The sequence below is a fragment of the Castor canadensis genome, chromosome 8 (genome assembly GCF_047511655.1).
Source record: "Castor canadensis chromosome 8, mCasCan1.hap1v2, whole genome shotgun sequence".
NCBI classification, from domain to species: Eukaryota; Metazoa; Chordata; class Mammalia; order Rodentia; family Castoridae; genus Castor; species Castor canadensis.
In genome coordinates this window covers 28,605,597-28,746,532 of record NC_133393.1, presented here as the reverse complement: position 1 = coordinate 28,746,532, position 140,936 = coordinate 28,605,597, and the positions used below count along the sequence as shown (strand labels likewise).

Sequence of the window (140,936 nt, the reverse complement as noted above, 5' to 3'; positions counted from 1 at the left end):
TCATATGCCTTCAAATAGGAACTTGGTAAGAAAATGGTCCTCAGAAATAGCAAAACAACCAGTTCTTTCTGAAGAAGTGGTAAGAGTAGTAAGAGTAGTCCACAAAAACAGACTATAAAGAAGTCTGCCTAAGGTCCCACCGAGATTTGAACTCGGATCGCTGGATTCAGAGTCCAGAGTGCTAACCATTACACCATGGGGCCAAGGGTCTGCTGTTGGTTCCTAAATAAATTACTTGATGACCTAATTATTCCACCCTCAATTTCCCGCGTATTGGTTGGTAGAGAGGTAAAATGCGCACTAGCATTCTTTTTCTTTCTAGGAATAGTTCATGGATGTTTACCCGTCATTGCCTATACTCCACATCCTTTACGCCAGTCTTAATTTAGGAAAATATCGACTTCCTCATGTGAGGACCTCCTCCCCGTCACGGCCCTCAGTTCTTTCCGCTCAAGTGGCTCAGAAACTTTGTGTCCCGGGGCCTCTATTTCATCACTGGGGAAAAAGTGACGTCCTTAAAACTGAGCACTCACAGCTTGCCAGATTTTGTGACAATCATTGTGAATCGTCACCTCATCTGAGGCTTACAACAGCCTTGTGAGATGGGGACTCTATTATTTTACAGGAGAGAAACCTGGCAGGAACCTGAGATTTTTCATTCTGCTTAGTTATCCAGTCTTATTGTTTTCAGGAAAATTGTCTTTTACTGGGTGGTATTCGGCGATTTGAGGACACATATGGAAAGTCACCCGGGAGACGTTGGGGTTTACGAAAAACGGAAGCATATATGCTTGGACGACGGGGATGTAGGGTCCCAGTATCCCTGGGAGCCACGTGAGAGGCTAAGGGGGGACTTGGATGGGGGGTGGGAGGGACGGAGGCGGAGGCCTCTGGGGGGTTACCTAGGAGCGAGCGCAGCCGGATCGGCCTCCCGCTGCGCTTTCGCCAACAGAGAATGGGCGGGGGAGACTCCTAAATGGGCTTAAAGAAGAGCCTCCATTTCTGCCTGGTAAATCCACTCTGGCTCTCACACACAGGAACCATACTGTACACACACACACACACACACACACACACACGCACACACGCAGTTTCTGTGATAGGTCTCTGTGGATGTTCTCAATCGTGTCCTATCTTCATAAGCTCCAAATTCCTCCCGCTGGGAGTTGGCTAGGACCGCGAGGACACTCAGCACAAATTTAGGAGCGAACACTTCTGCAATTCTAAGTAATAAAAATTCTAAGTAATAGAAATTCTGCAATACTTAGTATTAGAAAGGAGTCCAGAGGGTGACTATGATAGAAATATTTTGTATTTATGTATGAAAATGGAAACACGAGACCTGTTGAAACTTACAAGTATAAGGGGAGAAGAGATAAAGGAGAATAATGGAGGAGGTGAATTTTTTTAAAATGTTACAATGTACCCCCAGTACAACAATAATATGATAATTTTAAAATTTAAAAAGGAGAACACTTTGGGACCAGAGCACGCACACCATGTAGGTATTAGATAACCCTGGGGGTTATTTGAGTAATAGTATATGAATAAACTATGCGAGAGTGAAAACCAAAAGAAAAGAGAAAGAAAGGAGTCAGCTCTGGCCAAGCGACAGAGGGTTTAGCTGTCATTGAATTTCATTGCTTGAGGGCTGGGGCTGCCTCCCAGGTCACTGAAGCTGACTTCGAGGACCTCCACCTAACAAAATTACAACCCAGTACCTCTTCTTGTCGGATTCCCTTGCAAAGGAATTTTGCAAGTGGGCTTCCTCAAGCCTAAAACAGACCGAAAATGATCAAGAAAAATTCTTCACGAAGAGAGGGTGGTAAAACCTCAGGAGAGAGGGTAAAAATCCTCCACCGGAAGACTCCAAGCTGTCAAACTCTGATGGAGACAAGGAAAAGGTCCTTACCATGGGGATGGTTTCATGCCTGTGCAGGAAAAGTTCCAGAGATTTCTTGTCCTTCTTCATAACTGGCCAGACAGGAATACATTACTTCAATCTCATTTTTGAATGCCAAATGGGAAAACTAGTTCCAGTTCTGGTTTGAGAAGGACCCTGACCTCGTGGGGTTTCTGATAAGTTAATGCAAGTGCACTATGTGCAGAACTAGTGCCTGTGACTGTAGCAGTGACTCCCTGGTAGTTAGAATTCATCTGTGCTTTTTCACAACCACATCCTACAGCACTGTCAGACTGTCCCTCAGACCAACTGTACTGAGAGCACCGAGTGAAATCTTATTGACCAGGAGAAGAGTAAATGTGGGGTTCAGAGGCCATGTCTCTTTGCTGCATCATCATACTCCTCGTCGATGGGTTTGAATCCACCCTCACTGAGAGAGGTCCATGACAGAGCGAAGTCTTCGTTTATTGCCCTTGAATTGGATATTCACCAAGTCTCAGGTTAGATACTGTTTTCCAGTCGTAAAGTACTGTTAACATTCTTTCTTAAAAAGGCATTTCTTTAATATGCACACATACATTCCTTTCTAGGAATCAAGATTCAGGGGTTACAGGATTTGGGGAGGCCCCTTGCAGTGGATTTCTGCACTTGGACTTGCTTGGGCAGGGACGCTCACATTTCTGAGGACCGACAAAAATTGTGATTATAGCGTTGGGGTGGATTGCGTGGAGACACACAGGTTTTAGGGCCTAAAATCATGGAGAGAAATAAAAACACAGCAAGGTCCCACCGAGATTTGAACTCGGATCGCTGGATTCAAAGTCCAGAGTGCTAACCATTACACCATGGGGCCGATAAGAACGCTTCTCTGACAAGATTTTGTTGTGACAAATTTTCATCGCTGAGGCACTAACCTCTGACCACTACATTTAAAATCAGTAGTTTTCGTTAGCAACTGTGCCGCCGCCTAGCGGGGAATTTTGAAAACCTGTGGGTGTTTCGCTTGTCTGGAGCCAAACTGACTTTTATTTTACGGGGCAAGATCAGAGATGTTGGACGTCCTGCAGCACCAAGATCAGTTCTGCACGTAGTACTATCCTAAGGACTGCACAACTTTGGTGAAGCGACCCTGAGTGTTTCATCCGGGTTTTCTGGGGACCTTTTCTTACAGTGAAATCCTCGCTCTATGCTTTGTCTGTACTCTTCTTCGGCTTCGGAATCATCTCTCATGTACGATTGTCAGCTTAGGGTAGGACCTAGTTAGGATTTTGACTTCCATTCCGAAATGAGAATTCACAGCTTCCAACTTGATGTCCTGGGAGACTCACTTTCCAAATCCTGAGCTATCACCTGAGTCTGACTATTCTAAGTGAGGCCACCATAGTCCATTCCACATATAGGTTCTCGCTGGCTGAAGTCTATGCTCAGGGCATCAATTGTCAGGTGTGAGTAAAGAGGCCTGCAGAAGACTCCAGCCCTCAGTGGTCATCCCACGAATCGCCCAAGTCAGTTTCCACCTGAGGCGATAGACATCTTGGGGCAGATCCTGGCTGTGTTCTAATTCTTGACTACAGAGTCCAAGACTGTGATAACCTGTTTTTTACCCACATTTTGGGTTGGCTTGTTATGTGCTAATAATAATCAGAAAAAGGAATATTTACCTAAATACTCTCTCAGCGTTGCCCAATAGGCCTGTCTGTAACTTTTTCCACCATAAGGATTTATTTAGTGACCATCCTTAGGGGCTTATTTAAGAATTTGTTATATATCTTCAAAAATGATGCTTGTTTACAACATTTTAGATTCTAGAGTCTGCAAAAGTGGCATGGCATGTGAAAAAGTAAAAAAAAAAAAATACTGAGTAGATCATTAGGGCTAAGAAAAAAACCCACAAATACACCTCATAATTCCTATAATTTTCCTTCTTCCCTAATATGTACCTCCTAATTATTTCCCTGTTACTGATATTGCTTCCCTCAATTCATACAACTTCCTGATGAAATTGGACTGATTTTCTACCTTTACTTTGTAGATTAAAAAAACAAAAAAAAACTGGTGTAATGAGTTTCATTTGTCTGTCATTGCAGAGTGACCAATCAATATTTGCCTCTTTGTGTTGCTGGAACCACCCCTTGGGCCTCAGATTCTTAGGTTGTTGTTTTGCTTTCTTCACCTAGTAACCAAAGGTCTAAAAGTTCTAAATCCTAACTTCATTACATCCCAGCAGTGTGAGCCACTGATTTGAAGGCTAGACTCCTCTGCTTGGTCAAACCTGCATGTCTTCTTGATTTGTCCTTTCTTCATGCAACCCAGTTCTTATAAATGACAAAATCTTAAAAAATTCTGAACCTATAGTCTTCTGTCCACGCAAATACTGAGATTCCAGATCAACACAATTGAGAATCTGAACTGTGCTAAGCTTTCTAAGATCTCAGTTTATTTTTTTTTTTTGTGGTGGGGGGGCTGTCATCTAGGAATTCAGTGGTTTAGGCCTCAGATGTAGTTCTTACCCACAATTTGAAGGGTAGAAAAATAGAATTTGCTAGTAATATGAAAAGAAATAAAATAGAGATGTTCTTTCAAATCTTTTCTAATGTATTGCAGATATGAAGAAATCAAGTCAAATGTAAAATGATATAAATTTGGGGAGGGTTTGGAGAGGTGTTTGAGTTATGAAGGTCCCACTTCACAAGTGGATTAATACCATTATAAAGGGCTCTGCAGGACAGGAAGTTGGTTGTTTTTTGCCTTTTTGCCACATGGGGTCACTATTTTTCTCTGTCTCAGTCCCCAAGGGCACAGCCTTCAACGTGCCACATTGGAAGCAGAGACCAGGTTTTCACCAGACACTGAATCATCTGGGGCCTTGGTCTTGTACTGTCAGCTTCCAGAACTGTGAGAAAATAAATCATTTAATTTTCAAAGCATTCTTGGGATGGCATATCTACAGAAGCATCTTTTATTTCACCTTTAGCTGTGTTTTAGCAATATTCGAGTGAAGGGTTTTTTTATGCTATTTATTTGTGAACGAATAAAGCATGCGTGTAATTTAAAGACCACAGAAAGGGTTATCCATCCCTGCCCTCAGGCCATCTAACTTCCTTTCTTCAGAGGCAACCACAGTTAATAGTTTATTTACTATCTTTTTAGAGATATTTTACATTTATACAAACACACACATGTACACAATTCTACTGTCCAGCAGGATAATTCAAGCAAGGCACAAAGATTCAGTGAAAGTAATAGTAAAGCTTATTAGGAAAGGAATACACTTTCAACAGACTGAAGGCAGGTTGTCTTTAGAGTGAGAGCAACAGGACCAGGGGTGAGAAAGAAACATTTCCTGTTCCCCACACAGGAAATGGGAGCAAAAACTCAAAATGGTGGCCTCTAGCTCTTAGTCTTACAGTGGAGATCTGGGGGAATACACGTGGTCAAAGGTAATGGGTCTGGGTGGCTGAGATGGCTGTTAAAACAGGGAGGGGTTATTTTGGCCCCTGGGGTGATTTCCTGAGTTTGGGTCATGGTCTTCTTAACAGAGACATTGATTCCTGCTCTAATTGATAGAGAATTTCTGTTTGAAATTCCTAACTTTCACTTTGTCTAGCTCTTAGGTCTTAACGTTTAGGAGGTGGAGTACTCTTGGGTAAAGAGTGAATTAAGCTTTAGGGTAGTGGCTGACTTCAAATCATCCTGTGATAGCCTCTGTGTTCTGGCTACCTGATCTCAAATAGAGATTACTGACATTGGGAAGTTGAATTAAAAATGAATTCTTCCTGTCTTCTTCTTGTGGCCACTGCCTATGTCTAACTGCTACCTATCAACACTATCCTGTATTTTGCTTTTTTCTACTTCACAGTTGATTACCATATATCAGTATTTAGAGAGGGTGTCTAGTATATAATAGTTACAGATATGGATTCTGAAGCTTGAGTCTATTTTTTAATATGTTTTCATTATTTCTTAGCTGTGCAACTTCACCTCAGGTAATTTACTACTGTCACTGAACCATCATTTTGCAATCTATAAAACAGGTATAAAGTAATTTTATCTTATAAAGTTGTGAAAATTAAATGAGGTAATGAATGCAAAGAAATTTTAGGACACTATCTGGCACATGGCAAAATAATAATTATGAGAAAATGCCTTCACATATATTTTATCACAGAATAGAATATATATATTGAATATATAGAGACTAAAATATATAGAATATATATACATTCTCTCTATATATACATTGTATATATATATATGTCATACTATAACATATAGTACTAAAATATATAGAATACTATAATTCTAAAATATATAGTACTAAAATGTATAGGATATATATATATATCGTACTATAATTTGTTGCTGGCCATTGAGATTGTCTCTTTTGTACTACAGACTGCTGCTGAAAAAACTTGTACATACATTTTACGTACTTTCAAAAATAGTAAATTCCTAGGAGAAGTTCTGGGAGTAAAAGATATATACATTATCAATTTCAAAAGATATTAATTTTTCCTTGATGGAAATTCTATGAATTTGCAGGCCACCGACAAAAACGAAGAGTTAAGGTAAAGGAGGTTTGTTCACGATCTTCTATTCCTATCCCAGCAAACGACTGGTCTATAGTAGTTACTGAATAAAATGTTAACTGGGTGGCAAGTGGTTTAGAATGGGTTTTGGTGGTAGAAACTAAAACATTTAAAAACCTGTTAGCATCTTGTCTGCTTGAAAGTCATTGATTAGAAGGCAAGATGTTGATACTTATTGATCAAAGGAGACAGATGCAGTGTTAACCCAATATTTTTATCGTCAATAAGCTAGCCAGCAGCACACATTGAGTCAGCTAGCACAACTAACTAGGAGACCTTCAAACCGTGACAGCCTTATATACGTTCCCCAAATAACGTCAGACAAAAATGTAACAGCCAACTTTTTTCTGAAGTTTTGAGTGGCTCTGAAAAGAGCCTTTAAATTAACAACTTAAGGTAAGCTCACTTGGAACTGGTGTACTTGGTGACGGCCTTGGTCCCCTCGGACACGGCGTGCTTGGCCAGCTCCCCGGGCAGCAGCAGGCGCACGGCCGTCTGGATCTCCCGGGACGTGATGGTCGAGCGCTTGTTGTAATGCGCCAGGCGAGACGCCTCCCCCGCGATGCGCTCGAAGATGTCGTTGACGAACGAGTTCATGATGCCCATGGCCTTGGACGAGATGCCGGTGTCCGGGTGGACCTGCTTCAGCACCTTGTACACGTACACGGAGTAGCTCTCCTTGCGGCTGCGCTTGCGCTTCTTGCCGTCCTTCTTCTGCGCCTTGGTCACCGCCTTCTTGGAGCCCTTCTTGGGCGCTGGAGCGGATTTTGCTGGTTCAGGCATGATGGGAAGTCGAGAACTAGACTGACGCAGAAACAACAGCCACTTCTTTATTTATACAAGACTATGCAAATTAGGAGCAGTAAAGGTCTCTGATGATTGGTGGCTAAACTTGCATGACAGCAAGTATCAGCTTTGCCCAATCAAAATGCGAGTCCTGTAAAACCGCCGTTCTATTGGTCCAAATGAAAATGAAAATTAGCCAATCGGATAGCTTCCTTTTCGCGCCCAGTGGAGACAATAAAGTGTGGCTTCTTCCATGTTTTCATCAGTGCTAGTTGTTAGCGACAGTTAGGACGCCAGTATGTCTGGACGTGGCAAGCAGGGCGGCAAGGCTCGCGCCAAAGCCAAGACCCGGTCTTCCCGTGCTGGTCTGCAGTTCCCCGTGGGCCGTGTCCACCGTCTGCTCCGCAAGGGCAACTATGCCGAGCGGGTGGGAGCCGGCGCCCCGGTGTACCTGGCGGCGGTGCTGGAGTACCTGACCGCCGAGATCCTGGAGCTGGCGGGCAACGCGGCCAGGGACAACAAGAAGACCCGCATCATCCCGCGCCACCTGCAGCTGGCCATCCGCAACGACGAGGAGCTCAACAAGCTGCTGGGCAAAGTCACCATCGCTCAGGGCGGCGTCCTCCCCAACATCCAGGCGGTGCTGCTGCCCAAGAAGACCGAGAGTCATCACAAGACCAAATAAACAATATCGAGGACACCGTAAAACAAAGGCTCTTTTCAGAGCCACTTACGAATTCATAAAAAGATGACACTCTCAGCTACGTTTGTAACTACCTCCAGAAATGTTTAATGACTACGTGCTACTTCAGTTGTAGTCAGCTTACATAGCCCCGATAAAGGTTTTTAATAACTAATATTCTACCCCTCCTCCCCTTTCCGTTAAGAACTGCTAGTAACGTTTTCCAACGTACATGCAGAATAACTTTTTGAGGGTTTGAATGTAATGCAACGGTTTAGTCTGAACGCTGAAGAAATTACAGGTGGTTGTTTAGATCCACATTTAGAAGTTAACTAGGCGGCTTAAATTTTAATAGTAATTTAAAGGTCTTAGGATGAGTATCATTAGTCCTTAGGAGAAATTCTTAGGTATGTAATTAGAAAGCAGGTAACTTGTGTTTTTTTTTTGTAATTTTTAAATGTTTTGTGAAAGTACTAGCATATGTATTACTATTTAGCACTAATACCTTCCTTTGGTTTGAATCGTATCAGTAAATTAACCTGAAGTGTCTTAAACTCAGTGGGATTGTTTAAAAATAAACGAACAAGTATGTAGAAAACTCATAGGTTTTTTGTTTTTTGTTTTTTGTTTTTTTTCCCGGTACTGGGGCTTGAATTCAGGGTCTTCACCTTAAGCTACTCCAGGACAAGCCCTGTTTTTGTGAAGGGTTTTTCGAAATAGGGGCTCCCGGAAATATTTGCCAGGGCTAGCTTCAAACCGAGATCCTCCTGATCTCTGCCTCCCAGCGCTAGGCCTGGTTGCAAAATTTTAAAGGTTTTGTTTGTTTGTTTGTTTGTTTGTTTGTTTGTTTTAAGTTGAAGTAGTTGGGGAGTCCAAAGAAAGTTGGCCTAGGCTTCTGGGTTAAGGATCTTTTAAACAAGTCCTATTGTGGAGTTTTGCTACCTTAGGAAATGCAGGCTCTAAGACTTTCTTTTCTTCTTTTATTAAATTTGAACTCGCTGATTCTTTCAAAAACTATGTCACACTTAGATGCCATGCATTAAAGATAATAAGTATTAATAAACAGTGTTTGTCCGTAACAATCTGAGGAGGTAGTTCAGTGGTAGAGGACTTACTTAGCATGCATAAGGCCCTGGATTAGATCCCCAGCTACATTAAGTTTAAAAATAAATAAAAATATTTAAAAAGCCATATGGGATGATTGATGCTTGTAATTCCAGCACTTGAGAGGCTGAGGCAGGAAGATCATGAGTTGGTGGTGGCTGGTCTGGGCTATAGAGCAAGAACTTGTCTCAAAACAAAGAATCTATTGTGGAGAAACACACCAAAGCAAATAATTAAAACAATGTTGCAAGACTAAAAAAAAAGTAGGGGGAGCACAGAGGTGGAGTAAAATCTGTGGAAATGAAAACCTGGTTTTGAAGAGTAAAGGATATGAAATTAAAGTATGGGGATTCAGCAGAAAATTCTTGTCAGAAAGACTCATGGCTCTGTTAGGTGCAAAGCAAATTAGATGTTTGAAATCGGTGCTAAGACAAAAGTTACAAGAGATAGATTAGGCATTTGTAGGCCACTCCTGTAGTTTTAAATACAAAGTATTTACCAAGCATAATGCCAAGTGTTTTTGTTTTGATTTGGTTTAGTTTTGGTGGCAATGGAGTTTGAACTCAGGGCTTCATAATTGCAAAGCAGGGGCTATACTACTTGAACCCCTTCCAGCCATTTTTACTCTCAGGTCTCACAAACTATTTGTTGGGCTGGCCTTGACACTCAATCCTCCTGATCTCAGCCTTCCAAGAAGCTAGGATTACAGGTGTGAGCCACTGGGGCCCAGCTGACTTCCAAATCTTTATGTCTATCCCAGGTTTATTTCCTGAGTTCTAAAAGTGCATATTCATTTAATTTCTAGGTTTCTTGTTGATAGCCAGGAAACTCTCAGTAGATTTAGTACATCAGCCTTATCAGTAATTCAGCTTTCCCTCTGATCCTTGTCTTAGTTAATAGCACCACTATCCAGCTACTAGGATGGACCAAAAGGATCTGGTGGCATTGAGTATTCATTGTTTGTGCCAGTACCACAGCAAAACTCAGTTCCTGTATGGGAAAATAAAACTGTGCTCAAAGTTCAGAAAGTTTAACTAAAAGATTACCCAAGTCTTGTTGTTCAGCACATAGAGGATTTTCAGAGAGAGAATATTCATCTGCACAAAACTACTGACTGCCTCTGAATAAATAATGCTCATGTAATCAGAACAGGAAAGTTAATTGTGAGAAGTATATTGGCTGCAGATCTTCAGAAGATGCCTTTTATCCAGTCCGCAAGAGTATATTGATTAAGGCAATCCTTTAAAAAAAACTCTGTGAACCACAGAACATTGTACACATATATGGAAATGTCACAACAAAATACCCTGTACAAATTTTATATACTAATAAAAACACTACAAAAAAAAATCTGTGTGAACATTTCCAGAGTTATTAAAAACTCAATTTCTCAGCCCAGAAGGAAGGATGTACTGTTTACACACTCAAGAATACTAATCTGTTCAGCAGTTAGCCTTAGCCTGGTTCTGCAGACACCCCTCCATCCACAGTGGTCCTGTGGGGCATTGCTTCCTTCCAAAGTGGTGTATTTTCCTTTTAAGGCTAATTTCTCAAGAGAGGGACACTCAGGTCTTTATTTTGCTCAAGGTATTGATTTGCAATAGAAATCATTATAAAGATATTTCAATTTTGCAAAATAGGATGATCTAAACTCCACATGTAGGATTTATGTAGGTCCCATTTCCTATGAACTCAGAGAAGGCTATGAGCATAATGGTTGCAGTAATGACCTTAATATCTAATGTTAAAAAATGTTAAGAATGTAATCAGTTCTGACAATTGAACAGCATAAATTACCAAACAAAAAAGAAAACACACAGCTTTTTAAAATTCAACGTACAAGTTCTATTATCTTTCTACTTACATGTTTACAAACTGACAGGTTGAGAAGGAACAGAAATAACGATGCACATATACAGCCCAGGTTAATTCTTTAATGCTTATGAGAATGGATCTCTTTCTCCCCCTACACACACACAATCTACAAGGAACTTCAAAAGGGAGATGGGAGATCTGTCTGTCCTTCATAGGGCTCCAAGTACACGAATCAAGAGGATAATTAGTGTGTAGGAAAGCAAACATAGCTCAGGAAATGGAGGGTGGTTTTACCACTTTAGCTAGCACAAGCCACCATGACCTGAATTTTACAACTACTTTAATGCAAACCTAAACGTGTACTCTACCACTTTTTAAGAAAATTATGCAAGTTGGTTTAAAAGGGAATTACCCTTTCAGAACAAACGCAGTATGAGTAAAAATTCATTACCATCCTAGAAGAGGTAGATTGAGACTTTGTTTTACCAGGGAAGGTAAGAGAACCCGCTCAACACAGGTAGAAACTAAACAGAAACAGCTCCTTTTAGTGTCCTTGTGGGTGGCTCTGAAAAGAGCCTTTTGGAAATAGGGTTGGGAAATGCTGGGACCTTAAGCCCTCTCCCCACGAATCCGACGGGCCAGCTGGATGTCCTTGGGCATGATGGTCACTCGCTTGGCGTGGATGGCGCACAGGTTGGTGTCCTCAAACAGGCCCACCAGGTAGGCCTCGCTCGCCTCCTGCAGCGCCATGACGGCCGAGCTCTGGAAGCGCAGGTCGGTCTTGAAGTCCTGCGCGATCTCGCGCACCAGGCGCTGGAACGGCAGTTTGCGGATCAGCAGCTCGGTGGACTTCTGGTAGCGGCGGATCTCGCGCAGCGCCACGGTGCCGGGCCGGTAGCGGTGGGGCTTCTTCACGCCGCCGGTGGCCGGCGCGCTCTTGCGGGCGGCCTTGGTGGCCAGCTGCTTGCGCGGCGCCTTGCCGCCGGTGGACTTGCGAGCCGTCTGCTTGGTACGAGCCATAGCTTACGAGTTGGGTGAATAGAAAAAGAGAAGGTGGTGGCCGCTTCTTTATAGGGAGAATCTAAAGCTGATTGGACAAAACAAGGCCGTGCTTACCTAACTGTAACCGATTGGACAAGCACTGGAAAAAAAAAAAAAGTATTTTCTGTGACCTATTTTTTCCCGTATAGTTGCCTTTATACCAGTTATTTCCAGTAGAAATAAATACAAATTACAAGATAATTTAAAATTTTCTACCGGTCACAGTAGAACAAAATAAAACCAGAAGAAATTAATTTCAATAACATTTTGCTTAGCCCAATATTACCATATTGTCAATATGCAATCAGCATAAAAATAATTTATTTTACTTGTTTTTAGGCTAGTTCTTCGAAATTCAGTGTTTCATGTGTCCAGCACTTACTCTTTTACTCTACAATGAATCACTAGCCCAAACTAGCTAGTGGTTACTATATTACACAGAACAACTCGTATACACCCTTCAAACGTTTTAAGAGCTTTTAATTTTTTTACGAAGATTGTGATTTGTATAGGAAACTAATGGCCCAATAATTCTACAAGCTATACACAAACTAGTTTTCACTTTCCATAAGATAGAAATTCCACTATCGCATAAATTTTTTCGAAAAACGTAATTCTTACTCTCAGAGAATCTATTCCTTCTGTGAAGAAAGATCTGACTTACATAAATCAGATTTAAAAGAAAAAGTGAAAAGGAATTTTTAAAGAACATGCTGGAACGAATGAACCTGGCCATCTCAACTTTGTGTGAATGGGAAATGAGCCAATGAGATCTGCCAATTCAACTAACAAAATTTAACTTTTTACCAATTACCAACTTGATTTAAAATTTATAACCTTAAACCAGTCAGTAATGTGAACTGTTGTTTAATTCCCCGACTAGGCTTCAGAAACTTTAAGGCTCTAAGTCTTTAAATAGTTTGGATTCAATCTTGTCACCCTGAGGATCCTTTATTTGATAAAACCAGCAAAACAAACACAATTCAGTTACTACATTTTAGATTTCAAAAAGACTAATTTGCCTTTTGCAGGTTCAGGACAGGCGGCTAGGGTGGCAAAACCTGAGAAATTTAAGGCCAACCCATAACTGATACCATGCCCGTCCAAAAGATAGCGCCTTTTTCCCTTGTACCCAGATTAAGAGATGAAGGCAAATTAAAGGAATTCACTACCTGCATGGCACGTAATGTAGAAATATGACCTTAAATTTAAGTGTGCACTCTTTCTAATAAAGTTGTAAGTGGCTCTGAAAAGAGCCTTTGGTTTGGTTGGAGTGCTACAAATTGATAAACTAGCTCAGGTGCTCATTTGCCCTTGGTTTTGTGATGACTCTCAGTCTTCTTGGGCAGCAGCACTGCCTGGATGTTGGGGAGGACGCCGCCCTGGGCGATGGTGACTTTGCCCAGCAGCTTGTTGAGCTCCTCGTCGTTGCGGATGGCCAGCTGCAGGTGGCGCGGGATGATGCGGGTCTTCTTGTTGTCCCTGGCCGCGTTGCCCGCCAGCTCCAGGATCTCGGCGGTCAGGTACTCCAGCACCGCCGCCAGGTACACCGGGGCGCCGGCTCCCACCCGCTCGGCATAGTTGCCCTTGCGGAGCAGACGGTGGACACGGCCCACGGGGAACTGCAGACCAGCACGGGAAGACCGGGTCTTGGCTTTGGCGCGAGCCTTGCCGCCCTGCTTGCCACGTCCAGACATACTGGCGTCCTAACTGTCGCTAACAACTAGCACTGATGAAAACATGGAAGAAGCCACACTTTATTGTCTCCACTGGGCGCGAAAAGGAAGCTATCCGATTGGCTAATTTTCATTTTCATTTGGACCAATAGAACGGCGGTTTTACAGGACTCGCATTTTGATTGGGCAAAGCTGATACTTGCTGTCATGCAAGTTTAGCCACCAATCATCAGAGACCTTTACTGCTCCTAATTTGCATAGTCTTGTATAAATAAAGAAGTGGCTGTTGTTTCTGCGTCAGTCTAGTTCTCGACTTCCCATCATGCCTGAACCAGCAAAATCCGCTCCAGCGCCCAAGAAGGGCTCCAAGAAGGCGGTGACCAAGGCGCAGAAGAAGGACGGCAAGAAGCGCAAGCGCAGCCGCAAGGAGAGCTACTCCGTGTACGTGTACAAGGTGCTGAAGCAGGTCCACCCGGACACCGGCATCTCGTCCAAGGCCATGGGCATCATGAACTCGTTCGTCAACGACATCTTCGAGCGCATCGCGGGGGAGGCGTCTCGCCTGGCGCATTACAACAAGCGCTCGACCATCACGTCCCGGGAGATCCAGACGGCCGTGCGCCTGCTGCTGCCCGGGGAGCTGGCCAAGCACGCCGTGTCCGAGGGGACCAAGGCCGTTACTAAGTACACCAGCTCCAAGTGAGCCGCCAGTACTTAGAGCGGTTGTTCAGTCCTTACCTACACCCCAAAGGCTCTTTTCAGAGCCATCTACGTTTTTCAAGAAAGAGCCTATACACTAACTTTTATTTACTAAGGTATAAATTCTTGTGTTGCCAGGTAAGTTATAAGGCGTATCCTTGGAAATATACTGTAGTTTTTAGGTATTTTAACAACTTAAAATGCCGTTTGTAATTTTAGTGAATTGGGAATGTACTCTCCTCCTGATATGTTTGAGGGAGTATTTGAGAAACCCATGGTGATTTGCCAAAAGTTGTAAACATCACAGTTGCAGGGGTTCCGCTTGAAGCTATAGAGTCGACAAACTTGGAAGTTGCAGGTCTGTTTGCACATGGCTAACCTTGATAGATCCCTTTGCATGTTAACCTATAAATATATAGTTGGTAACTTAATCAGATAATAACCACTGAAGACAATAATTTGGTCAGAAAACAATTTCAGATTCCTGTTCTTAGTGGTTCACCTAGGTTGCTTCTCATGAGCTTCCTGTCCCCACCACCACCACCCACACCCCATAAGAGCATAAATCTTATTAAAAGGTTTAATGGCTTCTGTTACTGTGTATTAAGCTCGTTTGGTAAGTAAGCCTGAGTTGTTTCATTCGGGCTGAAAAGCTTTTTCATGTTCGTTTAGTTGGATTGTGTCTATTCCAGGGTGACAGATTTGCTAGTTTTAAACCCAGATGTCACAGATTATTATGAAGAGTTAAGTCTTCAAAAAGAAAAAAAAATCAAGTTTTTTGTTTTATAGTGAGAATTGTGAATTGTCTCAAGTTCTACTAGAGGTGGTTAAAGGACTTGACTTATGGAACAATAAAAAAGTTAACACTAGCATGAATTTTGAGTTACATGTTTTGGATAAAGATAGGCACACTAGGTAAAGGGGCAGTGGAGAAGGGCAGATAGTTCCCTTAGGGTGAGGATGCTTCTTTTGGCTAGAGATAAAATATCTATTTTTTTCTGAATGAAGAGTTGCAGAATATGCCAACTCAAAATATGTTTCACTAAGGGTAATACAGAAGAAGCAGATAGAAGAAAATGTCTGTCTTCCTTCTATTTTTTAAAAAGCGGTACACATATTTACAAATGTGTCCCTCCTCCCCTCTCCAACAGGAAAACCAAGAGTTGGTCATTAAAAGGACCAGAAACCCTTATCAGCCTGGAGATGCTACCATAAGAATCTACACAACAAAGAAATACCCTGTATCTACCATTTGTTTTACATGTTGCATAATTGTAGAACCTGGGCTCTTACATCTTCATTAAGAACTAAAGAGCAGAAATTACAGCACTGTAGCCACAATTTGAATCGAAACTTGTCTGACAGTAGAGACTGGGCTCTTAGCTACTCTTCCAGGGTATTAATTATCTACACAAAAACACTGAAAAAGAAGAAATTGTATTTTAATTTAATTGTATCTAATTTGTGTCAGAATTCATTATAGTTTTTTTGGAGCAGATGGTAGCGTAATAGGAAAAAAGCATGGACATCACATGAGGAAGAACGAATGTGAAAACCTCACTTAGATCTAGAAGCTTATGTATCTTCTTGACAGTGGGCGGGGGAGGGCAAATCATGGAAGAATAATGAAAGGACCCTTAGGAAAATAGGTGATAGCCTGTGGCAAAGTCTGTCTGGGTGTGGGATTGACCTTCAGGTTCTTCTCCTGTGATGTGTTTAATCTGTACTTGATGAGATTCTATGAGAATCCAGTTATCTTTGGATGATCTTTCTTTAGTCTTATAAGGGAAGTTGTGAAAAAGCCCTCCCTGCATTTGCTGTTCCCTAAATGGCCTCAATTTGAAGTACCAGGGGGCATATTTCAGAGTGGCATTTACCAAATTCCTTCATCCTCATGCCTGTATAAATATATTAAAAATAGAAAAAGATGAATATTTCTATCATAATGTTAAGATTTTTGGGCTATGATTTTTAGATATTTTTTAAGGGCTGGTGGAGTGGTTCAAATGGTAGAGTGCATATCTCATAAGCATGAGGCCCTGAGTTCAAGCCCCAGTACCACCAAAAATAAAAGCAAGTAGATATTTTCAGTTTGCCTAATTTTTGTCTTTTGCATTTTCAGCAATGTGCCTGAAATGCCTTGGAGTTACTCTGAAACCAGCTGCTGTTCAGCAATTTCATTATGACAATAATCACTTGGAGGTAGTAAGACTTCACAATCTAAAGGGCATTTTTTCCAACAAGACTGCCTTCACTTCAGACACCAATTAAAGTGGGTTCCTAGGCTGCTCATACTAAATCCAGGGGTTCCTACGACCGCTTATGGTTTGATAATTTGCTAGAATTATTCACAGAGTACAGGAAAGGTGCTGTACTTTTAATTACCTTTTTATCATAAAGGATTCAAATCAGGACATGTTAAATCAGAAATACAGAGCAAGATCTACAAAGGTCCTGAAAGAAAAGCTTTTGTGCCCTTCCCTTGTGGATTCAGGAAGTCACCTTCCCTGCATCACTATGTATTTATCAAAGAAACACACCAGCTTTTATGTTCTGAGCTTTATGGGGGATTTCATTACATAGTCATGGTTTTTTGAACACTGGCCCTATGATTGAGTTCAATCTCTACTCCCTGAAGGTAGGACTTAATCAATGACCCTGACTCTTTAATCACATGGTTGTCTCTCTGGTGATCAGCCCCATCATGATATACCTTATTTCTTTATACAAATTCAAATATGATACAAAGGTTCAGGAAAAATACAGACTTTATTGTTGGTGGGGAAATTCCAAGGATTCAGACTTTTCCGTTCAAGAACCATGGACAAAGGTCAAGTTCTTTATTATGTACCAAGATTACAAAATATAACACTATACATTATAGAAAGAGTTTGGTTAAGAGTAAAAAGTGGTGGGAATATGTAATAGGGCAAATGTGAGCTAATGTAACCACAAGATTTGATTTGCTGCCCCTTGATTGAATCAATGGATTAAAGGTAAAATGATGGAGAAAGAGCTTTGTTAACAAGCTGGAATATCGGATGATGGGAGCTCATCTTTCAACAACACATCTTACCCCTTTCCCTAAGGATGACATTTTTAAGGAAAGGTATGTCCTAGACATATGAGTGCCTCAGCTGCCCAGCATTTCAAAAAGTATGGCAGTATACATCTTATTTTGGCACAGGTCATGGAGAGTTGTGAGCCTGTGGAACTAAAGAAGACATAAATGATTAAAGTTTCTGTGTTAAAGTGACTTGTGTGTTTTTTGTCAGCATTTCTGGCAAGAACCTTTCCAGGTGTGACCTGTAATTTGAGAATAGGAGTGTTCAGGAAGTGAGGGTTTATGCATTTAATTAACTCTAGTGTGTGATTAATCTATGAAAGAAACTATTCCAGGAGTTGAAACTATTCAGGAGTGGGGGAGGTGGGTAAAGGAGAAAGATGGAGGAGTTGAATATTGTAAGAATTTTGTAAATAACACAATGTACCCCAGAACAATAAAAAAAAAAGTGAAAAAAAAAATCTATGAAAGATAGACTTCAGTGGGCAGCCAATCCTTAAAGAATAGAGCAAACAGGAGCAAGGAGAAACTTCTGAGAATTGGGTCTCCAAGGTGGAGAAAGGGGCCTTACATATGATTTCACTAAGAGTTACAAAGCAGGGGAAACCTAGTTAAGGCCTGTTCATTTGAATTTGTCTCAGTATTCCTCTGTCTTCAAAGATAAGGATATTTTCTTCCTCTGGGTATAGGGATGGCATCTTCCATATTAGAGTCTTATGACCTTCTTTAGAGGATAAAGACAGAAGGCCACAAAAACCTTCTTGCCTTTTCCCAAACTACTTCAGTTCAAGCTATCATTATGGCAAGGTATCCTATTTTAGGGGAGTATTTCCTGAACCCCATCACGATGACACGCAGAGCAGCAGAACTCAGAGTGTTAAAGATGCTGGGGGTCAGGAAGTGATGCCCTCCAAAATACTACTTTTGCATGCTGAGTACTTTGAAGGAGAAGGAAGGCCTCAGAAGCAGTCTCTCTCTGACCTCCTGCCATGTCTCCTGATCTGAAAGCAGGCCATGGAAACTAGAATATCTCTTCCTCAAGCATATCATAGAGGCTAGAATCCCTCTCCTCCACAGACAGAAAGCTTAGAAATACTATTCTAACCTTTCCCTTTCTGGCCATAAAGAAGTTCTCTGACTACTGTGTCTGAAAGCAGATCACAAGTCCCTTATCCCAGAGCAGTTCTGCCTTGTAACTGGAAGAAAGGAGTGCCACATAGAGAGCCCAACAAGAATGTGAACAGATAGGCAGGACAAATGGGAAAAACAGTAAGGAAGGTCTTAGAAAAAAATTAAAAGTGATTGTGTGCTCTTTCAGCCTACCCCCTTTTTGTCCAACTATATTTCTATACAACTGTCCATTCTTCATCAAATATAGCATAAAAATGAACAGCTTCTCTGAGTCTGGGTCTATGTTAATGAAGGCTCTGTGTAACATAAAACTTTGATTTAAATAAATCATTTACAGTTTTCTCTTGTGAGCCTATCTTTTGTTATAGGAATATTGGCTATGGAATATAAGATGGGGAAGAAAGCTATAACACATTTCCCCTCAACATCTTCTCCAATTAATAAATGTGATGCCATTATGATAAAAATCCCAAGGGATTTTATATATCTTACTTTAAACTTGCAATAAGTTAAAATGTTTAAAACAGTTTTCAGTGGAAACAGAATACTTCCTAGTACAGAAAACAAGTTAATATATTAAAGGTATTATTTTATCAACTTGTAAATAAATCAATAATCAGGCTGAGTGACTACTTGATTAAACACTTACAATCATCTACAGAAAAAATGCATTCTAAATGTAACAAATAGACTTAAAAAAATCATAGTAGGGCTGAAGATACAGTTCAGTGGTGGAGCCATACACAAGGCCTTGGTTCCACTCCCAACCCAACCAAAAAAACCAAAACCAGAGAACAACAAAAAAACCTCCCATACTACCTAGTGATGGTAAACTTTCAGTCACAACAGGTACTGCTCACACAAGGGAATATGATAAAAAAAATTTGAGAAAATGTAGATAATATTGATCAAGTATCTTAAAATCTCCCCTTTGACAAAGCATTTGAATTCTAACCTATCTTTAGAATAAATTATGTATGTTATAATACAAGTTTAGAAAGCACAGTATTGTTACATACTTAATATTTGTTAAACTGTATTATAGAAAATCCTTATCACAGCAGCAGACATAATCACTTTAAAAGTATTTTTAAAGGCAAATTTTCTAAATTTTTAAATGTAAACAAAGATTCCCTTTGGCAAGGAAAAATAATTACAGATTAGAATCATTGTAGAATAGAATCATTATAGAGTAGAAGTTTAGTAATAGTTCCTGGTGGTCAAAGTGGTACTTCAGTGCTGGTAGAGTGACACAGGTGGCAGAGCACCTGACTAGCAAGCTTGAGGCCCTGAGTTCAAACCCTAGCACTGAAAAAAACAAACAAAAAAACCCCAAAGTGGTATTTCATCAGCTGGGAAAGATGATATAATTTAAAAAACCGACCGATTCATGAGTTGCTAGGGAATAAATTAAAATTATACTGTGAATTCATAAGAGGGAGTAGTCAGGCATTAAAACCACTTTGTGGAAAACTGTTTAGGCAAGGGAAATTGATTAAAATATAAGAATGAAAAGAAGCAAGAGGCCTATCACAGCCTCATCCACATTTTCTTAAGAGTAAGTGCATTTTTTCCTAAAATACCATATTGGCTAGCAGTAGTGGTCTCTGTGATGTAACAGTAGGTTGTCATTTGATTATTTGATCTCTTTTTGTGTTTTCTACAACATTTAAAGTCTTCTTTTGTGTTTCCAAAGAATACTTTAAAGTCTTAAACAATATAGGTCAAGGAAACAAAAACTCCTGACCCACCTTTTTTTTGGCCTGTTGGACGCCTCCTCCCTTCCGGGGGCGGGGCCTGACTTCCCGCCTTCTCTCTGCTGCTCTCAGTTCGGTCCGCCAGCGGTCCTATAAAGGCCCTGCTTCAGCTTTCTGTCCTCACAGTTTTCTGCCACGGTGTTCTTTGTGTCCAGTTCCCATTATGTCTGGACGCGGCAAAGGCGGGAAGGGTCTTGGCAAGGGTGGCGCTAAGCGTCACCGCAAAGTCCTGCGTGACAACATCCAGGGCATCACCAAGCCCGCCATCCGGCGCCTGGCCCGCCGCGGCGGAGTCAAGCGCATCTCCGGCCTCATCTATGAGGAGACCCGTGGGGTGCTCAAGGTTTTCCTGGAGAACGTGATCCGGGACGCCGTCACCTACACGGAGCACGCCAAGCGCAAGACGGTGACCGCCATGGACGTGGTCTACGCGCTCAAGCGCCAGGGCCGCACCCTCTACGGCTTCGGCGGCTGAGTGCAGGCGCTTTTACTAATTTCCAACAAAGGCCCTTTTCAGGGCCCCCACTTGCTCAATGAGGAGCGGTGTGACGCTCGTTCGGTTAAAGTTAACCCATCTTATCCGCGAGATTTATGTGCGCATGCGCGCGCCCAAACATCTGTTAATATTTTGAGATTTTAACTAGCAGAGTGGAATTGTAAATAGTCATATACGGTTGTGAGAATTGCTGTTATATATTGTATAATATTAGAAAAGGGGGCAAATTTTAAAAAGGAAACTACATTCTTAAGTAGTAAAATGTTACTGGCAGTTTGCTTTTAACTAAAACATACTTAAGTTCATAACAAAGATTAGCATAAAAATGGCAACAAATTGATTTTGTCCATTGACTGTAAATGCCCTAGTTATTTGGTCGCAATAATAATCGTTTGGTCGAATATAATTTATGGGAAACATAAGACCCCAGAAGTTTGTCAGTGTTCTCATGGATAGTATGATTCCTAGATAAAGGATGTTACTTTTCAATAATATTGCCCAGTGTAATAAATGAACAAGACCTATCCTCTCGTCATTAGCAGATGGTTCTTGTTTTTCCTTGTAGTTATCTAAAGGCCCATCCTGCAAAATACAGATCTGAAGTTGAGTTTTCAAAACCATCAAAAGAACTTTAAGAAAGGACTATAATAGGTGCCATACTCAACACAGGATTGATTTCAGATTTTCCAGGCCTAACAGAAGCAGACTGTTAGGATGGAATAACCTAATTTTTTTGTGGCAAAATTTCCTTTACCAATGCCTTTTTAAATGACATTTAGTGCTTTCTATTTTCAACTGACTTCTTAAATTTTAGAAAAATATTCTATTAAATGCTTCTGATATGTTGTTAGGAAAATTTAGGAATAATGACATTGCAGAAAATATACGATGCATATTGATTGGCTTCGTCCACAAAACACAGAAGAGTTATTGGATATTATACAAACTGCTATTATTGAGTCTCATTCCACCCCCCAACCCCCCACCCCAGTACTGGGGGTTAAACTCAGGGTTTGGTGCATGATGGGCAAGGGCTACCTCACTTACCTTTTCATAGGGATGTAGTTACAACTAAATGATTTTTTTTTTTTTTTGAGCTAGGATCTCACTAACCTTGCTGGGACTAGCCTCGAACTGGACAACTTCCTGCCTCAGTCTCTTGAGTAGCTGGGGATTATAGATGTGAACCACCACACTTGGCTCTTAAATGATCTTTCTTGAAACAAGCAAGGTTTTATCTCTTTTCATAATCATATTATTAAAGTAGTCCAAGTTGAACAAAAGATTATATGTAAACTATCATATTATAAAATACCTACTCAAGGATTGGATTATATTTGAAGCAATTAATGGTCTTGAGTTGCTGACATTTTGAAATATGCATTTCTTTTTTTTTTTTTTTTTGCATTTCTTGTACTTTTTGAAACTATTTAGTTCTGCTACTGTGAAACCAATGCAATGGATGAAATAGGATCCTAAGATAAGTATAGATATTTAGTAGGTAGAGATGGGTGTTTAAATATAAAAAGGAAGGAATAAAAAAATCAAAAGAAAGATAATATTCATTAGGATATATATATATATATATATATATATATAAAACATACCTAGTACTGAATGTGTATGAGATACACAAGACATTAAATATTTGTGATACACTAGATATATTTGAGATGTAGAGTGCCTAAATTCCAGTCTGGCTCTATCTATCCTTTACCCAGGAAACACAAAACACATGGCTGTTCTGGAGGTTTGTGTTGAGCATTGGCTCTGGTCAGGCATATTTGTCTCTTCTTTAATAGCACAGGTACCTGTCATTGGCCCAGGGTACCTTCCATCATGCCCAAGCCTGGACTTGGGTGTTTATAACCACACAATCAATGAAGAAGGCTGAAGCAGCAGTGGGAAATATATGAACAGTATAACCCACAACTTTTCTGCTCTAGTCCATCCTTATCCTAGGTGTTAACTTACCCATTTCTTTTCCTTTGCTGTAGGGTTTGTTTCTCAATTGATTTAAGAAAACACATTTCCTTGGCATTTTATTTTTGTCTGAGTCTTTTTGTGCCATAAGAGACCTTGCTTGGTAGTGTATTTGGTTGAATACCAGCACCTCAAGATAACCTCCTACAAGGATATCAGGGAATCAAGAGTGGAAACAAGGGAAACATAAAGTAAGCCAAAGCCAAAAATTTAGAGATAAGTCACTTACACATGAAGATGTTGAGAACTGGTCAGTTTCTGTATGTATTTGGAAGGTAAATCAAAGGAGAATCTTAAAGAATTGGATTTAAGGGTGAAAAAGAACAAAGATGATGCTATTATTAAGTGAATAGGTAGTCTTTTGTTTTGTTTTTTAATAAAGGACAATTGGGAGGGGGAGTATCAGTGGATGTTAGCTTAGTGTACAAAATATCAACATGAAGAAAAAAAGCAGAGTTGGATAGATACCTAAAGTTTTATAGAAAACTCTGGGCTGGAGATATAAAACTGAAAGTCACTGAAGTACAGATGTCATTTAAATACCTACTGGGTAAGATCTCTAAATCAGTCAGTATAGACAGAGAAGCAGTAAAAAACCATTCTGTGCTGCCCAACATCAAAGGGCTGGGGAGAAGAGATAGATCAGAGCAACTAGTAAGGTAGAACCAAAAGCAGTAAGTAAAGCACAGAGAAACTGTAAGGTCAATTGTATTGTGCTTCCAGTAGGCCAAGTACAATGATGTCTAAAGACTGATAATTGGTCATTAGATATTGAAAAGTGGAATTTTTTAGAAGTTTATTTTGTCTTCTAATAAAAAGTAAGTACTAAGGGCAGAGCACAATTTAATTTTCTATCACTATGCCAAGAATAGTGTCTGAAATGTAGTAAATGTACTTATTTATTGAATAAATGGTTGAATTTACCAACTTCTGATGTTGGCCATTGAGCTCTCTCTTGACTATATATGAGTCAACCAAGTCCACATATTCCAATTTAATTGTTTTGAGGGAAAACCAAAAACAAAACAGTTATTGAGCATATTCCCTAATTCCAGCTACTCTGGAGGCTGAGGCAGGAGAATTGCAAGTACAAGGCCAGTCTGGGCAATCAGCCAACCAGACCCTGTCTCCAAAAAAGGGGAGTAGTGTTTGGGATATAGCTCAGTTTTAGAGCATTTGCCCAGTATGTGAAAGGCCCTGGGTTTAACCTTCAGCTCCACTAAAAATAAATAAAAGCACCAGTTGATATTCAATCACCGATAACCATTGATATTTGAACAAAACGTCCTAATTCTAGTGTGCTGTCACTTACAAGAGCTCTAGTCCACATGATGTCTGGGTTTCTTTTTGCAAGTTAAATTCTATACTACCTGTGGGAGAAAGGGCAAGAGATGAGAATTAATAGAAAGGTAACAAAAACATGGAGAGTTAGAGTTAGATAAAAAATCATAGCAAACCTATTGGGTTATGCTGCAGTCATTCCTCAGAAAGCCAAAGAAGTTTTCTCTGTTTTTCATTTATGATACAGAATGTGAGTGTAAACTAAAAAAAAGTATGGTACAGCAGGAATAATCAAAACAATGTTTACATAAGCAAGAAGGGAAGAAATGTATTGATACTGGGGTATTAGTAGACTGGCGTATCTCTTACATCTAATCACACTTGGCTGCTTGAATCTCAAGTACTGTAGGGTACTTATTAAAAAAGGTTGCTCTCTCCATGCATAGTGGTGCTTGTCTGTAATCCCAGTACTCTGGAGTTTTAGGCACTTAGCCTGAACTCCAGGGAGTCCACATGTCAGATCTGCCCTCTAACCCCTGTGTACCAAATAAAGAGAGGAATAATAGTGAAGGGCACAGAAAGGAGATTTATTCATGCAAAGTAAGCACTTTAGCCCACCTTCTGGTGTTCAGACATGACCTTTAGGTTGAAATACACAAAGAATCTGTGCAGGGGTGAAAGGTATACCGATTGATTAAACAGTTCAGGTCAAAGTAGCTTGATCATTATTTCAGTCCTTGTTATGGAAGTGATTTTGGAAAAGTTATTATCTCAGTCATCAATGGAGGGGAGCAATCTGGTGAGGATAAGCGAGTCATTGCTGCCTGCTTGTGGTCTGTCCTGAGGAGGCTTTCTGTTCCTTTTCTTGGAAACAGTTTCCTCCATCCCTCCTTTTTATGATGTTATCAATCAGTCATGCTCCTCCTGGATTCCAAGGTGGCTGCACGGTGAATGGCTCAGCACAAGGATAGATACTAAAATGGGAGTCTGGGATGTCTAACTTTCCCCCCTGACTTTAGGTAATTCATGGACCCTAGTAAATAGTGTTTTTCAGCAAAAGCAGTTTCAGTACATGTTACAGCAGGAGGATCATGAGTTCAAGGCCAGCCTGAACTACAGTGAGATGCTGCCTTAAAAAACAAAACAAAACAAGTGCCCCCCTTGCCCCCAAATAAACCAAATCAACAACAAAACATTGCTCTCACTTCAGGAGTCACAATGACATATGCAATTATTACTCATAAACAAATAATACTGAATGTCAGTATTATGCTGTAAGCACTTTTATTGACTCAATTAGTCATCACAACACTTTGGGTAGTTATCACCATCATCATCATCAGCTATCAAAACAAAGTTGTTGAAATGAAGAAATAGAGGCTCAGACTAACTTAGCCCAATTTCCTGTAACTAGAGAATAATTGGTATGTATTTGATCCCAGGTCATCTGTTTCTAATGATGTTACACAAAACATTTCACCATCATATGGTTGCAGAAAGTTGTAAAAACAGTATTTACATCTTAACTTTAAATCTTTATTATTTACGTTGTCAGCAGAAAGGGTTTTCTTTATCTTTTTCTTGGCAGCACAGGGGTTTGAACGCAGGGCTTCATGCTCGTTAGGCAGGCTTACCCTTTTGAGCCACTTTGCCAGCCCTAGTAAGAATGTTTTTTATGTTTAAGTAAAAAATTTATGGGGGCCCACTTAGTTACGATTTTTCTGGGATTAAAAATTATTTTTTCATGTAATTTTTTAAACATTATTGGCAAAGCCTTAAATTGTTAAAAGTCTAAAAGACACATCTGCACTCCATACTTGGCCAACTTTTGTATTATTGTATCTGAATTAAAATGGTACTGTAATTGTCTCTCCTTGAGTTTTTATCACTAATGACATACATCAAGAAACAATCGGTTGAATTTCACCACGAAAAAAATAGCATTTACTCACTAGGTTTAACAAGTTTAAGATTGAAAGACTCTTAAACCAATCCAAGCGACCATTGCCAAGATGACTAGGTAAGAAAATATGGTTATCGACAATATCCACCATTGTTATCCAATCTTAAGGAAATCCTACCTTGCAACATGGAAGAACCAGCAGAATAGAGCAAAATAAACCAGCTTAAGAAAAATTTCATCTCATTCAGCACAGAATGGCTGTTGCGTGGGGCTTAAGTTACAATTTAGCAAATTTACATTGGATCAGATCTGGAGATGATATGCTTGTAAGTACTCCACCAGCAAAACGTGTTCAAAGTCCCTTGCCTATTTTACAGAACGCCCTCAAGTTGGAGGGAGCGGCCAGATTGCTTTCCTCATTCAGCATGGTACGACGGAAAAGTAAGAATTCAAAGCCAGCAATGAACAGAGCACCATGAAAAAGCAGGTGTTATCAAGCCAGTGAGACAACTCCTCATTGAGCAGGTGGGGGCCCTGAAAAGGGCCTTTGTTGGAAATTAGGAAAAGCGCCTGCACTCAGCCGCCGAAGCCGTAGAGGGTGCGGCCCTGGCGCTTGAGCGCGTAGACCACGTCCATGGCGGTCACCGTCTTGCGCTTGGCGTGCTCCGTGTAGGTGACGGCGTCCCGGATCACGTTCTCCAGGAAAACCTTGAGCACCCCACGGGTCTCCTCATAGATGAGGCCGGAGATGCGCTTGACTCCGCCGCGGCGGGCCAGGCGCCGGATGGCGGGCTTGGTGATGCCCTGGATGTTGTCACGCAGGACTTTGCGGTGACGCTTAGCGCCGCCCTTGCCAAGACCCTTCCCGCCTTTGCCGCGTCCAGACATAATGGGAACCGGACACAAAGAACACCGTGGCAGAAAACTGTGAGGACACAGAGCTGAAGCAGGGCCTTTATAGGACCGCTGGCGGACCGAATTGAGAGCAGCAGAGAGAAGGCGGGAAGTCAGGCCCCGCCCCCGGAAGGGAGGAGGCGTCCAACAGGCCTAAATAAATAAATAAATAAAATGGGTGGGAGGCAGGGAGCTTTTTGTTTCCTTGTTCTGTGTTTAAGGCTTTTTTTTGGCAGAGGTCGGAAAGATTTTATTTGTAGAGAATTTAGTTGGAGAAAAGAGAAGAGAAAGACTGCATACTGGAGAATGCAGGGGGACCCGGAAACAGGTGATCCCCTTTAAGGCTTTAAAGAATTGGTTTTCAACGCAAAACAACAATATGAATGTTGTGGAAAATACTAAAAGACGTCAAACAATCAAATAACAAGCAGGTATCCCATCGCACAGAGACCGCTATTTACAAATGCACATGGTCTAGGAAAATGTGCACCGTGCTGTAAATGGCACCTTGACCTTTTCACATTATTTTAAAATCAACTTACCTTGTCTCAACAGTTTTCCTCAAAGTGATTTTAATGTCTGCCTATCATTCCCTCTATGAAAGCACAGTTTTAACAAGTTTCCTAGCCATTTGTGAGTCGGTGAGATTTTAAAAAATAATTCATGTTTCTATAACATTTTTTAAATAATACATATTTTAATAGCATCTTTTAAAATGTATTTTAACAAGTTTTTATAACATTTTCTGTATTTGACATATATATATATGTCAAATATATATATATATATGTACTCATTACACTTAGGATCAATATTGAGATTTCTTTTTCACTGTCAAGATTTTTAATTTTAACCTTATTAGAAGTTTCAATATTTAATATTGCAAGCCTCATTTCTTTTCAAAATTTCTTGATCTATTTTTACCAAGTGTCCTTTTAAGTGTAACTTTAGAATCATTTTATGAGGTTTGAATAACATTCCTTTGAAATTTTTTCCATAGATGTATTCACTTTATAAATTAGAATTGAATTGAATCCTAATAGAGCAAATTTTTATAACCAGCAACTTGTTTCTAGGCTTTTAGTCTTTTTTAAATGACTCAAGTAGAACTGGAGTTGTAGACCAGTGGTAGAGTGGTTGCTTTGAGAGCAAAACTCAAGAGTTCAAACTCCAGTAACACACACACACACACACACACACACACACAGAGGTTTAAATGACCCAACTGAAATTTTAATTCTCAACATTTAATATGGTGTGTTTACATATTTTGTTTTTTTCTCCTCCTTTTCTTAGAAACTCAGGATAATACTGAAATTCTTTTAGCAGTATTGAAAATTTTAAGACTGCTACAACTACACTAATGTATTCCCTTGTTCTTTTTTAAAGTGTTTAGCGGTTAAGAACTCAAATTGAAATTAGAAAACCTGAATTTAAGTCTTCTCTGTTCAACAGATTTCAGTTGGTACTTTATGCTTTCTAAATCTTTGTTCATTTGTAAAGTAAGATTAGAATAGCAACAGTACTTCTCCCAAAAGTTACTGCAAAAATTAATGGAGATAACTATGTAACATAATAAGCACACAATATACCTGTTTTATATGTGAACCTTAAGAAAAGCAGAGTATTTGATGGTCCCAAGTTGCTAATTGTGCTGAAATTCAAAATGGAGCCAGCAGCCATTTGAGAACTGGGGTTACACACATGCTGTGTGCTCCTAAAGACACCAGGAACTCTGGCACACATTCTGGAGCACATTCCTATTTCAACTGCCAAGATAACCTCTGGAAGGCAAGTTTTTGCCAGAGGACCTAATCAATAAGCTGTGACCTGTAGTCAAACTAGAACATCAGAACTGAAGGAATTCCAGCCTCACAGCCTTTTATCCCTCTTTGCATGACCTTTATCCAGTGGGCAGGAATTTTGTGTAAGTAAAAGAGACCCTCACTCTTGTTTTCCAGCACACTTTTGTTTTGTATAACAGGGTGCATTTTCTTTACTTGCAAATTCCTTTTTGAAGAAAACTTTCCCTTTTTATTGTATTTTTTTGTTAGCGAATTGATGAAAAGTATAATTTTAATTTTTTCAACTTTTAAACCTCTTGCATTCACACTAAAATTTAAAGCATACTAATATGCAAAGTTAATATATAAGTGAGATATTAGACAACCAGTGGCTAGAATTTATTTTTAGATGTATGGTCATAAATAAACATTTGTTGGAATCATGTATATAGAGATTTCTTAACATTTTTGGCCAAATATCCTCAACATTAGTCTGAAAGAAGAATGTATTCTGTGCAATTTTTTATGTATTTATATCTTTATTGAATGATTTATGTTTTCAAACAACCTCTTAGAACTGAAGGGGAGGAAAAATGCTTCCTTATAGTGCTCCAGGTTCTTATGCTAGCCTATGAGTAAAGTTGACATAGGACTGATTTGCAGGAGAAAAACAATTTTAATTAACATAAGTATATAAAAATATGAGACTCAAGGAAGCAGACAGATGATTGGGACATCCTGTGATACAGAAAGGAATAAAGGTTTGGGGCTTCTGGGAGATAGCAGACAAATAGGAAGCTGAGAGAAATGTAGGGTAAGTAGAGGTTACCTTGTTATATAGATAAAAGTCTAGGTGATAGAATTTGTTTCTGAGTAGCTCTTTCTGGTCTAGATACTGTAAGCAATGAAAATTTACTATGTAAGTATTAATTTCCTTTACAAAATGGGAAATTTACGTTTTTAAGAGTTGAAGGTGAGGCAAAAAGTTTTCCCTGTGTTAGCTGATTCCTAATTTTCTTCAGTTCAAAATAATCAATATTCTAAAAGTGGCTTATTTTGGGGTGACATGCTCCAAACCTCTTAATTCTAAAAGCTAAAATTATGAGATGATTATCACATAAAAAGGCCCATGATTAGTTCCTCTTTACACCCACACACTACCTCACATCAGTAATATTTTCTTATAAACAATTGAAATAGTAAGCAGAGTAGGTGAAATCTAGAAGAGGAGATAATTATAGACACACACATGCATAAAATTAATCTTTCTCCGAAAGGACTTAATAAGCTAGCAACATAAGATACACAATTAATCTAATAAGGAAATATTTTGTTAGGTGCCTTATATGTATACTGAGAAATTAATGGGAAAAATAACTCCAGAGAGAAAAAGTTTAAATAATGCTTTCATAAGTCCCCTGACAATAAAATTAGACTTTATGACAATAACTTAACAGCACAAAGTGACAATTAGAAGCGTTCTTCAGGTTCTAATTGAAATTGCGAGTATGTAATTGACATGGTATGTAAATTATTTTATCGATACTTGGGAAGTATTATCTATTTTTAAAAACAGGAGGTTGGTAGAGCGGCTTACCCAGTAAGAATGCCGGCCTAGAAAGCACGAGGCCCTGAGTTCAAACCCCAGTGCCACTAAAATAACTAAATATTATTTTTCTGATAATTGTACATAATTCATCTTCTTGTATCATTTGCAAGTAGATGTTTTTTCCAATAAAAGTGGAGCAATAGTCAACTTTTTAAAATGTGGCCATGTCACACTTGTGCATTTTATTTTACTTCCAAATATAAAAGTTTACTTTTGCTTATTAATTGATTTCACTGATTTCAATCTTTACATAAATCATACCAATAATTATAATGACATGTTCACAGTGTGGTGATTTTGTGGAAAATAGAAACCGTGAATTAAACCAAATGTTAATTGTATCAACACCAATGATAACAAAAGCAAATTTTACTAAAATTTGAAAGAACTCATAGGCTTTCTCTGGATCTGTATCATTTACTGCACTTGCTATTTCTAGTCCTAATGGAAATATCTGATTGTTTATATGCATGAACAGTGGCATGTAATTCAAGAGAGAAAAATGCAATAATTAGATTTATAGAAATCAGGATTTACTGAAATTAGATTTACTGAAATCTCCAAGTCAAATAATGCTTAAAGTTTAAGAAGATACAAAAGGAAGTAGTATTTATCTCTGGCTGTGGTTGCTGTTTTATTCTAAGGTACATTATTTGCAAATGATTGCAATAGAAATTTAAATATAGAAAATACAAACGTTTCAGGACACATTAGAATGGATTAGAAATGTGAACAGAAATTTATTTTCATTGATTTCTTTAGGAAGAAAAAGACATTAGCTGATGATGTATGTTTATATTGAGAGAAACAGGCCTTTTCTGGGGTTACTATTATCTGAGAACAGGGTGATTATAATGAGGGAAGAAGTAAAAATGACAGAAACAGGACTCTAGGGTCCTGATATGGAAAAACAATCCGATTTACAAACGTCCACCGTATTTGTGAAGCAGCAAGTTCTTCGTAGTACAATCCTACCCACCTTTACTTCATTTGTTACACTACTGCTCTCTGCCCAGGCCTGTTTCGTGGGTTATAATACTGTATTTCCAATAAGTTGGGTGTCTGGACAGACCATATGTGCCCAAAGAAAGTAGACAAGAGTCCTTAAATAGCTATGGATGAACGTTAAATCTTGTAGTAGGACCAGAGACATTTTACCCTCAGTCTTGTTAAACCGTAAGGAAGTTTTCTTTACAAGCAGTCTCTCAAGACACTCCTGGAATTCAGGTACTTTAAAACACAAGTTAAACAACATTGTATCCTTGCTGGCCCTTCAACAACGCCAACTCGGGACTTTGGTTTCACTTTCTGTTTACACTTGAGATGTGCTTAGAATTTAGCTGGTAAATAAAAACAGCACAGACTCCCTGGGTGAAACAATGAGTGGCTCTGAAAAGAGCCTTTGGTTTGAGCGTAGTGATGTAGCGTGGCTTAAATACTCCAGGCCTCTACTTGCCCTTGGCCTTATGGTGGCTCTCAGTCTTCTTGGGCAGCAGCACCGCCTGGATGTTGGGGAGGACGCCGCCCTGAGCAATGGTCACTTTGCCCAGCAACTTGTTCAGTTCCTCGTCATTGCGGATGGCCAGCTGCAGGTGGCGCGGGATGATGCGGGTCTTCTTGTTGTCCCTGGCCGCGTTGCCCGCCAGCTCCAGGATCTCGGCGGTCAGGTACTCCAGCACGGCCGCCAGATACACCGGGGCGCCGGCTCCCACCCGCTCGGAGTAGTTGCCTTTGCGGAGCAGGCGGTGGACACGGCCCACGGGGAACTGGAGGCCAGCACGGGAGGACCGGGTCTTGGCCTTGGCGCGAGCCTTTCCTCCCTGCTTTCCACGTCCAGACATAACGAAGCACAACAACCGTTAGTACAACGCAGTATGCAAGCTAGACCCGTAGTATTTATAGTCATTACAGGGCGCGAAAATGAAACGCTGGCATTGGCTACAGTTTAGAGTATCACTTAAGCCAATGGCATCGTGATTTGAAATACAGTCATTTTGATTGGTCAAACCAGATGACGTGTACAGAAATCGCCATAAATAAAACTCACAATTTGAGAAGCTGCTAACATAGGGGAGTTTTTAAGCCCCTAAAGTCTTTGTTCCTGTTCTCCTACTCTCCGGAAGTTACTTTCCATCATGCCTGAGCCCTCAAAGTCCGCTCCAGCGCCCAAGAAGGGCTCCAAGAAGGCGGTGACCAAGGCGCAGAAGAAGGACGGCAAGAAGCGCAAGCGCAGCCGCAAGGAGAGCTACTCCGTGTACGTGTACAAGGTGCTGAAGCAGGTCCACCCGGACACCGGCATCTCGTCCAAGGCCATGGGCATCATGAACTCGTTCGTTAACGACATCTTCGAGCGCATCGCGGGGGAGGCGTCTCGCCTGGCGCATTACAACAAGCGCTCGACCATCACGTCCCGGGAGATCCAGACGGCCGTGCGCCTGCTGCTGCCCGGGGAGCTGGCCAAGCACGCCGTGTCCGAGGGGACCAAGGCCGTCACCAAGTACACCAGTTCCAAGTGAGTCCGTCCACAGTGCAGCGACAGGTCATTCTCGGCTCTCACCCCAAAGGCTCTTTTCAGAGCCATTCAGTCTTTCAAAAGAGAACTGGCACTAAGCTTTTCATCAGGTTACTTACTTACTATAAAAATTAACTTTCTTTTTGCCTTGTTAGAATTAAGCACTGGAATTCAATGCGATCTACACCAGTATTTGAGACAATTTTGCATGGGTTTATGACAAGCCTAGTAAAAGCATTTTATTAATTCAGAAATAAAACGTGCTTACTTTAAGTGTCTGTGTGGTGAGGTGCTTGTTACAGGGATTCGCCTTTGTGTGGAGAAGGGGACGTATTGCTTGCTTCCCTCTTCTGAGTTTGAAAAGGTTGAAAATAGAAGAAAGTCAAGCCAACTTAAGAGTATCCTACTCATCAACAGCTCAATTGGTGCAAGTGGCCAATCCAGATGCTGCGCGGGCAATTTGAAAGCCACCGGTTTCTCTTTGTAGCTCTAATTAGAAGGATTTGAGGCAGTGCAGGTTTGTGGGAGGGACTATGACAGTTTATCCACTTCTTTATTTCGAGTGGAATTCCTCTCCACGGACAGGATTAACTTACTCCCCACCTTTCCTGCTGTGGTCCACTGCATGTTTTCTTACTGTGTCACTTTCATTTACTTTTTGTCCATTTTGAGGAAGTAGAGCAGAGGGACTGTTGCCCTCTGTTTCCCTCCTTCAGCTCAAATAATCATCGCTTCTCCATTTTTTTTTTTTTTTTTCTAAATATCAGGCTGGGCATGCTGGTGTGTGACTGTAATCCTAACTACTCAGGAAGTGGAGACAGGAAGGTCATAGTCCCCTCAGGACAAAAGCACAAGACCCTGTCAAAAAAAAAAAAAAAAAAAACAAACTAAAGCAAACTGCCTGGTTTGATCTGTCAGCTTGGCACAAATAAACCAAAGAGGTATATTTGGCCCCCAGCTGACATTTCATTATTGGAATATCGCTTCTCCATTTTAAGCCCTTAAGAATGGTGTATTTAAAAACATTTTGGGCTTTGCCAGAAATCAATATGAGCAGGCTTCCACATTGAGCTTCATTTGCTGAAGTGTTTTTATGGTACATGTTATCCACATGTGTCTGGAGACACAAAACTATCAGTGATATCCTTACAGCAAAACCCTAGAAGCAGCCATGTGTTCATGGTAAAAGAACGAATGCATTTGTGGTACCTTTATGGGATGCGGCATCATACAGAGGAGACAATGATTGGACAAGACAATTTCAGAAACATTTCTTAGATCATAGAACCATTTTATAATAAGGCTTAAAACCCTAAAGTAGGACTGGAGGTGTGGCTCAAATGGTAAAGTGCTTGTGTAAAAAGTGTGAAGCCCTGAAATCCAACCCCAGTAACCAAGACACACACACACACACGCACACATAACACAGCAAGAAGAAAACCCAAACTAAATTCTATAGTTTTTAAGTGTATTTTGAAGCATGTGTGTGATTATAAAAGCTTTTGTTTTGTTTTTGAGACAAGGTCTGGCTAAATATCCCAGGAACCTCCAACTCAAGAGCTTCCTGACTGTTGGGATTACAGTCCTAGCTCTACAAAAACTTTTTAAGGAAGACTCATAAATAAAAAATTTTAAATATCACTCATTTGCTTAGTCAAGGCGAGGGAATGGGAAAAGCACAGACAAACAAGTTGCTGCCAATAATCTACTTTGGGTATCAGAAGTATGGTCTTGGGTGTTTGATATAATCTGCTCTATATGTTAAATGTGTATTCCTTATAGTCCCTTTGTGTATCAAATATTGTACTGAAAATATAACCAAGAGGGAAGGAACTCTTTTATAAAAACATATTCCAAGCATCATTTAGCTTGCATAAAGAAAAAGTTATAAATGAGAGACAACTAATAGTGTCTCTTTAGATACTAGTATTTTCTTTTAGAGAGGAGGAAGAGAAAAAGAAAATTGACAGATACCATTTAAAAAGCCCATGGGTTGCAAAAAACTCAAGGTTTTGACTAAAATTAAGAGTTCGTGGCCAATCTCCAGCCATCTTTGCTCCTGAGTTTGCAGACTAGGACCAAGATAACTGATTTCCAGGTAGTGTTTGAGGGTCCTAATGCAACTTCATTTCAGTTGTTTTCATCACATTCTTTGAATCTATATTTAGAACAGAATTGATACAATTGATGCTTCATGAAATCTTAATTAATTGCACTCCCCCTCTGCTTCTAGAGCTATCTAAATCCTAATTTATCCTCCAGAGCCCAATCAAGTTTCATTTATTCATTCCCTGATGCCCTTCCTGAATATTAGGGTTGGCTGAGCTTTGACTTCCTTCAGCTCTTATAAATTTCATTTGCTCATCTTCTCACAAAATTTGTGTGACATCTCTCTTGTGTATGTGTATAAATGTAATGTGTGTTTTTATGTTATATATTTACGTGCACGCATATATCTGTCAATCCCTCAATTCCTGCATCTCACCATAACATATCTAAAGACAGCAAATTGACCATGTATTTGTTTTAAAATTTTTATCATGATGCTTCCTGGCACTGGTGCCTTTGATGCTCTCCATTAATGCAACCAATTCTGTACTGGTTATTTTCCAAAAAATAACCAGATAAAACCCAGGAGAGAAAATATGAATTTAGAGGGATTAAGTTACCTAAACCCATTGTGTAGGTTAGGCTAAAGATTATAGAGGCTACTTTTCATTAAAAATACATGTGATTCTGCCTGGAAGTACATAAATGACTTGAAATTGTCAACTGGGAAGATATCTAAAGGAATATGGGGGATAGAGTGGCTAAAATCTGTGTGCAAAATGGAGAGAAGCATGCAGAAGGAATTTGTGGCTACTCTGTAAACTGGGATGTTATTGTTTTATACACTGGAATTTATACTTAGTTGCTTCAAGAATTCACATAATTTGCCTCCCACATCTCTCCCTCCAAGTTTGGTCAATATTTTCCCCCAAAGAGCAATTTGTTGATCAGAAAGTAAGGTATGGGAACACAGAAAGATAAGGGGATCTGATCCTGAAGGACATTATTTTTTCCAAGCCATCACCAGAATAAATGGCCCTCATCCAACATAGAAAATTTTTTATTTTCCTCATTGGAAACAGTGCTTCCTTCCACAGAGATGTTAAGAAACAAAGCTTAACTCTTTTTCACTCATTTCTAGATTCCATGTGCTCTACCCCCCTTTAGCTAAGATATTGTGTTGGGCACAGTCAATGAATGTGATCACAATTTATCTGAGTTACATTTTGGATTACTTGATGTAGAAAACACTTGTACAGCATCATCTGTAAACTTCCAAACCATTTCAAATGCGTTACTGAAACTGCAGTTTAGGACCCAAGGCCCAAACTCCTGAGATTCCATATGCCAGGTCCTGCCACCCAGCCCTAAAGGCCAAATAAAGAGGCATGGTGAAGTCAGAGAAAGATTAATTACATGGCTTGGGACATGCCATGAGAAGAGGCAGAGTAAGCACTCAGTTCATCATCAGCCATCTTCAGTGTACAGAAATGAGCTATAGGTTTTAGACAAAAGAGCTGGTGGTAGGGGACAAAGGTATGCATAGCTAAACAGTTCAGTCACAGGTGTGATTTTGTTGGCCTTGTGACTGGTGGAGCCAGCAATCTTGGTCAGGCAGGTGGTCTGGTGGTTTGATCCAGTTCTGGGAAGTTATCACCTGGAGGGAGTAATCTGATTCCTATTTGAGAGGATTACTCTCGCTTGGTATGTGAATTGTCCTTACTGGGAGAGTGGTAGCTCCAGGTGGCTCTGGTTCCTTGTCATAAAGGTGTTATCAGCTCTGTTCTTTCTAGACAAGGTGATTGCAAAGTGACTGTAAAGAGAATGGCTTAGAGCAAAGACATATACAAAATGAATGTGATTGATTCAACTTAAAGAAGCTTTAAGTTGTACCTGAAAGTACAAAGAACTAGGAACTGGGTGGGGTAGACTATGAAGACAGTCCCACCCCCCTAGGTATCCCATAATTTAACGAAGAATAAAATAAGTAGCATAACCTAGGTCATACTATAAAGAAGCTTTATTTCATTTTTTTAATGAAGAAATTAAAAGCAAGAAGGGAACTCTGGCGTTTTAAGGGCATCAATCTGACAAGAATCTTTAAATCGCAAGGCCAGGAAATCCTTTAGCCAAATTCCATGCAGCCATTTGGAGCAGTAGTGAGTTTTCTGACCCATGTTTGCTGACCTCCTGTGAGGTCAGTACTTATGTAGCTAATTAAACAGGGGTTACAGATAAGAATTTAGGAAAAGCAGTACTTCTCACACCTGTCAGCCCCAAAGTTCCCTTTTTGAATATAATAATTTGGTGAGCTCTGTTTGAACCTGACATTAAAATTTTAAGTAATATTTACCATAATTTTTAGAAAAATTGCTAAAACAATTCACTGATATAAAAGCTAAGTAAATGAAAATTATTTTAATAATTAAGGAGATGATTTCAACATGTAATGGTTGGGCTTAACTAGGAAACATTATTAAGGATGCTTTCATCGCTCCCTGAATGCAACAAAAAACAAGCCAACAGGTGACTGAGATGCTACAAAGGAAGAAGTTACTCTACATAATGTGGATGTGAAATTTAAAATTTTTTTGAAAGAGTTAATAACTCTTGGATGATATTTGAACAGAACAAAATATGAGCTCCCCAAATTCCCTCCTGGTTTGGCCTTTGCAACAATTGCTTCACTAGAAATGCATCAGAAGCCTCCCTTTCCTGGCCACCAGCTTCTCCTGATACCTATCACTGTCTTCTCTGTGTTAAATTAGTCAAATATATATATAAAATATATATTAAAAAAAATATATATATATAACTTTATGGTTAGACATGGAAGAAGAATGTGTCTGGGAAAGATAAAGCATGTTGCAGCTGCTTATCCTGGAAGAGCTATCCCCAAATATCACCTGAATTTATTTTCTCATGTCCTTTTTACTGAAATGTTGTAGCAGACATGTTTCCTTCCTCACACCAGAAGGAAAGGAATGAAAAAATAAGTGTATACATGTGGGCTGGAGGAGGGTGGGGAAGAAATGCAAGAAGGAGCTCAATTATTATTGAGTGTGTGCTGACAGAAATAGGCAATACAAACGATCACAGTCAGTGTGGAAAAGGGCATGTGTCATAAACAGGCAACAGATAAAGGATTTTATATATGATATGCCTGATTGAAATAGCAGGATTTAGTGTAGTGTATTCCAATGAGGGAGGTAGAACAAAATGGCCAAATCCTTCAAAACAATCCTGGTTTGTTCAAAACAGACAGTAGCTTTTAGGGCTCAGGAAACACAATGCTCAGGCAGACTAGTGAGGTTTCATTTATGGCAAGGGGAAGCATGCAGGAAAGTATTTATAATAAGAAAAGTGAAACTCAGAGACTTTAATTTGGCAGAAGTGTGCAGAGTAATGAGGCTGGGAATGAAGACAATTTTGGCAGTAATCTAGGATAAGTAGCTCCAGCCTGGGAGCCCTTTACACTTTCTCCATCGCTGCCACATCTTCTCCCCTGGTTATTGTAGTAGCTTCTATGTGATGTGCCTGCTCCTGTCTCTGTGTTCCTCCAATTTATGTTCCTTCAGCAGCCACAGAGATTTGCTGAAACTTTCAGTCTCATCATCTGTTCTTGGCTTAGAAACTTTCAGAGACTGGACTTTGGCCTATGAGATTTTGCAGACTGTGGCCCCAGTGATGTGCTAGGCCTCATCACTCAGGACAGTCCTACTTGCTTTCTCTACTGCAACCACCTGGCCTCTTAATACTTAAACATCCTGAGCACGGTTCTCCTGGGAATCTTTGCCTTTATTTTCTCTGACTGGAATGCACTTCAACTGTTTTCCCTCACTTCCTGCAGGCTGTGACTAAAGATGACTCCATATTCTTGTTATGATAGAGGGTCCTTATTGGTATCACATGAGATTACCTGATATCCTGATAGACTTTAAGTACAGTACTGTGCAAGCTGTCCTGGAGAAAGCATCGTAGAAAGGGTCACAGATTATGTGGTAGAATGCTCAACTCACACCTTATTAAATAAGTTAACTTATTAGCTTATTTAAACATATAGCAAGCTTATTTAAACATATACTAGCTATTAAAACATACAGCAAGAAGCAAAGTGAAAAAGATGAATAAGTTAACTGCTTAGTATGCCAATGGGTTGGAAGGACTACACTATCTGAATCATGTGTGTGCAGTTTTCATGTCTGGTCTTCCTTACTTTGCTTAATCATCTTAATGGATAGATACATTTGAATAGGTCTGGCCACTGCCACTGCTATGATTTTTTGCTTTTATTTCTTTTTGTTGTTGTTGTTTTGGGGTGTTTTTTGTTTTTGGTGAGATGGGGGGGTCTCACTATGTAACCTATGCTGGCTGCAGACTTGTGATCCTCCTGCCTCAGCCTCACCTGTGGTGGGATTCCAGGCACCTGCCACCACTCCCATCTATTTTTGTTTCTTGAGTACAGAAATTGTGATGGCTCCAATGTATAATTGACTTAAAGCCTCATGAATAATGAATGCTTGAATGTCTCATGTTTTGTTAATTCTGAATAGTTAGAGCCTTTTGTATATTTTGTGCCTCTTGACTGTTCCATCTCTTCTCTCTATATTAAACATTTACTGTATTTACTTACTACTTATCTCACTTAAAACATCTTAAGCTTTTTTGCCTAGATTTTATGAACTAAAACCAAGTTTATATTTTTAATAATAGAATTATTAGTTTTAAAAACTGAATGTTTGTTACAATACGACAGGTGACCTGAGTAAACTATTGTGGGTGGCTAAATTGTCATATCATAACCTAGTTCATCCCACTCTCTACCTTGTGCTTAGGGAGATTGTGGTTTCACTGTGCCAGACAGTAGTTAGACCCCACAGTGAGTATTATGTTCTGTTCAGAGAAGCCCAAACCATGCCCTTAAAAGGAACTATTGAGGAAAATGGGGAAGGGAATCAGGAAGTCCTGGCAGTTGGGCTGATTTCATCCTTATCCTCAAAACCCACTCTCTCTCTTTGTCTTCCTTCTGCTTTTACACACACACACACACACACACACACACACACACACACACACATTATTGGACAGGAATCTTAGAGACCTAGGTTGTGATGTGATAGCATTTACCATTTAACCTCTTTGTTTTCCATTTCTTCAACTGTAAACATAGACAGGTTTTAAAAAGATGGTCTTTTGGTTTCATTCCAGGATTTAGGGTTTCATCAATGATTTATTTATTCCTCTGCTCTAGAAGAGCTATTTGTGCTAATGCTTAATCTTAGCTTATCAAACACATTTCAACAAAATAAAAAATCTTTTGTTTTGAGCATCATTATAACTAGTTAGGTCACTGCCATGATCCCAAAGTGGAGGAAATTTTTCCTACAGAGCGTAATTTAATTTTGCATTGAAAAATATAAAAAAGGAGACTTTACTTTAAATCTTTAAAGAGATTTGAAGTCATAACAAAAGATATTTATAGATAAGTCTATGGAACATTTCAGAATTCTCTTTTTAATTACTGAGAAAAACTAGAATAACATTCTTATGATAGGAGTAAGTAATAAGTAACAATTAAAAAGCAAAGTTAAAGCAACATAGAGTTTCTTATCTATTTACCTAGTAAACTTCTGAAATACCTTGTTACTCAAGAACAAAATTTACACTCTTTTGTAAATCAATTAATCACTTAGTGCATAATTTTCCATTTGTTCAAGATGCATATGAAAATATATAGACATCCTCAGATGTTTAGCTTGTGATATGCCCAAGACATCATAAATGAGATCCTCAGATAAAGGGATGGGGAGACTTTGAAACTTTGCTTAAGACCTCACCTTCAAAGTTGAATATGTAAGGTGTATATCTTGCTGGAAATTGTATCATATTATTTTTTTCTAAATGGTTTATAAATTTAAATTTTTAAAAATTTGCATTATGCAATACTTAAAAAATAACTTTTATGCATTTTATATTAAAGCATTGAGTCAAACTTCCACGGAATTTCCACAGATGCTCAAAGTAAAGAAAAATATCCATTAATAAATTAAGGACTTTTTCTGTGTGTGTTTTGAATCTTTAAAAATGACTTTTTCTATTATGTGTGCTTTAATAGTAGAATTAATACAGAATATAAAACTGGAAGTATAGGCATGGCCTTTGAATGCAAATAATCAGGTTTTTCCAAAACAAACTAAAATATTCAATAATGATAACTTTCTAAAGTCCTTGTATTTGTTTAAGACTATAAAGTTATACCTCAATTAACTCAATTAATATTAAATGTATGTACATGTGATATGCATATTAAGTTGTATCTAAAATACATTATATTCCAAATATGCCAATGACTTTTGCTGGTAGGGTCTTATGAAACTGTACTTTTAGAATATGAAACTATGTAAAATACTCCACTCGAATCTTGGGGGTGACATCTTATAAATGTAACACTGGATTAAAAAAAAATTCTTCATATTAGTTGCACTGCATGGTAGCTTGGTCTCAATTTAATTATTTCTCCCACTGCTTTAAATTGACATCTTAGAAATACACTGGTACAATAATAAGGCATTCTGTATAGAGTAAAGCATTTGAATTTGAACACATTTTGTGCTCATGGTATTGAGCAGCAAGTGAGACAGAAAACCCAGGTAGATTCTATTCCTTAAGGCTTTAGCTACATAGTCTGTCAGTGAAAAAACACTCTAGGATAACACTGAATGTTATTGATATTATTTTTTATGGTACATGTAGTACAGGTAATAGAATAATCAGAAAGTAGATAATAACCATCTTTTCATTTTTTGGTGTACTCTTGGAGTAAGAATGTTAGACAAATTAGAATTTCAATGCAGAGTATTGTGCATATCTGCAATCCCAGCTGTTTGGGAGGCGGAGGTAGGAAGATCACAGTTTGAAGCCAGTTCATGTGAAGTTATCAGGACCCTAACTAAAAAATAAACTGAAAACAAAGGGAATTACTCAAGTAGTAGAGTACTTGCCAAGAATGAGGTGTTAAATTCAATCCCCATACCACAAAAAAGAAAGAAATATCAAACTTTCAATTATTTTTCAGTAATTGGTATATATTGGACAATGTCTGGAAAAATCATTTAGAAGCAAAAAGAAAACACAGTAGCAGCATCCTAGCATTTACTAGCTATGGACTAAACTTATAGTCCCAAAACTCAAATTGGAATATCAAAAAGCTCAAATTAGAATATCCAAATCACTAATGTGCTATGGGTATTCTCTTCATATATAACTACACCAGATTTCACTGCATTATTTCAGAAATTTTTGATAACAATGTCCTTTAAACACATTTTTAAAATTAACAATCCAAAATATGGTAAGTTAACCTTGGTAAAGGGATATTTTCTATGACATATCAGGAAGAAAAGTGAGTTAGAGTAAAAAAAAAATACTTTTATTTTAGGACAAGATAAAGGAATGCCAGTGAAAGGGGTAACATGTAGTTAGCCTTTAAAACAGCATTTCAACCTTTCATTAAAGTGGTCTGTAAGTCCCCAGAGTCAGCCAGCCAGGTGAGTCAGCCAGGTACATCAGCACTAAGAAAGAACAATCTGATATCAATGCTAATTTGAAGGTTTTGGTCTCTGATCAAGAATTCAAAGTTCTTAATGAGGATCTGATTACAGGTTTTGAGGCAAAGGAAATCCTATCAGTCTAAAACATCATGCTGACTGAAAGTAAGGATGATCCCAGATGCTTGGAGAGATAATAAAAAGAGAATGAGGACTGGAGGGCACCAAGAAAGCCTGAAAGATTCTGCACATGTAAGTATTGCTAATTTGATAATTACAACCAAACAAACAAAACAACTATAGTCAATTGGAATAAATTTAGTATGCAACAAGCCAGGAATCAATGGTGATAATCAATTGGAATAAATTCTGCAACAAGCTGAATACACCGTGTCTTACGATTCAAGTTTGCCCAGGTCATTGTACCCTACTTCTCTGAGGTGAGAATGATGTTTCCCAGGGATCTCCCATTCTTGTACTTTTAAGGTTCTATTGTATTTACATTAGAGAAAGCTCCACCTCCTACAATATGATCAAGGTCCCAGGGACAGCTTCCTGGGAAACTCATTTCAGAAGAACATTATTTCATTTTAATGGCTGTCATTTCCGGGAATCTAATCTCTAATGCCAAAGGCATTCTCAAGTTATTCTTTTTATCAGGCTGTGCCATACATACCCCCAATAGTACCACTGGCAATGTGGTTACTAAATGAATAACTGAAATGCTTGCTTTCTTTGGCCCTGAGGTCTATGATTGCCATAATGGCAACAGTTGTAAAATGGGGTATGTGGACTCTCAGGGGTTCCTGAGACTCTTAGTGAGTCTGTGAGGCTAAAATTATTTTCATAAGAATTTGCATAATAATGCTGAAATTCATTTCCCTTTCTATTCTCATTTGCATGTGATGGTTACCTGGCAACAGATTGCAGAAACAAACACAGGAATCCAGCTGATTTTTGCTAAGCAAAACATTAGATTTTACTTTTTATTTAAAAAAAATACAGCTACTTTTCATAAAATATGGTATGTATGCTAACCTAAAATGAGCTTCTTATTATCATAGAGTCAATTAAAATATCACTATGGTAAACCTCAATAATTATAAACTATAAAATGCAAACTTTTGGGATTCCCATTACTCTTTTTTTGATGGTACTAAGGTTTGAACTGAGGGCCTCATGCTTGCTAGGCAGGCTTTCTATCACTTGAGCCACTCCACCAGTGGGATTCTCATTACTTTTAAGAGTATATATGGGTCATGAGATCAGAAGTTTGAGAACTGCTGCTTTAATGTAGTGTGGGTGTTCAAGTTACTATTTTTCAAAGGTTTTAGAATATTCCTCCTGTGTTTTCATCCTTTCATCTAGATACAAGAATCCACTTACTTTCTTTTTATTTTATTATTGATGCTTAGAGTTTAGATTTTTAAATATTTGGTTTTGTCATTATGTAAAATATCTACATAATTCCAAGGTTAAATAAAAATACATTCTAAGAGACCCTTATACTTCATCTTATAACCTCTGTCACCTTGGAGGTAATTTTTAATATGATTTTATCATTCATTTTAATTAATTTTCCTTTTTAAAACATTTTTATTAGTATATGATAGTTACACAGGGGTGTCATTGTGACATTTCCATATATAATATATATATATATATATATATATATATATATATATATTGTACTCTGGGTTGGTTCATCCCCTTCATTATTCTCCCTCATCTTTCACTCCTCTTCTGGAAATAACCTTGACAGTTTTCAGTGTTCCATATTCACACAGGTATACAAAGTACCTCAACCATGTTCACCCTGCTTTACTTTCTTCATTTACCCTCCCCCTCCCACTAGTACCTTCCACTTAACATGATCTGTTTTACATTTCTGTCCTTTGTTTTAGTTAATTTTCTTTCTCTTTGTTATTTCATTTAAATGTATATATTCTGAAGATCATTCTGTAATAGTATATACAGATTTTCTTCTTTTCTTATTTCCCAGTTGTGAACCCTTCTGGCTTTGTAATTCTTCCTTGTCTTGAAAGCTGCCTCATACTGTTGAAGTTCAGAAAATATCATCCCAAAATATGCTGCTTTGGATTTCAAGGTGAAGACATTTGGTGGAGAACAAATCCAGGGAAGGGCTTTCTCTGAATTTTCCTTATTTGTCTAAAGACAGCTCCTCCAGGAGTAACCCAGTTGTCAAGAATTCCCTCCCTAAGAACTCCATCAACCAAGGGAGTCTAACTGGAACCACAGAAGAGCCTGGAGGACAACACCATACCCAGACAGACTTGTTACAAGCTATCACTTGTTCTTCTGAGGGCCTATTCATTTTCCCCCCAAATTATTTATTTTCCCCTAAATTCCCTGCATTCCCCTTTCTCTAGTCCTTTGTGAAGAGACTACTTAAGCTTTTACATTTCAGTTTTTTTTTTCCTTTTTCCTTTATGGGATGCCTCCTTGCAGATAATAAATTCATACACCCTCTCCTGTTCATCTGCCTGCTATCAATTTATTTGATAGACTTAATTCAAACCTTCAGAAAACAGAGAGAAAGTCTTCCTTCTCCTACAGTTCCAATCAGATTGTTTTCTAGTTTTTCTAAGCATCAGGGTTGATCTGAGTCATTTGATCTACCATTACTGCATATAAAATCCATAGTACGACATTCTTAAAGTGTTTTAATAAGTGTCAATATCTAAGTTATTCTAAGACTTTTGATCCTTAAAATCTTCAAAATGCAGCAGTAGAAAATTGATTTCATTATTCCACAACAGATTAATGTGTGAGAATGTATTGCTGTTTTCTCCTTGCAGTGTATAACTCTAGGCAGGCATACTACTACTTGAGCCACTCCACCAGTCCCAGTGTATACCTCCAAATGATTTTTCCAGTCACTATCGTATATGCACCAGTTATTAAAAATAAGACAAAATTTTGATTTTTCTAACACTGTTACTCCAAGAGGACACCTGAAAATACAAAGGTTTCAACTGTCCCATTTTTTTATTATTATTACAGAAATTCCACTTAATATACTATAAATATTATAATATCAATATTATATCCAATGTTTGTAAAGTTTTTTTTGGCTCATGGAATATGTAACTAAAGAACTGAATATATCTGTACTTTCTGTCTCAGTTGCTGTTTTATATCATGGGTAGAAGAAAAGCAGACACTTTGTTTTTCCTCACACAGCAATCTACAAGCCAAGGCACAAGGCCTTAGCAGAAAACAACTTGCCAACATTCCTTAGTCATCTATTTCTGGCCTCCAAGCTGTGACCAGAAACAAATTTTTTGGTTTAAGCCACTTTGTCTGTGATACCGTTTTACAGCAGTCCTATCAAATTAATACAGCAGCCATATTAATATGTTATTCCATATCTAATTCTCTACCTCCTAATCTTTACGTCAAAGGCACCACTAACAGTTAGCTCACAGGAAAATAGATGAGATAATGAACAGTATGTAGAAGACAGTACAGAGTCAATAAATGACAGCTGATGACTACTTTTAGTATTTTTTCCAATAGGGTAAAATAAGATTTAAGTGCACACTATTTGCTGTTTGAGGGCAGTTCTTGAGTGCAGAACCATAATATAAACTCTGATAATAAATCAGAAATTAGTTTAGAAAACTAAACCAAGAATTTTCACATGTGCGGGGAAGTCAGCGAGAGAAACACATGAATGAGAATAAAATCCTGAAAACGACAAAACTGGATGGGGTATCAATGCAGATCATTTTGGTATTCCACATTTAAGAGTCTACCCAAGCTGCCTAGATGCAAATGAACTGAGATTCCAGAAACCCCTCAGAGATTGACATCCTTCTCCATACTTGCTATGTGGGCTACTTGGAAACTGCAATGAGCCTTAATTCTCTTAATTGTGATTCTCTTAATTGTGAAATAAAAATGATAATAAGTTCTCAGTTTTCTTAGAAGGACTCTATGATATGATCTACACTGCTTCTATACATGTCCTTGGAACCTGAATAAAGGACATATTTAAAACAGGTATGCATGGAAAAGATTATTATTTTCTCTCAACAAAATAAGCTTGAGAAATAAAAATAAGTACAATTTTGTAAATGCTCCACCACAATGTGAGCTTCTGCAAGCCATACATTTTTCTATTTCCAGAGTTAGGCATATAATCATAACTTAAATGCTACATTAATTAAACTGGTGTTTCCCCAGATCTCTATCAAGTACCAGTGGGGCCCAGAAAATTATTATAAGTAGATTATAGACTTTAGTTTTGAAAGAGTTGAAAATATCATTCTCTTTTTTACTCTCTTTAAATAATTTGGGTTAAGTAACTCTGAAAGTGACAATTTGGGGTTGGTGTAGAGGCTCAGGTGGTAAGATTGCCTGAATAGCAAGCTTGAGGCCTGAGTTCAAACCCCAGTGCCACCAAACTAACTAACTAACTAACTAACTAACTAAAATAAAGTGTCAATTTGGTGCTGGTGGGTCTTTAAGGCCTAGCTACTACTTAATAATCTTCTCCCTGTCTCTTTTTCATAAGAAGGTAGTAACAAAGAGCAGGTCTCAGATATGAAGTAGTAGACAATAGAATTAAATAATATTGCTTTATTTTATATTTACTTACTATTTTTGGTCAGTGGTAGAAATGTTCCAATTGAGCAGTACCGTAAAATTGTCCTTTAAAATAAACTAACTTCATTTTTGAAGAGCATATTTAAAGAAAAATATTAAGGAAATAAATAATAATGTTAAGTGTTTCCAGATACAGCAAAAAGAAAAACAATGATAAAAGTGGTACTCAGATGACTAAAGTTTGAACAATATTGAATAAAATAAGCAATTTCATAAAGCCATTAGTGGCAAATGATACTCTGGTCATATTTATATTATCTTTATAAATTGTATATCTATATATGTTGTATAACTTATTCTATATTTAATATTAACTATAATTACTATAGGAATTTAGAAGATGTAAATATCATTTTGGAAGGTGACAATTTGGGAAAGTTCCTTGGAAAAAGCATAACAAGATTCAACTTTAAAAGAAGGGCTTGCTAAGATTTTAGTTGGTGTACAGTATTATTGATTACTGGGTAACACATTACTCCCAAATTTAGTAGCTTAAAGCATCTATTAGCACCAGAGTTTCTGAGGATCCAGAATCTGCGAGCAGCTTCACTCTGTGGTTCTGGCTTGGGGTCTCATGAGGTTGCAGCAAGGACTGTAGTCATCTGAAGGCTTGACTGGGAGTAGGGCTTCTGAAGCCTGAGAAGAACCTCATATGAGTGTTGGCCAAAGGCCCATTCCTCATCGCATGTGTATGTCTGGAGGGCAGCTCCTGACAAGGCTGGCTTCCTTCTTCTCAAGAGAATGCTCAGAGACAGGGGGGGTGATTGAGATGAACATCTCTTATCTAATCTTGGAAGTAGACATACTATCACTTCAACCATATTCTGTTGACCAACTCTGGTACAGTGTGGGGAGGGCTACACAAAGGAGCAAATACCAGAACTCAGAGGTCATTAGGTTTCATCTTTGGTTCCATCTTCCATGCTGTTTTCCATAGTTGGCACAAAACAATATGCCTCTCAGCCCTCAAAGCCACAGTCTAGGTCCCTAAAAGCCGTAGTCTGGGTCCCCTGATCAATTAAATTAGAACCTCTGGGGTGAGGCTAGTCAATGTTATGTTTTTTCCTCCATGTTCTACCAATGATTCTGATACATGATTAAAGTTGAGAACCATTGAATAGAAGAAAATTTTAAAAATCAGCAGTATAAAACTGATAGACAATTGAAAGGGCCGTCTGATTATTGCTTAGTTATATAGATAATGTACCGTGAGAGGACATTCTAAAAATTTCAATTTCTTGTCTTGAGACAAGGATGCAGATAAAATATGGATCTAAACAAGTGGCAGAAAATGTAGAATTCATGACTGGACACATCATTCCATGACTGGAATGGTGAGCATGGCTTTAATATTTGAAGGAAATTTTCCCCCCAGAGGCCCTTGTTTATATATTCCAAACTAGAAGCAGACTCAAGATTGGTGATTCTCCTTCCCCTCAACTCCAAATTAATAATTTCCTGCAGGTGTTTGCTTAGTTCAGGAGGTTGTAGAGAAGAGAACTATTCTGGAATAAAAAGAAATTGTTGGGAGCGATAGGCCTGGATGCGGTAAACATCTGTAGGAAAGAGTGTTACACTTCTCTTGGGATTCCTAATGCAATTAGTAATTCATCACCTGCCCACTCATCTTGTCCCTAATATCCTGGGTTTAAGTAAAATAATATGACATATACACATGGAGCACCTCCCACATTAGCACTTTGAAGACCAATGTCAGGGTAAGAGATGTCCCACTGATCACACAAAACACACAGCTTTCTGCAGTTACTACGAATTCTAAATATATGACAATACAATTCACTACCACAATAAATTCCTCCACATCCTGGAAGTTCCTTTCTCATCTGTTGCCTCACCTCTAGCTCCATTCTTCTTTGCTTCCTCACTTCCTCCTCTCTCACTCCTCCAACCCCCAAATAACTTGGTTCCTCTTTATTTATTCATTTCTTTCTTCTTCCTACAAAAATCTTTCCCAAAGACCCACTCCTTGATTTTTCTTTAAATTTTACCTTTGTGATGAGCATTTTATGGTTATCTTGTTTAAAATGGAAAACACAAAGCCATTCCCTGTCTTTTCTGCTTTGCTTTTTCTCCCAGACATTCAAAATAATCTCACACTCTAATTCAAGATAAACACTGTGAGAGTGTGAGTTTTTGTCTTCTATATTTCTAATACCTCAAAGTGTTCCTGGCACATAATATATGCTCAACAAATACCTTCTCAAAGACAAAATGCACTGGAAAATGGTGTAGTCAACACCGTATGGGCTGAACTTTGAGATCATTTTATGACTAGGAAAGTATGTCTGTCCTAAGTCTTTAAATTGCCAAATGAAAATATAAGATTTATCTCTAATAGGCACAAAATTTGGGAGGGGGAGTGATGTGGAAAGTTTGATAAAATGGTTTAGTTAGATAAAAGTGCTTCTGCACAGTGGTGTAACTATAGAAAAATTATGTCTGTATATCTCAAAAAGGTAGAAGAAAGCATTCTGAATGTGATCACCATAAAGAAATGACAAAGGTTTAAGGAGATGGATATGTTTGAACTGTTTTAAAGATTACATGCTATATACATGTACCAAAAGATCACATGATACTCCATTAATATCTACAATTTTTATGTTTTTATTTATCAGTTAAAATAGATTTAAAAACAAAAATGCTAAAATTTAAAAAATTATTCTAAAATAAAATGTGTATGTGTGAATATACATGTATGTAAGTAGACAGAGAGAGAGAGAGAGAGAGAATAGAGACAGAGGAGAGGGAGGAAAAGAGAAAGATATAAGAAATGGTACCAGGAAAAATGTGAATAATAATTCATAATTCACAGAGCATTCTCACTGATGCTCACAGCAGTCTTTCTTAGTCATTCTCTATGAATTACTGTCATCTCCAATTTAAAAGCATAGATACTAAGTTTTAGACAAGCCAAAATCTTGATGTCTTGAAGTGGCCATATGCTTTAGAGGTTAGTCTCTTAATTTCAAAGCTGGGAACCAGTAGTTCCCACAGGTCACCCATAATAGAAGAGACCAGTGATATTGGTTAAGCATGTATTATTAAACACAAAAAGGAGACTTTAGGAACAAAGTATACTTTTGAGATTATTGGATCTGGAAAAGATGAAAGTATAAAGATATAAGTAAGAGAGACCCTAGCTTGCACATAGGCAGGGTGTGTGTGAGAGGGGAAGGTTATAAGAGGAAGGCAAAAACTGGAGAAAATTTAAGAAGTGAAAATAATGCAAATTGGAATGATTAAGAAAGATTTCATAGGAGTAAGAATTGTGGTTGGCTTTGAAGGTCAGAAAGGATGAATGGATGAATAAGGACTCCACAACAGAACAAGTACATCTCAGAAAATAATAGCTCTACCTGTGTGATCCTAACAGCCCGTTTCTTCCCTAAATCAGTATCACTAACTTTAGATTCCATAATGCTGGTTGATCTAGTAAAGAAATGACTTAAACAGGTGTTTCAAGTCACCTTCTGAAACTGGAGGTGTGACTCAAGCCATAAAGCACTTGCTTTGCAAGCTTGAAGTTCTGAGCTCAAACCCCAGTAGCACCCCCCCCCCAAAAAGAAAGAAAAAACAAAAGAAGAGGGAAAAAGATACCGATCACCTTCTGTTCATCTTTTAAAGGTGAGAGAAGAGCCACTGGCTTTATTTACAAGCTTGGCTTATCTCTTCTTCCTTTGTTTCTCGAGCCCCAAAAGCCCAAATTTTGTGCTTTTTATTCCCATAGGTTTGCATCTAAGACCGCCTTCCTTTTAATGGGGAAAGATCAAATAATACCTAAAGGGTGGGTATGGTAGTGTATGGCTATAATCCCAGCTACACCTGAGGCACTGATAGGATGATTTCATCTGAGGTCTGTTGGACAGAGACTGTCTGAAAAACAACCAAAGCAAAAATGGCTGGAGGTCATGGCTCAACTGGAAGAGCACTTGGTGAAAGATCCTGAATTCAATCTCCTGTACCAAGAGGAGGAGGGGTACCTAGGAAAGAAATAAAAGTGTGCTTTTTTTTTTTAAGATGTTAATATTTAATGGTCTGTAGAATGATTGAGACTTGTTTTTCCACACTGATTCCTGGAAAGGGTAACTGAACTCTGCCAGTCTTGACATTGGGAAGACTGCACTTCTCTCTTGGATTGAAAAAACAAAAATGAAAATAAAACAAAACCAGGTGCAGTGACTCAAGCCTGTAGTCTTAGCTAGTCAGAAAGTGGCAAGCAATAGGTTCCAGGTTGAAGGCCTGTCTGAGATAGCAGAGAGACCCCCTCTCAATCAATGGCTTGGCACGGTGGTGTGTGCCTGTCATCCCAGCTAAACAGGGAACCACACTTAGGGGGAGCAAGGTCCAGGCTGGCTGGGCATAAACTGAAACTCTATCTCAAAAATAACACAGGCAGGTGCAGTGGCTCAAGTGGTAGATGCCTGCCTAGCAAGCATGAAGCCCTGAGTTCAAACTCTGTACCACCAAAATAATAATAATAATAACCAACACAAAAAAAAGGGCTAGCAGTTTGGCTCAAATGATAGAGCACCTACTTTGCAAGAGTGAGGCTCTGAGTTCAAGCCCAGCAAGGAGGAGGTGGGAACTTGCTTTTTACTCTCCCTCCTTTAAATTTCAAAAAGATTGAATTGCTGTCTAGAATTTTCCTTTTATTACTCAAAAGGAAGAAATAGAATGGAATGAAATGTGGAACTTATTCAGAAAAGGAACTGACTAGTATTCCAAATGAAGAAATCTCAACCTCATGAAAAAACACTAAGCAATAATGCCATTTCTCTCTCTCTCTCCCTCTCTCTCTCTCTCTCTCTCTCTCTCTCTCTCTCTCTCTCTCTCTTCTTTCAAATTAGGACATATTCATTATACAGGGGAGGGGAGGTTCATAGTGACAATTCTGACTAGCCTTATATTGTACATTATTTACATTTCCCCCATTGTCTCTCCCTCTCAACTCCCTCCCCACCCCACTTAAAGCAAATCCAAGAGGTTTTTTAGTTCTTTTTCATATAGGTATATGAAGTCCATCTGCCATATACCATCACTTTAATCTCCTTCCCTCCCCCTCCCTCCCCCCATTAGTGCCCCCCCCACGCTGTGCCTATTTTATGGTCCCTGTTTTCTTTATTAATATTTAAGTTCACATTCAAAGGGGTTTCTCAATGTATGCCCACTGTGGGTGTGCTTTACTTTGGTCTGTTCAATCACTTCTATTTTTCTCCATTACCCCTTTACCTCCCACCCACCATTTTTCAACAGCTTTCAATACACATCCTTATATCCTTTGCCTTCATATTTTATGATATGTGATATTACTGATGCTCTATCATTCTCTTTTCCTCTCCCTCCTTCCCCAAGTTCCATACAGTAGTTCCACTGTTACAAACATGCTCAACACCTGAGTTTGTACATGATCATGTTTGGTTTTGTGTATATGTTTTTCTTTGGATCTATCTTCCTCCTATAAGTGAAAACACGCAGCTTGTGTGTTTCTGATCCTGGCTAACTTCATTCAACATGATGTCCTCCAATTGCATCCATTTTACCTTCAAACCACATGTCCGTATTCCTTGTGGCTGAGTATTATTCCAATTACAATGAATACACAATTAACATTGTGTATATATACAAGTTCTTAATCCATTCATCAGTTGTAAGGCATCTGGGTTGTTTCCAAAACTTGGCTATTTTGAATACTACTGAGATGGACATCAGTGTACAGAGGTGTCTCTACTGTTTCCTGTCTTATGTTCTTTAGGGTAGATGCCCAGAACTGGTATAACTGGATCATATGCAGTTCTAGCTCTAGTTTTTGAGGAATCTCCATACAGCTTTCCTTTAAAACATTAAAAGGTGAATGAAGAGCATGAGGCAGAATCAAGTTACATTTTACTATTTATTTATGGTACTGGGGCTTGAATTCTGGGTGGGCCTACACCTTGAGCCTCTCCACCAGTCCTTTGTGTGTGTGTGATTTTTTTTTTTTTCAAGATAGGATCTCGGGAACTATTTGCCCAGGCTGGCCTCAAACCACAATCCTCCTGATTTCTGCTTACTGAGAAACTAGGATTACAGACATGATCCATCAGTGCCTGGCTCAAGTCACATTTTAAATTAGAACTTCATAGGAAGGGTGTGGACTACCTTAATCTACCTACGACAAAGGTACAGATTAGGGAGAAACAAATCCAGTCCTTAACCAAAAAGAAGAGGGGTCTTAATTCAGTCACAAATTCTCCTTCATCTTCACCCTTATCTCAACATCATTAAATCACTATATGTACAAATAAGGCCTAGAGTGGGAGGTTGCATCTAAGTTACAAAATAAGGAAATACTTTGATCTTAAAGTTCCTGTAAATCAATGTACTGTTATTTATTGAGCTTCCTACTGGGAGGCTTGAAAGTGGTCAGATAACTTGCAAAATGTCCAGCTAATGCGTTAAGGTCTTAAAAGGCACTTGAAATCTTGTAAATGACTCAAAAAATTAAGTCTCATGAAAAGAAGAATACGCTCATGCAAAAATTATTTGCAGTTATGGAACCCAGGACCACCTGCATGCTAGGCAAGCACTGTCTTCTAACTTACTGCCTATTCTTAATGTTAAAATTCAGCCTCATGTTAAGTGAAATGAGCACAGTAAAACTCTCGTTTTGGGTACTGTTAACACGAAAACCTTGAGAGCTGACAATTTTATTTAAATGGCCAATGTACCTCCTATATAAGCTAATATGTATTTACCAAATGACTTGCTACCTTTAAGAGAAGAGTAAAATAAGTGAGTTTTCCTTGGAAATGTACTTCTGAAAAGGGGCTTTGAGACTTAGTCACCTGTAGAGGAACAAAATGGTGTATTGGGTGAAGGCCTTGGTGCCCTTGGACACGGGGTGCAGGGCCAGCTCCCTTGGTAGCAGCAGGCGCACGGCCCTCTGGATCTCCCGAATGCAACCTTCAAGCCTGTTTGTAATGCATCCGGAGAGTCGCCTCACCCGCGATGCGCTCAACGGTGTAGGTGAGTAAACGATGGCCGCGAGGTTGGACGAGACGCCGGTGTTGGCGTAGACCTCATTTGGCATTATGTACTCGTAGCTTAACTCGCCTTGCCGTAGAGCTTTCGTTTCCAGCGGTCCTTCGGTGACTTCTACCTTCTTGGAGCTGATGTGACCAGCTCAAATACAGTGGAGATGCAAAGAATCAGGCAAATGTGGCCAGGAAAAGTTTTGAGCGTTTTATTTACAATGCGTTATGCAAATTAGGTGATGACCAAAATCCTGTTTCTGTGTAGTGATACTTTCTACAGGACGTCATATATTGATTTGGCCCAATCAAAGTAAGCATATTTCAAAACCATAATACCATTGGTTTAAGAGAAAGTGCAGTTGTAGCCAATGGTAGGGCTTCATTTTCGCGCCCTGTAATAACTATAAGTACAACAGTTTTGGCGCTAGCATCCGGTGTATTCACTTGACATTATTCTTTCGCCATGTCTGGACGTGGCAAGCAGGGCGGCAAGGCTCGCGCCAAAGCCAAGACCCGGTCTTCCCGTGCTGGTCTCCAGTTCCCCGTGGGCCGTGTCCACCGCCTGCTCCGCAAGGGCAACTATGCCGAGCGGGTCGGAGCCGGCGCCCCGGTGTACCTGGCGGCGGTGCTGGAGTACCTGACCGCCGAGATCCTGGAGCTGGCGGGCAACGCGGCCAGGGACAACAAGAAGACCCGCATCATCCCGCGCCACCTGCAGCTGGCCATCCGCAACGACGAGGAGCTCAACAAGCTGCTGGGCAAAGTCACCATCGCTCAGGGCGGCGTCCTCCCCAACATCCAGGCAGTGCTGCTGCCCAAGAAGACTGAGAGTCATCACAAAACCAAGGGCAAGTAAGCTCGCCTGTAAACCAAAGGCTCTTTTCAGAGCCACTTACTTAATTCTTAAGAAGAGCTGAGTCGCAATACACTCAATTTAACCTATTCGTTTAATGAAAGCTTTTGGGCTCCAATCGCTTTTTCAGTGCTAGAGCGCATGCAGAAAATCAAATACTGGAAGAAAAAGTGAGTTAAAAGATAGCATGGAACCACAAAAGCTAGCGCACAGCTATTTTCGTAGAGATCTCTGGGTGGCTCTGAAAAGAGCCTTTGGGGCTTTGCTGCTCGTTTTCCACGCCTACTTCCTACTTCTTCTTGGGAGCCGCCTTCTTAGGCTTTGCAGCTTTAGGTTTTGCTGCTTTAGGCTTCGCAGCCTTGGGCTTGGCAGCCTTTGGCTTGACAGCCTTGGGCTTGGCGGGGCTCTTAGCAGCTTTTTTCGGCTTGGCAGCAGCCTTGGCCTTCTTAGGGCTCTTAGCCACTTTTTTTACACCAGCTGCCGCAGGCTTCTTTGCCTTCTTGGGAGTCTTCTTCACTGTCTTCTTGGATGCCGCAGCCTTCTTAGGTTTCTTGGGGGTGGCACCTGCAGGCTTCTTGGCTTTGGCTGCACCGGCCTTCTTAGCTTTGGGCTTGACTTCCCCAGGGGCCGCTTTCTTGTTGAGTTTGAAGGAGCCGGAAGCACCAGTACCCTTGGTCTGCACCAGGGTGCCTTTGCTCACCAGGCTCTTGAGACCCAACTTGATGCGGCTGTTGTTCTTCTCCACGTCGTAGCCACCCGCAGCCAAGGCTTTCTTAAGCGCAGCTAAAGAAAGGCCATTGCGCTCTTTGGAAGCTGCCACAGCCTTAGTGATGAGCTCGGAGACTGGGGGTCCGGTGGCCTTTCGCTTAGCCGCACCTGCGCCAGCTGCCTTCTTTGTAGCCTTCTTCTTGGCAGGGGACTTCTCCACCGGGGCCGGAGCTGCCGTCTCAGCTGGAGCAGTTTCCGACATGGCAGAATGGGAACAACTGCTAGTAGAGAAGAGACTCGAAAACCAGGGAACAAGTTTTGTAATGCTGGTTAGCTCGGGCCTGGGCTTATATAAGCCGGTGCTGGCCTGTGATTGGTGGAGCGTCCAATCCACCGCCCTTGGGCCGCTGCAGATCAAGGTTGGACTTCAAAATTGTGTTTGTTACTTCTCAAAATTTGATTAAATGCTGAAAACAACGACACAGGATTTGGCGCTTTGAAGTTCCAAAGAAGGAAAACAGTCTCCAGGTCCACATACTTGTTTGTTTTTTTATGACTCACAGACAATTGACGAAAGATATTTTTAAAAATCCTTTCAGTTTTTCATAAGAATCCACCAGGCTGAGGGCATCGTGCTAATTGGTTGCGTGTTGTAATAAGCTGCTACAAAGTATCCAATAAATACTATTTAAAGGATTTGTCCATAGGCTCAGGCTTTGATTTTTGCAACAGGAAACACAATAGATTCCTTGGTTTAGGCATAAACTTTGTTTCGAACTGTAGCAAGTAACACAGGCATAAGGCAGCTAGTTGCCTACAGTTGAAATTAACTACATAGATCTTACTTTAAAAACCGGTTCTGCCTCCTAGTAGTTTCCACATCCTAATGTTTTTCTAAGAGATTCAGATTTTTGCAGTTGTCAGAATGATTTATTCCAAGTAGCAGTAAAAAGATTAGAAATAGCTTTGAGTTCAAGAAGCCAACCACTGAATTCAAATGTTTTCTGATTTAGGTATTTTTGCTTAGCTCCTGGGCAACTCCATTAAAATGGGGATTAAAAAATGCTTAATGCAGATCACTTGCTTAGGGGAAAAAAACCTGGAGAAAATTATTCAAGAACTCCCTGTAGCTCTCAGATACACAAATTGTTTAATATGGTCTGCGATCCTATGAGGTTTTCAAAGCATTCTTCCCAGTGCTAACACTGACATCTTCATTAAGATTTAATAAGTAACACCACTAGGAATACTGATGTATAAGCAGTCAGGATACATATATATGAGCATGCATTTTTGTATGTTTAGAGGCAGACATGAATATTTTTAATAGGTGGATATTGATTTGTGAAATTGGATTGCATAGTGTGGGATTGAAGGCTACGGAGGTACAGAAGAATTCAGGAAAACAAAACTCAGGCCATGAGGGGAGAATGGAGGACTGAGGTTTGCTATTTTTTGGGGAAGGGAAATGTACAGAACTTTGTGCTAGTCAGATAAAAGAGATTGACAGCTTTATTCAGATATATAGTAAAATCACATCACAAACTTTTTTTTGATATAAAAAAAAAAGAAGTCAATAGTCACTCAATTCTTTCCAGTGAAAAGATGTGCAGGGAAGTTTAAAGTGGCATACATATTTCATCTTTCCAGGAGCTCCTGGAGGGGTTGGCAAAATAGCCAAATCTAGACAGTAGCCTATTTTTATGAACCTCAATCTGAGAATTGTCTTTAAATTTTTAATGTATTGTAAAACTCAAAAATAAGACGTGTCAGAGACCGTATGTGCCTTGCAAAGCCTAAGATTATTTATTGTCTGGCCCTTTTGCCACGTTTTGTACTCCTCTACACATAGATGTTCCTTCAGGCAGGCCTACTTCAGAACACAGCTAATAAAAACTAAAGAAAAGAAAGCACTTCTGACTGTTGGAATCACAAAGTTTTCAGAAGATTCAAGGGAAACTACCTGCTTTAAACTCCATGAACAAATGAGGACTAACATTTATTTGGCTTTTTCTAAGTGCCAGGAAGTCATCCTAAGTGTTCTGTGTAGGTTTTAATTCATTTACCACATTTTACAGCTGTTTAACCTGACATCCAGAAAAAGCAACTCCCAAAGGTTACACAACTAGTACCTGGAAGCCCTGGGATTTAAACCTAGATCTCTGACCTCACCTCTATTACAGGGGAAAATCCTAGGGGGAGAAGCAAGGGAAAGGTGACATCAAGAGTTGTCCCTACATCTAGCAGGAGCTTGAAATTGTTGGAAAAGGCTTTTAGTCCTATAGGCCAGAACTATTTCCTGGATCAATTCCCAGTGTTTCCAAGAAGTTTTACAAAGAATCAGTTGCTGGGATATAAGCCCCTTTGTCAGAGTGAATTAAAGTATAGGGGAAAGAAGGGAGAGCCCAGGGAGAACTGTCCTGAGAAGACTCAGGAGGAAAACAAAAACAAAAACAAAACTGGCTTTACATGACTCTATCTCCTTCAGTCAAGATGGATACCCAGAAAGATAAACAGCAAAATAAGTTATATATGAAGAGCAAGCAAATAAGCAGATTAAATAGTTGAAAATGCTGAGCAAAGTTAACTGCTCCTGATCGTCAGTTGGGTGGCGATCAGGAACAGCCTTAAAATGCCACGTACATCCCAGTCTGACTACACTTTCAAAGGACACCGAGCTTTGGCCACCTACGATTACTCTTAAGGCCATTAACAAGGCTTGCTAAATATTACAGAGAATAGAAAACAGAATACTCTATACCCAGGAGGGCTTCTCCTGCCCAGAGCCAAGTATGCATGCCAAAAAACAGGAACATTTGTGAACGTCCAGGGATAAACTACAAGGATGCACATTGCCTCCTACACAAACTACCCATTCAAGACAGGGAATGAAGTACTTTTTCCTTTTGCTTTGTATAGACAGGTAACTCAAGTGGCTGTCACTTCTCAAGATGGAATACTTTAAGTACTTATTGCGGATAGTAAGCATGCCCAGAACACTATGAAGCTATTAAGGCTACAGTAACTACTGCTTTGAGACTTTTAAAACTAGACTAGGCAACAGCTGTTTTGGTGACAACTGAGGGGCTCTGAAAAGAGCCTTTTGGGATAACGCACACGTAGAGCCACTAAAAACTTAAGCTCTCTCTCCACGGATGCGACGCGCAAGCTGGATGTCCTTAGGCATGATGGTGACGCGCTTGGCGTGGATGGCGCACAGGTTGGTGTCCTCAAACAGGCCCACCAGATAGGATTCACAAGCCTCCTGCAGCGCCATGACGGCCGAGCTCTGGAAGCGCAGATCGGTCTTGAAGTCCTGCGCGATCTCGCGCACCAGGCGCTGGAACGGCAGTTTGCGGATCAGCAGCTCGGTGGACTTCTGGTAGCGGCGGATCTCGCGCAGCGCCACGGTGCCGGGCCGGTAGCGGTGGGGCTTCTTCACGCCGCCGGTGGCCGGCGCGCTCTTGCGGGCGGCCTTGGTGGCCAGCTGCTTGCGCGGCGCCTTGCCGCCGGTGGACTTGCGAGCCGTCTGCTTAGTGCGAGCCATAACGCAAAGTACTCAGTAACTCAGCAAGAATGAGCAATGGCACAGCCAAAAGCTCAGAATTTATAAAGATCCTCGCGTTCTGATTGGACAGTACGCTACTGACGTTATCTTTCCACCCACAGAATTGATTCCCAGTTAAATCCTCTAATGAAAGGAAATCATTTTCTGCCATGGTATATAAAGGTTTTACAAAAGCCTCTAAGATTTTCCAGGTACTAAAATTCCGGGAAATGTTTCCTTGAGGATCATGTGCTTGCGTGACTCAGAGAAGCGTCATCATTGGGATATTGACAAAAAACTTAAATAAGACATGAAACTGCAACTAAAGCAAATTGCTTGCAAGTGATGTGATTAAAAATTCAAGTCATGTGCTTTGCCTGCAGTTGTCCAACTTGAACATACCTAGAAATAAGCCGCTTCAATAGTTATGGTCTGGGCTGGGATGTAGCTCGGTGGTACAGCGCTTGCCTAGCATGCGTGAGACCCTGGGTTCGATCCCAGCACCAAAAAAGACAAAAAAAAAAAAAAAAAGTTATAGCCAAGAGTATTTTCTTTGGTCTTAGTAAATTGTCGTTATTCACTCCTGGCCATAATGGAGAGAAAGCAACCGACATAGGGTGACCTGCTTACCCTATTTACTAAACTGAAAGGCGGTTATTTGGTTTAAAATGGGAAACTGCCACTTTGAGCATTAGTGCTTCAAGGGACACCTAATTAAACTTTGACATGTTAATGATTAAGAATTCGCTACCAACACCCCACTGACGGTATGAAGTTTCCACAGCCTTCCGCAGATTTTGTGGGCGGCCCTGAAAAGGGCCTTTGAACCATCCCTAAACAGTGGTTTAAGATTAGCTTAGCCTCCGAAGCCGTAGAGGGTGCGGCCCTGGCGCTTGAGCGCGTAGACCACGTCCATGGCGGTCACCGTCTTGCGCTTGGCGTGCTCCGTGTAGGTGACGGCGTCCCGGATCACGTTCTCCAGGAAAACCTTGAGCACCCCGCGGGTCTCCTCGTAGATGAGGCCGGAGATGCGCTTGACTCCGCCGCGGCGGGCCAGGCGCCGGATGGCGGGCTTGGTGATGCCCTGGATGTTGTCGCGCAGGACTTTGCGGTGGCGCTTAGCACCGCCCTTACCAAGACCCTTCCCGCCTTTACCTCTTCCAGACATGGCTGTAATAGAACAAGATACCACAAACACCAGGAGCAAAGATTTATATAGTCTCAAAGCGGACCTGATTGGGACCCATGGGCTAATTTAATTCCTGAACTGAGCCTGTCCACGTTTTCAGCGCAAACGGAAAGGGCGGTACCTAAATTTCAGACCCTTCAAAAAGAAAAAAAAAAAAAGACCCATTTTCAAATTATTTCCTCCGCGTAGTGTTTTGAACTTCTAGCGTTTTGCAGAAACGGAATAAAAGCCTAAAGAAGCAATTAGACCTTGCAGCTCATAAGACAGTTTAAAGGGAGGTAAACTAATGGAAAGTCAGACTTACCTAGTAAAGTTTGTTTTGCAGATTCCAGTCATTCTAACTAGTAAGAATCTTTTCTGGGACTCATTCTTCGGGTATGGCAGAGGACAACTTTAAGGGACATAACTCCTTTGTAAATGTAAATGGTTTTTTTCCTGAAAATTTTTTTTACCCAGTTTTTGCATTTTTTTCTATGCTCACGGTTTCTCAAAACAGTTAACTTTAAATAATCTCTAAAGCCAAGTGGCATGTTCTGGCGTGAAATAATCTGATCCTTTAATAACATACTCTGAAAGGACTCTGGTTTGGTTGCCTTGATAGTGGCTTGTCCTGGGAACACATTGTTGAGACTCAGAACGCAGTGCCCTAGAGTATGGCACTTTGCATACTGAGTGCTTTGGACTAAAGATTGGAAGAGCCTCAGATGCAAATGCCTGACATTCTTCCGTCCTCTTACTTCCAAAGCAAGTCATAGAACCAGTATACCTCTTCCTCAAGGCAGGCAGTAGAAACTAGAACTCCTCTCCTCCATAGCAAACCATGAAAACCAGAAAGTTCACTCCCCCTTCTCCCTTGAACAGCCTCATTCTGAGGGGCCCTGCTCAATACCCAGGGGGAAGGAATGCTGTACAGAGGCCAAGTAGAATCCCCTTTAGTCTACAAACATTGGGTCACATCCTGTTTGTCCAGTCATATTGTGCAAAGATGCCCATTCTTTATCAAATCTAAACATAAAAATAGGCAGTTGTGCCAAGCGTGGTGGCACATACTTATAATCTCAGCATTTGGAATGTTAAATAAGGAAGATCACTAGTTTGAGACTGGCCAGGACTACCTAGTAGATCCCTGTTTTAAAAAAAGAAAAAGAAAAAAGGCAAGTTTTTCTCTGAGTTTTTTGGGTCTTTGATTCTGGTGTGTGTGTGTGTGTGTGTGTGTGTGTGTGTGTGTGTTTTCAGTACTAGAGTTTGAAACTCAAGGCTTTATGCTTGTTAGGCACCCTACCCTTAAACCACACTCCAGATTGGTCTTTGATTCTGGATGCTCCTGTATCACTTAAAATTTGATTAAATAAATCTATTAGAGGGCTAGGGAATGTAGCCCAATGGTGGAGAGCAAGGCCCTTGGTTGGATTCTCAGCACTGTGAAACTAGCTAAATAAATTTGGAAATAAAAGTACTATGATTTTCTCTAATTCATCTGTTTTTTGTTATAGAAGTGTGGGCCATGACTCACCTACCCTTATAATGAATTAAGAAAAAGATCACACCTTTCTATTGCTACAACATTGACATGCATATTGTTTCAGTTGTAAATATTTATAAATCCTCTTTGTTAAACCAGATTCTTTGTTAATGCTCTTCTACCCTCTGCAGGGAGGAAAGAACTAAAGATTTCTCAAAAAGTTTGAGAATCTTGTTTCACTTAAATGAAGTACTTTGAAAATGCTTCCTTTTGTTTTCCACAGCAAATTGTAATGATAATAGAAATGAGTTGCCTAATAAATCCTTGTTGATAAACTAGTATAAATAGTTGTGCAATTTTGTCACCTTAGGAGAGATGTACTTCTAGAGTAGCACTGGCAGTGTTTTAGGTTCCATACAGTTTCCGTTCCTCTTAGTCAGCTGAATAAATAGGGTTCAGTGTTCTGAAGGCTACTGGCTAATCCACAATGTCTTAATGTTCTTAATTCAAAGAATTGGGCTCAATTCACTTCAATATCATTAGATTTTTAATTTGTATTCCATCTATTTTATCTCCTTCACTGCTGATTTTGTCTTGCCTATTTTTCTTAGGGCCTTGGAATTAGCTAGTAGATCATGTTTTAAATGTCTTTTTCTTTTCTTTCTGTGTTTCTTATTTAAAAATAGTTTATTCGCTTCTCTCCAAATTCTCATTTCTCCTGTCCCCAAAATAAATACACACATATGAAATATATTCATGTCTCCAAAACAACACTGACTTGCGTCCACACCTCTCCATGAAATCAATCTCTCAAATTCTGCCTTCTATTCCACAATTCCTCACCTTTCTGCATTTTGTGACTTTACCAAGTTAAAACTTTAAATATGAAATGTAAAATCATGGAGCTTCCCATCTTCCTCGTTCACTATAATCACCATCCCTACTCTCATACTTAAAGCATCCTTAAGTTTGTAATGTCTCAATATGTTATTAAGAGCCCTCTCTTTCCCTTGGAGAAATGAACTGACAGCAGAGAACAGGAAAAAAGCATGCATATCCATTACATTCATGGGCATCACAGGACAACAAGTACTCCACAACCCAATGAAACTTACAACTTCATAAACCCTCTTCACAGAGAAGGAGGCAGTGAGAGATGTAGACAATTTTACAGGAAGAATAACTGATTTTTAGTGAAGGTGAATAGGCCCAAAAGACAGACAATAACCTGGAACAAAGTCTGAGCTTTGGGTGTCATCTCTAGTCTACCTTTCTGTGATAAATATACATCTATCTCTTGCAGTTGATGAGATATCCAATAAAGGAATTCAGAACAATTTGAATGTCTTTGGATTCAGCCTTTAAGTATATAAACAAAAACCCAGGGATAACTATACCTTGCATTTGCTATTCCCTGGGTGATCTTGGATTGGACAAAAAATAAAATTAAAAAACCAACTAGCATATTTTGTGGTATTGCTTTCTGAGCCCCAGGAAAATCAAGTAAAAATCTCTGGGCCAGACACAGTGTCTCAAGTCTTAATCCCAGCGACTCAGGAGGCAGAGAACGGGAGGATTGTGGTTCCAAGCCAGTCAAGGCAAAAATCTACTGAGACTGTTTCAAACAATAAGCTAGGCATAGTGGCAGGAATTTGTTATCACAGCTATTCAGAAGGCAAGAATAGGAGGTTAGTGGTCCACGCCAACCTAGGCAAAAGATGTGAAACCCTATGTGAAAAATAACTAACACAAAAAGGCTTGGAGGTGTGATGTGTGCAGTCTTTGCCTAGCTAACACAAGGTCCTGAGTTCAATCCCCAGTTCCATAAAACAACAACAACAAGTAAACTTTGAAGATGAACGCAGAGCCTACTACCCTTCCAGAGCTTTCCTCCCTTGATTTTGTCCCACCCTCTCTACTTAAGGTTCACTATGCCTATGTTTTCTCCTGGCCTAAACCTGATTTGCAACACCCTTCACTACAGAAACCCCTTACTTTCTCTTAAAACTCTGAAGAACCAAGTATGCGCTCCAACATACAAAGCTTTTAGTACTTGATGCTCTCTCCTGTGCTACCTAAGGCTCTTCCCTGACCATTTTTCAATGTCTTACTGCCATACATGTCTATAGAAGAAAAAAATAATTTTCCCCCAATTCTTTCTGAGTTCTCAAATGAGATTCCCTGTAGTAAAAGACAGACAGATTAACAGGAGAGAAAACATACAGAAGTAACATGTCTATCTCATACACATCTGTGTGTGTGCTTGTGTGTACACATACATACACCTACCCACACACTCAGGAAATGAGTAAATCTCATAGAAGTGGCTTAGAATTTAGGCATCAATACCATCTTCAGCTCCGGAGCAAAGGTTGTTAGGGAGGCCAGTTATGGAAACCACTAACAGTAACAAGGTCAACAAGGGTAGTTTGCTAAGGCAGATCACTGTTAAGGTCTACTGAAGGCTGGTGGAGTGAATCACATGGCAGCACTCCTAGCAAGTGTGAAGCCCTGATTTCAAACCCAGTACTGCCAAAAACATGAAAACAACAACAACAATTAAAGCCATCCTTCTTTTCTAGGTACTGAGAGGGGGATATTCTTATAAATGGAACTTTCCTTCATACTTGTGAATTTCCTTCACAAAAAGGATGATTTCTCTTTTTTTCAGGGCTTCTTCTATGCCTGCAGGTCCTCAAAATAATCTTTATGCCAAAGAGGCATATTTTGGGTTTCAAATTCTGGTCTATCAATACACTCTTCACATCTCCTCTAGACTTTCCTCAGTGTAGCTGACTTTAATGTCTGAAACATATCAAACAGTAGTTGGCAGCAATAAACTCTCATTTCCTTTTACTTAAGTTGTCTCATTAACAGCTCCAAAACTGGATGTTGAAAGAACTGGGATCAAGATGAAGGAGATGAACTTTACCTTTTCTCCTTGATGTCTCACCCTCTGGCTTCAGAACAGCAACAGAGGCAAAGTTTTCAGGCTTGAAAGTAGACTGGAGTCCTGCAAGTTATCTTCTTTAAAAGATACTCAGATGTGATGCCTTTACTTTGGTGATTATTACAATTTATTTGAGAGAAAAGCCAGGCAATTCTATTGAAAATCCAGGTAGTGGTGTGCCCAGGTATGAAATGAGTGAGAGCCAGTTTAATTGAGTATTGAGTTCGGCTTTTGTTTTTCCATTTACTTGTACTCTGATCTCAAAAAAGAGAGCATTTCTTAGTATCTATCTCATATATTTCACTCATTCATTTCCTCAAATTCTTTCTACCTTTCTGTTATCACAAATATGACTGATGAATATCATTGACATGTTCTCTTTTGGGTCTGTGGGAAAATTTACTTGGGGGCCTAGGACTGGGAACAAGAGAGATGTTTAGATGTTTCTCCAAAATGTCTTTGGCAAAGCCATGGTTAGTAAACCACTAAATTTTTCCACCTCCCTTCTAATGATCGGTAATACTCAGAGCTATGAATTGAGTATTCATATGTTGAAACCTAATCTCTAATATGATAGTATTAGGAAACAAGGCCTCTGGGAAGTGATCAGGGTTACATGAATGTAGATCCATTACATGCAGGATTAGAGCTTTTATAAAAGAGGCCCCACAGTGCTGTCTTGCCCCTTTCACAGTGAACCAGGAAATGAGGCCTTACTAGACTTCCCAGCCTCCTGAACTATGAGAAATAAATATTTGTTATTTATAAGCTTCATAGTTTATGGTATTTTGTTATGGCAGCACAAGTTTTGTTAAGATGCTCTGCTTTCTGATTTTGCCAGTCTGATGGATATTATTCAGTATTTCATTCCTGTTTTGATTTGTTCTTCTGTGATTTTCACAAGAGAAGTTGGAAAATTCTTCATATAATTATTAGCCATTCCAGGATCTCCATTTGAAAACAGAGCATTTTTCCTCAGGATAAATTAATAACTCCAGGCATATTTTCTTACATAGAATTTCGTTCCCAAACATCTTTGAGGCCATTTATACAGATGAAATGTTCATGCAGCTTCTTCCATTTTCAATTTCAGAAAGTACATTTTTAATCTTGTTCAGATCAGAAACTTATCAACTTGAATTTATTTCTTCTTATTTCTTTTTCAAAATGAAAACCATAGCAATGGGAAGTACTTTGGTACCAGATCCCATGGTGAAGTGGAAATCTCATTCATCTTAGACTTTTGGTGACGTTGTTCTCCTGTTTTATCTCTTTTCATGATTTCAAGAGTTCTAGAGAGGAGGGAGCAATACTGAAAGCATTTGTTTGTTTCCTGTGCTACCTATCATGTCTACAATTGGAAGACAAGCTTGGGAAATGTTGCCTTCTGTTAAATGAAAACTAACAAGATTGTCAAAGAAATAAGATTAACCATTTACTAACTCGACTAATTATAAAAAATGACTTATGTGTTCTGAAATTGAATTCTTTCTCAAATCTTAGCCAGTGACAAGACTAACTCCGTCTTATTGGAGGAGGGTATTTTCACAATTCTCTGAGAGGCACTCAGAACCAAAATTCAAAGATGAAATTAAGCTTAATGAGTATTTATGGGGTGCCTAATATGTTCTCTGGGGCACTTTCCAAGGCAGTATCATGTATTACATTTAATATTTAAAGCATTCTTTTGAAGAAAGGAAAGTACCCATTTCACAGCTAGGAAAACTGGCATCTAAAATAACCTTTGATCAATCCACTCAATTACTAGTGATGGCTTCAGATCACGCTGCTGCCCCAGAGTAATGACTTAGCACATTGAATATTTTAAGAAGGAATTTGAAAAATAGCACATGGAAGATGGACTTTCTGGGATTGGTAGACTTTTCTGTGGCTGGTGGTATGGCTGCAATGGTAGAGCACCTGCCTGGCAAGAACAAGGACCAGAGCTCAAACTCCAGTACTGCCAAAAAGAAAAAAAAAAAAAAGTGGATTCTGTCCTCCCCTGAAGCAAGACATAAAATCTAGGAAGCATTTTTTTCTGACCTTTCTTGAAGTCATTGCAGAAAGATCATGAGTTTGAGGCCATCATGCTATATATAGCAAATTTGAGGCCAGTCTGCCTTGCCTACACAGTAAGAGCCTGTCTCAAAAACACATACACATTCACTTACATAGGTTTGCATGCTTTCCTCTCATTAATGTCTCTTGGGGTCCTAGACAATGAATTTAAATAGCAAGAAATTTTTTCCTCCCCTACATTTGTGTTTAAATTAGTGTGGATGTCTAAAACAAACAAAAAGGACCATAATGATTTGCTACGGTCCACTTACTAGCGTCTACTAGATTTTGAAGGTAAGGTGCCCACAGCTTGCCCACCAGGCAGATTTAAGTCCCCTCTTAACATATTTATGTAACAGCAGTGTTGGATCCTGGCCACTCTGTGCTTGCCTTATGAAGCAGTCAACTTGTAATTTTGAAGGGGGAGAAAAGAAATCCCGACCTACTCTCGACTTCTTAAAGCTGTGTAACAGCCCCTCATGAGAAGGGAAGTGGCTCTTAAAAGAGCCTTTGGGACAGGGAACAGCCAAGCCTACAACAACGGACAGCTTAAGCCCGCTCGCCGCGGATGCGGCGCGCAAGCTGGATGTCCTTGGGCATGATGGTCACTCGCTTGGCGTGGATGGCGCACAGGTTGGTGTCCTCAAACAGGCCCACCAGGTAGGCCTCGCTCGCCTCCTGCAGCGCCATGACGGCCGAGCTCTGGAAGCGCAGATCGGTCTTGAAGTCCTGCGCGATCTCGCGCACCAGGCGCTGGAACGGCAGTTTGCGGATCAGCAGCTCGGTGGACTTCTGGTAGCGGCGGATCTCGCGCAGCGCCACGGTGCCGGGCCGGTAGCGGTGAGGCTTCTTCACGCCGCCGGTGGCCGGCGCGCTCTTGCGGGCGGCCTTGGTGGCCAGCTGCTTGCGCGGCGCCTTGCCGCCGGTGGACTTGCGAGCCGTCTGCTTGGTACGAGCCATGTCAGAAGCAGTTGAACTGTGAGATCAACTGAACTGCTACTGCCGCCACCTCAATTTATAATGATGATCTGATCCTGATTGGTCAGAACTGCTGGAGGTGTAATCTGATTGGCTCTCAATCTATTTTTTTTTTTCTACCTCTCTACGGATCGGTTTTGTTTCTTACGCTTTTAATTTGTTTTATAGTTTTTAGTAATCATGTTGATTCCTCCAATGAAAAGAGAATCTGACCTGGAGTTTGTGGAAGTCAGTCTGAACTATTCTTAAAAGCATTTTCATTGGAGCCTTCAGATGTGAGAAAGTTACAAGCAACATAATGTACTGTTATTCTCCTTAAATAATTGTTTCACAACGTTTTAAAAAACAATTTTAAAATATACTGGCACATTGCCACCTAGAACTTCATTTTGCCCGGCATGTTATGGGAGAGGAGAGGTTGATATGTGTTTTAAATGATACAAATAAATGGTACCTGATATTAACTGACTTTGACACAATCAAATGGGTGCTTGGATTATTTCTCAATCGTGCACTTAAATCAGTATTCGCGGAATGGTGATGACTCTACATTGGCCTTTTCCAGTAAATATTGTGCTGAAAAGGGCTTAAATTAGAACTGAGGTTTTGGTTGACCCAGAGAAGGTAAAGTCCTACTGATATAGAAAAACAAATCTGTTGCAACATCTGCAATACTGACCAAAAGAAGTAGCCACCCAGTAATGTTCCTAAGGAGGGTAAATTTCATAGATCTGATTTAATGTGCTTGGCAAAAATCACTTCATCTGACGTGCTTAAATTCTGGTATTCATTAAAGACTTAGAAGCAACTCAGCTCTTTCGCAGAAGTGGTGGGTGGCTCTGAAAAGAGCCTTTGGTTTTGGGTTTAAGTTTGCTGTGAAGGCAGACTTCATTTGCCCTTGGTCTTGTGGTGGCTCTCGGTCTTCTTGGGCAGCAGCACTGCCTGGATGTTAGGCAGCACACCACCCTGGGCGATGGTCACTTTACCCAGCAGCTTGTTGAGCTCCTCGTCGTTGCGGATGGCCAGCTGCAGGTGGCGCGGGATGATGCGGGTCTTCTTGTTGTCCCTGGCCGCGTTACCAGCCAACTCCAGGATCTCGGCGGTCAGGTACTCCAGCACGGCCGCCAGATACACCGGGGCGCCGGCTCCGACCCGCTCGGCATAGTTGCCCTTGCGGAGCAGGCGGTGGACACGGCCCACGGGGAACTGGAGACCAGCACGGGAAGACCGGGTCTTGGCTTTGGCGCGAGCCTTGCCGCCCTGCTTGCCACGTCCAGACATGCTGAAGTCCCAACAATTGCTAACAACCAGCACTGACAACAAAGTGGAAGAAGTCACATTTATTGTCTCCGCTGGGCGCGAAACAGAAGCTATCCGATTGGCTAATTTTCATTTTCATTTAGACCAATAGAACAGCGGTTATACGGTACTCGTATTTTGATTGGGCAAAGCTGATACTTGCTGTCATGCAAGTTTAGCCACCAATCATCAGAGACCTTTACTGCTCCTAATTTGCATAGTCTTGTATAAATAAAGAAGTGGCTGTTGTTTCTGCGTCAGTCTAGTTCTCGACTTCCCATCATGCCTGAACCAGCAAAATCCGCTCCAGCGCCCAAGAAGGGCTCCAAGAAGGCGGTGACCAAGGCGCAGAAGAAGGACGGCAAGAAGCGCAAGCGCAGCCGCAAGGAGAGCTACTCCGTGTACGTGTACAAGGTGCTGAAGCAGGTCCACCCGGACACCGGCATCTCGTCCAAGGCCATGGGCATCATGAACTCGTTCGTCAACGACATCTTCGAGCGCATCGCGGGGGAGGCGTCTCGCCTGGCGCATTACAACAAGCGCTCGACCATCACGTCCCGGGAGATCCAGACGGCCGTGCGCCTGCTGCTGCCCGGGGAGCTGGCCAAGCACGCCGTGTCCGAGGGGACCAAGGCCGTCACCAAGTATACTAGCTCTAAGTGAGCTTACTTACCCTAAACTATTCACAACCTAAAGGCTCTTTTCAGAGCCAACCCCATTTTCAGAGAAAAGAGCTCCTGCATTTTTACCTGTAGTCTAGTTTCTCTTGCGAGACCTGGGGGCTCGTTTGGGAGGGAAGGTAACCTGAGGAAGGATAGAATGTGAAAAGTTGCTCATTTCTATTCTTGCGTACCCATTTAGAAAGAATGTCAGGCAAATGTAACATGAGTTTTGCTTGGGTACAGTAGCCAAAGTTGGGTTTTGGTAACACCATCAGGAAGTAACGCTCCCCGTCTGTGATTGGGCAGCAGCAATTTTTGAAAAGTCCGCCAAGAGCTGGTTTGCTTGAAAGTCGTTACTCAGTTTTAGCAAATCAAAGGGTTTTTTTTGGAAAGTAAAATTCGAAATTTTCCGTTCTCAGGTACCACGCTCTGGAGCCTGGAGCCACAAGTTGTAAATTAGCCATCCCAATTTCTGCAGTTGGGTCTTGGTCGAAGTTTGTTTCAATTTCCATTTACTACAGGAAATAAGCTCTAACATGTTATGTGTTCAAGTGCAGAGGGAACATAAGGTCAAGGAAGCTCCCTTACAATACAATGTTGGACGCCAGCAGCGTGGAAAGCCTCTCTCTTACTGTTTAATGGGGAGGGAAATGGGCCAGGGTTTACCAGCACGAAAACGGAGGCGGGGTAGCTTTCAGGCTCGGATTTCTGAGTCCATGATCAGTAATCCTGCAGCAGAAGTCGGAGAACCAGCTTTTTAAGAGAAACGGAGCCCGGCAAATACAGCGAGGTAGGAGGTTAACCAAAATGTGCCGAGCTAGGAATATTCGGGAGACTGTCAACTCAGGACAGAGCATCCTTCAATTCTTCTGTGTCCATATCTTTGAATCGTGCCTACATTCTCCTTTCTGACATTTCAGAGCATTAGCATCCTCTGCCACAGCGTTTTCACCTCTCTCCAGCATTTGCTGGTATTGTACATCAGTGTCTCCATTCACAAAAAAACAAAGGTGTGTTTCCCCCACCCCCACCCCTCTCCTCCAGCTCCGGGCTTCACAATCACCCTGTTGACGCCTCATTTTCTATGACTCTGTCGTCACTTCCGTTAACGTTGAGGGTGGGTGCTGTCATCTGAGGAACAGTCTCGTGTTTTAGTTAACTAACTGCTCCAAAATCTTCTACCAGGACTGTGAGTCGTCGCAAAATATACAGATGTATTTGTTTACTTTTCAAAAATGAGGGGTTTTTTGCTGAGTCCTTTGTCCCTGTTAGTAAGGCTTGGAGCATTGGGATTGGCGACAGGGTCCTTCGAGAAGTTGCTCGGAGAGAATTCCCCTAATTTCATTGCTTTTTTTGAACTTGTTGGCATCGCGTTCGTTTTCACTTTCTTCTTCGCTCTCTTGGTTGGATTGGCTTTCTGTCCTCCATCCCCCTGCCCCCTATCCTTGAGGGATCAGCTTGACAGATGATTGTCCTCAGATTCTTCTGCCATCTTGTGGCGAAAACGCAGAAGCGCAAATTCAAGGCGTGTTGTCCAGCTCCAATTGAAAGCTTCGCTCCTTTCTACTGACAATTGGTGGGTTACAGTAAAGTTGCCATTTGTTCTTTGTAACCGCAAGATTTAAGTTAGTTTCTCCGAGTCATTCTTGAATGGTCGAGGGGAAGGGAGTAAGGAGGAAAAGAGGGTAGAGGGAAAGAGAGAACGTTGTTTTGTAGTCTGGTCATAGCTGTCCTAAACAAAAATAACCCCCAAACCAAAATAGTCTACAATCTCTTAATTTTTTTAAAAAGGTCTAAAATTTTGGTCTTCAAAATAATAAATACTTGAATGTTTCCTGTTAATCTGAATACCTGATCAAAACAATGCAAAAGATCTGAAGATCTGTTGCGATTTAGAGATACGATGATTGTGAGGCTAGGTTGCAGTTTTTCCACCATGAAAAGGCCAAATTTGGAAAGCTCAGTCATTTTGCATGCTTTTCCTTTTTTTTCTTTACGTATGTGGGCTTGTTTTGTTTGTTTCTTTCCTCTCAAAGTTTCAAGCTCTTACCTTCTTTGGCAGGTTGAACATTTTCTTGTTCAAATGTTCCTGTCTCTTCCTTCTTTGAGAGTTTCTATTAACTAACAAGTTCCAAACATCTTGTATTATTTTGATAGGGCTGACATAACAAGATACCATAAATAATGTATAGTTATTTCTTCACAGTTCTGGAGGTTTGAAGTTCAAGGTCAAGGTGTGTAGGCAGATTTGGTTTCTTCTGAGACCTTTCATCCTGACTTGGATGAAAGGTCTGCCTTCTTGTGTTTCTCATACTCCCTTTTTTTTTTGGACCTACTCACCCGTATCTCTTCCTCTTTTTATAAAAACATCAGTCTAGCCAGGTGCCTGTAGCTCATGCCTGTAGCTCATGCCTGTAATCCTAGCTATTCAGGAGGCTGAGATGGGGGGATCCCAGTTTGAAGCCAGCCTGTGCAAATAGTTCCAGAGACCCTATCTCAAAAAAATCCATCACAAAAAAGAGCTGGTGGAGTGGCTCAAGGTGTAGCCCTTGATTTCAAACCCTAGTACAGCAAAAAAAAAAAAAAAAAAAAAAAAATCAGTCCTATCAGATCAGAGCCCCACCCATATGACCTCATTTAACCTTGATTAGCTCCTTTTTTGTATGTGTTTGGGGGAGGGGGTGTGCTGAGAAATGGAAGCCAAGGCCTCACATATTGTAAGTACTCTATCACTGTGCTACAGCCCTAGCCAATTAATTAGTTCTTTAAAGACCATATCTCCAAGCCTGTAATCCCAGCACTGGGGAAACTGAAGCAGGAAGATCAGAGTTCATGTTCAGCCTGGGCTATGAGACTGTCTCAAAAAAAAACCTTTTTTCCAAATGAAATTATATTGGAGGATGGGACTTGAACATATGCATTTGGGGTGGGAGAGGGAACACAATTCAATCCACAACAACACTTAAGATCATTCTTCATGCTTTGATCTCAACCAAATTCTTTCATTAAGGAAAAGTCTACATTTAGTAGCTAAAGTGACAGATGTGGGATCTCTTGAACTAGTGATTACAAGTCATTTAGTTACAGGGGCCCAGCAGATAGGAACAAAATTGACTGGAATTTAGAAACCACAAAGAAAGGTTCTCTTTGCTTTCTTTTTTAATTCCACGGCCACTTTGATGAGATATGAACCAATGCACATTTCACTGTTCTCTTAATTCTTCTATAAGACCCACCATAGCACAAGCACATTGATAAATGTCAGCTAACCCGTGGAAACAGATATGACCTTTGGGAATTTAAGACAACTGCAGAACACAAAATCTGCAAAGTGCAGTTTTACTTTTGCTTTCTTACAGCACGCAGGCATGGGGACAGTGACACTTCAATTTCTTAAGAGGGTATGCATTTCAATATGAGACTTCTAAGGGCTGGTAAAGTGCTCAAGTGGTACAATGCCTCCCTAGTAAGTACGAAGCCCTGAGTTTGAACCCCAGTATTGCTAAAACAAAAAAACAAACTAACAAAAAACTGTCAAGGAAATGTCCTAAAAATTTTATATTGGCAGCTAATAAAAAATTCCATCACAGTACAGATCAAACAAAGAAAAAAATGTCTGCTGACTTCATCAAGACCTTCATCTCAAAGTTGGAGATCTCTGGACATTAACAAAGACTTCTGTGCCCATGACAAACTTTTCAGTCTCTTTCCTGTCTTCAAGTCCCACATCAAATTCCCAGGCCTTCTCAAGAAGTTGAGAATCTTCTTGATTCTCAACTGAAAGAATTAATTCTTCACTTGAACCTCTGGAAATACTACAGGGTATCATAGACAGCAGGCATTCAAGAGTTATTTTCTGTCAGTTAAGTAAATGAATATGAAGCTAGATAGATGAGGTGACCAGAAAATTAAAAATAATAAGTATTGAAAGAGCCATACTCAGAACTAGAACCAGAAAGTAAAAACCGAAAAATCCGAGCAGTAAGCAACTCTTCCATCTTTTGGCTGTTAAGATACAAGAATAGGAAGATAGCCAGGCATCGGGTAACTTGCATTTGCAATCCCTAGCTGCTCAAGAGGCAGAGATCTGTAGGTTCACAGTTGGAAGCCTGCCTATGCAAATAGTTCCACAAGACCCCATCTCAAAATCAACCATCACAAATAAAGAGCTGGTGGAGAGGCTCAAGGTGTAGGCCCTGAGCTCAAGCCCCAGTACTGGGGGGAAAAAAAAAAAAAGAAAAGGAAGACATACAGGGGGTATCTGTTCTTGCCTTCTCCTTTGCAAAGTGAAGATGCTACAAACTCTTTAAATGGGTACAGGCTTGTCTGTCAAAGGGAGTCCTGAAACTTACCTATTGTTCCTGTGTTTTGGGCAGGCCTAAATCACATCTCCATGTTTTAGAATAATAAATAGCAGCCATCTTAGGCATGTTTTGGGTAATAGGCCCACCTGAAACCATTGTCTCCAGTGATTAGGGGTTGCTAAACCACCTAACCACACGTGTTCCCCCCCAATCAGAAAGTATAAAAACCCCAGATAAGAACCTCCATTTTGAGTCTTTACTCCCATTTCCTGCAGGAAATGTTTCTCTCTCCCTTATTCTATTTCTCCATATGTTATGCCAGTATACTAAAATAAATTCTTACTAAAGCTTCCACCTTGTGAGGCTCTCCTTTTTGTAAAGAAAAAATGTTTCTCATTGCGGATCTCAAGTTCTTTTGGTTTTGTGTGGAAACTTAGGGAAACTCCTTGTCTCTTCTCCTCCTCCAGTAGCAGATAAAGAAGTAAATTAAAAGAAAAATTAAAATCAGCCCACTAACAGCAAGTAGGTGAAAGTGGTAAAAGGTGTTCAAAGTTGGTTTTTGTGAGTCAAATAGTTTTCATAAATAAACCCATCCTTTACTACTACTACTACTGCATTTGTCTTGTTTTTATATTTTTCATGAATATTATTTAAAATGGACAAGGTTGTATACATTAATGAGGCACAATGTGATGTTTCTGTGTACAATGTGGAATGATTAACACACCTGTCACTTCATATAACTTTGTCTTCTTGTGATACATTCTCCTCTACCTACTTTTGTTTGTCTTTCAGCTCTCCTTCCTTAGTCTATTTAAATGAGGCACAGTATCTCAGATTATGTTTAAATCAGCTAACAAATCACTGACTTTTTTTTTTTCCTCTTTTTGCTCATGTTTGAGAAGAATCATTTGAATCTATGTTAGGAAGAACCAGTTGTTTTCTAACTTAAAAATCACAAAGGTTAAGATTTTAAGGGGAAAAGGAGATAACAGTTTGCATCTTATAAGGTAACACATTTTCCAAGAGAAAGACCGTCACTGACAGACTTTTAGTTGCTTTTGTTTTCTTTTTGTTATTTTTTGAGACAGGATCTCAGTATATTGTCCAGCCTGGTCTCAAATTCCTGGGCTCAAGCAATTCTGCCTCAGCCTTCAAAGTAGCTGGGATTACAGACAAGATTTTTTTTGAATTTAAATGTTACTTTCATGGGTCATAGTAACAATCTGTGAATTCTGGTGTCTAGAAATCCTTCATCTGAAATATCAGTTGCCCTGGTCATTTTAGGAAGGACAGTGACAACTATTTCTCTGCAGCTACAGGGGAGAGGCTTTATCTCTCTCTAGTTCTTACAAGGTCCTGTGTTTTCAAGGCTATGTACTATTAAGTACCTAGAGATAAAAGCAGGCCTGTCTGAGACTGGAACTTGGCTTTGAAAAGTATGGGAAGGACAAGCTGACTAACAAATAAGGTATGAGGTGTCAGAATATAAATACCAAAGGCATGGAAGTAGATAAAGGAGACTCCAGGGGGTCCTTTCAGTGGTGCTTGGAGTACCCTGTGGCAGAGCCTGCAGGATAACCTAAACTATGGAGACATGCAACTTTGATTGCCTTTGATTTATTTTACAACTCAACAGAGATAGAACTTAAGTTGGTAAAAGGGCAAATGAGTCCAGGTGATGAGTGTGGAAAGGAAGGTGAAGCAGGTTTGTTAATCTCAGTCCCCTTTTCCTTCTCCAAGATTCACCAGATAGACTCTTAGTTCTCTGCCTGGAGAAAATTGCCCCAAACAAAGAGTTTCTGGCCCTCTGTAGGAAACTCTGAGGTTTGGAAATCTCTTTAGTTGGCATCCAAAGTTATAAAGTGGGTAACTAAAGATTAATACTTTGAAATACACTGCCCATCCTGCTGCCACCACCATCACTTTGTAATGTGCTGGGTTTTCTGGGCTTTCTGGCCCCCTTTTCCTATATTAAAAGTCATCTCCAAAGACTCTTCCAGCAGAAATAGACTAGAAATATGCCTTAGTGGGTCAAGCTAAACTACCACAAACAAACGTTGCAGATTTGTTTCAATCTTGAAAAAGCAGGAATATACAAAGAAAGTATGCTTTGAGGGCTTCTGAAGTGTTTCTTTTCAAACTGACTATCTTCTTATAGTTTTAGGAAACTTATACAGAGTGAAGAATTAATGTCTTGTGAAAGATTATATACAAATTCAATTCACCACTTTGAAAGGGTGTTCTAAATATGGTTATAATAGCTGAAAATCCATTTCTTAAATAGTACCCAGAGGAAAATAGAAAGTAACATTCTATCATTCTTGGCAATTAGTTTAGATAAATTACATGTGATCTGTGAGATTTAAAAGCTCCCTACTATGAAGTTGTTTTAAATTCACCTGATGAAAATTGTATTGTCCCCAGTCTGTGTAAGCAAGAGAGAAAATGGAATCAGACAGATGAATATCAAATTAATGATAAAATTGCTTTGAGAAAGTGGATAACAGACTGGGGGTACAGTTGAAAAGTTCTTATATACTGTGAGTGGTTCTCTCTCTCTCTCTTTCACTGTCTCTCTCCTTTAAATATAAAAGAGATTTATAGTCACTTTGTCAATATGTCACATATTAACTGGATCAGTTTTGTGTGATTATTTTTGTACTCTGAAAAATGCTGAATAGTGGTATTTGGTGACTTAGAAATTGTGGCTTTTAACTAATACCAGATCTGATGATGTACCAAGTGGCGTTCTAGGTAGAATGGAAACCACTGTGTCAAACACAAAGACCTCAACTCTTGTGAATTTCCTTCCCCTGGGGAAGATAAGAGTAAATGAATAAATAAAATATACCATATGCTACAAAGTAATAAGTGCGAAGGAGGAAAACAAAAGCAGGAAGAAGAGTTAGTTTAAATACTCCGTTTTACTTTAACTGGAACTCCCAAACTTCAAATAGCTACAAACGACACGTTTGAACTGTAAACGTACATTCCCGTTACATTATGTTAAAAGACGCAGCGACGCAGTAAAAACAGATAATTGATTTACTATCAAGCCAGAGAAGTTAAGGACTCATATTTCACAACGGAAACCTGCTTTCTGACACTAGCATTGTTTTCGTCTTGTAGGAATGTGAGCGTAGCGTCCATTTTCTGGCCATAGCTACATTTAAATTACTACTTTTCGAAAAGGAACTACCTAGCAGAGGATGGTTTCGATCCATCGACCTCTGGGTTATGGGCCCAGCACGCTTCCGCTGCGCCACTCTGCTAGACGTAGCAAAGCCCTCCGAAAAAACCCTTTCATTATATTTTCCTCTAAAGGCTGCCCCAATTTTGCTTTTTCTTAAATAAACGGAATCATTAACTTCATTCCCGTATCAGATAACAGAATGAGTTCCAAGAACATTGATCCCGAATTTTCTGAGAGAAATTCAATGTTTCTATAAGAAAACAGCGTGTATCTAGACAGCCTGCCTTTCATCTGAGACGATTTGAGCTAATATGTAATGAGAACGTATGAATAAACTAAAAAATACATTGGCAAAGAATCGGACTTCGTAGTGAAATACACTCTGAAAAACATTTGGGGTAAATGGACAAAACATCAGTGTGCATTGGCCGGGAATCGAACCCGGGCCTCCCGCGTGGCAGGCGAGAATTCTACCACTGAACCACCAATGCTCGCAAGACTTACTTCTTGCTAAGTTTATGAATGCTCACTCTGCCTGTTCTCTTTACCAAAAGTTCTCAAGGGAGTGGGTACGTGGTTTTTCACTCTTATTGAATTGAGTCTCATAGCGTACTTCCTTTTTTTTTTCCCGCCCCCCACTGGGAAGAGAAAAAAAAAAAAAACCATTCACTGCAGCTCCAGAGCGTCCGGGCCCGCGCCGGTCTCTGCGGCATGGTTGGCTAGCGCAGGGCTGGCGCCTCCGCCCGGCGAGACGCGGACGCTGCCCTGCGTTACGGAAGACACCGGATTCCGGAGGCGAGGGACATTTTGAGAAGGCTCAACCTCCGGGTGGATTCTGGAGGAAAGGGAACAACAAGAAAAGGGGGCCGTAAAGGGGGAATGAGTGCGAAGAAAGAAGAGGGAGAGGAGGATGATCCAGGAATCCAGAGGTAACCGGAAAGCAGCCAGGAACCCAGCGCTCTCCACGCTTGTCTTCCCAAAGGGGAGGGAGGCCGGACGCGGCCCGGGCTTAGGAATTACGACACTTTGCCTTACGCTTCGGTTGTCATGGTTATGAAGGTACCGCTAGACTCCTGGAAATCTAGTGCAGAGACCTCATTAAAGGACAATTTCTCCAAAAATGTACAATCATGAACGCCATACAAATATAAAAATTAAATCGTGTTAAAATTTTTGTATCACATTAATAAAATAATTGGTGAGGTGTATTACCCGTTCAAAGGAGAATTCAAAGAATAGACGTTGTTTTATAAAAGTTCAGAAATATTGAAATGAAATAATGTATAAATGAGGCCACAAAACCAAGACATGTTCAAGGTCCCCGCTTAGCCTTATACAAACTCTTCTTCAAAAACAAAGAAAGAAAAAAAGACCACTGGGAGAGAAAGAAAAATTACAAGCCAATCTCTTTTATGAATGTAAATACAAAACCCAACCCAAATGGTAGCAAAAAAAAAAAAAAATCAGCATTGTATCAAAACTTAAAACATTCCCAGTGAAAGGTGCTATTTAGAGAACTTAAAAATCAGCCACAGTAAGTCAGTATTTATGGCATGTCTGATAAAGGACTTAATCCAGACTGTTAACTATGTTAAATAGAAAAACAACCCAAATTTGGAAAGACAGAGTGTTTGAAATGATTATTGAAAGAGGAGGGAAGAAAATCTATTACCCTGAGGAGAACACTCTGACAAGATTTGCAAGAGTCTCAAGGACTAGGCTGTCAGATAAATAAATCTGGACTTAGTAAGGAGAGACTTTAATTCAAAATTTATATTGCAAATAATATTCTATTGCAGTAGAGGAAATCAGATTATAGCAGCAATGAGAACTTGTGATGATAAGATTTGCATACAAAAGAGTTTTTCTGTTGTATAAAGGAATAACTTAATGTTGGAGTGCAGAAAAGGATACCCAAAGTGAAGGCCTCACTCAAAAGCAAAGCTCCTCTTTGACCTTCTCTTGTCCTGACTCTCACCTTTCCTCATATAACTCAAGACTCCAAGAAGTGTCCCTATTTGCCTATGGCTAAACCAGATTCAGACCCTCCAAATTCCCATTCTTTGTCTTATAAATGTTCAGCTGAACTGCTTCCTCTACTGATCAGTCAGAGCAAAATGCTTGTTACTAAAATTTGGTTAAACTTCTTTCCTTCCTCCAGGTCGGGAAACCTTGGCCCTTCTCAGCCTGAGTGAGTATACAATCCCTCATGAGATTAGTAAAACATTCTCTGATCTAGATTTGAACATGCCACTGTTTCATCTAAACTCCTTGTACCTGGTTCATTCTAGTGAGAGGCAGCAGAGGGAATTACCCCTTTCCCTTCTATTATAAAGCAAGAGGCCTTAACATCCCTATAACAAGTTAGCAAAGGAAAAGCATAACAAATTCATTTGATTAAATTTTATAAGGCATGGAGTCTTCAGATTGAAGACCCAAAGACCTAGTGTGAGCTATCTATTTTTATAATTATGTTCAATTAATCATGGGTAGTAATGAACAGTAGCAATTTGATTGAACAAAAGTATATGAGTTGGGCTGGGGGCATGACTCAAGTGGTAGAGCATCTGCCTAGCAAGTACAAGGCCCTGAGTTCAAATTACAGTACCACCCAAAACAAAACAAAACAAAACAAAAGTATATGAGCAAATAGAAATAAACAGTGTGGAAACCCAGCAAGGCCTGTCTTCAGATTCCTTGTGGCCTCTGTGTGTAGTATTCCTTCCTCCCAGTATAGGACAAGACCCCTCCTGGAATGAGTGTCTTAGAACCTATTATCAGACAAGATAGGTTGGAAAATTTCGTTCTGGCCAATCTCACACAGAAAGGAGGGGGAAGGTTGGAGTAATATTTCTTGGTTTCATGACTATCTTTGAAGGAAGGGGAGTCTAGTTTCTGTGATCCACCTCCATGGCCTGCCTTGGAGGAGAAAGGAGAGTAGGAGGTAGAAAGAAACTTTATTTCTGAGACTATTTAAACATCCTTTAGTTCAAAGTATTCAGCATACCAAAGCTCTATACTTTGAGGTATCATCTTCAGAAACCCAAATATAGATATAGAAATCAGTTGAGGTATGTCTGTAAACACAGGCTAATTTTTTTATTACAAATCAGTCAATTTATTGTTTTGTAGTAAGATGTGGAACTTTTACTGTGCAGAGTAAAATATCTGCATCAACATGAATGATACATTTTTTTCCTCAAGGCAGTTACATGGAATACCAGGTTTTAGGTTATTTAGCAGGTGTGGAATCCACACAAGGGGAAGCTACTGTTAAGACCTACACCCCATCCACAAAGCCTGGGGTATACTTTTCCACCACAGGAATAGCCCAGGCTCTGGAAAACTCAGATTTACTTCCCTACTCCTTATTCTGGGTGAGTACCACCAATAGTTGCCTCCTGTAGCTGTACAATCAGCATTCTTGGCCTAGTCATAATGTCTTTCTGCTTACTAGTTGGTTGTTTTGGGTTTTTGTTTTGTGGTGCTAAGGGTCAAATTCAGTGCCTCACAAATGCTAGGCAAATATACCATCACTGAGCTACACCCCAGCCCTGCTTTTTGTTGTTAACTTCACTGTTAATTTAAGGTTCTGAAGGGGGCACATCAATTGTCCTATGTACTAACTTAAAGACACAGTAATAATCCAACATAGGCTAATTTATATAAACATATTTTCTTGTTTGCTCTTTAAGAGGTCCTAAAAGCAAAACAGTCCAATAGCAGTGGGCACACCTAACATCAGATCTTGGTTTCTAAATACCATTCTCCAATATGGTTAGATTCCAGGACTGAGCAGGGAAAATATAAGATGAACCTGGAATGTCTTGAAGAGTCAAAAAGAAAATAAAAATGAGTGGGACATATTAAAATGACATAGAAGCCAACTGAAGAATACTCAATGACTAAACTGAAATAACTGGGTCAAAATAGATAAACAATGATTGTATTGAGTTATAACTTGACAAATGAAATAATACCTTTGAGCCCACATTGAGAAAGTGATTAGATAAGTAAATCTTCCTCACAGAATTCTAATTAATTATTCAATGTAGAAGTAATAGAAAATCATCATTAGATGGTTATTATAATCATTGCTATAGGCGAGAGCTACTGGACACTAAATAGCCTGAAAAGCCCTTAAGGAGAAACCCAATACTTATATAGTCTCAAAGTATCTTCCACCAAATTTATTAACTATGGTGATGATTTTAGCATATGACCACTGGCTGGCTGCAAATTAAATTACATAAGACAGATCAATAGGACAAAAACTGTTTTAACTGCAGATATTCACAGAGTTGCACAAAAATATGAGACTCAAAATGCAACTGAATAAACCTTCAAGTTCCTTGTGTTTTAGGTACTTGGTTTTAGCACAAATTGTAAAGGTCACCTAGCTAAGCAGTACACCACGCCCATTAGCTTTGCAATAGATAACACCTATGACATATGGGTCATGATAGCAACTGTTGCTTATGTTGAATTTCAGAAATTTGGAGACTTGTGTGTGTGTGTGATACTAAGAACTGAACTCAGGCCTCTCTCTTGTGCTCTACCACTTCAACCAGATGGGGTCTCAGACTAACTTTTCCCAGATTGGCATTTAATCAGCAATCCTCCTACCTTCACCACCTGAGTAGGAGTAGCTGGATTTCCAGATGTGCATCACCACTCTTGACCCTTGGAGACCACTTTTATTTATTTATTTATTTTCATTAATCATATATGCATACAGTGTTTGAGCCATTTCTCCCCACTACCCCTCACCTTCTCCCTCCCCTTCTCCCTCCCCTTCTCCCTCCCCCGGCCCCGCCCCAACTCCTCCCTCCCCCCTAACTCCCTCACTTCCAGGAAGAAACCATTCTGCCCTTATCTCTAATTTTGTTGAAGAGAGAGTATAAACAATAATAAGAAAGACAAAGCATTTTTGCTAGTTGAGATAAGGATAGCTATACAGGGAGATTCCTAGCATTGCTTCCATGTACATATGTGTTACATTCTAAGTTGATTCTTCTCGAACTAACCTTTTCTCTAGTTCCTGATCTCCTTCTCATATTGGCCTCTGTCGCTTTAAAGTTTCTGCATTAGTTCCTCTGCATTGAGGACATCAAATACTATCATGTTTTTTGGGTTTCTTACCTATCCTCATACCTCCCTTGTGTGCTCTCGTCTTATCATGTGACCGAAGTCCAATCACCTTGCTGTATTTGCCTTTGATCTAAAGTCCACATATGAGGGAGAACATTCGATTATTGGTCTTCTGAGCCTGGCTAACCTCACTCAGAATAATGTTCTACATTTCCATCCATTTACTTGCGAATGATAAGATTTCATTCTTCTTCATAGCTGAGTAGAATTCCATTGTTTATAAATACCACATTTTCTTAATCCATTTGTCAGTGGTGGGGCATCTTGGCTGTTTCTATATAACTTGGCTATTGTGGATAGTGCTGCAATAAACATGGGTGTGCAGGTGCCTCTGGAGTAACCTGTGTCACAGTCTTTTGGGTATATCCCCAAGAGTGGTATTGCTGGATCAAATGGTAGATCAATGTCTAGCTTTTTAAGTAGCCTCCAAATTTTTTTCCAGAGTGATTGTACTAGTTTACATTCCCACCAATAGTGTAAGAGGGTTCCTTTTTCCCCCGCATCCTTGCCAACACTACAAGCCATGTAGTCTAATTTCCCTCCAGTATATGTAAACCATATCTTTTCAGAGATATTAACTCATTTAAATCATTCTGACTTTCATATGCTGACTCAGAATGGCTTCCACTGAGCTCTTTCCTTAGAAGCCAAAGGACATTAACTCAACTGTTTCTAGATGACGTTCCCAAAGGTCTGGTTATAGCTATCATTTTTTCCACTTTTATTCCTTTGGTTATTAATAAAAATGGTTATATCAAATTTGATTTCACTATAGGAAACTCCTGAAACAATTTGAAAGAGGAAAAGTATTAGGTAGATTATTGAATTCAATCTCTATTTTATATAGATTTCTGGTTTCTCATTTTGCCAGAAATGATCAACTAATTTCATCGTGGTATAATGCCAGTGTTTTTGTAAGTCCATTCTTACATCATGCTAAAATTAAGTTTTTAATTTTTACTTTTTAGTAGGAATTCTGACCTTTATGTGAGAAACTACAGAATTACAATATTGAAGAGTTCAGGTATACCAGACTATAAATACTTGAAGAGAACTACTGCAACATCTTGGGTTTTTTGGGTTTTTTTTTTTGCAGTCCTGGGGTTTGAAATCAGGGCCTACACCTTGAGCCACTGTACCAGCCCTTTTTTGTGTGTGTGTGAAGATTTTTTTTCAGGATAGGGTCTCATAAACTATTCTCCCGGGCTGGCTTTGAACCCGGATCCTCCAGATCTCTGCCTCTTGAGTAGCTAGGATTACAGGCGTGAGCCACCGGCACCTGGCTGCAGCATGCTTTGCAAATCAATTTCTACTCCTTCCTTGCATATTGATCTATGCCTTCAGATATGCTTCAAGAAGCCTCATGTTCTGGTTCCTCAGTTCTTTACCCACTGTTCAGAATAGGCATTTAGTCTGATAATGTATCTCTTAAAATGGGAATCCCAGAACTAAGCCCAATATTTTATTGATACATGTTACTGTCAATATGTGTTCCCCAGTGGAGATTTTTATGGGATTCACTGCCAGTCTTATTTTCACTATTCTGCAGTATGTAAAATGCAGTAAATATATCTGTATTGACTTATGTTAAATCTCATCTATTTATTGTTTTTATCACTTAATCTTCTATTTTTATGGAATTATTTTGTCTCAATTGTCATTTTAACTTACAAAGCTTGTCATCTTTAAATTTACACAAGGTATTGATTAGTGTGTATTCTGTAGGATAAGACATTTAAGTCTTCTAACAGTAGTGCCTTCTTTACAAAGTGGTGATGTCTATTAATCATCTTTTGGGTGAGATTTTACAAGAAGATAGGAACAAACAGAATTGTTGTACTGTCTTAGTCATTATTAATCCATATCTTACGGAAGTATAATGAGAAGTGCTTGCAAGTTCTACTCAGAAATCAAGACAAATTATACATATATAACATTATCCCACTATATCAGTCTAATACTTCTATAAAATAGATGAAATTAGTTTAGTATTTTTTGTTGTAATTAATCTAAAATGGATTCAGATAATATATATCACATATCCTACTATATAATATGTTTACACATTACCTTATAGCAAAATATTTATAGATTTTGGCTATGAATCCTTTTAAAATTTACTGATATGTAAAATAGTTCCAGTTCTATCGTTGTGGTTTTTCAGCTAATTTTCTCATAATTTTGTTTTTATTGAGTCAGAGTCTTGCTAAATGTAGCCTAGGTTGGACTCACCCTATTCTAAAATTCCCTCAAGGATGGATCTAATCCGAGACGATATCTGAAAAAATGTAGATACTCCTGAGTGGAAAGCTGAGCAATTGGATCTAGGTACTCAATTGGTTTCTCATCAGAACCCTGCCCCTTCCGCCTGAGGGCAAGTGCTGGGATAACAGGCAAGTGCCACTATGCCCAGCTTCTCAGGATTCTTTAAGTGGCACTGATATTGACTTTGAAATAACATCAGATTTTGTCTTTGGATCTGGCTTACCATTTGTTTGGACTTCAAGATAAGAATGCATTTTCATTAAAGAATACCCTCTCATCTTTATATTCTTTTAGTCATTTATCTCCGTTTTCCCTTTAATTTATAATTCTTCTTGATAAAAATAAGGGATAGGAATTCTGCAAAATACCTTTGTTTAATTGTTAGCACAGCAGTACAGAATGGTTCCTTGATAGGCAACATTACCATTTCTGGAAACTTGTAGAAATGCAAATTCTTAAGCCCATGCTAGACCTACTGCAATAGAAACTCTGAGGACAAAATGACCCTTAATAATTTAGGTTTTAAAAGCCCTAGTTCTTGTTAAAGTGATAAGATTCATCATGTTGTATTAGAATTAAGAATTATACTAAGGCAAAAATGCAATTTGTTACTGAAAGATTTTAAGGAAAAATGTTCTAGTTATTTCTTAGTTACTACATTTTCTATTTTATGATATATTTGGTAGAAGAAAAAACTGGAAAAAGGAGGAGAAAGAAGTTAGTTACAAGGCAACATATAACAAAATCAGTCAAATAAGCAACTTAGTGTACAAACATTTTCTTTAGCACTTTGTTGAGTTCCAAAGGCCATATGGAAGAAGTATAAATTACAGTCAAGGAAAACTAACAGAGTTAACGTGCTTTTCTTGTTGTACAAGAAAGTGCATTAAAAAAGTAGGGGACATCATCATGATATGCTTTTTATTTTTAAGATGTTTTAAATTACAAATGCTTCAAGGAAACACAAGAACAGTGTGGGAAGTCATTAAAATGTTAAAAAGCAGATCTTTGATTCAGGTTGAAAATATAGCTTTATTTGGCAGATGAAATAGAGTAAGGCTTCAATTTAAGAGAAGCAAGTGGAAGATCTGAGCAAAACTGTGGAAGAAAAATCATTGTAGGTTTTAGTATTGTATGATGTGGGAATAGTGTTAAAATTTAACCTAGGTCTGAAATAATGTGGTGTGTGTGTGTGTTTCTATGAGTGTATCTATTGTCTATGTATGTACAAAACTTTCATTTTTGGGGAAAGGACTCCTAAGCATTTATTCTAGTCCTTGAGAAGTCCAAGACTCCTTCCCAAGCCAGTGGTATAAAGCTTAAGAAATTAATACTTTTAAAGTAGCACAATTTTTTGGAGGGGGGGTAGGGTGGATCATAAAAGACCAGTTCTCAGGACTTACAAATGTATTTGGGGAGTTGAAAACAAATGCATGTCTCTATCAATGATATTTTATCTGAAGAAGATCTTAGACTTAAATTATTAGTCTATGTAACATTATCTTTAACAAGGCTTATCATTTGGGTCTTCCTTATTTTTTTAGTAAGAAGACCCTTGCAATCAACCTCTTAAAAGCTCCTTTTACCTCTTTGTTCCTAAGCGTGTATATAAGGGGGTTCAGCATGGGTGTGATGATTCCATAGAAGAGGGAAACCATCTTTCCCCGGTCCTTGGAGGCAGGGGATGGTGGTTGCAAATACATATAGATGGCAGTGCCATAAAAAAGTGTCACCACAATTAGGTGGGAGCCACATGTCCCAAATGCCTTTCGCCGACCTTCAGCTGACTGTATTCTCAACACTGCTTGGACAATAAAAGCATATGATATAAGGATGAGTATCACAGGTATTAAAAGGAATAGGACACTGATGAAGAATAGTTCAGCTTCATTTGCTGTTGTGTCCATGCAGGACAACTTGAGCAGTGCAGGGACTTCACAGAAGAAATGATCCACTTTTTTGTGACCACATAGTGGCATCTGAAGGGTCCAAGTGGACTGCAATACTGAGTTGCTGAAGCCACTAATCCAGGATGCAGCTGCCAACTGAAGGCAGAGCCTTTGGTGCATGATAACTGAATAATGGAGAGGCTGACAAATAGCTACAAACCTGTCAAAGGACATGACACCCAGGAGAAGGCATTCAGTAGAACCCAAGGCCAGGAAAATGAAAAGTTGGGCCACACAGCCACCATAACTAATCACCTTCCTAGTGCTACATATGTTTATCAGCATTTGTGGAACTGTGCTTGTAGTATAGCAAAGGTCCAGGAGTGAGAGATTGGTAAGGAAAAAATACATGGGAGTATGGAGTCTGGAATCTAGACGTGACACAAGAATTATTGCCATATTGCCAAAGATGGTCAAGATATAGGAAACAAGGAACACTACAAAGAGAGGAAGCTCTAGCCATGGTCGATCTGAAAAACCTAGCAGAATGAACTCCTGTGGGACAGTCTCATTTACCCAATTCATGTTAAGTGGTACAACTTTTGATTCCCTGAAATACAAAAAGTCAACATGTTAATAAACACGTATTAACTGTGTCAGTCATTATAATCATTTTTCTGGAAGTTTCATAAATTTATAAACTGATCCTGTTACTAATGTGAAAATTTCGCTGATATAAGTATCTGTCCACATATTTCAAAAGTGTTTATATAATTGTAACAGTTCATTAGAACATGAATTTCAAAAAGTTTAAAGCATATATCATCAATTACAACATTCACATTATTTTTCCTTTGGTATTTTATTTGTTTGTAAATGCATTGTTCTCACTTCTTTCTGCCTGGGTATCTACTGTTAGACAGATATAGATACTGTTCCTGCCACTTGAATTCATTTCAATTTTTCCTCAATGCCAATGAGAGACCCTGGTTGTGAGAATTAGTTAAAAATGTTTAAACCTCACCTTTCCACCATTCCTACCTCTCCCTCAAATGAATGCAGACAGTATCTATGTAGTAGGCTATTAGAAACAATTTAAGAAGATATATCCTTTCACTTTTAGAGGTTCATAGAATTTGCATAGGATTATTTAATAACACATCTGAAGCCGACAGGTCTGGTCTTGTATACCTTCCATAATTAGTCACATTGCCCCGGGAATGTTTCTTACCCTCAGATCTTCAGTTTCCTCCTTTGTAAATTAAAGATAATAATAATTTTCTAAGTTTTCCTGATGTGAAGCATAAATACACACTACTTAGCCTAGACTCTGCTCTTTAGAAGCAGAGGCATGTGGATAAAAGAAATTATAATGACCCACGCACTGAGGTTGTCAGAAGAATTACTTAGGATTTTTAGAACTTTGAATTTCCTGGGCTTAACAATGAAAATGGCTCTGCCTGTTAACTCAACTTCCTGTTTCTCTGCAATTCCCAAACCTCTACCTCAATAGCAGGGGACACAGTGAGCATATGATGGGAAGTATCCATGTGATCTTTTGTGCAAATTGCCTGTCATAGTGCTTCATAGAAGCATAACCCTGAATATACAATAGTCATACAAAAACTCTGAGATGTTTTGAGCAGAGGCTGTTCAGAGCCATAAATTTCCTGAAGATACTAGGATGTCAACTCTGCCAAATAAAATTTGTTTTCTCTTAAGAATATCTTAATGAGAAACTGAATTATTTTATTATTTTAGTAATATCTGAATGTGTATTATTAAGTTTTAATCATGTTCATCAAAATGTTAGCAATCTGCATTAAATTTTTTCTACTTTTAATAAAATTTTTAGTTCCCTAACAAATGTTCCTGTACACTCATTTGATAAAAAATTTTGATTTAGTGATGTAGGTATGAAATGATGCTTCAATGTATCTTTAAGTGAGAAGTTACAGAATACTTGTACAGTATGAGTCCATTCACTTAAAAAACAGAAATGTAATATTATCTATATGTTAACATATAAGTTAAAAGTCACCTTGAGGAATATAGAAGAAATTCTTATCCCTGGGAAATGGAGATGGGGAAGACCAAAGCAGATTTTACTCATACACACATTTTCCTGTTTTTTGTTCAAGATTGTAATATGCAGACATTACTTTTATAATATTTTTTAAATTGTTTTACTCACCAATTCATTGTATTCACTTATTCTGCCTTGCTTTAGTGAATACTTCAATCCCCATGAAAATTCAAATCTATACAAAAATTTTAGTTTTTAACTCTTAATACTTCCTTAACATTCAGTTTGAATCTATAAGGAGGTTATTTAAAGGATGGGTTGTGGAAACATTTTGTATCCCTTTGGCTAAAGAAATATATTGCCAAGGAATATAGGAATCAGGCAAAACCAGGGCAAATAGCCTCAGTAAAGAGAGATTTCACATACTTCACAATTTCCTTGAGTTGCACAGGTGTTGAACAGATCCCTTCAAGACCATTTTATTTACTTACTTACTTACTTACTTACTTACTTACTTACCTACTTACTTAATTAGTGGTACTAGGGATTAAATTTACGGTCTTATACTCGCAATTTCTCTGCCACTTGAGGCATGCCTCCAGTTCTTTTTTGCTTTAGTTATTTTTTAGATATAAGCTCATGCTTTTTGCCTAGGAAGGCCTCAGACTGATCATCCTACCTATGCACCCTGAGAAGTTGGGATTATAAGTATGCAGCACCATGTCTGCTTGTTCTTTGAGATAAGCTCTGACTTTTTTTTTTTTACCCAAGTTGGCCTCAAACCACTATCCTTCTATCTCTGCCCCCCTCCCAGGTAGCTAGGATTACAGGTGTGAGCCACCATGCCTGGCTCAAGTCCATATAATTAGGATAGCCATATGGCTCAGCTTACCAAGGACTATCGTTAATGGTGAGTCACTTCCATTCTCAGACATGTTCCTGTTGGGCTGTTATAAGTCTTCCTAATAGTAATATTGAGAATGAAATGATCTTTGCATTATTACCTAAGAGGTAGCTCATCATTGAGGACCTTGTGTGTGTTTTCTCCTAACATGAACCAGTGGCCTCCCCTGACCTGGCCTTGGGTTTGATGTTTCTCCTTAGAACTCAGCCAAAAGGCTGCATCTCCAAGAAGCATCTCCAAGGAGCCCTCTCTGCTGAAGATTACAGAAAAAGAAGAGAGAAGCAGTTAACTCCTTTTGAATCAACTGAGCCCCTCATGCTGAGATTCAGAACTTACAAAAGCAAACTGCTTTGTTGTCAATTTAATATATTAATATATTTACTGTACGAAATGTCCTCTCATGTTCTGTGGTCAGGGCACAAGGGAGAGGGAAAATATTTATCACAGCAAGAAGAACTGGAACAAAACAATGACGAACCCGGAAAGCAATGAGGGTAGGAAATGAGAGATTTCAAAGCACCAAATTTTCATATTCTGCTCTACTCAGTATTTTTCATATTTGCCTATCTGTAAATACTTATCAGCTTATCAAAGTTATACTCAAATACTTACTAACTTTTAAAAGAATGTTGTTATATAAATAGTTTTACTATCATTTTGTGTTTTAGAAGTTTTCAGTAACTTGAATTCTGATTTGTGACACTAATTTTAGGATTAAAGTGTTTATTAACAAGTAAAAAGCAAAAGAAAACACTAAAATGTCTTTATCTGCATCTCTGAAATCTTATCAGATTACTTGCCTGTTAACACCTCTGTACTTGCTTGGTGCAATTGGTGCTAATATTTTAAAAGCAGATTTCTCTTTCAAGTAAAGCTACCTCACCAGCATCTTAAGATAACAGTATTCTTTTTTTAAAGAGCAAACATTCAGCTGGCTGTAAACACACAAAACAAAACATTTGAATTATGTTAGCTCCTGAATAGGTCAGAAAGACAGTATAGTAGTTGGGTTAAAGCAGAAATCAATTAGAGAGAATTTTAGAAAGCTGCTGATGGGATCTTTACAATTTTTATCTGTGATCATCTTAAACTATTTTAGCCCATAGTTTAGAATGCTTGCCTAGATGAAGACATATCATTAGTTTCTTTTTTATCTTTGTATCTGATCTTGTCATCACCCTCTTGAATTTTCTCATTCCATATCTGAGTTTGAATATTCAAAAAGATGAGGTTCAACGGAGTCTTGAAAGCATCTTTTCAAGCTTCATTGTGCAAAAAACATCAAGACAAGAAAAGTAAGAGTTTTAGTCCCAAATCTGCTAGCAAGTCATTGAATAATTGGGCAAGTTAATTAAGAGCTGTGAATGTCAGTTTTATCTTCTGTAACCTATTAGGATTGATATATTCCTTTCAGCATAAAAACTATTTCCATTTATTATTTTTCAAATTATCTCATATATGATATGAGACAGTCTTTCAAATCTTTCATCTTTTTGCTGAAGTATAAGGATAAATGTTAGAAGTTACTTTTTCTCACAACTAATACACTGTAGGTTGGCTTAGTAGTACAGGGAAGTTTGCCAAAAAAATTTCCCAGTTCATAAGAGGTTATTTTTGTAGTCAGAAACCTAAGTTTATATGTTCAGAGAGATTAAATTGCTTTCCCAAGATCCGAGAGTTAGGTAAGTAACAAACCAAAGATTAGAACCAAAGACTAACCTGCTGTAAAGTTCATATTTCCTATAGAGATTACAAATATATTCAAAATGCATTCAAATCTTAATTTTGCTTAGTAATATTTCAGAAATGTATTTTACTTACCTTTGACTTAAACATTAGAAGTAGATCAATTTATTTTTATGCCTAAGAAGTGTTGAATTCAAATAGAACTAATTTAAAGTTGACCCAGAGTCAATGGTATCTACACATACTATTGAGTTGTATAACTGATTTGGTGAAATGAATTCAGCTTCTTGTAGTTCCACTTAATATGTAGCAACTCATGAGGTCTCCATTCAGAGTTAATGAGGATGAAGATGAAGTACAAATGACAGAATGTGTTGTGTTGGCTTCACATCACTTAGAATCTAGGGCATCAATTGATATCTTTAGTAAAATTACTTTGTCAATACTGGTGTTCATTTTGGGCTTTGGCAGAAATCTCAACACTGCAATGCAAAGCTTTTCCCTCACAGTTTATAGTGATAAACCACAGACCCAGCAGGAAAAAGAGAGGCCATCTCTATGAAGAGATATGCTCTTTCATCATCAACGTGCTTAGGAAGAAAAAACAAACAAAAACACTCTCTAGGGACTATTTCTTGAAATTTTTCCAGCATATAAGGAATGACAATGGAAATGGAAATATATAAAATAAAAATTGAATTTTGTGTTATTGAATTGGGATTTTCTTTTGTAAACTATTTGATGGGCTCTCTATAGCCACTTAATTACTTCCACCAGAAAGGAATTTCCCATTTCATGTGTAAATTCTCTAAGATACCATCTGATGTCATGTTATCAAATCTTTGATTTCTATATCAGAACAATGATCTCTATTTGATGTATGTTTAAAAATTGTTCACTAACTTGCTTTGTGATACATTTATATAAAACAATCTTTAAAAATTTTAAAATACACCCAATATGCCCAGTACATTTTTTCTTTTGTGGATTCCGAATTTCCATCTTTAGCTACTGAGATTTTATTTAGCTCAGGATTGTATATGGCCCCTTTAATTTCTGGTTTAAATTTTATTCATAATGTAATATTCAACTTAACAGAAGATAATTTATTTTTATATTCTACAATATGCATGTTCATTTCAGTTTCTTTTCTAGATGGATACAGTTGGAAGACAAATAATCATAATTCTAGAAAAAAGATTTGACATCCTTTAAAGTGGAAAAATAAGCTTTTAACAAATTTGAAAAGCCATACAGATTGCCAAATATAAAATAACTTGTATAAATTAGACAAATTTGAGAACAGCAAATACAAATGATTAATAAGTACAAAAGAATATGATTAAATTATCAAATAAAGATATGTTAAAGCAATGATAAAGCTCTCCATACTCACCAGATTTGAAAAGGAGAATTGAATTCTCTGCTAATGAGAATGAAGGGGAAAAAAAAGCTATTCATAGACTACTGGTGGATATTAAAAGTATTACGGCTTTCTAGAAGGACATATAACAATATTTTCTTTAAAAAATGCATATATTCTCAACCTAGTGCAGTCATTCCTAAGAATCTCTCCTATAGAATAGGAAACTAAGAGAATGTAATGGTCAAATGGACAGTGATGTTTGTTGTAGACATATTTTAATGACTAAAGATGGATAAAAATATAGGTCCTTCAGTACAGAATTTACTCTACTGAATTAGATGGTATTCATTCATCACTGAATTAGATGGTATTCATTCATCAAAATTAAGGAATTATTGCTCTCAATTATTTGGGCTTATTGTCCTGAGGTATTGTTGAATGAGCAAATAAATAAGTAGCAAGCTGGCCTGGGCTACATAGTAAGAATTTGCCTCAAAAAAAAAAATATCAAGAAACAGGACATTCTGGTTTTAAAACAGGGTTTCATGCACATTTAAATTTTTGAAAGAATTAAAAAAAATTTAATAGCAGTGCTTACCTCTGGATAGAAGAGTGACAATAAGAAAATGACCAGGAGAAAAATTATACTACTATGTGAAATTTTTTACAATATTTTTAACAGGTTGTGATTTAAATGAACAAAATCAAAGTTTAAAAAGAAAGTAAATAAGGACTGGGTCATGTAGCTCAAATGATAGAGCCCTTGCCTAACAAGCACAAGGCCCTGAGTTCAAACCCTAATACTCACCAAAAAAAAAGAAAAGGAAAGGAAACGAAGGAGAAAGCAAGATTCTATAGATAAAGATGAATATTTATTCTGCAAACAAGTATACACAAGTAGAAATTATTTCAAGAGAAATTATTAATTGTTGCCCCCTTATCCAGGTCTTGGAAATAGGAGAAGATCTTCTCAGCTTGTTATTATTTGGCCAGACACTGTGTGAAGTCCTTTTAAAGGATTACCTCACTTAATGTTTGTCAGTGCTCTATGAAATAGTGATCCACTAACACCATTCCATGCATGCAGAAACTAAGATTCAGAAAGATGTATGATTTGGATCTTAAATGTCCCCAAAAGTCATCTGTTTAATGTTTGGTCACAAGCCTGTGTGCTATTGAGAGATGATGGAACTTACAAGAAGTGGGGCCTAGTGGAAGGAAGTTATGTCATTGGAGATGTGCCCTGGAAGGGAATATTGGGACCCTGGCCCCTTCCTTTCTCTCTCTTTACTTCCTGGCTGCCATGATGTGAGCAGTTCTGCTCAACCACATGCTCTCCTCAATGTTCTGTCTCACCACAGGCCTAAAAGCAATCTACTCAAGCTACCATGGGCTGAAAGCTCTGAAACCATGAACCAAAATCAACCTTTCCTCCTTTTAAGCTGATTATCTCAGGTATTTTGTCCCAGCTATGCAAAGCTGACTAACACAACAGGTTAAGATAGAACATGTTAGGAAACTGTTGACATAATACAGAAGTTTCATTTTTGTTTATCTTTGTTTTATTTTTCCTTTTTCACTATTACCCATAATCATGTGTCTCTCTTTTTACCACTAATTTTTACTTATTTTTCAGAAATCTGTCTCTTACTTGGTAAGACCTTCTAAAATGAATGAATTTTGTATATTATTTTCTGACCGTGTGACTTTTTAAATGGAAAGCATATTGATTATTAGAACCAAATTCTGCTGTGGGCAAATCAGGTGTGTTTCCTTTCAGATAAATATTATAATGGGCTGAGCGATACATATCTGTGGTCCCGGTTACATGGACAGCAGAGTGAGGAAGATTGTGGTGCTAGGCCAGCCCAGTAAAAGTTAGTGTCAGACCCTATCTAAAAAACAAAAGCACAAAGGAACTGGGGTTATGGCTCAAGTGGTAGAGAGCTTGCTTAGCAATTGCAAGGCTGTGAGTTCAATCTCCAGTACTGGAGGAAAAAAGATAAATATTATGATAGTATGAGGAACTGGAGATGATGGCTTATCCAGCAGGAAACAGGGATAGGGTAAGGACATATTCAAATTGTACTAACATTTAAAATGAACTCTGACTACTAGAGTCCTAAATGAATGCTAGTACTCTAAGAAATCAAAGGGAATCCTAAAGCCGCTCCAAATAAGGACACTCATGACAATAATGTCCTTCCTAATTCAATGTTAAGAAATTTAAAAAATGAAAGCCTTCATGTTTTATATATTTGTATATGTGTGAGTTTTTTTTGAAGTATTTGTAAGTTGGGGACATGATACCTACCACCTCTAAATTCCTCAAAGTACATATCCTAAAAACAAGAACATTCTCTTAGCACATTTTCTGTTTAATAATTTTAATCAGGAAATTAACACTTATACAATACCATTATCCAATCTGCAGCCATATTCAAATTTTATCGGTTGCCCTAAGACTGTCCTTGAAAGTCACACTTTCCTTTCTGGTCCATATCCAACCTAGACCCTTGTGTTACATTTAGTTGTCATGTCTCTTTAGTCTCTCACTATTTGGAGCAATTCTTCCTCAATATTTCCTTGTGTTTTTCCTTGTGTTAACCCTATCTACAGCTAACAGTAAATAGAATGGCTCTCAATTTAGGACAAATGGCTTCTTTGTAATTATTCATTTTGGTAGGAATACCACAGAAATGTGGTTATCTTTTATTCCTCATATCAAGAGGCATCTATTATCAATGTGTCTCATTCTTGGAAATCTTAACTTTTATTATCTGCTAAATTTTCCACTGTAGTATTTCAATTTATTAATTATGAAGTTTCCTATAGAATACTTAACTTTGAAGTTATGTAGATATCCTAAATCCTAAAGAAAATGTACCCCCTTTTCAGCATTCATTGATTCTTACCTGAATCAGTTATTACAATGATGGCTTTGAAATGGTGATTTTCTAAATCCCATTCTTCTCTATTGATTAGTTTGCATTCTACCAAGCATCAACTTTCTTATTGACAAATTTAAGCAGTATGGACTCATGGATTCCTACTTCATTCAATTGCTTGTAATCTATTTTATTTTATTTTGGCACACACATTTTCTCAAGTTGGGCAAATGGAATTCTCTTCAAGTTGGTTCCTGTATCCTTTTGTCCTTTCCATGTTCATATAAGCACCCTTAAGTATAGTACTATAAGATGTGCCTGAAATAACTATTTCTCCAAAGAGCTTTGGTTTCTTTTAGTGGAGAATGGACATTAGAAACCATGATCTAGGAACATTGTGTCCATTACCATTTTAAATCACACACACACACACACACACACACAATATTTCTATGCTCACTCATCTTTATACATTAAATACATGAGTTTACAGTGATACCTTTAATTCCTATCCAATCTGCAGGGTTTATGCAAGTTGTCTCCCTTTCCAATACTTTCCTTCTCCAACTAGAATAAACCCAGCTCCTCAATATATTTATTTATGTACTGCTCTGCATGCAGTCAATTTCCCTACCATGAAGGACACTTGACCTCGTCACACATTTTGGGTACTTATTGTGAGCACTACAAACTCCTCTTTTATGCTAATCCTTCTTACATATGCAGCATGTAAAACACTTCTGTCTGGAAGGTAAAACATTTCTGTCAAGTGAGCTGGTTTTGAAATCCATCCACATTATTACATGTATTAGTGGTTTTTTCTTTTTATTGTGAAGTAGAATTCCATTGTATTTTTATACCATCATTTATTTATCCATTTTTTTAGTCTATATTTCATTTATTCTGCTCTGATCTTATTGCTTCTTTCCTTCTACTATATTTGGATTTAGGTTGTTCTTGTATTACAATTTCCTTGAGATATAGCAATAGATTGTTTATCTGAGATCTTCTATTTTTTTTAATCTGAGCACTACTTGCTATAAACATCTTCTTAGTGCTGCTTTGCTATATTATATGTTTTGGCATAGTGTATCTCTGTTTTCCTTTGTTTTAATATTTTTTATTTCCATATTGCTTTCTTCCTTGATCTGTTGGTTGTTCAAAATTAAGTTATTTAGTATTTGCATCATTTCCACCATTTTTCTTGTGAATGATATTAAGATTCAGAAAAGATGCTCAATACAACTTTAATTTTTTTAGTTTGCTGAAGCTTGTTTTGAGGTCTAGAGAATATTCTATGTGCTAATGAGAAAAAACATGTACTTGGTAGCTGTTGAGTAGACTGTTTTGTAGGTGTTTATTAGGTCCATTTGGTCTAGGTACAGTTCAATTCTGCTATTTGTTTGCCAATTTTCTGTCTGGGTGATCTGTCCATTGCTAAAAGGGGGCTACAAATGTCTCCAAATACTAGTATATTGGAATTGTCCATTTTTTATGACTTAATATTTTAATTGTTTTCTATTTAGTTGTTTATTATTAATGGAGTTATTGTGAACTATGTTGTACAAATCCTAATTGGTCATATGTTTTCCTTCCCCTTGGATAAACATAAAGGTATAAAATTGCTATTAACACTCTTCCAATATGGGCATTGTGGCTCAAACCTGTAATCACAGCTACTCAGAAAATAGAGGTAAGAGGAGTGAGGTCTGAGTCCAGCCCAGGCAAAAGTGAAAGACTATTAAAAACAAACTAAAGCAAAAGGGATTAGGGATGTAGTTCCAGAAACACTGCATTCAATTCCCCAGTATCTCCAAAAAATCTTTCAAATAATTTTCCCAAGTAGAATTGCTGCCTTACACTTATACCAGCTGTGATCTATGATGGGAGAGCTCTTGTTGCTTCACATTTTTGTCAACATTGGCTATAATCAATCTTTTTCAATTTTATCCAATCCAGTGGGTACATTGATATAAAGTTTTAATAAGCATTTCCTTATGGGTTAAAGATGGTCATGTGCCAATTGACCATATATCTTCTTTTGTGTAGGTTTAGTTCTTTTGATAATTATGAAATAAGATTATTTGTCTTTTGATAATTGATTTGTATGAGTAATTTTAGTACTTACTCTGGATAAAAACCTTTGCTAGATGTAAGATTTAAGAATATTTTTTCCCAGTTTGTAACTTGTCTACTTATTTTCCTAACAGTTTCTTTTGAAAAGTAGATATTAACCAGGCAGTGGTGGCTCACACCTGTAACTCTAGCTACCTGGGAGGCTGAGATCTGAGGATCATGGTTTGAGTCCAGCCTGGGCAAATAGTTAACAAGACCCCATTTCCAAAATACCTAGAGCAAAATGGACTGGAGATACAACTCAAGTGGTAGAGTACCTACTTTATAATTGGGAAGCCCTGAGTTCAAATACCAGTCCTACCAAAAAAGAAGTAGAAATTATTAATTTTTATGGCATTTTAAAATGGCTCTCCATTGCCTTCGTAGTTCAGGCATTCAGGAATTAACATCATCAGATATCTTCATATTCTGGCCCTGCACGTTTTGACACGACACTAGCAAGTGAGCAGTCAGAAGCCAGAGTGTTCCTAGAAGCTGTTCCTGTACCAAAAGGGCTAACAATAACTTACCTGTATGTAGAAATGACTGTGAACCACATATGTAACTATACCTGTAACACAACTTTTCTTGGGTAGATGATAAAAATCCTCATAGTCACTTCATTACATCAACATGAAAATTATTATAGAGGGACATTGAAGTAAAAAGTGGCCTTAATGAATTATGGAAAGAATATTTTTTACAAAATTTATATAAATATGTGTTTATGTAAACACATTGCTAGGACACTTCACATGGTCTTAGAAGGGGAACATGCAAGTGATAGGCTATAAAATTAAGCTCAGTTTCAAGATTAGATACTCTTAAACCATTGCCTATGAAGCCACCCCCGGTAACAAATCTGTGTTGGTCTATTACAAACTTAGCTCAAATCTGGATCATGAATTCTGCTTCCAGGTAAGACAAAAATAGGTTTTGGGGAGTCTAATTATCCCTCAAGAAGTAGAAAAATCATAATATAAAAAATCTTTTGCTTAAAATATCACACAGCCACTAAAGCAACAAATACAAAAATGTTAATATTCTATGGCATAAAGAACTATGAAGTTGCTTTTTCCCTGGGGGGAAGGGATTGGGATTTTCTGATTCTGTATGCAAGCAAGAAACAGATAACTTATCATCAGCTGATAAAAGGACCACTAGTAGGGAATAAGGAGAGAAAAGAGAAATTTGTTATTGTAGAGACAAAGTTACAAAATCAGTTAAGGACCTAATACAAGGTAGTTTTCTTTTTAGGTATTTGACAAGCCTTTAAATTAAGTAGGGAGGGAAATTTAAAAGCTATGTCAAAAATTTCTAAAAATACAGTTGAATTTTGAACAGTTTATGGCACTAGAGAGCTAAGTTCTGGATTTTCTAATTAACATACTAGATGAAGTCTGATAAACACACTGTGCTCTCAGTAAAAAGACCTAAAGGGTTCTTCAATGAGACAAAAATATAACACGAGATAAGACAAACATTTCCAATATGGCAACTCAAGTATTGACTCAGTTCAGGCCTTGTGTGCATGAATGGGCCCAATATCTCACTTTACTTAGAAAAGGAAAATAGCATATATCATTTGACTTATATAAACCTTCATATTTCATGGTTGAGCAAGTAGCCAGAATCTCTCCCCTAGGAAAACTTTAGAAATAATTCTCCTATGAAAAACTTGAAAGGTATATTGGGCTCCAGTCACATTATGTGTTTGGCCTGTACATAAGAAAAATGAGTCTGGTATGTGAAAAGGACTATGGCACACTTACTGAGGTGGCTGTATTAATTAACCCTGAAGTTGTGATTTTCCAAGATTAATCCAGCTGGTCTATTAATCCAGATGTGTCTATTCTTCAAAAATTCTTTTCAATGACTAGGTACCACCAAAAGGATAGGATAGAGCACACATTTACCATTTTTCTTCAGCGATATATCAACTCTCAAATTTCATGCCATAATTTAGACTACAGTATCCTCAATTATCTTGTTTCCATGGTAAAAGAGACTTGGAAGATATGAATAAGTAAAGATGTTGAGATGGGGAGGTCACCTTGGATTATCTGGGAAAACCCAATGTAATCACAAGGCTTTTTATAAGAGGAAAGTAGAAAGGTCAGAATCAGAGAAAGCAACTGGATGATGTGATGCTGCTGGCTTTGCAGAGGGAAGGTATAACCATGAGCCATGGAACACAGGTGGCCTGTACAAGCTGGAAAAGGCAGAGACAGACTTCCCCTAGAGCCTTCAGAAAGAATGCAGTCCTAATGACTAAGCTGATTTCTGGGCCCAGATCCTGCATGTTATCTTTCAGGAGTGACCATAGATAATAACAAAGGCTCTGTCCAGCAGGCCTTTTAGCAGAGAGCTCTAGGCAGAGAGCTTCCCTCCCTATGCCAGACTTGCACAACCAGTACACTGCAGTCTCTGGAGGGAGTGGCCATCAAGGGCTCATCCCTCTTTGCCATCTTTCTTTTGCCAGTCATACTGATAGGTATACAGTCTTGCATCACATAAGGACAGGGATACATTCTGAGAAATGCACCATTAGGCAATTTCATCATGTGAACATCATTAGTGGTACAGGTCAGTCAATCAAGAGCTGCAGTAAGCACAAAACTTGTGAGGGTATTGCCAGCATAAGACAGAATACTGTTTTTCAGTAAAATGATTTTTTATAAGTATAAGTAAACTATTTTTCCAAAAGAAAAATAAAACTATTTACAATAAATGCATAAATCAGTATCATGGCAACTCATCAGGTGTTATATGCTATGTATAATTGTATGTGCTATACTTTTATATAACTGGCAGCACAGGTTTGTTTACATTGGCATCACCATGAGCATAGGAACAATGCAATGTGCTAATAGTTTCAACAGCTACAATGTCCCTCAGCCTTAGGAATTTTTCAGCTCTGTTACAATTCTATGGGACCATCATAATGTATGTAGTCTGTCCTCGACCAGAACATAGCTATGTAGCATGTGACAATTTGCATTCCTAGCCTATTTAGAGCCCATTTGGTGGGGGGTAGGTGGGAGGGGCTTGACTAATTCTCTACTTTGACTCAGTACTTCTGTACTTCTAGCCCTTCCTACCTTTCTCCTGGTTCTCTGAACAGGATTCTATTAATCAGCTCTTCTTAGCAATGAATGAACTCCTCTAATTGCATTTGTCCACCTGAACTTTGATGTTGTTCTTTTGGGGAAAAATGGAATATTGAGAAATAGTATTCAGTTTTTGCCTCTTGTTTACACTATTTCAATGAAGAAAGGCTTGTTACTTCTGGCTTGGTTTCTTTTCCTAAATGGTCACCATAACACCTGGTAGATTGTCACTGACATCTTGATTTTAGCCCACTGAAATGCATTTCTAATTTCTGATCTTCAGAAAAATTTATGTTAAGTCACCAAGTATGTGGCAATTTGTTAAAACTGCCACAGAAAACTGATTGATGGAGCTAATTTCAGTTTTGGAGGTAAAAACTATATTTGAGTATACTGCTTTTACATATTCACAGATCAATTCATGAGACTGTGGGCTTTGCTGTGTGGCTTACAGCAAAAAAAAAGCTCTTGAATTCATTCATCTATAGGAAAATAACTTTGGCTCTCAGCCTCATAACTAGGAAAATTCAAGATGCTTGTTCTGAAGCTGAATAAGATGTTGAGCATTTCTTCATGTATTTATTGGCCATTTGTACTTCTTTTGAGAATTGTCTGTTTAGCTCATTTGCCCATTTATTCAATGGATGCTGATTTTTTGCAGCATTATCTGAGCTCCTTGTATCTTCTGGTTATTAATGCCTCGTCAGATGTATGCTGGCAAAGATTTCCTCTCATTTTGTATGCTGTCTCTTTAGTCTAGTGACTGGTTCCTTTGCTATGCAGAAGCTTTTAAGTTTGATGCAGCCCTATTTGTCAATCCTTTCTCTCAATTGCTGAGATACTGGAGTTCTACTCAGGAAGCCATTGCCTATGCCAATATGTTTCAGTGTTTTTCCTATTGTTTCCCATAGTGGTTTCAAAGTTTCAGCTCTTTGATCCACTTTGAATTTCTCTAGTACATGGTGAAAGACTGGGATCTGGTTTCAGTCTTCTACAGGTGAGTATACAGTTTTTCCAACACCATTTGTCAAAGGCTGTCTTTCCTCCAACACATGTTTTGGCGTTCTTTGTCAAAAATCAAATGGCTATAGCTGTATGGGTTTGCGATTGGGTCTTTTACTCTGTTCTATTGGTCTTCATGTTTGGTTTTTTTGTGCTTGTAACATATTGTTTTTATTTTTTAAACATTTTTATTAGCCAATATTAGTTGTACAGGGGGGATTTATTGTGAATTTCCATATATGCTTACAATGTACCTTAGTTAGGTTGACCCCACCATCTCTCTTCCTCTTCTCCCACTCCACTTCAAACAATTACAAGTTTCATTGTTCTATTCCACATAAGTATATAAAGCACATCGACCAGATTCATCCTTCTCCGTCCTTTATCCCTTCCATTCACCCTACTCCCTCCTACAAGTACCCACTCCCCCACAGGAATGCCATTTCCATTACTATGGCTCTCACTTCAGTCAGAAATGTTGGGGAAGATGCAGAGAAAAAGGAACCCTCAGCCATCATTAGTGGGAATGTAAACTAGTGCAACCACTATGGAAAGCAGTATGGATGTTCTTCAAAAAACTAAAAATAGACCTGCCATACAGCCCAGCAATACCACTTCTGGACATAGACCTGAAAGAATGTAAGCCAGGATACAATAAAGCCACTTGCATGCCCACATTTATTGCATGTTTAATCACAGTAACTAAGCTTTAGAAATAGCCCAGATGCCCTACAACTGATGAATGGATTAAGAAAATGTGGTATATACACACAGTGGAGTATACTCATCCATAAAGAAAAATAAAATACATGTTCTTTGCAGGTACATCAATGGAAGTGGAGATCATAATGTTAGGGAATGTAAGCCAGGCTCAGAAGGACAAAGATAGCATGTATTCCCTCATATGTGGAAACTAGACCTAAAAGATAAATTTAAACATAAACACATATATGATGTATATCTGATATGTATCTATATCTACTTATCTACGTATATAGATGTCTACATATACGTATATATATATATATATATATATATATATATATACATAGAGAGAGGGACAGAAAGAGACAGAGAGAAAACATGATTGCAATAGTGGGTTTGTCTGAGAAGACAACAAAGGCAGGAGAGGGAAAGAAAATGATACACAGTGAATAGTATTGAAATACATTGCATCTGTGTATGAAGATAATATAACACAATGCACTGAAAGTTGTTAAATAATAACTTTCAGTGGGATAATCTGATTAGAGTACAATAGATACACGTGTGAAATACCAAGGTAAAACCCCCTTGGACAATCAATATACACTTAAAAAAATGAAAGACAGGAATGTAAAACAGGTCCTGTCTGGAGGGTGAGTACCATTGGGAGAGGGGAGGGTAAATGGAGAGGGTCGATGTATTTCATATACGTGTTTGAAAATAGAATAATGAAATCTGTTGAAATTGTTATAAGAAGTGAGGGAGAATGATGGAAGGGGTAAATCTAATTAAGATATATTATAAGCACATATGTAAATCTCACAATGAAACCACACTGTAGAACTAATATATGCTAATAGAAAAGAAGACACTTTACTTTTTTAATTTTCTTAATACATATAGCTTATGCATATATGTATGTAAGTATATACACTTAAATTTGCTTTACATGTAAGTTAAATGTTCTTTAAATGAAGTACTCTGAGAATGTTTTGTCTTGAAATAAATTTAAACATCTTAAATTTCAAAAATAGTTCTGAGACTTCCTGTGTACCCTTCAACTAGTTTCTCCTAATGCTAGCATTTTACATAATCAGCACAAATATCAAAGAACAGGAAATAACATCAACAAAATACTATAAAAAATTTTAAACTGTCTCACTAATATCCTCCACTGTTCCAGGATGCAATCCAGGAGCCCACATTGCATTTAGTTGCTGCATTTTGTCAGTCCTCTTCAATTTAGGACAATCTCTTAGCCTTTCTCATGACACTTTAAAGAATATTGGCTTGTTATTATGTAGAAGGACCCTCATTTTACAATTGCCTGATGTTTTCTTATGTTATATATATCGAGGTTTTGCATTTCTTGGCAAGAATATTGCAGAAGTAATGATTTGCCCCTCTTAATCCTTTATGTGGCAAGGTGCACAATTTCTCCTCTTATTTCTGTGATGTTAACTTTTTGATCACTTCAAGTAATTTCTGCCAGAATTCTTCACTGTAAAGTTATCATTTTTTCTTTTGAAATTAATAGTTTTCTTGCAGAGGAATACTTTCAGATTATGAAAGTAAACTTTCTCATCATACTTTTGCCATTTGTCTTGTCACTCATACATGACTCTTGTATTCGACAATTATTTCCGTGCCATCTGATTTCTGTTTTCATTAGTTATTCTTTATTAATTAGAATTCTACTCTAAAGAAGAGTTGTTACATATTTTCTTATTTATCACTTAATCATTTATTTAATTCAGTATAGACACTTAGGAATTTATTTTATTCTATTGGGTAACGTCCAGTGATGACATTTTTTAATTTGCTGGGAAATTGTCCTATATTTGACCTCTGAGCACTTCTTGCCAGGTTCATGCTGTATTTTATCTTACCGCTATAATTAATTAATATCATTATTTATATTGCTATTCAGATTGTTCCAGCTTTGACCCTGGAGAGATTGTTTAAGTTGACTCCTGTGTTTTTTATCATGCTCTCATTGTTATTAGAGCAATGATACTCTGAGTCACCATCAGCTATCCCTAATACTTTTGTCTTGAAATCACCTGTTCTCTAAGGATCTCCGTCCAGTTTCTTTTATTGGCGAACTGGTTTTGTAATGTGGACACTATGTGTGCTCATTGCTACTGACTTCTTATTGTTCCTAGGCTGTCTCAGAAAATAAAGCTTAAAAATTCATAATATGTATAATTACTGCTTTGGTTTGAATGTGATCTCCCCAAAGATTCACGTGTTAAAAGCTTGGTCCTTAGTGTTGGCAGTACAGATAGGTTGTGGATTTTTAAGGGATGACGCCTACTACAAGGTGGGTGGATGATTGGGGGCACCACCTTCAGAAGGAATTGATGTAGTTCTCATGGGACCCAGTTAGTTCTCAAGAAAGTTGTTACAGAAGGGCAAGCCTGGCCTTGACTGATATCTCTGGCTTCCTGTCTCACCATGTGATCGCTCCCTCTCAGACATACCTCTAGCCTGATGCCGCCCATCATGTGACTCAGCTGAGGGGGCCCTCACTAAAATTGACATCTTGCTGTATGGACTTTCTGCCTCCAAAACTGTGAGCTAAATAAACTTTTTTTCTTTATACATTACCTAGCTTCAAATACTTTGTTATAGAAATTAAGAGCTAACACATTTACATACGCACATATGTTCTCATTTATTTCTCTCCCTGACCCCCAGGTCATACTGATGCCTTTAATTCCAATCTAAACACCACAGCTAAATACCATGGGGTTTCTTCTAGCCTCCTTCCTTTTCCTTATTTGTACTTTCTTTCTCCAACCATGTGGAAGCTGGCTGTCATTATCCATAACTGCTCAATCCGAATATACAAATAGTTTCAGAATTTCTAATCCCTCCTCTTTGGAATAATATTTTATTGATTAGAGTATAGTATTTTTATACCATTTTTTGTCTTTACTCATAGAGTCAGAGTCAAAATATGTTTTTCATAGAAATTAGGTTAGTGCTTTTTCCCTTCCTTACTCTCTTCACTTTGGTTACCTTACACACTGGTTGATAGGTGGATTAATTTGCAGTTTGTGTATTTCTTTTAGGCCCCTCCCATTGTGGTTGACTTTATTTAAGTTTTGAATATGCAAAATATTATTGTGATTGCAGAAATAAGAACTACACAGAACATTAGAAAAGGATCACTCCCTCCTTAACCTGATCACCCTACTCTTATTCTCCCATTTTTAACACTTCTTTTCACCTTCACTTCTTGTGTGTCCCCAACCTTACTAGTTTCTAGTTATCATTCCTAAATTTCTTTTTGTATAAAAGAGCAAATATTTTCCCCCTTCTTATACAAAAGGCACTTTATTTTTTATTTAGCAATATAAAGTGAAAATTATTTTATATTATTTAATACTATGGATTTTCTTTACTTTATTTTTAATGGGTTTTTGATAGTGGAATTAAAGTTTGAACCCAGGACTTCATGCTTGCAAAGCAGGCACTTTACTACTTGAGCCACAACTCCAGTCCACCTTGCCCTGGTTATTTTGGAGATGGGGGGTCTTGTGAACTATTTGCCAGGTTGGCCTCAAACTGTGATCCTCCCAATCTCAGCCTACCAAGTAGCTAGTATTACGGGTATGAGCCACCAGCATCTGGCCATTATTTAAAAAACACTGTAACTTAACTTTTAAAAGTATAGGTTTGCAGGAAGTTCAAAATTAGTAATACAGAGAGATCCTGTGTATCTCTAGCTCCATTCCTTCAATGAGATATCTCACCTAACAACATCAAAACAAGGAAATTGACATTTATACAACCTACCAATCTTAGTCTGATTTTACAAATCTTACAAGCACTTGTGTGTATATGTGTAGTTCTGTGCAATTGTATCATGTGGAGATTTTTGTTGCCTTTGCAATATTCACATACACTGTTGTTCCATGACCACAAATATCCTTAATGTTGCCCCTCTATATTTACGTGTATCTCCTTCCCCTCTTGATGCCTCATCCCTAACTCCTGGCTATCACTGATCCTCAGTCTCCATGATTTTGTCATCATAAGAATGTTTACACATGGAATTATGTAAGTACATAAGCTTTTGAGATGGGCATTTTTCACTCAGCATAATTCCTTTGACATTCACCCATGTATCAACAGTTTGTTCTTTTATATTATATGTAAATATTACATATTCATGATATGGATGTAGGTTTTAGCCATTAACTCACTGTGTTTCTATGTTTGAGTATTACAAACAAAACTACTATGAATAATAATGTCTAGATTTTTGTATGAGTATCAGTTTTCATTTTTCTGGGATAAGGGTTGACAGATGTGTTTGCTGGGTCATATGGTAAGTGTATGTTTAAGTTTTTTAAGAAACTATTTTCCAGAGTGATTGTATTACTTGCATTCCTAGCAACAATGTATGCAAGATTTTTCTGTATTCTTTTCAGCATTTGGTGTTAATCAATATTCAGTCTTTCTAAATTTGAGCTCTTATGTTAATTGTGAGTGACATCTCATCATAATTTTAATTTGCACTTCCCTAATGGCTAATAACAGTGAACATGTTCTCATATATGTTCTGTGATAAAACAATTCATGCCTTTTGCCCATTTTCTAAATAAACTGTTTTTACTGTAGAGTTTTGAGAGTTCATGTATTCTATTTACAATTTTTTGTCAGATGTATGGTTTGCAAATATTCTCTTCCAATGAATAAATGGTTTTAAAATGTTTTTGTCTGTTTATTTTGAGAAAGGTTCTTGTTAAGTAGCCCAGGCTGGCCTCAAAATTGAAATCCCCCTGCAGCAGCCTCCTGAGTGCTGGCATTACAAGCATGTACCACCATGCCCAGCTGGTATTTATGTTTTTAATAGGGCCTTTCGCAGAGCAAACATTTTCTATTTTAGTAAGGTCAATTTATTAATTTTTTCCTTTTTATGCATGTTTTTAGTATTATGTCTAAGGTGAGAGACCCTTATTTTTTTTTCTGTTTTCTTAGCATTTACTAAAATTCTTAAATATGTTGGCTAAGGGGTTTCACTGGTTTTTGAAATTTTTTAACCATTATATTTTAAAATTTTTCTTCTTTCTTACTTTTTCTCTATTAACCTTGCAGTGGTCTAATTATTTGTATCTTAAATGATTTGTGCAAAAACTATATATCATTATGCTCATAATTTGTTTTCATTTTTCTTTCTTGTCAAGATTTTCGACTTACTTGTTTTCCAGTCATGATACCTTATTATGATGTTAAGCCAAACTGAGTTTCTAATTTCAGCTATTATTTACTGTTCATTTCTAGAATGTGCATATATATTTCAATTCTCTGGTAATCCCATAAATTCATCTGTTTTGTTCATTTTTTTTCTTTTAACATTCTTAGTAATGTTCAAATATTTGTCCAGATTATTTAGTGGTCTCTTTCTATGGTCTCTTCAATGAAATTCTTGATTATTAATCACATGCTCTTCTTATTTCTTGTATCTAGTGACTTTTTTTTTATAGACTGGACTTTGTATAGTGGACCATATGGGCACTAGAAATGTTATTTTCCACCAAAGGGATTTCTCCTTTAGGTAGATCAAGTAAGGGGCTTCTTTTTCTTCCACTTCACTGTCCTCTCCCCATATAACCATATTCTTTCACTTGCCAAACAATATAAGCATTCTGGTTCTTTCAGCTTACTAAGTTTTAATCTCTCTCTCTCTCTCTCTCTCTCTCTCTCTCTCTCTCTATATATATATATATATATATATATGTATATATGTGTGTGTGTGTATGTGTATATATATATATATATATATGTATGTATGTATTTCTCTTAATCAAAAATTCACTACCTAATAATCCACTTTAAGTTTTTTTAATAAACTAAAATCCAATATAGACTGGGAAAAGTGCTAAGATGTAACTTTAAATAGTGAACTTCTAGAACCTATAAAAAAGAATAGCAAACAGAGAGGAATAAGAGTATTTCCCAGGAAGAGTATTTAATCTGAGCCTTGATTATTTTAGTATTATTTTTATGTAAAAGCATTAAGCATCCTTATCTAAGAGACCATTGTAAGTGAAGAAATATAATTAGGAGAGATTACAATGTTCAAAGATCTGTTGAAGTCTAAGAAATAGTTTATATCTTTCATTTAACTTTCAAAACTCTTTAAAATAAAATTTATCCCCAATATTATAAATGAGGCTTTCTAATTTTTAAGCCTGCAGTGGTTATTTCTGGGTTGGCATTTAAGCCAGTCTATCTAACATTCTCCATTTGATTTATTCCAAATTATTTTCCAAAAATGATTCTATTTTTCCTTTTTTATGGAAAATAGGCAGTAGTTTAATACATTTGGAGTACAAAATAAACAGATATTCTTTAGGTAAAGCTGGAAATGTCAGTTGGTCAAGAACCAAAATCATTATTAAGGAGTATGTGTGTTTCTCCAGACATAAAGATTTATACTTCAAGACTTTCCGTATGGGTATGAGAATGCCTAACGTTTAGGAAGTTTCCTTTTGCAGCAAAGAGAAAGATGGTTAGAAGTAATGCGACACAAGAGTTAACAAAGAGGCTGTGATAACAAATTGGGCAAGAGTTAGTGGGGTACCAGGTTAGAACTAGAGAGAAGTAGAAATGAAACAGTAATCAGATATATGGAAGGCAGATGTCATGGTAAATTTAGAAACTTAATGAAATTTAAAATTAGAAATTTAGAAACTCATTCAGGGAATGAGATGATTCAAGAAACTGTGATGCTTTAAAAACCTAGTGACTGGACAAATCACAGAGAGGTAAGAATCATGAAAAGCAGGTTTGGCAAATAAAATTCAAAGAAACAATGGATTTTTGACATCCAATATTATGAATACATGTGATTAAAATATTATAAATATTCTCTTCTTCACATCCACAAAAGCCACAATGATAATAAATAGAATAAATTGCAATAAAAGAAATTTATTTATCTGTTATTATATTAACTTTGTTTCTTTTTCTAGAGACAATCTATGTCAAATTACAATATATTAAGTCATACTGTAACATGCTGAGAAGTATTTCTTGCAAACACTTAGAACTCTTGGGTCATATTATTTTATTTCACAGAAAATAGATTTCCACAACTATATTTCCATCAGTTACAGTTTAAATACATTTGTAATAGGTTGGAGGTGGTGATGGGCCAAATGTGAATAAAAGGGGTAGAAGTGAAGTAGCAAAAATAAAGATTGCTTCTGAGTTTTCTTCCTTGGCTAACAATTTCACAATTTTCATTGAGTTATCTGTTCCATGAGGGCCTCATCTCCCTCATTTCTCAGAGGGACCTATTATCTCAGACAGGAAATTCTTGAGAGCATCAAATTCTTTAGGTAGTTCTCCCTAGTTTCCATGAGCAAATGTTAAGCTAATAAATGGAAGCACAAGCTAATAGCTGAATCTTAAGTGTAAGAATCTAGTTCCAGGGGAATAGCCCATCTGACTGTACCAATAAGTTAGTTGGAAACTCAGTTAATATTGATTAGTGACTGCTTGTCTTTGTACGTCAATATTTCTGTTAACAAAAATATCATTGTACAGTGTTTATAAATGGAAATAATATTAACATTGTTTCTAGCTAACATATTCAGTCCCTGCCTGTATAAGTGTTATGTTTTATCATGACTTTAATAATGTTTATCTCTAAAACACAATAGTCTACATAGTAATGATCAGATATTTGCTACTTTGACTTGACAAAAGAACCCAGAAATGGTCATTGGTGTTAGTAGGTCATAGGGTATTACAACAGTCATCATAATTAAAATTTAAATCATATTTTGTATGTACAATGCACATTTATCTATGACACATCATTTGTATGTCAACTGAAATCTCTGTCTGTAGAGATGCTATGTGAAATTTATTTTCCTTGAAAGTCTTTGACAGCTAAGTATAGAATATATGATTTTGATATGAAGTTGTTTCTATACTGTTTAACTTGTGATTTTAATAGATAGTAAAGTGCTCTGAAACAGTATACATATATGCTGTTACTTACTCTTAATTGAAATCTATTAATTTATTCTAATGATTGAATAAATAATTAGTCAGTTGGACAGTAACCCTCTTGAGGTAAGTTTAATGATTTTATACCAAATTAGGCAAAGTGAAATAAAATTATTTTAACAATTTAGCCTATTTTTGTTTTTGTGTTAATTTTAAATGTCAGAATCAATCTTTCTTTTGCATCTACTCTTCTTATCTTGATAGATTTATTTTAAATAGAAAATACCCACCTAAGCTTTATTGTTCTGTACCTTCTAATATTAGATGAACAAAATGGCAAAGGCACTTTAAACAATACCACTTCTTTGCACTACATACATGGAGCAAATGGCAGAGAGTGTGTATTACAAGGGGAAACTAATGCACACATATATCCCAGTACTTCTATTCCTTGACTCTAGATTCCATTCTTAACTGAGTATGGGGCAGCCATTTTTAGTGTCTTAATGCTTGTTACTAACTACTGGTCTTGATCAAAATAGGCTCGGTGAGGAAGAGCTCTGTCTCCCTAAAGTGAATCTCGTGTGTGTGTGTGTGTGTGTGTGTGTGTGTGTGTGTGTGTGTGAATGTGTGCATGTGTTGTGAAGATTGATATTTCCTCTGAGATCATATACTCTCCCTACCCTTGTTAATGATAATTAGTTAAGGGAATTTGGGAGGAGAGTTCTCCATAGAGTGAAGCAGAAAGGAATTATTCAACCCTGTATCAACTCAGAAACACATAAGAAGTTCTTCCTTGTTAGACTTGAGTTCTTTGATCTTTTAAGTGTTCATGTGCTGAGTGCACATCAGAGAGCCCACTCATGCTGCTCACCTTGTGCTGGGAAATGGGGTCTGTGGATGTGCCTCATATTATATCTCAGGTGGCATAACTAATACGTGCTCATCAACATTCTTTCTTTGTCCATCCAGATTCTGTTCCGCTAGGTCCTGTTGCCCCTTATCTTGTCTCCTTTCTCATGGATTTCCTGAACTCATCTTTCTCCTTTCCTTGTCTATACTCTGGTTGTTCCACTTGGACTTCCAAATGAAGTCCCAGGAAGAGAAGGAGCTATGGACATGGCATTTCTGAAGTTGCTGTCCAATTTGGTAAGTTAATGATCCTGTGACCCAGGCTTCCAAAACAACAATGAGCTTATGTTTTAGAACCTCAGGCTCTAGTCAAATCATGAGCAATGAAATTTATTACTCCAATACTTCACAGTCTAAATGTCTGTGTACTTTATTTTCATAGGCTTGGCCATATTATAAAGATTGTGGCTTAATATCACTCATTCTGTAAGGAAACTAGAGAAATTTTTGACATCATTAGTGGAGCGCTTCCCAAAAATAATTTAGAAAATTTTGGAATCTACTAAATTGAAAAGTCTTAAGAACAAAAATACTGATCATAATCCTGTATCACATGAGAGTATATTGAATAACGAGCTTTCAGTATTTTGAGCATTGAATATTAACACTGTGACTTTGAACTCCAACATGGAGAATCAGTGAAAGAAACAAGATATTCTTATTGAGTTTCCTATGGCTTTGAATTTACCTTATGTTCCACTTTGGCACAGAATGAGCAGCTGGTCTAATTTTGAAGTGTCCATGCATTTCTTAAACCTGAGATTTGATAATTCATTTCTCCAAACAATCTAAGCAGTAAATCTCCATTCTGGTGTCTTGTATGCTAATTAGATATAGTTGATTGACACTGGAGTATTGTTTGACTCATTTTTTAAAATCTTGGGAAGCTAAAATATCTAGTCAAGGGTCCAGAAATCACAGAGCATCACAACTTTGTCTTCTTTTCCATAACAATTTAAATACATTTAAATGTCAAACGTGATAAAGTACAGCACTATAACTAAACAATCAATGTGGTGGCTCTTATGAATAAACTATCATGTCAGTGTTTAGAGTCATTCTTTTAGGTTCAGTTAAGGATGAGCACAGTCACATATCACTTAAAATAATATTCTTAGTCATTAAAGAAATTAGCCATAGTTGTTTGAAGTCTAGAAATTAAGGGATGTTGTTTTCACAAAGGGAAGGCTTGGTAAAAAACAATAGTGATTGAATTGATGAGGCAAAAATGAGGAGCAAGGCAGTCTAACCACTAGAAGAACTTTGAATCAAAATGAAAAATCCATGATGACAATCCCTGGTTGATTTGAGAAATAAGAAAAAAGAAAAGAACTAAGGTTCGTATTCTCCTTTATGGTCAATAAGTATTGATGTGCATGCATGCAAGTAGTAGGAAAATTCTGACAATCATAACCAAGGAATAGACATTACTGTCAATCACAGTTAGCTGCATTTCCTCCCACTACAGAGAAATGCACCAGGCTAGGCTCATTCTGGCAATTTCAGTGTTGGGTTCAGTATTAACAAATTCTGACTGGCAAATTTAATTTCATTCTAATTTTCTGAATAAAATTGTGTTTTTTGTCTTTCTTTGCCATGACAGATACTTACTTACCTTATTCAATTTATAAACAATAAGACTCTTATTAGACTTTGTACAATAAAACAAAAGATATGAGTTGCAGCCTCAGTTTTACTATTTAGTTTCTCTACATTCAGATTTAATATAATTACTGTGCTATCTAAATCTCTATCTATGATAGAGTGATATTGGAGTGAAACCAAAGGCGATCCAGTTGGTTCCATGTGTAGTTGTATAGGCAGGTTATTCTCCTGGCTTAATCTCAGTGGCTTAATTAATAATTTTATATAATGAATCTGCTGACCTCCTGGGCTTATTTGAGAAAAAGTAAGGTAAACTATATTCAATGACTAACATTATTGTCTACCTCTTAAGAGATACATGATATTAGTCACATTAATATTTAAAGGACTTGTAAGTCATAATTTTATTTTTTATTTTACATTTTGAGGTATTTAAAGCATATAGAAACTTACAAAGGAAAATGGACATACTCTACCATTCAGAATTAATAGCTATTGCTTTATGATCATACTTACTTCCAGCTATTTTTTTTTATTTTTTAAAATAATTTTATTTTTGCTTAGGTCAGAGTTCCTGCCATAGTTGTATCCATAGTAATATACTTTATTGTTTTATTTATATTTTTGCTTTTATCATCAACATGTTCCATATGCTTATTACACTTAGAAAAGTTAAGAACAGTCAGAATAGATGTAATTTACATGTCAACACAGAGCAAACATGTCTTTCAGCTATCTTCACGGTTGTATGTCATGATATGACTATGCTCATTGCTTTCTCAGAGTGGGGACAATCTGGCACAAACTGATTCTAGGCTGCCTAATAGCAGGACTCAGCCTTATTTTTATTCTCTGTCATTCTTTTTTTTAAAATTATTCATTTATTCACATGTGCATACATTGTTTGGGTCATTTTTCCCTTCTGCCTCCCTTCCTCTCCCCTCTCCCCCTCACTTCCAGGTAGAACCTGTTCTGTGCTTTTCTCCAGTTCCGTTGAAGAATAGAAATAAGCAATAATAAGAAAGACATAGTGTTTTTGCTAGTTGAGATAAGGGCAGCTATACAAAGAGATTCCTAGCATTGCTTTCATGTACAAATGTGTTACAACCCAAGTTGATTCATCTCTAACTGATCTTTACACTGATTCCTGATCCCCTTTTCATGTTGACCTCTGTCACTTTAAGGTTTCTGTATTAGTTCCTCTGGAGTGGGGACATCAAATACTATCATGTTTTGGGTTTTCTATCTAACCCAATACCTCCTGTATGTGTTCTTCCTTTGTCATGTAACCTAAGTCCACCAACATTGCTGTATATGCCCTAGATCTAAAGTCCACATATGAGGGAGAATATACAATTTTTGGCCTTCTGAGTCTGGCTAATCTCGCTCAGAATGATGTTCTCCAGTTCCATCTATTTACTTGCAAATGATAAGATGTCATTCTTCTTCATGGCTGAGTAAAATTCCATTGTGTATAAATACCACATTTTCTTGATCCATTCATCAGTAGTGGGGCATCTTGGCTGTTTCCATAACTTGGCTATTGTGAATAGCGCTGCAATAAACATGGGTGTGCAGGTGCCTTTGGAGTAACAGGTATTTTTAAAGAAATGAAATATTGTAAGTCACAGCCTTTGATCCAGTTCCTTCTTCAGAGGACACTACCATCAGTTTAGTATATACCCTCCCATTTACTTGTGCTCTTTCTTAACCATTACAGAATGTCATTTTTCTAAATTTCTATTTTACAAGAGATGGAGGTAAAGCCCTCACTGCCAGTGCTGGTTTGATTATAAGTACTAGCCCTCAGCTATCAAATCAAACTTTGTCTATCTATCTAGATATTATCACATTACATCCATCACCACTGTAGAAGTTAGTCACAACCTCTGAAGTGATGACCTTAATAATTCCTTAATTTCCAATAAGTGTCTTATTTTAATGCACAAAATCTTACAGCTATTGTTGTAAACACATACTACAACATGGTTTAATTATAGCAAAGTATTTTTAGAGCAGTGGATTTGAACCTTATTTTGTGCCTCAATGGACCCAAGAAATACAATGCATTTTTTTTGGCTGGGCCATACTTTGTAGGCCCTTGCAAATGTTAGGCAAGTACTCTACCACTGAGATACAGTCCCCAAACTCATATATTCCCTTTAAATAAAAGTCATAACCATACTTCTTTTTTACTAACTGCTTAGGAGAAGATTAAAAAATATCAGTAAATAGAACTCTGGTTTTGGTTAATTTACATTACATAGTACACGCATTCTAAGATAGAAAACCACCACAAAATAATTGAGAGTGAAAGAATCATAGAATATACAACATATTGTAGTTCTATGAGACCAGGACAGATAAAGAAAATAATCAATGTGGGATTCCTAAAAGTGGAATTTTTTTAGTAAGAAAAAGATGTGATTAAGAGGCAGGGAAAGGCTATTGAATGAATGCTAAATGTTCATTCCACTGGGATTGATTCTGGAAATTGTTTTATTTCTGTCTTTTTCATCTTTATGGGACAGCATTCCCAACATAAAATGCCAGCCAAACCACCAATACACCTTGGTGTTATAAAACATAATTTTATTGTAGAGGATTAGGGTGGGAAGGGTAGAGGGGATATGGAGATAATGATATGAGTTATTCATTAGTATCTTGTCTGACACATGCATAGTTAGGTCATGTTCCAGTAAATAAAATGAATCAGAAGTATAGATGTAAATAATAATGAGATAATCTTCTTCTTAAAATTTTGCTCTATTGAATTTGGCTATGACTTGAGGCTTTCCAGTATTAATGAGACAGTATTTATAATGAGATTTCACTTAACAGCAAGTCTGGTTCTCTGATTCAGAAGTTCAATGCCCTTTTCTTACCCAAAGGTTAAAGATAGCTAGGACAATTTGGTACTTCCCCATTTTTGAAAAAAAAGTGGAAATTTTTTATTGTTTATTCCCTTGCAAAATAATCACCTTCTGAAAATAATTTATTTATATCTTTCTAGATTAAAAAGTGAAATATTGATAAATAATCTAACCAGGATCTTGAAAAACTCCAAATGTTGTGCTTTTCAGACCAAATAATTATTTAATCATAACCTACTGAAATTTTTGGTAAAGGATCCAGCATTTTTAAGGAAGTTTCCATTCTACCATTTTATAGTCATTCCACTTCAAGGTAGTATATTTGTGCTTTTATCTTTCTCCCAACAGGTAATATGTGGTCACAGGTGATGGAAAAGGAAAATATAAGTTCTTTTGAAGGCTTCATCCTGGTGGGCTTCTCTGACCGTCCCCACCTGGGGTTGATCCTCTTTGTAGTTGTCTTCATCTTTTATCTGTTGACTCTTCTCGGCAACATGACCATCATGTTGCTTTCGGCTCTGGATTCCCGGCTACACACACCAATGTATTTCTTTTTGGCCAATCTCTCATTCCTGGACATGTGTTTCACCACAGGCTCCATCCCTCAGATGCTCTACAACCTTTGGGGCCCAGATAAGACCATCAGCTATGTGGGTTGTGCCATTCAGCTATACTTTGTCTTAGCCCTGGGAGGGGTAGAGTGTGTCCTCCTAGCTGTCATGGCATATGACCGCTATGCTGCCATCTGCAAACCCCTGCACTACACCATCATCATGCACCCACACCTCTGTAGGCAGCTGGCTTTGGTGGCATGGTTGAGTGGCTTCGGCAATTCTCTTATAATGGCACCCCAGACATTGATGCTACCTCGCTGTGGGCACAGGAGGGTAGATCATTTTCTATGTGAGATGCCAGCACTAATAAGCATGGCCTGTGTAGACACTATGACTCTTGAGGCACTGGCCTTTGCCTTGGCAATCTTTATCATCCTGGCACCACTCATCTTCATCCTCATCTCTTATGGATACATTGCACAAGCAGTGTTTCAGATCAAGTCAGCTACTGGGCGAAAGAAAGCCTTCAGCACCTGTAGCTCCCACCTAATGGTTGTCTCTCTCTTCTATGGTACAATCATATACATGTACCTACAACCAGCAAACACATATTCCCAAGACCAGGGAAAATTTCTTACTCTTTTCTATACAATTGTCACTCCCAGTGTTAATCCTTTGATCTATACTCTAAGAAACAAAGATGTTAAAGAGGCCATAAAGAAGGTGCTGGGGAAGGGGAGTGCAGGACAGTAAGAAGTGATCAAGTGTGAATACTGTCTTTTGACCCATCTTCTATATTTGTTGTTAGAACTAGCAAATAAAAGAATGTTCTAGCATTACTGACCAAAAAAGGCACTTACTAAGATGGGAAATTCAATAGCCAGGTTGAGAAAATCTAATATTCCTCCTGAGCTGACAGTGTTTTGTATCCTCTGAAGTTTGCCTAAGTCAAGCATTCATCACCAAGGGTACTCTAATCAAGATAAAACTTGATCTATGCTTGCAAAATACCAGCCATGCATGTAGTCACCAATTTCTATCATAATGATTTATGTTTAGTAGGTCCTCAACAAATATGAAAAGAACGATCTTAGAAGTAGTGCAGAAGAAGCAATTTTTTCTAGGAAATTAAAAAAATGTGCTTTTCTAGTGCCAAATGTCTGATTGAGACTTGCCAAAATAAATTGTTCATTTATCTGGCTTTAGTACCACCAACACCATAATTGACTTGTGGATCCTGCATATTTTGAGTCAGTGATCTAATTGAGCTTAATAACATGTTTGATTCTATTAAGAAGGAAAAAGAAAAGATGCAGAGCAAGATCATGAGGTGTTTGCTTCATATAGAAGGAAGAATTTCTTGTTAATATTCCATCCTTGTTGATACTTGCTAATGACAAGAGAAGCCTGAGAGTTCTTCTTGCTTAAAATTTTTGAAAATTATTTAATCTCTACTGTTCCCATATATTATCAGGATAACCTTAGACGCAGAAATAAATGACATGAATTTTGAGGACTTGTTGGAATCTTTATAGTTAGTTATTCTCTGCGTGTTGGCTTCTTCACTTTTTACACAAGTGACAACAGTACATCCCCAGTCATAACAGAAATTGATTTGAATGGTTTGTGCCAAATGAATGAATGTCCTTCTTAAAGACAACCAAATTTCCTCAGACCTGACATATTGTTTGGATGAATCCCACCTCGTAACTTAGAAAAACATTTATTATGTTAAAATTTCTGCAAGTGAATAAGGATTACAAAATTTGAGAATATTGCCAGTGGCATCATTAGGAGTTAGACTAAAGATGGGTTTAGCAATTTGTCATTTAAACTTCCTCAAAAAATTTAGGAAAAGTCAGGCTAACCTAGAGGTTTCAGAAAATATGCAACATACCTAATTAATTTTCCTCAAAACATAACATTGTCAAACACAATGTGAATATTTTCTTATTTTTGAACACTCACTTTTATATTCTGTCCAGATAGATTGGATTAGATTTTATGTAAATTAGTTAGGGTTTAAAGAATGGGTTTTTGGTTCAGTTTTGATTATAGAGGGTATTCTATTATTCCTATAGGAAGGCAAAAAAAATAGAATATATTTGATTCTTCCTACTTTATTGCACCAATCAAAGCATGATGTTAGACCATGAGGGTTATTAAAGAGATAATTAGCTGGGTGCATGCCTATTATCACAGCTACTTATGATGGGGAGGCAGAGGGTTGTGAATTCGAGGCCAGCCCTGGCAAAGTTAGTGAGACCCTATCTCAAAGACAAAAACGCAGAAAAAAAAAAAGGTGGGTGGGGGGGGTAGGGCTTAATGGTATGACTCAAATGTCAAATGCACATGCACTTACTGGGTTCAATCCCAGAACCACAGAAGGGGGAGGGACATTAAATGCAGCCAATGTTCAGATTTTGATGATCCATGGCTTAACATTCCCAGTTCTTCTACTAAAAACACAACAAAACAAAAAAAAAACAAGCAAACTTATACTGTGTGTCCTAATGTTTATTTACAAATAAATCCTAAGAATCATTCATTAGAGAAAAATTACAATAATACTTTCTCATCCCAATTCTGTTTAGATATGCATTGCTTTCAAATTAATATCTTTGAATGGGGTCAGGAAATCAAGAAGCAGAATATATATCTCTTTAGATATGGCTTTTGAAAGCTCCTTGGTGGAATTCTTAACTGATTCTCTTAAAAACTTGACTCCCTAAGACTTATGTCTTGCCATATTTTTCTCTAACTTTTAGAACAACTACTATAGATTATAGAGAATAGTGATGTCAGATCTCATGAGAAAAATATCACTATGTCCTTAATAACAGTATTATAACCCAGCATCACCTTTTTATGTAGTTTATATATAGTATTTTACAAAATTTACTTAAGTATAAAGTAGGAGAAATTAAACACATTCTAATTGTCCTGTATTCTCATGAGAATTGCAGAATACTGTTCCTAATAAAAATAGAAGAAAAATATTTTTACTCCCTATGGACTTTTCTTTTCACTAACATATGACTCATCCTACAAATTGATCTTTTATATAAAGAAACGGAAGTTTAGGTAGAAATTATTATCAGGATTCTACTCACTGTGCACAGTTTTGAATAGCCATGGTGTTTTAACTCCCTCCAAGAGAATAAATATTACCTGCATAACTTCTGTGTGTTTGTGTTTATATTTACTGTGATTGTAAATGAATAACTATGAGAAAATAGCTCAATAAGCACTTGCTGATCAGATTATAACATCATTTTCCATCTTGCCTTGTTAGATAGTACAAGAGCCCTAAAGATAATTCTCACAATTTTTGTTTATGTTCAAGTTTGTCCTCATTCATTCATTCATTCAGCAAATATTTATTGAGTGCTTGCTATGTGCCAGCCATTATTCCAGGTACTGGAAAAATACACAAACACACACACACACACGCACACACACACACAAATCATCATGGCTTTGAGTTTGCATTCTCATGGAGAGGAAAAAAATTGACAAAAAGGGAAAGACTTGTGTTGTAATAGCTGTATGAGTGTTACAAATATAATGGGGACAGCAAGGAGTACGGAAAGGATACAGAGGGAGTTAGGGAAGACCTTAAAAATGCATTGCAGCAAAGACCTGAAAGAGAAGAAAGCAAGCAACACAGACATCTAAAGGAAGACTGTTCCCAGCAGAGGGAGCAGTAATAACAATATTTAGGTCAGGAAGATCAGGAAGAACCAGAGAAAGAGATCAGACCATCCTGGAAGGAAAGAGTGATAGTGGCTTAAAGTGTGGATAACAGGCCAAGAGAGATGGGGCCTGAAAACTGATCAATAGTTTTAGTAATCTGGGAGCCACTGAGGAATGGGATAACAGTAGGAAACGATGAGAGAAGTTATAATGGGGATGATCCAGCAATAAAATGATAATGTAGAATGGAGAAGTAAGTTGCACAGTGGTGATTTAAGTAGGTGAGAAGGAAAAAGGACCCAGGGCATGAAAGGATGCATTGGCTTTAAATAACAGCAAGAGTTTATAACAATAAGAGAGAAGGCAAAAGGGCATATGCAAAGATGTTGGTGGTCAGACAGCTAAAAGCATGGGTGTTTGTGCAAGTTCTTTTCTAATTGTTTTTCTTTTAGCTATGAAATGGGGAGGAGGAATTACAATGTTATCATTAATACTTCAAGGATATTAGGATAATAGAATAAACAAATTGTTACTTTAATACTTGTAAGGAGCTTATTAAGATATACTTAGTTAGGACCTGTTGTGATTTATTTGTTCTCTCTTAAGACTATTCACTGCCTATTTCCTTTACTTTAGTATTTGTTTATCATTTTGCCTAAAATATTGTCTCCTGATCTCCCCTAACTCTTCTTTCTCATCTTTCTACCATTTATTATGTCTATGAATAGACACAGACTGTCAAGCAGATAGCAGCATTTTCTAAGTATTTTTTAAAATTGATATCACCTGTTAAGTATTCAGTCATTCTGAAAATTCCTTTATTTTCCATTTAAACCCAACATCATGTGAACTAACAGTAGTAGGTAGTCATGTGTACTAACATGGAAAATCTCATGGATCCAAAATAACAATGCTTAAGCATCCAAACATTTTTTCAGGAAAATAATGCAAAATAGAAGCAGTATTAAAGTAAAAGAACCTCTTCCTGGCAAGAGATTCAGAGAAGCCAGGCATGGCCTCCAATTGTCCTTTTTTTGTAAGAGCCATATGAATGTGTTTGCTCTTTCAGATGTGTACACAGATCACCTCAAAAGCAGAGAGCACAAAATGGAGTCTCAGATGGGGCTTCCCTCCTGTTATTCTAGTGACATAAGTAGATCCAACAGCAGAATATTCCAGGAGTTTCATTGAGACAAGATTCAACTCTCATTCATGTTTATTATTTATTCATTTATTCATATGTGCATACATTGTTTGGGCCATCTCTTCCCCTGCTCCCCCTCCCCTCCCTCTCCCCCCCACCCTCCTCACTTCTAGGCAGAACCTGTTCTGCCCTCTTCTCCAATTTTGTTGATGAGAAGACATAAGCAATAGTAAGTAAGACATAGCATTTTTGCTAGTTTGAGATAAAGATAGTTATACAAAGAGATTCCTGGCATTGCTTCCATGCACATGTGTATTACAACCCGAATTGGTTCATCTCTGCCAGACCTCTTCACTACTTCCCAGTCACCTTCCCATAGTGGCCTCTGTCCATTTAAGATTACTTTATTTGCTCCTCTACAGTGGGCAACATAAAAATATCAGAAGGAATCATGGGTGAATTCCTCTTGAATCTACATAGGAAAAGGTTTTCTAACAACAATTCAAAATCCAGATCAGGTGGGGTGCTTGAGAAATTTATCTACACATTAAAAAAAAATTCTCTTGTGCCCATTTGTAATAGTAGCCCTAGACTCTTCCCTTGTTTTTCTTTCACATGCTGTTCTTCAGCTTCTATATTCACCTGGGAGTAAGTGTTGTCTCTGAGCTTAATGTTGCTTCTGATACAACCTTCAATTTTTATTTGGACTTTTGGATATTTAATACTTAGTATTCCCTAATATACAATTACAGGCATGTCTCCTTCAATGCTTACTTCCCCCTTACATAGGAAGTTCTTCCTTAGACCTAACCCTGAGGACTCCAACTCTCAAGGCTAAGCACCAAAATATTACTATGGCCATTACTGCATCCTATTCTGTCATACAAGAGGTAATTGATTAGATGGTCAGAAATTAAGGCACTAAATTACATTGTCCTAAGAGCCCTTTCTCTACAAAAAGAGAGATGTCAATGAGTAGCTCTCTGGGAAATGAGGAAACAAGCCTAATCCCCCTGGATTGGGTCTGGTAAGACATTCTTAAACAGTAGCCAAGGAGGAGACACTAAATTTAAATAAACAGTGTGGATTTCATAGTATTTCTCTGGTGCCCTAATGAAGTCCGTTAATTTGGGAAGTTTGTTTAACTTCTCCAAGCCTCCTACTCCATATCAAAAAAAATGAAGATGGAAGTGTAGCTAATATAAGACATTGGTGAAGATGGGGAACATATGTGACATTTCTACTATTACTGCTAAACTTTTCAGATTCTTTCCTTTTCCAGGTCCTTAATGACTGGGTATTATGGCTTAAATTTTCACTTTAAGAACTACAAAAATTTAGCAAAGCACTGGTGGCTCACACTTGTAATCCTAGGTACTCAGGAGGCAGAGGTCAGGAGGATCAGGGTTTGAGGACATCCCTGGCAAATAGTTCTTGAGAGCCTATTAAAAAATACCCAACACAAAACAGGGCTGGTGGAGTGGCTCAAGTGGTAGAGTACCTGCCTAGCAAGTGTGAGACCCTGAGTTAAAACTCCAGTAAAGAATTACTAAAACTTTTTTTAGTTTATTTACCTTGGTTTCTGCAAACTGAAGATGTGTTTACATTTTCTGAGGCAAGCGTCCTGGAGCACCAGTGTGGCTTTTTGGTCACTGCAACATTAACTTTCTAGATTTCATATCCACCCTGCTTGCCACCTACTTATTAATCAAGCCTTTCTGAAATGAGAGGGGAGGGAATTGGGTTCTGGAGAGAGGCACTCTGGCTCCCAGGGTTCAAATGGCTCAGCCATTACTTTGTACATCTGAAAATGCCTGACCTTTTCGGAGTAACACTCCCTCCACTAGTGGAGCCTTAAGGCTGGAAAAATGAGATTTCAGCTAGACCTTCCCCTAGCAACAGATTTTCTTGCTGGAGTCATTTGATCTTTTCCCTATATCCCTGTTAACCTGTATTCCTCTTTTATTTGGAACAGGGTCACGCTATGTACCTCCTGCCTCCAAAACTTGGTTTGGAAAACTTTTAAAAAAATATCATAAAACTGCAAAAAAGAGAGATTTGTTTAGCCTTCTGTTTTCTTTTAATTTGTTTTCTGGAAACATGGTCTCGCTAGCCTAGTCTAGTCTTGAACTTGAGATCCTCCTGCCTCTACCTCCCAAGTGCTGGTATTATACATGTGTGCCACCACACCCAGCCTTCCTTTTTAAGGTACTATTTCTTTGCTTTAACTTATCTAACTATCATAAGAACTTGTGGGAGAGGGAAGGAATGCCAACATTATGAGCACCTTTTTTCTTGTGAATTAATTCCACCCTCATGCTACTTTTGCTTTCAGAGGTAAGTACTATTATTGTTTGTGATGGGAACGGCCTCTTCTGCAGCCTAAGCTGCAGCTGGTTTCACTCCTTATAAAACAAAGCCCACCGTTCCTTATCTCCCACCCCCCTTCCTTTGCCCACCTCTAGACCTTGCTTCTGCAGCTGGTCTCATCCCTTGCAGAACAAAGCCCCACTGTCCCTTATCACCTGCCACCTCTTTGTCCATCCCTAGCTCTTGCTTTCTCCCAAATGCTACTTAAGGTCAGACCTGCTGAGAAAAGCTGCTGTGCCATTTTTCTTTTCCTTTTCTCAGCCAGCCACCCTGCTTATTAAACTTTTGGACATGAGATAACTCTCGTGAGCCTCCTTTGTGTGCGATATGCGGCGTTTTCCTAACAGTTTGAGGACTTAAAAAATATTATATATTATTTTTTGGTGGACTGAGTCCACTTTTTTCCTACTTTACTTAATGTTCCTTCCTCCTCCCTCCATAGATATCAACCTCTGTCCCCTTCACATTGCCCATGTTAAGTACCTCATAAGCATTCTTTATTTTTATTCACTCTTAAGTAATCCCATATAAATATACAATACACCAAATTTGCAGTATTTTAGTCACTGGTTTATAATTTAGGTCCTCTTGTTTGTTTGTTTGTTTTTTATATCTTCGCTTTCTCACTCTGCAATATCACAGGTAAATATTTCTGGCTCAGATTAATTATAATTTATAAATTATAATTCCCTATGGAGAAAGCCAATTTTTCTCCACATTTGGCCCTTACAAATATTGCTACAATAATTTTTTTTTGGTCACATCTATGATCTCAGCACTTGAGTGGCTGGGGCACTGAGGCAGAAGGATCAAGTTCAAGGCAAGCCTAGGCTAGATAGTGAGATGCTGCCTCAACAAAACAAAAACTAATACAGTTTTTTCTATGTCTTTACATACCAGTCATTCATTTCAGAGGACAGAGTCCATGAATGGAATTGCCATGTTGACAAGTGTATTTTTTTCAAGATTATCCTATTTATTTCTAAAAGCCAGTGACATTTATATCTACACATAATTTGTGAGAGTAGTCTTTTCCCTGTAGCAATTTTAGGAATGGGAGTTTCTGCTGATTTTTGTCTTTTTTTTATGAAATGGTAAATGACTTACCATCATTATTTCCTTCAATATTTGTAAATTCAAATCCATATCAATTTGCTACTCTTTGCTCTATATTCATATTATTTGACATTTTTTCTATTGCATTATAGAAAAAATTTTTTCTGCAAGAAAAATTCTTTTTATATCATACATGCTAACCTTTTTTATAATATATTTTCTCATATCTACTCATCTGAAAAATTGACATGGAAGTACACATTATAACACATAAAAATAAATCATGGCTAGAAAAGACTTTAAAATATAAATCAAGTTTTTAATCTTGCAAAATAAAATCTAAGAAACTGTATTGAACAGAGGGGGAGTTTAACTAAGCCTAGAAAGCAAAATGTATAAAAGAAAAGAACTACTTGGCTATGCAAAACTTCCATATGTAAACCAAGGTAAAAACATTTCTATAGCACATTAAATGGAAGCTTATTTTACTACCTATTTATCTCAGAATTTCAGAGTAAGTGAACAGTTTCCTGTGACTTCATCAAACTTGCTTTAGCTGCTTTACAAAAGGAAACTAATTCCTACTTTGAGAGTAACATTCAAACTTTACTTGGTAAAGTATTTTAGCCCCTAATGTCATTCCCTTTCATCTTAGAAAAACTTGAGAAGACAGTCCCCAGGGCATGAGTATTGTGGAGCAAAATATAAGTAAATGAAACATAATTTCACAGTCTTCTTCCTCTCTCTCTTCCCATTGGATATCATGATCAATTACCATTAAGTCACATGGGGAGTTCTACTCTTCCTTATAAGCCAGAGCACATACCAACGTTAATAAAGTTCCTTTTCCACTTATTTTGCAAATCTGCTGAGGAAGACTCTGAAGACAGCAGCAAAATAAAACTTTGCAATGTGATGCCAGAAAAACACTCCATGGTTGCCCGCAATACTTTAATCTTATTCTCATATGGGGAATATGAGAATTGAAGTCTCATAATTTGCCATTATGGAGTAGAACACAGAAAAACTGAACAAACTTCATCCATTATATCAGTTTTGCAAATGAACAGCTTATGAAGGAGTTGTTGAATTGGTGTGCTTCTGATTTGTTCTATTTGAATTCAAAGTTTCTTGGACAAACACACACAGACATAAATCACCCAATCTCTGAGACTTAAAATGGAGGTATGTAGACTTTCCTAAAAAGTATTATGTAAAACATACTGAAAAAACCACACTGAAATGTGGGTGTTTTGAGCACTCATCTCGTGTACTATTTATCATTATATCTCCTAGAAAATTTTGACTCAGTCGTAGTTTCTTAATTCCACTTATTTGTCTTATAGTCCTGTTTTACATTTATTTGTTCTCTACTGGGAAATAGAGCTTAATAGCATAGCAGTCTTGGGTTTTAACCTTCTGTCTGCTACATACTAGCTTGTGAAAATAATCTGAACATCTAAATTCAGATTTCTGCCTGCAAAGCTGTCCTTTAGAAAAGGGAAAAACATTGACAAGCTTCTCTGTTTCTTTGAAGCCAAATTCCAATGCTGTATGAAAAAAATTACTTCTATTATTTATCCTTCTACTCCAGCAGGAAAATAGTTCAATGTAGTATTTAAAAGCTTCCCATACATTCACATAGGTGTGATAATTTAAGGAAATGTAAAAGCAAAAATTTTTATGGTGAATGAGAAATAGAAAAGTCCAAAGTTACAGAGGATTAGATTACCTTCCAAAGCCATTGAGCAATGTGCCCAGTTTTGCAATGTCAGTGACAGGATCCTAACTATAACTATTGTCATCTTTCATGTCACCCAATGCTTTTTCCATAGTAACAGTGTAAAAAGAAGTTTCCAAGATTTTGTTGAAATTCATCATTCTCAATTCTTGAATCTCAGCCACAGAATAAAATAATCCAGTATATAGCTAATGGATGTAATGTCACCCAATATGCAGGCAAATGGGTGAGGATAGTTTGTATTTATCTAGGTAACAAATTGAAATATCCTGAGTTATTTCCTTTGTTTGCATTTTGAAGGTATCGAGTTTTGAACTCAGGGCTTCAGGCTCTACTACTTGAAACATACCCCCAGCCCTTGAAATATTCTGTTATATATAGACAAAAGTTCTTATTCAATGCCTAGTGTCACAAAAACAATTTTAAAGCTCTAAAATCCTAGCTCGAACAGTTTTTTTTCAAATGCTACTTTTAAAAACACTCACTTTCCCTTACTTCCTGACTTAACCTAGTTGGCTTTGCTTCCTGTCTGATCCCTTTTGTCTCACATTGTTAAAATGTGTCCCTCTGTTGACCAAGGGAAAACTTGTAACTCAAAATGACAATAATATCCTCTGAAGATTCTGCAAACAGAGTTCTACTCAGGAGCAGAGGAATAGATTGTGTGGTGTTTTTAAGTCTCAGCCACAGTGGAAATTCTCAGCATAGAATTCTCATAATAATCGGTTAGGCCATCTTCTAGGATTTCAGAGATAGCAGTTTCCAAGCTTGTTTCAGTTGTTAAAGTTCTTTCAATCCAATGTTAGTGAAAAGAATAACAATTCAAACTACTTGAACTTTCTCAACCATTGTATTTCAATCTTTTATTCAAAAGATCTCCTTTTTAGAATATACATATGAGCATATATACGTGCGTATGTATGTATGTATGTATATTGAGACTGCTGGGTGTTTAAACGATGGGGAAATTTGCCCCCAAATTGAGCAAACCAATTGCATTGCAATCTCCCCAGTACATTCTGCTGCATCGACCACTGGCCCATTATTGTTAAACCCTCCTGTCCTTCCCAATAATATTACACCCTGCTCTGTGCCCACACTACTGTGGGTCATGGAAAGACATTACATACCACCCACCCAGGGCATTGTACTGATAATAAGAAAAGTTTACCGTGTTTCTAATTAATGAACTTTATTTTTTTTTTCTTTTTTGATAAAAACATTTATTGAACTATATTTGATATTCAGTGAAGTGCACCCATAGCAGAATGTTATGAAATCATAGTCACAATCAGGATCAACTCCAAAGACCTCCAGGTCCACTTTGCTATCCTGCTCCCACACCTCCCTCCTTTCCCCTAGGCAACTGTGGATCTGCCTTATGTAATTGTAAGTTGTTTTGCATTTACTAGAATTTTACACAGCTGGAATCATACAGGATATGCTCCTTTTCAGATGGGCTTTATTTTTACTCAGCAAACTTTTTTTTTTTAAATTGATCCATGTTCTATCAGTTTATTCCATTTTATTGCTGAGTAATACTATATTCTATCATGTGGATATCCTTATTTTATTTATATCCATTTATCTATTGGTAGACATCTGAGTGGTTTCCACTTTTTAGTTATTACAACTAAAGGTGCTATGAACAAGTAGTTTTTTGGATATGTGTTTTCATTTCTCTTTAGTAAATATTTAGGAATGGAATGGCTAGCTGTTTACTTTTTCTAAAGAATGTGTATACTTAAAAAGTACAGTTTTACATTTTCAATAACAGCATTTCAGATGGTCTGGTTGCTCCAATTTGTTGCCACACTTTTAAATTTTATATTAAGTATGTGGTGGGGTTTTACTGTGGTTCTGATTCGCATTTGTCTGGTGATTAATGATGAGCTTATTTGCCATACGTGTCTTCTTTATTGATGTGTCTATGGTTTTTTTCCCATTTTTTTATTTTATCAATAAATTTTTTATTAGGATATATTCATTATACAGGGGGCAATGTAAATAATTAATGAACTTTAGAATGGGTGAGAAGTTAACTGAATTCTTTTCAGTCAGCGTTACTTGGAGAGTCAGTCTTTTGGCTGAATTCTGGGGGAGAAATGCGAGATCTAAGGCTGGTCAGGAAAGGCCCAGGTTAGAGGAGAAAGCACATACAGTGTCTCAATGATGAGATAGCTCCTGAATAATAAGTTGAAAAGTATCTCGTTCTTCAATACTGCAGTTAGGGAGGACTTGTCATTTATCACCCAAACAAGTACACTTCTAAAAATGATGGAAGGGTTTGTTTTGTAATTGTGTCAGGACAGCAGGAGTAACTCAACAGTCCTTGGTAAAAGCTGAGGCATTTTACAACATCTTGTGTAACTCAAGAAAGTTATTAAGTTGTTAAATATCTCCTTACAAAATTTCATTTGTTCTACTTATTAGAATTCCTATAATGACTTCCTTCCTTCCTTCCATTTTGCCAGTAAAATGCATAATGCTACTATACTTCAGCCTTTAAAAAATGCCTGATTAATACAGATTCAGTCTTAAGAATCTATTGAGAGACAAAGGTCTAAAGTAATGCCAATTGTTATGATAAAGTTCACACTGTGAGTAGAGTACCTAAGGTTATTATAATTTTTAATAATAAAAAGTACTATAATGTTTATTTATTAACAATTGAGAAGAGCAGGGGTAAGGTTAAATATTAAAATCTGATACACTTTTTTCCCCGTCTCTTAATTCCCACTATAGGTAACAGCTTTTAACACTTAAAAAGCATTATCCTTCCAGATAACTTCTATATATGTAAATACTAATATACACTTACATTTTCTTATATAAGTACATGGAAGTATGCTAAATTTATACCAGAAACTTTTGGTTTTTCCCTTGAAGACTTGAGTATTTTTATACATTCATATCTATATCTAAACTTAGATGTATACCACATACCTCATTTTATTGACAGCTGCAAAGTCTCTCAACTTTTTTGAGAGACTATAAAAGTTTTCCTGTCACTCTTTACTGAAATTTAGAATAAATGAGCAAAATTAATATACATTTATTAAATAATGTATTTAATAACTCAAAAATTATGTTCCTATCATTAGGTTCACATTTTTACATAATAATAATAACAGAGGGTAGTGTTAGTAATGGAGATGGCTTTGGGATGGATAAATTTGTACCACTAGCAAATTTAGGGCTCTGAACAGTCCCTGCTCTGAACATCTGAGTCCCTGTGTCATCTGATACTTATATTCACATTGCCGTGTAGCACCTTGCCTAGAAATTTACATGACAGATCCCATCTACACTTCATATCACTACTGTTAAATTTAATGGCTTTAGAGTTGTGGAGGGAATGGAAAGTAAATTTCCAATTTGCAAAGTTGCTTTCCATTGGTAACTCTAGGACACTCAGAGTTCTGAGAACCATAAACAAATCCATTCTGAGCATTTTAGAGGCCAGGGATGACTATAGTTCCTTTTGTCAACACTTCATACATCTTGAACTATTCGCCTGGGTTGCCTCAAACTACAATCCTCCTAATTAGGTAGGATTACAGGTGCCTGGCTTATTTTTTTCCATTTTTTTATTGTACAAAATAATAAGTTTCATTATGACATTTTTTCATACAGGTATATAATGTGCTTTGATTATATCACCCCCATTACCCTCTCCTGTTGTCTCTCCCGGCTCCTGTGGGTCCCCTTCCTCTTCCCAAATAGTCTCCCTTCTGTTTTCTTGTCTTGGTTTTTAAAATCTAGATTCTGCATATGAGATAAAACATGTGATATTTGTCTTTCTGAATCTGTCTTATTTCACTTAACATGATGGGCTCCAGTTCTATAGGAAGGTATTATACTCACTTTATACATGGGAAACCTGAAGCTCTCAGAGAATAAAAAACCTTCCCAGGATAATAAAATTAATGATATGTTGTAGGAATTTGAACCCCTCTTGTATGATTCCAAATTCCATGTTATTTTTTGTTCTGATCTATGCTATCTTATAAGTAAAAAAAAATACTTTTTTAAAATGTGTCTAACAACTTGATAGACCTTGTTGACATAGTTTTTCAGGTGGTCTAAATAGTTTTAATGGTTTCATGACAAGGCAATCTCTTTGGCATTGAGAAATTACAATGAAAAAGTAATATAGTAGGGATTATGACTGAATCTTTCTGATAATAGCTATCTATATGTAAGGTAGTACAAACAATGGTTAACCAAATGACAAAGAATTAAAGAACAAATTTTGTAAAAGTTGTTCTATATCAGTAATTTACTTTTTTAAAATTTGGGCTTTCCCTTTTGAAATGTAGGTATAGATATAGAAAGATTAAATTTTAGAAATACTTAGGTTATTATGAACATTTTCAACTGTATACTTTTCATGTTACAAGCAATGTCAATTCTGTAAATATCTTCAGACAGGTAGTAAAATGATTATAAGTAATTGAAAGAGTTAAAAAATATGTACTAATTGACTCTTGAATTTTTGTGTTGCAGGAAGCCAAAAGTTGAAACATTGATCATGAATCAGGTAAATGAGAGCACCATAGAGGAGTTCATTCTGTTAGGTTTCTCACATCAACCATGGCTGGAGTTTCCACTCTTTGTGGTCTTTTTGATTTCTTACATCATTACCATCTTTGGTAATCTGACCATTATTCTAGTATCATGTCTGGACTCCAAACTCTATACTCCAATGTATTTCTTTCTTACCAATCTCTCACTCCTGGATCTTTGTTACACCACATGTACAGTTCCACAAATGCTGGTGAATTTATGCAGCATTAGGAAAGTAATCAGTTATAGTGGCTGTGTGGTCCAGCTTTTCATGTTTCTGGCCTTGGGTGCTACAGAATGTGTTCTGCTGGCAGTCATGTCCTTTGACAGGTTTGTAGCTATTTGTCGGCCTCTCCATTACTCAGTTATCATGCACCAAAGACTCTGCCTCCAGTTGGCAGCTGCATCTTGGATCATTGGCTTCAGTAACTCAGTGTGGTTGTCTACCCTGACTCTGCAGCTGCCACTCTGTGGTCATTATATAATAGATCACTTTCTCTGTGAAGTCCCTGCACTACTCAAGTTGTCCTGTGTTGATACAACAGTAAATGAGGCAGAACTCTTCTTTGTAAGTGTGCTCTTCCACATAATACCCCTGACACTCATCCTTATATCATATGCCTTCATTGCCCAAACAGTCTTGAGAATCCAATCTGCTGAAGGTCGACAAAAAGCATTTGGAACATGTGGCTCCCACCTAACAGTGGTATCACTTTTTTATGGTACGGCTATTTCCATGTACCTGCAACCACCTTCATCTAACTCCAAGGACCGGGGAAAGATGGTTTCCCTCTTCTATGGAATCATTGCACCCATGCTGAACCCCCTTATCTACACGCTTAGGAACAAAGAGGTAAAAGAAGCCTTTAAAAGGTTGATTGCAAGAGTCCTTTTAATAAAAAAATAAGGAATATGCAAGAGATAAGCTAAAGGGCCTATCAGGTTCCCTCCTTTTCTTCTGTACTGATAGAAAAATGCAGTGTCTTGACTGCCTTGTGACGGGGTCAGCTGCATGATTTTCACAGTGGCTTTAACTTAAGGTAGGGTTAAAATTCCCAGGCACTGATAAGGTGTTTGGGTTGGTGTTCAAAACACTGAGAAAAAACAAAAAAACCTATTCCTGGCCCTGAGCCAATATAAATTCCTTAAATTATCTTAGAAATGCCATACTCTGACTTCTTTAGTTGCAGTCATACAGAGGTAGACCACATTTCTCTCACTGTTCACTGGGAGGATAGTGTAGCCCACTCTGTAAGTTCCCCTAATAAATGCTTTGGATTGATTGTCCTAGCATTTACAATTTCTTAATGCAGAATCTCAACCAGCACTATTTCCGGAAGGTTCCCTTGTGAAAATTCCTCTCCCACTGCTTTTGGGACAATTCTAGTTGTGGTTTTGATCAGGAGAAAACATAAACTTTGTTAAAGGTAATTCTTACTTAACTTACTAACTTACTTCTCTTTGAGTTGCCCTGTTTTCATCATTCCTTCAGAGAATTATTATGATTTCCCTTAAGTAAAATTTCATTGATAGAGAACTACATTTGTTTTCTGTTGCCTAAACATAGTGTGATTGAATAAGTCCCTAGAATTGATTTTCCTATTAACCAAAAACCATACAATTACAAAATATTAAAGTACTCTCAAAGTTACATCAATATTCGTACAATTTGGTGTAATTTAGACCTTCTGAGACTATGATATAAGCCAGAAATTCTTTTTCTAGTAATATCAAATATACACATACGTAGACACACATACTTTTTTTTACCCAGTTACAGGAGGTTTACTGATACTCTGTAAAACCAACCACTCTAAATTTAGATCTGAGGTTAACAATCCTAGTTTTAAATTTTCTACTCCTACATCAGCATAGAAATAAAATCTACAATTTTTTTTAGAATTATAACCAGATTTTCCATTTTCTTGCCATGTTTCTATCTTCATGTTTTCTTTCTAAATGGAAGCTTCCCTTTTTATTTCCCATATAGATCAAGCCCTAGGTACATATCAGGTCTAGCTAGCTAGCTTTTACTTACTTGAAATTTTTTCTGTATTTCTGCCAATATCATCACTATTTCTTAAGCCCTAAGTCTCCTACAGTCTAGATTTTAGAGCATATCATATAGTGATTTCCAACTATTTCTTGTTTAATGTACTTTTTTTTTAGTATATTATTGTTGTACTGGGGGTACATTATGACATTTACCAAAGTTCTTACAATACATCACAGTTGAATTTACTCCTTCATCATTGTCCTTTATTGCCCCTGCTCCCATAATGTACTTTTCTTGCACAATAATAATTTCACTACATTTGGATTCCTTGAGAGTATGTCAGCTATACCATTCCAGGCTTAGAAATCATTAAAATGCTAAGGAACTAGCAAACATCTCATTACTAGTCAATTCTTTTTATTGCTGTGTAATTCATTCACATTATAATTATTTGTGTTGTTACCTGCTTTCTCTATTTTTCTTCTACCAGAACATTATACATACATGTAATACAATAGCTGAAAACATATTTGTCATAGTTTTCCTTAAAATATATAGTACTTACCATGAACTTTTGCCCCTAATAATGCTAACAAATAAGAGAAATAAATATGAGTCATCAATTCTTATTTCAGTTCTTGGAGATTATTGAAAATAATTATCCTCAGAGAAAAATACTAAGAGTATATTGAAAGCTTATGATAATGCTTTCTCATTGAAAATCAATTCATTGCTAAAAATCCAAATAAGTTATATGAGTGATATGTCAGATAAATAGAGACAAATATACATCTCAAAACTAATGTCAGTTAAGCCTGGTGAATTTTGAAGACGTAGAAGAGAAACCAGAATTCTAGAAATTGAATAGTTTTATATTTTTTGTTTGAGGGATTACTTGATTCATTTAACTTTGTAGTGGTAGATTTGCTTTTGGTTGTTATTTATACTGCTATAATGGCACATAAACTTCTATAACTGAGCCATTGTCAGTTTCCTTAAGTTTATTAAAAATACATAAATGATTCATTTAGAAAACAATATATTTAACTTTATACAATTTTTACAATTCTGAGAAATTTAGTTTTCAAATCTAAATCATTTTAAGGAGGATGTATTTTGAATGAGGTTTTCTGAAATTGTAATAAAATATACAAAACATAAAATTTTCCAGCATAATAATTTTTAATTGTACAACTCAGTGGCATGAGATGCATTCACATCATTGGACAACCATCTCCATCATCCATATCCAGAACACTTTTCATCTTCCAAAACTCAAGCTTTGAGCCCATTAAGTAATAACTACATATTCCTCCTTCTAGCCCCTGGAAGACACCACTCTATGTTCTGTCTCTGATTTTGACTACTCTAGTTATGTCACATAAGTGGGATCTTACAGTGTTTGCCCTTTGTTACTGGCTTTTTTCATTTAGTATAATGTCTTCTTTAAGGTTTACCATGTCATAACAAATATCAGAATTTCTTTATAAGACTGAATAAAATATTCCATTACATTTATGAGCTATATTTTTTCATTTTAAAAATAACATTCTTTATTGATTTTTTTCTCTTTAGTATTAGGATAAGCCTAGGGTCACATGTTTCATTTAGTTATGATGTTTTTCTATGTCATTATAATATATAGGGGAGGTTCTTAAATTTCCTTTTTTTTCTTTTATTTATTTATTAGCCTATTATAGTTGTACTGGGGATACATTGTGACATTTACAGAAGTGCTTACAATATATCTTCATTAGAGTCACCCCTCCATCTTTCTCCTTTATTTCCCCTATCCCTCTTCTTAGAACAGTTTCAAAGGTTGTTTTATTTTCGTACATGAATACATAGTACTTCTACCATATTCACCCTCTTACACCCTTTCCCTCTGCCCTGCCCCCTCCTACTGGTACAAACCGCTGGACAGGACTTGTTTTATCTTCCTATCCTTCATTTTTTTAAAAGACATTTTTGTTTGTTTATGATGGTTACACAGGAAATTTTATTGTGACATTTCCTTGTATATATGTATTATACTGCAAATTGATTTATCGCCTCCATTATTCTCCTTTCTACCTTAGTCATTTTCTTATGGTGATTTGAACAGGTTTGAATGTTCCATATTCATACTTATATAGCAAGTACATAAACTATATTCACCTTCTTTATTTTCTTCACTTACCCATTCCCTTCCATTAGTGTCCTCCTCTTAGCCTGACTCTTTTATGTTCTTTGCCCCAGCCTGTGTGCATATGCTGCGTGAACCAGACTATGAGCAGTGGGAAATGAGAAATAAGACACACACAGACATACAGACAGAAAACAGAAAACAGAAAGATGGGATCAGGACTGCATGTTCCTGATGGGAAACGTGAATGCCTACCTAAGCCAGAGTGTTTATTTTATTAGGTCAGTACAAGGAAAAAACTCAAGTAAAAATCAAGCTTTAACAATTTTTGATGCAAGGTAAAAGGAATGAGGTTTGGTGGGCTAATTTTCCTAAGGCTAATGAAGTTTAATTACAACACATCAGTTCTGGAATCATCAAGGCATGCAGGACACCTTATTATTATTGATTAATTTGGCATCAGGGAGTTTCTTAACTGTTCTGGTACTTTATCTAGTTTTGCATCAGAGGGCTGGTATGCAGACACAGCAGGTTGTATTCTTCAAGGAGATGTGAGAATAAAGGTCAAGACACCAGGTACTGAGAAAATTATGGAAGAAGAGGCTGTGCAAACTTCTACATGGAGAGTCTGTGCAAACTCCACTATATCCCAGCCCTGGGTTCATGCCTGGTCCCCAACATCTCCCTCTACTTTATTTCTTAAAAGCTCCTGATGCATTTCTATGTTTAATCCAAGGAGTTGACTTTTGATCTTTCGAGTTCTGACTGAAAGTAAGCAAAAACAACAAATCATTAATAATACAATGCCAATGAAATACCAAAAGGAATATTTCAGAGTATTAAAAGGGTTAAATCCTTGCAATTCATCTAATGTAGTTTTTGCTATATCTGCAGGAGCAGCCACCTGATTGTGTTCTTGCTGCTTGGCTAAAATTTGCTGTCTTACAACTTGTAGGTTAAGTGAATCATTATTTTCCCAGGCTCCCATGACATGTGCTTTTAATGAGTTTCCATGGGAAGTCTGTGGGATTTTAGGGTGCTGCAGTAACACAAATATGTTGGAAGCCTGCATGGCACAGTAAATCTTGATGGAATTTCAGCATTTGAACTTCATCTCCCATAGCCAGCAAAACAGCTTCTAGAGAATTTAAGAGGATATCAACTTTTTCATCAATAGCAACTTATTGTTGAGAGGCATAACTGACATTTTGTGTTAAGGTATTGATGTAATGAGCATTTTGAATGCTTTGGGAGAGGGCTACTGCAGCAGTAGCCATGGTGACAATAGCAGTGATGGCTGCCACAATGCCTGCTATCAAGAGCCCTACAAATTTTTTTTTCTCTTACTAATAATGATTTTATTTCTTTGACAACCTGTAGTCCTCTATCATGATATCATGGTCCAGTGAAATTTGTAGGTACCAAGATATAGGGGCTTTGTTTTATTATAAGTAGGCTGCCATTTATGTAATTGTCCACACGAGGTTAAATTGCAATTAGAACGAGAGATATAAAAAATAGTTCCATTTCTAGAAATGTTAATTGATTCAGCCAATAAAGCAAAAGGATGTTGAACAAAAGCTTGCAAGCCTTTAATAACAGGGCTGCCTGAATGGCTAGTTAGATTAATATTAGTGGTATCAGCTCCAAGCTTCCATATATCTGATTGAATGGTTCCTCTGTCTGGTCCCATCAGAGGGGAGGTCCAATACCCCATAATATTAGTTTCAGAAGTGCCAGTATAAGACCAATACACAAGCTTGTAGCTTGTAACATTAATAGCCATTGGAGAAGCAAATATACATTGTTCCCATTAGGCTCCTTTATCAGAGTGCCAGGGATTGCGTTTGTCTTGACAGCGGGGAATGTGAGGCCAATGTGTAGCATTATATGGCTCAGTGGCATTAAAGCCAAAAAATTCTAGTTTTTTATCAAGAAACTGAGTACCATTCCATAACAGAGCACTTTTCCAAATAGGCATGAGAGGGAGACAAAAAGGCAAATTCCCCAAACATATAGGTAAAGCAACAGCTTGTCCTATAAAATTGTAATTAGTGAAAGTAGGAACCAGGTGTCCACTGAAATGACCCCCTACCAGCTCAGAGTCATTAGTAAAAACTGATATAGAAGGACTTTTCCAGGTAACTTCATGAAGCAGAGGTGGATGAGGCACAAAAGCCCAAAGTACTAAGTTCTGGGCCTCTGCAGCATTCACCTGCTGACTAACGATGCTAATCATAGCTAGCAGAAGAATAGCAGGAGTTTCTTCCTGTCCCCACCCCTTAATGGCATTCTTGACCATATCCGCCAAGCATTTTATTTGACCCCAAGTTGGGGGAGTAGATCCCCAGGTTGTTTTACTGTGTTTGTCAAGGTGATGATGTTGCCTCTGGTAGGACCGGTAAGGGTGGTTCCTTAATGATTTCAGTGACAGAATCTCCTTCAGTTTGGTTTCTGGTGGGCTTGGGCTCCTCTCCTCCTCCATCAGGTGGAGCTTCTGCATCTGATGGCTGATGGGTTCCATGGGTCTTCACAAACCATGAGGGTACCCAAATTGGGCTTTCTGTACCTTCAGGAAAAACACAAGCATGGCCTTACCCCCATAACAAGACCAGGCTAGGGCCTTGTCAGGCTCCAGTCATTACATCTTTCCACAATACCTGCAGTAAAATGTTGTTTATTATGATGTTCCCAATGTTTTTCAGCTGGAGTAAAGCCAGATTCAGAGCAATTTTAAAAATTTAAAGTAAAAAGAGCTTTGTTAATTTTAGTGGCTAGAGAGCTATCTCCCCCTTCTTGTCTTTGTAATTGAACTTTTAAAGTTTGTTGAGCTTGTTCCACTATAGCTTGGCCTTGGGAATTGTACAGTATGCCTGTGGTATGGAGAATTTTGTAAGAGAAAGAAAAAGTCTTAAAGGCAGTAGATGTATAGCTGGGCCATTATCAGTTTTAATATGCAGCGGCTTGCCCATCACAGCAAAGTTGGCTAAACAGCACTCTATGACATGGTGTGTTGCTTCTCCTGATCTTGGAGAGGCAAAAACAAAACCAGAGTAAGTATACATAACGCTGTTGTCCAAAAGATGGAATGTGAGTAACATCCATGTGCCACAATGTTAAAGGATGAAGACCACGAGGGTTAACTCCCTCAGTGGGCACAGGCAAATGAGGAGCACATTTTGAACATGACTTAACAATTTGACAAGCTTGTCTTCGGGTGATAAGAAAATATTTACAAGGAGCTCTGGAGTTTTGGTGGAACTGAGAATGACTTTGTATGGCCTGTTTACTGGTGACGAGTTATCCACCTGTAAAATTAATGGAGAAATTAAGGAATCTTCCTGGCAATTGCCCTCTGCCAATGGTCCAGGAAGGCCAGAGTGGGACGGGAGATGGCCCACAAAATAGGGATGTTGGCGTTGTTGTAAGAAAGCCCTTAACTTATGGGAGAGATGAAAAAGCTGTTCATCATTAGTAGGTCCTATGTAAGTAGTTTCAATACTTTTAAGTATAATATAAACATATGCACTATCTATATACAAATTAAAGGAACATGAGCAAAATTCTGACAAGCCAATATGAATGACTGCCTGAAGCTCAGCAGGCTGAGCAGTGGAAAAACCTTTTTGTACAACCTTTTGTCCTTGAGAGGAAAAGTAAGCAGCGGAACCTGAAGCATCGGTAAAAATCACAAGAGCCTGAGGCATGGGATCCTCTCAGATATTGTGAGGAAATATAAAAGCATGTTTAGAAGCAAAATTAAGAAGTTTAGAGGACGGCAAATGTTCTCCAAGCTATCATGTAAAGTTTGCCAATGCATTTTGCCACATGGTATCAGTACACCATAGCCAAGCCTGTTGTTCCTTGGTAAATGGGACAATAAAATAAATAAGGGATGGTTCTAGTCCTAGCAGTTGTACAATGCAAAAACGTCCCATGGCTGTTAATTTTGCTACCATATTATGGTAAGGAGTGATGACTCTAGCAGGGGAGTGAGGTAAATGTAACCACTCTAGTACTCCCTGAGTCTGCCAAAGAACTCTTGTGGGTAGACTTATAGTAGGTAAAATAAGAAGTTGATTTGGTTGAGAAAAATCAACACGAGTTCTCTGAGAGTTATGAATAGCTTGTTCAACCTTAGCCAGGGCCATATGACCTTCTGGTATGAGATATCTAGGAGATGATGGTTGAGTGTCTCCCTGTAAAATTTTAAAGAGAGGAGACAGTTCACAAGTGGTAAGTTTTAAGGCAGGACATAGTCAATTTATATCACCTAATAATTTTTGAAAATCATTTAAAGTTTTAAAATTATCTTTATGGATTTCTATGTTTTGGGGGCAGATAGTCAGTCCCTCAATAAGCTGTCCCATATATGAAAAAGGAGATTGCTTTTGTACCTTATCTGGAGCTACAATAAGGCCCCATTCTGGCAATTGTTCAAGCACATGAGACAACAGATTTTGAAGAATATCTAAATCAAGGTGGCTAAGTAAAATGTCATCCATGTAATGAACAATATAAGTCTGATTAAATTTTTGTCTTAAAGGCTCCAAAGCTGAAGCAACTTACTCTTGACATATGGTAGGGCTGTTTGTCATGTTCTGAGGCAAAACCTTCCAATCATAACATTTACAAGGAGCCTGATGACTAGGCATGGGAATAGAAAAGGCAAATTTTTCTCTATCTTCCTCATGCAATTGAATAGTAAAAAAGCAATCTTTTAAATCAATAATATAAAGATAATTTTGTAGGGGAATGGTGGTGGGTGAGGGAAGCCCAGACTGTAGAGATCCCATTGGTTGCATAACTTTATTGATAGCCCTTAAATCCTGTAGCAAATACCATCTGCCCAATTTTTTCTTAATAACAAAAATAGGCATATTACATGGACTATGAGATATTTCTATATGTCTTGCTTGTAATTGCTCCAGAATTAAGGCCTGTGCTGCTGCTAATTTCTCCCCTGTTAGGGGCCACTGATCCACCCATATTGGTTCATATGTGAGCCAAGTGATTTTAGCAGCTGCATGAAGTGGGGGGGAGTTATTGATCAGGGCCCCTTCTAAAAATATGTAGGAGATGTCTCATATCCTAATCCCATATGAGGAGGATGGGGCATAGAAGAGATGGGTTCCTTTATTCCCTGTTGACTCTTTTCTAGGCCTTTACGAGGATCAAACCCCTGTTGTAACGTCATATGTGAAACTTTAGCACTGGAGCTGTATAAAATAGCTCCTGCTTCCTGTAAAACATCTCTTCCCCATAAACTTACTGGCAACTCTTTTAGCACACATGGTAAAACGTGCCAGAGTGTCCTTTCATCATGCCAAGGGATGGCACAAGCATTGTGCAAAGGAGCTGTGGCAGAGCCGACACCTTTTAAATCTGCTGTAGCCTGAACACAAGGCCATGTGGATGGCCAGTGTCGCTCTGCAATTACAGAAACATCTGCTCCAGTATCTAGCAATCCCATAAACCACTTGCCATTTAAAAATAGAGCCATCTCAGGGTGGTCAGAAGTGACTCACTGTACCCAGTAAGCATGATTGGAATGACCAAGCCCCTTTTCTCTCTGTGGGGTGTCTGTGAGCACTTTTCCTACCCTTACATTGGGAAAGATTATCAACTGTGCAATCTTATCTTATTGCTCTGTGGGAGCAATAGCCACAAAAGTCTGAGGAGCTTGAGCAAGAATTTTAAGTTTTCCAGTATAGTCTTGATCAATAACTCCAGGATGTATTTGCAGACCCTTTAATGTCAAACTATTTTTTCCTAAAATTAATCCTATTGTCCCTTCTGGTAATGGCCCATAGACTACTGTAGGGATTGTCTGAGTTCCCATCTCAGGAGTTAATGTGCATTGGGTGGAGGGACTGAGATCTAGTATGCACTTCCAGGGGTGGCACGAAGGAGGTCTGTAATGGTGACCCAATTGGTCCTTCCTAGAGGGTAGTGAGCACCCATACTGTTTGATGGAGCCAGGGCTGGCCCCATGAGGAGTTTCCCTGCTGCCTTTGCAATGGTTGCCCTTCTA

At 38.0% G+C, this 140,936-nt stretch overlaps 22 protein-coding genes and 4 non-coding genes across 26 annotated transcripts; 9 read left to right on the top strand and 17 right to left on the bottom strand.

The window, feature by feature from the left end:
• Positions 1-131: 131 nt before the first annotated feature.
• Trnaq-cug (transfer RNA glutamine (anticodon CUG)) lies at positions 132-203 on the bottom strand. The gene has a single exon. It is a non-coding gene; the product is annotated as a tRNA-Gln (tRNA).
• A 2,481-nt stretch (positions 204-2,684) lies between these two features.
• On the bottom strand, positions 2,685-2,756 carry Trnaq-uug (transfer RNA glutamine (anticodon UUG)). Its single transcript has one exon. It is a non-coding gene; the product is annotated as a tRNA-Gln (tRNA).
• Positions 2,757-6,822: 4,066 nt separating this feature from the next.
• Positions 6,823-7,308, bottom strand: LOC109674069 (histone H2B type 1-C/E/F/G/I). Its single transcript, XM_074082685.1, has one exon. It carries the CDS (start codon positions 7,273-7,275, stop codon positions 6,895-6,897), a length of 381 nt encoding a protein of 126 aa, XP_073938786.1. The 5' UTR covers positions 7,276-7,308; the 3' UTR covers positions 6,823-6,894.
• Positions 7,309-7,532: 224 nt separating this feature from the next.
• Positions 7,533-8,011, top strand: LOC109674068 (histone H2A type 1-J). Its single transcript, XM_074082681.1, has one exon. It carries the CDS (start codon positions 7,577-7,579, stop codon positions 7,961-7,963), a length of 387 nt encoding a protein of 128 aa, XP_073938782.1. The 5' UTR covers positions 7,533-7,576; the 3' UTR covers positions 7,964-8,011.
• Positions 8,012-11,426: 3,415 nt separating this feature from the next.
• LOC109674067 (histone H3) lies at positions 11,427-11,931 on the bottom strand. Its single transcript, XM_074082677.1, has one exon. The coding sequence runs from the start codon at positions 11,897-11,899 to the stop codon at positions 11,489-11,491; it is 411 nt and encodes a 136-aa protein (XP_073938778.1). The 5' UTR covers positions 11,900-11,931; the 3' UTR covers positions 11,427-11,488.
• A 1,223-nt stretch (positions 11,932-13,154) lies between these two features.
• LOC109674066 (histone H2A type 1-J-like) lies at positions 13,155-13,658 on the bottom strand. Its single transcript, XM_074082680.1, has one exon. The coding sequence runs from the start codon at positions 13,615-13,617 to the stop codon at positions 13,225-13,227; it is 393 nt and encodes a 130-aa protein (XP_073938781.1). The 5' UTR covers positions 13,618-13,658; the 3' UTR covers positions 13,155-13,224.
• Positions 13,659-13,887: 229 nt separating this feature from the next.
• On the top strand, positions 13,888-14,367 carry LOC141425669 (histone H2B type 1-C/E/F/G/I). Its single transcript, XM_074082682.1, has one exon. The coding sequence runs from the start codon at positions 13,919-13,921 to the stop codon at positions 14,297-14,299; it is 381 nt and encodes a 126-aa protein (XP_073938783.1). The 5' UTR covers positions 13,888-13,918; the 3' UTR covers positions 14,300-14,367.
• Positions 14,368-20,353: 5,986 nt separating this feature from the next.
• Positions 20,354-20,788, top strand: LOC109674061 (histone H4). The gene has a single exon (XM_020151171.2). It carries the CDS (start codon positions 20,411-20,413, stop codon positions 20,720-20,722), a length of 312 nt encoding a protein of 103 aa, XP_020006760.1. The 5' UTR covers positions 20,354-20,410; the 3' UTR covers positions 20,723-20,788.
• Positions 20,789-24,573: 3,785 nt separating this feature from the next.
• LOC141425670 (histone H4) lies at positions 24,574-26,849 on the bottom strand. The gene has a single exon (XM_074082684.1). The coding sequence runs from the start codon at positions 26,796-26,798 to the stop codon at positions 26,487-26,489; it is 312 nt and encodes a 103-aa protein (XP_073938785.1). The 5' UTR covers positions 26,799-26,849; the 3' UTR covers positions 24,574-26,486.
• Positions 26,850-30,977: 4,128 nt separating this feature from the next.
• Positions 30,978-32,081, bottom strand: LOC109674054 (histone H2A type 1-D). The gene has a single exon (XM_020151164.2). The coding sequence runs from the start codon at positions 32,036-32,038 to the stop codon at positions 31,646-31,648; it is 393 nt and encodes a 130-aa protein (XP_020006753.1). The 5' UTR covers positions 32,039-32,081; the 3' UTR covers positions 30,978-31,645.
• Positions 32,082-32,235: 154 nt separating this feature from the next.
• Positions 32,236-32,982, top strand: LOC109674057 (histone H2B type 1-N). Its single transcript, XM_020151166.2, has one exon. It carries the CDS (start codon positions 32,333-32,335, stop codon positions 32,711-32,713), a length of 381 nt encoding a protein of 126 aa, XP_020006755.1. The 5' UTR covers positions 32,236-32,332; the 3' UTR covers positions 32,714-32,982.
• Positions 32,983-53,781: 20,799 nt separating this feature from the next.
• Positions 53,782-54,357, bottom strand: LOC141425889 (histone H2B type 1-A-like). Its single transcript, XM_074084828.1, has 2 exons — positions 54,311-54,357; positions 53,782-54,109 (listed from the first exon to the last, which is right to left on the bottom strand). Exons 1-2 carry the CDS (start codon positions 54,355-54,357, stop codon positions 53,782-53,784), a joined length of 375 nt encoding a protein of 124 aa, XP_073940929.1.
• H1-5 (H1.5 linker histone, cluster member) lies at positions 54,170-55,858 on the bottom strand. The gene has a single exon (XM_020151162.2). The coding sequence runs from the start codon at positions 55,795-55,797 to the stop codon at positions 55,117-55,119; it is 681 nt and encodes a 226-aa protein (XP_020006751.1). The 5' UTR covers positions 55,798-55,858; the 3' UTR covers positions 54,170-55,116.
• On the top strand, positions 54,403-54,865 carry LOC109674056 (histone H2A type 1-J). Its single transcript, XM_020151165.2, has one exon. It carries the CDS (start codon positions 54,438-54,440, stop codon positions 54,828-54,830), a length of 393 nt encoding a protein of 130 aa, XP_020006754.1. The 5' UTR covers positions 54,403-54,437; the 3' UTR covers positions 54,831-54,865.
• Positions 55,859-58,618: 2,760 nt separating the features above from the next.
• Positions 58,619-59,119, bottom strand: LOC141425668 (histone H3.1-like). Its single transcript, XM_074082678.1, has one exon. The coding sequence runs from the start codon at positions 59,080-59,082 to the stop codon at positions 58,672-58,674; it is 411 nt and encodes a 136-aa protein (XP_073938779.1). The 5' UTR covers positions 59,083-59,119; the 3' UTR covers positions 58,619-58,671.
• A 773-nt stretch (positions 59,120-59,892) lies between these two features.
• LOC109674065 (histone H4) lies at positions 59,893-60,275 on the bottom strand. Its single transcript, XM_020151176.2, has one exon. The coding sequence runs from the start codon at positions 60,248-60,250 to the stop codon at positions 59,939-59,941; it is 312 nt and encodes a 103-aa protein (XP_020006765.2). The 5' UTR covers positions 60,251-60,275; the 3' UTR covers positions 59,893-59,938.
• Positions 60,276-67,220: 6,945 nt separating this feature from the next.
• LOC109674053 (histone H3) lies at positions 67,221-67,717 on the bottom strand. The gene has a single exon (XM_020151163.2). The coding sequence runs from the start codon at positions 67,699-67,701 to the stop codon at positions 67,291-67,293; it is 411 nt and encodes a 136-aa protein (XP_020006752.1). The 5' UTR covers positions 67,702-67,717; the 3' UTR covers positions 67,221-67,290.
• An 830-nt stretch (positions 67,718-68,547) lies between these two features.
• On the bottom strand, positions 68,548-69,047 carry LOC109674059 (histone H2A type 1-J). Its single transcript, XM_020151169.2, has one exon. The coding sequence runs from the start codon at positions 68,998-69,000 to the stop codon at positions 68,608-68,610; it is 393 nt and encodes a 130-aa protein (XP_020006758.1). The 5' UTR covers positions 69,001-69,047; the 3' UTR covers positions 68,548-68,607.
• A 221-nt stretch (positions 69,048-69,268) lies between these two features.
• On the top strand, positions 69,269-69,816 carry LOC109674058 (histone H2B type 1-C/E/F/G/I). The gene has a single exon (XM_020151167.2). It carries the CDS (start codon positions 69,301-69,303, stop codon positions 69,679-69,681), a length of 381 nt encoding a protein of 126 aa, XP_020006756.1. The 5' UTR covers positions 69,269-69,300; the 3' UTR covers positions 69,682-69,816.
• A 5,849-nt stretch (positions 69,817-75,665) lies between these two features.
• LOC141425888 (uncharacterized) lies at positions 75,666-89,994 on the top strand. The gene is made up of 5 exons (XM_074084827.1): positions 75,666-75,692; positions 77,117-77,263; positions 77,904-78,109; positions 79,342-79,371; positions 89,616-89,994. Exons 1-5 carry the CDS (start codon positions 75,666-75,668, stop codon positions 89,905-89,907), a joined length of 702 nt encoding a protein of 233 aa, XP_073940928.1. The 3' UTR covers positions 89,908-89,994.
• Positions 77,188-77,259, bottom strand: Trnam-cau (transfer RNA methionine (anticodon CAU)). The gene has a single exon. It is a non-coding gene; the product is annotated as a tRNA-Met (tRNA).
• Trnag-gcc (transfer RNA glycine (anticodon GCC)) lies at positions 77,601-77,671 on the bottom strand. The gene has a single exon. It is a non-coding gene; the product is annotated as a tRNA-Gly (tRNA).
• LOC109674060 (olfactory receptor 2B2) lies at positions 86,129-87,070 on the bottom strand. The gene has a single exon (XM_020151170.2). It carries the CDS (start codon positions 87,068-87,070, stop codon positions 86,129-86,131), a length of 942 nt encoding a protein of 313 aa, XP_020006759.1.
• A 26,010-nt stretch (positions 89,995-116,004) lies between the features above and the next one.
• Positions 116,005-116,958, top strand: LOC109674064 (putative olfactory receptor 2W6). Its single transcript, XM_020151174.2, has one exon. The coding sequence runs from the start codon at positions 116,005-116,007 to the stop codon at positions 116,956-116,958; it is 954 nt and encodes a 317-aa protein (XP_020006763.2).
• Positions 116,959-130,746: 13,788 nt separating this feature from the next.
• LOC109674062 (olfactory receptor 2B6) lies at positions 130,747-131,688 on the top strand. Its single transcript, XM_020151172.1, has one exon. The coding sequence runs from the start codon at positions 130,747-130,749 to the stop codon at positions 131,686-131,688; it is 942 nt and encodes a 313-aa protein (XP_020006761.1).
• Positions 131,689-139,964: 8,276 nt separating this feature from the next.
• Positions 139,965-140,405, bottom strand: LOC109674063 (endogenous retrovirus group K member 25 Pro protein-like). Its single transcript, XM_020151173.1, has one exon. It carries the CDS (start codon positions 140,403-140,405, stop codon positions 139,965-139,967), a length of 441 nt encoding a protein of 146 aa, XP_020006762.1.
• Between the last annotated feature and the right edge of the window lie 531 nt (positions 140,406-140,936).

Bases quoted from the DNA above. Each gene is read 5' to 3' on its own strand.
- LOC109674069 (XM_074082685.1), bottom strand. From the start codon at position 7,275: ATGCCTGAACCAGCAAAATCCGCTCCAGCGCCCAAGAAGGGCTCCAAG.
- LOC109674068 (XM_074082681.1), top strand. From the start codon at position 7,577: ATGTCTGGACGTGGCAAGCAGGGCGGCAAGGCTCGCGCCAAAGCCAAG.
- LOC109674067 (XM_074082677.1), bottom strand. From the start codon at position 11,899: ATGGCTCGTACCAAGCAGACGGCTCGCAAGTCCACCGGCGGCAAGGCG.
- LOC109674066 (XM_074082680.1), bottom strand. From the start codon at position 13,617: ATGTCTGGACGTGGCAAGCAGGGCGGCAAGGCTCGCGCCAAAGCCAAG.
- LOC141425669 (XM_074082682.1), top strand. From the start codon at position 13,919: ATGCCTGAACCAGCAAAATCCGCTCCAGCGCCCAAGAAGGGCTCCAAG.
- LOC109674061 (XM_020151171.2), top strand. From the start codon at position 20,411: ATGTCTGGACGCGGCAAAGGCGGGAAGGGTCTTGGCAAGGGTGGCGCT.
- LOC141425670 (XM_074082684.1), bottom strand. From the start codon at position 26,798: ATGTCTGGACGCGGCAAAGGCGGGAAGGGTCTTGGCAAGGGCGGCGCT.
- LOC109674054 (XM_020151164.2), bottom strand. From the start codon at position 32,038: ATGTCTGGACGTGGAAAGCAGGGAGGAAAGGCTCGCGCCAAGGCCAAG.
- LOC109674057 (XM_020151166.2), top strand. From the start codon at position 32,333: ATGCCTGAGCCCTCAAAGTCCGCTCCAGCGCCCAAGAAGGGCTCCAAG.
- LOC141425889 (XM_074084828.1), bottom strand. From the start codon at position 54,357: ATGAAGCCCTACCATTGGCTACAACTGCACTTTCTCTTAAACCAATG. The intron at 54,110-54,310 runs GTATTATGGTTT...TGGTCACATCAG, and splicing joins CACTTTCTCTTAAACCAATG to CTCCAAGAAGGTAGAAGTCA.
- LOC109674056 (XM_020151165.2), top strand. From the start codon at position 54,438: ATGTCTGGACGTGGCAAGCAGGGCGGCAAGGCTCGCGCCAAAGCCAAG.
- H1-5 (XM_020151162.2), bottom strand. From the start codon at position 55,797: ATGTCGGAAACTGCTCCAGCTGAGACGGCAGCTCCGGCCCCGGTGGAG.
- LOC141425668 (XM_074082678.1), bottom strand. From the start codon at position 59,082: ATGGCTCGCACTAAGCAGACGGCTCGCAAGTCCACCGGCGGCAAGGCG.
- LOC109674065 (XM_020151176.2), bottom strand. From the start codon at position 60,250: ATGTCTGGAAGAGGTAAAGGCGGGAAGGGTCTTGGTAAGGGCGGTGCT.
- LOC109674053 (XM_020151163.2), bottom strand. From the start codon at position 67,701: ATGGCTCGTACCAAGCAGACGGCTCGCAAGTCCACCGGCGGCAAGGCG.
- LOC109674059 (XM_020151169.2), bottom strand. From the start codon at position 69,000: ATGTCTGGACGTGGCAAGCAGGGCGGCAAGGCTCGCGCCAAAGCCAAG.
- LOC109674058 (XM_020151167.2), top strand. From the start codon at position 69,301: ATGCCTGAACCAGCAAAATCCGCTCCAGCGCCCAAGAAGGGCTCCAAG.
- LOC141425888 (XM_074084827.1), top strand. From the start codon at position 75,666: ATGAGTGTGGAAAGGAAGGTGAAGCAG. The intron at 77,264-77,903 runs GTAGCAAAGCCC...ATGGTTGGCTAG, and splicing joins GCTGCGCCACTCTGCTAGAC to CGCAGGGCTGGCGCCTCCGC. The intron at 79,372-89,615 runs GTGAGTATACAA...GTTTCTCCTTAG, and splicing joins CTTGGCCCTTCTCAGCCTGA to AACTCAGCCAAAAGGCTGCA.
- LOC109674060 (XM_020151170.2), bottom strand. From the start codon at position 87,070: ATGAATTGGGTAAATGAGACTGTCCCACAGGAGTTCATTCTGCTAGGT.
- LOC109674064 (XM_020151174.2), top strand. From the start codon at position 116,005: ATGTGGTCACAGGTGATGGAAAAGGAAAATATAAGTTCTTTTGAAGGC.
- LOC109674062 (XM_020151172.1), top strand. From the start codon at position 130,747: ATGAATCAGGTAAATGAGAGCACCATAGAGGAGTTCATTCTGTTAGGT.
- LOC109674063 (XM_020151173.1), bottom strand. From the start codon at position 140,405: ATGGCTCTATTTTTAAATGGCAAGTGGTTTATGGGATTGCTAGATACT.